Genomic DNA, 111653 nt, shown 5'->3' on the forward strand with positions numbered 1-111653 from the left:
TCAGAAGCTTGAAAAAGTCTGACAGCCAGTCTAACCAAGGGGTATCGTGTTGCCCAGGTAACTGGGTGGAGGAGGTCAGATAGGCAGTCGCTCCTTGTAAAACACTGGTACTCAGCTGAAACCGGTTGGACTGGTAGCCGACCCCAACATAGTTGGGAAAAGGCTAGGCCAATGATTCGCGCTAAAAGGCAGTCACCGGCGTTGACATTGCTGTGACGTCAACCCTTAGCAAACTTGTAAACATTAGAAATCAAAATGTATAGAACTTGACAGTGACAGTGACAGTATTTACTGAGGGCTGACGTAACACACTTTGATTGGATTTATTTTGCAATTTTATTTTCTAAAATAAAATAATCTCGTGTTAAATTTTAAAATGGAGATTTTTTCCAGAATACATACACAATATTTTATCAGTTAAATACAATATCTTAATGATTCCGTTTTACTGTCGTCTTGCCCATTCGCCCTCGAGCTATGACGCTAACAGACAGAACGACAAATTAAAAACACCCCCATTTTTCTCGGTTAAAAATAGCAACAATTGAATTGACCCAACGTTCTATTAAAATACAACTGCCGATAAATCTTAAAACATTTCAGTAGAAATGCGAGCGAATGAACAAAGAATGTGAAGGAAAACAATTGCAATAGAGTTGAAAATAACTGCCTTTGTAGCAATTGTGAAGACTGGGATGAGGTATGCGATCGAGGTTCGAATGTAGATCATAGGAGTCATTGGAAGTGGTTACCAGGTCATCAATATTTTAGGATGATAGGGTATTTGATTAAATCTCTAATAATGATATGTCTGTTGAGTCTGGCAAAGAGATTTCTTAAAAATCTATACTAATACTAGCTGACCCAGCAAACGTTGTTTTACCGATATATTTTTTCTAGTTGTATGTATTTTTAATGCCACATTGTAAAAAAATAAAAACAAAAAAATTCGTCTAAAAAATAAAATATATGTTTTTACTGTGAGCAACCCTTAATACTAAGGGGTATGAAAAATAGATGTTGTTCTATTCTCATACCTACCCAATATGTATACAAAATTTCATAAAAATCGGTCGAGCCGTTTCGGAGGAGTACGGTAACTAACATCGTGACACGGGAATTTTATATATTAGAAGAAGAAGATATAGAGCTGAAGAGTTTGTTTGTTTGTTTGTTTGAACGCGCTAATCTCAGGAACTACTGGTCCAAATTGAAAAAGTATTTTTGTGTTGAATAGACCATTCATAGAGGAAGGCTATAAACCATCACGTTGCGACTTATAGGAGCGAAGATAAAATGAAAAATGTGAAAAAAGCAGGGCAGGTATAAATTATAACTTATATCTTCTACCCACGGGAACGAAGTCGCGGGCAACAGCTAGTAAAGAATAAGTAGGTATTTTTTATTTTATTATTTGTTTCGAAATTATTTCCGAGATATTTAGCCGAATGGTCACCACGCTAAACGACGTGTTGCAAGCATTTGAGTGATCCACGAATATTGTTCTGGGTCTGTGTGTTTTTGTGTATGTGACTTGAATGTTTGTGAAACCCCCGGGACACAATTATTTTACTCCTAAGTCGTACTTTTACATATAAAAAAACACAAATTTGCAAAGAATATTGGTTACTCATGAAAATTACCTTAGCAACCGTAACATAAACTCAATCCTTATTTTCGTTATAGCGGCAATACACATCATCCGAGCAAAAAATAACTGTCTAGCTAGATCACAGTTCGTAAAATACTGTCTGATGATAGATGAAAAAAATTATCCACTCTGGCTTTTAACTTCAGTGTAGGCACTTCCGTCTAATTTTCAATTCTCTGTGGTCTTAAGAGAAAAATGTCTGTAATTAAAACCGGTTGCTTTTATTCTATCTACAATGCGTTCAATAAATCGACGTTCATTTTTGAAATATCACTGCTTTGTAAAGAAATATAAGGCTGAAATTCAATCAGTCAGACTCAAAATACCGGGCAACTGCAAATTTTGTACAAAAAGGCTAAAGAAATTCAGATAAAAATCTTGAAAAAATAAAACTCAAAATTATTTTGTCTCACATTTATGACCGTAACGATCGTTGCTTAACCCCGTTTTCAAAAACCCGAAATACATCATATGTGTTAATTTCTATTATCTGAACGGACTGCGACGGACGAACAGACAGTCAACAGGGTCTCAGCAATAGAGTTTCGTTTTGACTATTTGGGTAATAAACTGGCCTAGCAATACCCCACTGCTGGGCACAGGCCTCTTCCAATATGGGACAGATTTAAAATTTTGAAAGACTGAAGGGACTCCAAAATCTGGAATCTGCCTAAATGTACAAACAACTTTGGAATTTAGTAACAATTATTTACATACCTTAGAATCAAACCTGCACCCAGCATCCATACCCCAAAAAAAACACCACAACAAATAAATCATTTGTTACCTGATAATAAATGATTTATTATTATTATTTTTACATTCATTTTCTCCCTTCTGAAGGGGTTCAATTAGTCTAATTACACGGACCAAAGTCAAATGCAAAAAGACGTCTAGTGTTTAGTTTAACTCGTAGTGTAGCCTGCGGAGACTGACGATGTCGTCAGGAACTTGCGCGTCAATCGACATGTGTTCAGTATGACCGCTTTCTGCAGCGTGTTCAATGTGTGCTCCGGCACGTCGAGCACATCAAGGCATCTCCGCAAGCTTTTGGGGATAATACCGGTTGTTGAGATAACTATTGGGATAACGTGGATGGTTTCCGCGTGCCATTGACGCTTTAATTCTATTGCTAAATCTTGATACTTACTTAATTTATCCGAAATTGTAGACTGTAGGTTGTGGGTATTTGGTACTGCAATATCTATGAGATACACAGTTTTGTTGATTTTATTATGGAATGTTATATCAGGTCTATTGAAATGAATGGTTTTATCAGTGATAATGGTCCTGTCCCAGTAAATTTTAAAGTTATTATTTTCAAGTATCGCTTCTGGTTTATATTTATAATATGGATCTTTTTTCAGAATGAATTTATGTTTATGGGCGAGATGTTGGTGTATTATGGCCGCAACTTGGTCATGACGGTGTTTGTAGTCACTTTGGGCTAGAGATCTACATGCTGATGTTATGTGCTGTATCGTTTCAGGACTAGCGTGACAGTGCCTGCATAGATCACTGGGACAATTAGGGTTACGAATAATATATCTCTGATAGTTCCGGGTATCGATGACTTGGTCCTGAATCGCCATCATGAAAGCTTCCGTCTCTGGGAAGAGTTCGCCACGCCGCAACCATGCGTTCGACATTACTTTATCGACATGTGGTTGCTGCAGGTCGTGACGATGTCTCCCGTGTAGGGACTTCTGCTGCCATGCGGCGATTTTTTCGTTTACACCAGTGACCCGTTCCTTACGTTGCGGGTTTCTGTCTGCAAGGTTTAGCGGTGTAAAGTGTTTATCTGCTATTGTAACTACTTCATGTAATGTGGAATGTTCTGAATGCTCGAAAAAATATTGCCTAAGTGTAGATATTTGTTTGCTGTGTAGATTAGCTATATCAATAACACCTCGTCCGCCCTCATCTCTTGGGAGGGTCATTCTTTGCACGCAAGATCTTGGGTGGTGCTTCCGATGAGTGGTAAGGGAGGTGTTAATGATACGCTGGAGACTAAGGAGATCGTTTTGTGTCCAAGTTATTAAACCAAAAGAGTAAGTTAGAGCAGGAATAGCATAGCTGTTAATTGCTTGGCATAAATTGCGCGAATTAAGTTGCGACCGGAGCAATCCGTTGAGCCGATGTCTGAATTTATTTTTAAGTTCCTGCTTAGTTACTTTTTGGTGTATCTGTCGAGCTTGTTGAAATCCTAGATATTTATATAAAGAATTGGGTTCTAACGGTTCAATAATATCACCTGATTCTAATATGTAACTATTAGGGATTATTTGGCCACTCTTCACAGATAATGTTTTGCATTTATCAATGCCAAACTCCATGCACACGTCGTTGGAGAATTTTTGTGTGATATCAGCTAGTAGGTGTAAAGACTGTGCAGTGTTACTGAATAATTTTATATCGTCCATGTACATAAGATTGGTGAGGTTAATGTTTTTCACAGGTGTAGTAATATTGTAACCAGACGTTAAGCCATTAAGCATGTGTGATAGTGGGTTCAGTGCAAGACAGAACCACAGAGGACTGAGTGCATCGCCTTGAAAGATTCCGCGTCTTATTGGAATTTCGGATGTTTCAGTGTGCACATAACCTGTAGTTTTTAATTTAGTGGACCAGTGCTGCATAGACCTCTCAAGAAACTGTATTAGTTGGGGATGGACTTTGTACTGTTGGAGAATATAAATTAGCCAGCTGTGGGGAACAGAGTCGAATGCTTTACGATAGTCTATATACATAGTATTTATGTCTCTTTTTAGAGCAATAGCCTGTTTCATCACAACTGAGTCGATTATAAGCTGCTCCTTGCATCCCTGACTGCTTTTACGACATCCCTTTTGTTCTTCTGATAGAATATTATTTTCTGAGGAGTGTTTATGTATGAGCTCAGCAATGCAAGCTGTAAGTATTTTGTACACTGTTTGCAGGCATGTGATAGGTCGGTATTTCGCTGGATTTTGGCGATCTGTGTCCTTGGGTATCATATATGTAAGTCCTTGCGTAATGAATCTTGGGACTATATCTGGTGTGTGAATGAAATTATTAAGATGTTTGTACAAAGACGGATGGATAGAGGTAAGTTTCTTGTACCAGTAGTTATGGATATGATCACTTCCTGGCGCTTTCCAATTCTGTGTTTTCTTTAATACATACATAAATATATCTAAAGGAATGTGCTCAAACTGCATTTCTGTAATCTTATCTCTAAAGTTAGAATCTGCCTGTAACCAATCAGCTTCTGAGTTGTGTTGTGCCGGAACGGCCCAAATATTAGACCAGAACTCACACAGATCATCAGCTGAAGGACTAGAAGCTATAGTTTCGGTTTGCCTATAGTTTTGCGTATTGACTGTCAAGTTTCTATAAAACTGCTTCTGATTATTTGAAAATAGAGTGTTTTGGGTCTTTCGAAGTGTACAATCAAGATACCTTTTTAGCCTGCTCGCAGCAGCATTAAGTTTTTGTTTTAGCGTGTCTAAGAAGTGTTCATCATTTGTGTTAGGCTCTTCGTGTTGTGAATGTATACGGTACTTGTTTTTTATTGCTTCTACTACTCTAATAATTCTATTGCTTCTATTACCTCTAATGTATTCAGTCATTCTTCCAATATCTTTCCTAAAATCGAGTATTTTCTTCCTTAAACGTCTCTGCCAGGCAGGCTCTCTTCTTTGATTAGGGTTAGGAGAGTCATCTCCTTCCCGTATTCTAGTGCCATTACATGAAGCTGCAGTGTACGCAGCACAATAAACAATATTATGGAAAGTCTCGAAACTTTGCTCTTCTTTAAAGTGTTGTGGGAGTATTTCTGTATCTATAAATTGAACAATTTTGGCTAGTTTTCTAGAGGTTTTTTGCTTCGGTATATAAGGTCGCATAGTTGGACTCGTATCTTTAAACTTATCTAAAGAGATTTTAAACTTTTCTCTTATTTCATCTGATTCTAATTGGTTAAATTCTATATTTTCATGTGATGGTGCAGGTATCTGGGACTCTAAAATTTGTGTAGTTATGGGTGATACAGTTTCTCGCATGTTTCCTGTGCCGGTTGGGCAAATAGTTGGCAAGGTATTTGCAGCATTTACTGGTACCATATTAAGACTATTGGCTACTTGTTCGCGAATTTCACTTAGTCTTTGTTCGCTTATCATTTTATTATTCAGAACTACTCGTAATTGGTCCGAAATACGCTGTTCGCTGACTTCTGAAAGTTCAGGGTGTTCTGCAATTACTGCTTGGTGGAGTGGTTGTCTGTATGCGGATCTGCTTTCTCCTAGTTTAGTTACTTCGTAGTAGTTTCTAACAATTGACTCATTATATTCTGTGGTCCACTTTCTTCTCTGCCCTTGTTGGCCTGTGATACGTTGTGGTGTCTGTGCTATCGAGATCGACTGTGTCTGTTGTAGAACTATCGCAACTTCATCTTTGATGCGGTCTAAGACATCTTGAGCCAGTAATTTGTTTCTAACAATCGCCCTGCATTGATCTCCTAATCTCTGTCTTGATGCTTCCATTTGTGGGTATTTCCCTGAAAATTCCTGATAAAGATAATCTAAATATAATTTACTTGTATTTAATTTTGTAGCGATGAGGTACGTGCGCCAGATAAACTTGTTCATTTCTTCAGTCCATCTTTTACGCGCGCGGTTTGTACCTGAGGCGGGTGCGGATATAGTGGCGTTAGCCTCCTGCACAACATCCCCAAGTAATGGTGATACGGTACTCGACCGTGATGAAACCTGATAGAATTGTGGAGATGAGCTCGGAGACTCAAATAAGCTAAACGGTGAGGGTGTTATCGAATTTCTGTCCATATCGCTTTGCATTTCGGTTTCCATGTTCGTTGCCATAGTCGTTTGACGGGTAGAGATCGCCTCCCGGGGATTCTTCGCACCCCTGGGTCGAGCTACAGGCTGGCTTCCGTCATCGCCAGTGCTGCTGCTAGACCCGCCGGGAACTTGGGGCCGTTTTGTTGAACTTCTTGTCTGCACCATAATTATTATTTCTTGAGGGGTTTTCTTCTGTTTCTTGAAGGTTTGGGACCGTTTGTTGGAAAGAGTAATGCCAAGGTGTTATTGGCTGATTGTATCTCCTGCTTACCTGGGGCAGCAGGGTGTGATCAAGATGTTAGAGATCATTTAATAGTTCACGTCTTTCCTCAAGCCCCCCCACCACGTCAAGGTGGCCCCATGGGGGGGTTATTATTATTATTATTATAAATCACACCGTAAAACTACATTCAAACTGAACCTGCACCTTCCAGCTTACAAATCCATACACACAACCGCTATGCCACAACGCCTAAACGTTGTCACCGATACTCTCTCCACTAACGTAGTTATGGACCCACGTGGATGGCAATATCGGTCCATTAAAGGTATTCTACCTCGGATAACCTTATTATCCATGCATTCTACCAACTTGCACGGAAATTCGCTTTTCTAAATACATCAGTAAAACTTTGAGGAATATAGCAATTTGATGTTTTTCTATCCTTAGTAATATTATAATGCGAAAGTATGTCTGTCTGTCTGTTTCGCTATCATGCCAAAACTACTCAACCAATTGTTATGAATTTTGGTAAACAGATTGTCTAGAGCCTGAGGAAGGACATGGGCTAGTTTTTAACTGGAAAGAAGGTTTGTAAGGGCGGGTAATGTGGGTTAGAGTTTGTATGAAACTTTTTTTTAGAATGGAGTACGACTTTGAAATTTGACTTAAATATTGTTTATTCAAATTAATGAAGAAGCAACTCTGTCTGTCCGTCTGTCTGACTCTCTCTGTAAAGTAAAATGCACGCGAACGGAGTTGCGGGCAACAGCTAGTGATATAATTATACCAGCCTATTAATTATCACTTGAAATAAAAACTACTGAGCCAAATTTGATATTTACGAGATAACATTTTATAAATCGAGGGACATTCGAAAAATTTTAAGGTTCCGCTAGAAGTTTTAGGCTTTATCTGTCTGTCATTGCTAGTTGCGGAAAACCATCCAAATTTAATTTAATATGAACTTATCAATGTAATCATTTTATTTGTCTAACATATAAAGAGGCAAATGTTAATTTTTTTAGCAAATGGAATGTAGGTATGAACCTGACATAAAAATAAAACTTTGGATTAAAAAACAGCTAATTACAACACTTTAATCACAGCTATTTAAAACTAGCTGTTGCCCGCGACTTCGTCCCCGTGGGTAGAAGATATAAGTTATGATTTATACCTGCCCTGTTTTTTTTTTCACATTTTCCATTTTATCTTCGCTCCTATTAGTCGCAGCGTAATGGTTTATAGCCTAAAGCCTTCCTCGATAAATGGTCTATTCAACACAAAAATATTTTATCAATTTGGACCAGTAGTTCCTGAGATTAGCGCGTTCAAACAAACAAACAAACAAACAAACTCTTCAGCTTTATATATTAGTATAGATATAGATTAAATGAAAAAAGTAATATACACAATCGGTTCATCTAGACCAAAGTTCTGACGTAACTTCTAATTCCTTTTTGAAGTCTCTTGAAAACACAACCCTCTTTTTGGCAATAGCTTTTAACCTACATTCTTCAAAAAAATCTCATAAAAACCTCTACTACTTCGGGATAAACTTGCTCATAACGAAAATCAATAATCCATCGAAAATTCGCGTCCCCATTCCGAAGCCATGATGATTGATCGAGGAACTATAAATGATGGAGTGCTTCCAAATAATGTGAAAAGAACATTAAAAGTCTGTTCGGAATGATTTAGTTTCTGAATTAATACGAAAGCAGGCAAGTGCGAATCGGACCCCGCAAATAGATCTTATGACCGTGCCAATCGCTACTGAAATTTTTATTTTTTTTCTTAAGCCGGGGGAATCCTCATGGACACCCACTCCCTCGGGGGAGGAAATGGTTAGTGTAAGACTTTTACTGACTAAACCTGAACCGCCGTGCTACGTCATCCGCGTTTTTGTGTCGGTGTATGGCAATGCGTTGCAATCCTTCATACACCATCGCTACTGAACCTTGATTTTTTAAAGTATTATAGTATTTCATTATCGATGACATTGACAGTCGCAATATTCAGAGTCAAATGACAGATAGACTGAGAGTAGCATTACTCGATTTTCCCATGTTTTTATACACTCACTTTCTTGTTTGGTTGTCGTTCCGGTTATATTTTTGAGGCACTTCCCAATAAGCTAGCAGGCTGAAATATTCAGGGTAGCTTCAAACCCGATGACAATGCAATTTACAACTATAAAAAAGAGTGGACCGATTTTGATAAAATCTTCATTTAGTGACATTAAAAAACGTAGGTGTTTACATTTTTAAAATCTATTAATTTCAATATACAAGCATGAAATATCAAAAATCTAAAATATTAAAACATCCCTCAATTTTGACTTTCCCAAAAAACAATCTCAACTCTCCCCACAGTTTATACAAATCTTAACTGTCATCATTTAACTGAAGTTTTAATATTTTAAAGTTGAAAGGTTTCTCCGCCCGGAACAACCAACATAGACGGGAACAGGAAATCGTTCAACCGATGATAAGTGACCTTGGGTTTTTGTTACGAAGTGAGGCCTCTTTTTACCGACTACACAAATAAAGGTATATCATCATTTAGTTTTTGTGACTTCAAAAACTAGGCATGTTGAGTTGGACAAACGACTCTGCTGGTTTTGTAAAAATAGGCTAAAGAAAAAAATATTATTGAAAGAAATGATCATTTATCAAATTCTTATCCTTGCTTTTTCATTAGAGGTATTTAATAATTTTCTAGATAAAAAAAAGGTATTATCTTAGTAACAAAAAAACTGAAAACTCACGTTTTTAAATTTTACTCTAATGATTTTCTATCAAAATCGGTCCAGCCGTTTTTATAATTGTAAATTGCATTGTCATCGGATTTAAAGCTACCCTGAAAATTTCAGCCTGCTAGCTTATCGGGAAGTGCCTAAAAATTGAGTTGCAAAAATCCGACCGGAACGACAAACAAACAAGAAAATGAGTTAATAAAAACGTGGAATAAAAAACATTCGCCTCCTTCTATCACAGTCGGTTAAAAATACAGGCGAAACCACAGGACCGTACTAGTGTTACATACAAATCAATTCCAATAATATAATTAATGAATCTTCGAATACTTACGCGTTAAAACTAATTAAAAAGTCTATTCAGGCCGGCACAATGGTTTAGCTATCACGATCTACAATAGTCTATCTAAAAATATCTAGACTGAAACTCAGGCTTTTGTTCAAAGGCTTTATTTCTGTCCTATAGGCGGTAGGAATATATCTAGCTGCAGTATTGATTTAGGTGAATATGTGAAATTTATATTTACCTTACTGAATATTCCACAATTTTCACACAACGCCATCTAGTCTCAAACTAAGCAAAGCTTGTATTATGAGTACAAGACAAGTACAACTCTTGTGACGCGTTGTTTGTGGTTAAACTCCTCCAAAACGGCTTGACCGATTCTGATAAAATTTTGTGTGCATATTCGGTACCTACTTTTAAGTAACGGCCATGATTTTTCATCGTTTCCTACCATGCCATTTTTCACCATGACAAAACAACATTTGCTGGGTCAGCAGTACTATGTAGAAATAACCCTAAACGCTTACGCTTGTCTAAATTACCCTTCCCTGACTACGGCCACCCATCCATAATATAACCTCAAAAACGGCAGCTTGACTTCAAAAACCTCATAGACTTTACAACTGACGTACATAAAACAGTACCGGCCGGGTATAACCGGTCAATATTAATCAGAGGGTAACAAGATCACTTAGATCCGGGTTCCGGCGGCCGGATGTGCCGGATATCCGGTTGTCCGGCACCGGAGGCCGGTGATTGGACGAAGCACTCCGTTTCAGTCATGTTAATCGTTTTGACGGAGGCTTTTTGAAGTCGCTTTAACACGCAACGGTGAAAATTACAAAAAAGATCATTTTTCTTTACTATTTGCGAGCAGAAGAACAGATTTCGATGGCGTGCTAAGGGGAGGCCGATGTCCAGCAGTGGACGAATATGGGGTGATGATGATGATGATGATGACTATTTTCGAGCTCGTGGCTAACTTACAAAATATGCACATGATTGATCACAGGTTAAGCTAAGCTTAATACGGTCGGTCCGTGGATTGGTGACCATCTATGTCATAACAAGTTCCTCCGTGTTTCGGTAGGCACGTTAAATTGTGGGTCCCGACTGATATTTACACATCTTTGACAGTCGTTACAGGTAGTCAGAAGCTAGAAAGTCTGACAACCAGTCTAAGGGGTATCGTGTTGCCCAGGTAACTGGGTTGAGGAGGTCAGATAGGCAGTCGCTCCTTGTAAAGCACTGGTACTTAGCTGAATCCTGTGAGACTGGAAGCCGACTCTCTTTCTTATAAGTTTGAAGATCCTTCAAACGGTTTGACTAAAACTGTTTTACCGTCTCAAGCAAGCTTAAGAGTTTACAACAAGATTGTTATATTTAACCGCGGGCGGTATTAATAGCTTATTATTAATTAATATAATAAACCGATATTAATTATCTGATGTTTAAAAAACAAAAGACTCATTAAAATTGGAAGCTTCGGATAGGGATGTGTTGCGTATATTGTTTCAGATTCGGATATTTGAGATCTATTTAATCAGTTTCTGTTGTTACGTTTAATATTCAGATTTCGGGATGCTCTGAATGTTTCGGATATTTTTCGGTATCCGTAAATTGTGTTATAATTGTCAAAAATTATTGATAGAAGCTCAGGCGATGTGTATAACAAACTGCGAGGTAAAAATATAGTGTATCGTATTTAGACTTTGATATCCGAAACATATCTGAAAGTATGCTTGTTATTTATTCCAAACTCATAAATAACAATTTATTTACTTAACAATTATGAAAAAGCAACCTATTAAAATTCGAGCATTAAAAAGTTTCGGATATTTTTCGGATACAATAACCGCATATATTACATCACTAATACCCCACAATAACCCTTTCCCCGTCCAATATAGCAGACTATAAGCCACCCAAATGTTTATACTTGACCCCGTATTATTAAAAAAGTTGTTCATATACGGGATGTTTTCTTTTTGATAGCCACTCGGCGCTTTTATAAAGCAAATCGGAGAGCTTTTGTTGAAAACCAGTGATGTATTTTAACCGATTCCGAAAGGAGGTTGTTATTTCGTCTGTATTGTAACATCTAGAGGATGTTTTAGGGTAGACTCGTACTAAACTTCACTGTCTGCACATCTGTTTTTCGATCCATCTGTCAGCAGGTTGTAATTCATAAACTGTGATCACAAAAATTTCATTGAAATCGATCCAGCCGTTTAAGCGCGAAGCGTTATCAAACACACACATCTGAAAATTGAAATCACCAGCTCTCCGTAAGCTAGCGTGGTGATCAATGCTCAAACCCACAATTTGACAAGAGACCTTGATACATTTAAAAGCTGTTATTATTCTCAAATATTTTATCCTACACCCAAATTCCCTTATAACCAGATCACATAAATACAGCCGGAAAGAAAAATCACTTTATCGCGAAAATAACCTCGTTTGGAGTTTAAAAGCTGAAGCGCATATGAGTAAGTGGGTTGGCGGGAACATCGCATTTAATATCGACATATTATAAGTACATATATGTTGGAGATCTCTTATTCGATTCTCAAGGCAATCAGATATATGTATTGTAGATTACAGGAATCAGAAATCAGGGTGTAATCTAATCTGTGAGAAACTGAACATTTGATTGCACGGATAGCAGAGCGGTGTGGTCCATGTAGGACAAGCATTTGTGTGATCCATGAATGCTTTGATAGTAACTGTCGTGAGAATGATTCATTATTAAATGATGTAACGGTTTACTCACGCGTATTTATCGGGGTAGCCCGACTAGTTTCGGACCCAACCGGAGTCCTTAATCATGAGCAGACGCGGCGGGATCGCGAGTCGAACGACTCGCGATCCCGCCGAAACTAGTCGGGCTACCCCGATAAATACGCGCGAGTAAACCGTTACATCATTTAATAATCCATGAATGCTTGTCCTGAGTCTGGGTGTCTTTGTGCATGTGACTTGAATGTTTGTGAAAATCCCCGCGATATTAGGACTTAACTCATAAGTGCAGAAGTAGTTTAAAAAAAGGATTGCAGAATAGTGACGGTCACCAGACAAAAGTATTTCTCGCGAAGAGTAGCGGGTACGATCTCCGCGTAGGGCAAGTATTCCTATAATCTACGAATGCTTGTTTTGAGGTTAGGTGTCTTCGTGAACCAAGGATTTAATTCCTTAGGTCGGTAGTCATTCTTTTTAAAAATTGATGATGCCAATTTAAATACATCTTAAGGAACAGAATACTATCACCTCACCAGATTTCTCAAATCGTTTAGAAGCATTCAAATCAACATAAAAATTATAATTAAAAAACCGTTACCAGTTACGATAATGGCAGAAAAATAGGATCAAAAAATCCCGAGGAAAATTCTACCCTTTTAGATTTCACAGAATGTTCTCAAAGCAAATTGTGAGAACAAACGATGTTGACTTCATTTCCTTTCAAAGGAGTTGATGGATAGCATGTGTGATGTTAGTATGAACGGGACATTTTTAAAATAATATGTAGTTTTTTTATTCTTGAAGACATGAACCACTGTGAAGGAAAGCATCTTGAAGAGACATCATCATTGGCCTAGCCTTTTCCCAACTATGTTGGGGTCGGCTTCCAGTCTAACCGGATTCAGCTAAGTACCAGTGTTTCACTGGTAGTACTTTAGTTTCGACTCGCTCGCCCGCCGCGTCAGCTCATGATTAAGGACTCCGGGTGTATCCGAAACTAGTCGGGCAATCCCGATAAATAGGCGTGATTACGTTGCATAATTTAATAATTAATCATTCTCACGATAGTTACTATCAAAAGACAGTTTAAATTTTCACTGATACAACAGAAAATGAAATCAAAGTTGAACAATGATTATTATGGTCATAAATTTGACGTGTGACATTTTAACACGTTTTTTACACTCACAGATCTTGTTTGTTTGTTTGTCGTTCCGGTTGGATTTTTGTAACTCAATTTTGAGGCACTTCCCGATAAGCTAGCAGGGTGACATTTTTAAGATAGCTTCAAATCCCATGACAATGCAATCTACAACTATAAAACGATAGGACCGATTTTGAAAAAAAAATAATTGAGTGACATTTAAAACATGGGCTTTTACATTATTTTTTAAATCTATAACCAAAACCGTTATTTATCCTACTTATACGCAAAATTAAGTGTCGCTAGTCAGACTCGACCTTCATCGTTGTTTTCCGTATCATCCAATAGGCATAACCCTTTTCTCCGTAACTCATTTTAAATACTCAGGCTACAACGCCATCTGTCGGCCATATTAAGCTTCTATGATAATTTTTCAGCGCTCGCTGGCTGAATGTTAATGCGGTGTGCGAATACGGCACGTGCCGACGTGTATGTGTGTAATTACATGTGTATACAGGGTGTTGTTGAAATATAAAGGCGGTTACAGTTTTGAATATTTTCTAACTTTCAGTGGTACTTTAATGACTGATGTGGAATTCTGAAGTGTTATGATAGTTTTTTTTAAGTCGAAAAGTTCTTTGCCCATTTTTTTCAGCTTATTCTGTCCCACTGCTGGGCATTTTCCCAATGTGTCCAGTTTATTGCTTTAACCATCCAATATTTGAGGTATGAATTCAGCTGTAGGCTACGTTACAAAAATGAAATACTTCAGCCGTGATATTTCAAATGTGTATTTTAAATACATTTTTAGTTAAATCACGTGGCTAAAAAGTAATTCTTTGTTTAACCTTAATCCCATGAGGAATAATTTACACTATGCTGAATTTTGCCCATCACAAGAAGTATGTCGAATAATTTGTGTAAAATAAAAACCATAAAAAAATAAATTCATAAAATCATCTTTTTTTAATATCAGCAAAAACAGAACACCCTGTTTACAACACAATATGCTGGCTCTCCGATATTTTAATAAGATTAACTTTGGCATACAAACGGACAGTCTTTTTAATCGTATAATTTATATATACACGCATATTAACAAACCGCATATCAATATTAATAAATTATACAAATATATAAAAACAAATGTTTGTGTGTCATATCAAAAAATAATTTTAAAGCTCTTATTTTCAAAGATATAATTTAATTTGACTGGAACGTATAGTTTCTGAGTCAAAATTGTTTTCATTTCATTTTCAAATTTTTGTTTTTACAAACATACATTTCACATGCACCAAGAAACCCAGACTCTGAACATTCGTGGATCACACTAATGCTTGTCCTACGCGGGGATCGGACCCGCGACACGTCGCGCAAAGTGAGTTTGGTGTGGTGACCACAAACCCCTCGGCTATCCGTGCCATCATCATCATCTGTGAATATTTAAAAATATGCTTGTCCTAAGCGGGGATCGAACCCGCGATACGTCGCGCATAGTGGGTTTGGTGTGGTGACCACAACCCCTCGGCTATCCGTGCCATCATCATCATCTGTGAATATTTAAAATTGTCTAGCTTTTACTGTTTATGAGGTACAGCCAGACAGACGGTCCCGACACGGACAATTTGGGAAACTCGTCCATTTTAAAGTGGTTTGAAAACAAAAGCTAGCAAAACCAGGTGCAACCGCGTGAATCAACTAGTCTTAAACAAACCAAAGACCCTTAGAACTAAAGAAAACTACATTTATTTTATTACTGCAACTTATACAACCCCCTTCTATACGTTTACGACTTGTAGACTCGACGACTCATTTATAACACAGCGGTCACACAAAACACAACTCTATTCCCTTAGTAATAAGAGCTATTATTAGTTTAAACGTGTAACCAAAGCTGTGTGGTATATTGTACATGTAGACGACTGTTTAAGTTCTTTGACTTTTTAATCAATGAGGGAAAGAGATAGCATGATGAAGATAAATACCTGCGAGAGTTTACGAAATACGTTTCGTATAGACAATACTGTTTGATGCAAAAGTGTCTGGAAGTGTGTCTAGAAATTATAGAATTGTTGACTAGGTATCAAAAGTAAGAAAGCCGTTGGCAAGAACAATATTTGGCTAAGTGACGTTTAATTATTAGTTTAATTTTTTTTTTGTGGTCCTATATTTGAAGCGTAAAAATCTGGTGCTCCGGCGTTTGTCCGTCAGTCTATATCTCATGAACCTTTATAGCTAGGTAATCGACATTTTCCCGCATGTTCATTTTATTTTTGTTGCTTATAAAAGCAAATATCGAAGTTAAGCAACGGTTGCTAAGACCATTTTAATGAAAGCCATTATAGGCCATATTTTAATATGAAAAATTTAAAATATCTAGTTGTTCCAGTAATAGTGTGGCGTCAACAAAAAACTATTCAATTCTATTACAAACCAAAAAAAAACCTGTTTTAATAGCTACGTGAAACCAAAATACAGATCTAAATAAAATACTCTTCTATTTCAAAATCGGTTAAACCTCCTTATTCGTAATACTTGGAAAAAAATATATTCTAAGAAAACGAAACTCTCAATTTATCGTGGGAACCCTCGCAAAGTACGAAACGTCTGAAAAAACAGGTTAACAACGAGTCTGACTCGTGGAACTAAGTGTTCCGTACAAAAATGCTAAAAGAAAAAAGGAAATTACTGAAAATTTCAGTCTTCTAGTTACAGGGGGTCGAAAATGTTCTGAATTGCTTCGAGAAAAGGATGGTACGGCTGTGACGCTTTTTTGCTCGACTGGTGACTAGATTAGCAAAATAAAGTAACTGGTCATAGATCAAATTTTATTCATGTAGGTACTATCCGTTGCTTAAAATCAAAGTTTAATTTTCCCACGTGTCTTATACACTCACTTTCTTGTCTGTTTGTTTGTCGTTCCGGTTGGATTTTTACAACCCAATTTTGAGGCACTTCCCGATAAGCTAGCAGGCTGAAATTTTCAGGGTAGCTTCATACCCGATGACAATGCAATTTACAACTATAAAAACGACTGGACCGATTTTGGTACAATTTTAATAGAGACATTTGACAATGTTGGAGTTTAGTTTTTTTAACTTTTTTTATACCTGCAGGATAACTACATCATATGCCAAAATTTCAACTGACAATCTACAACGGTTCATGAGATACACCCTGGTAACACCCAAACAGTAGTGCCTTAGTAATACCTTCCCGTTTTTATTCTCAACGTACGGTACCCTAAAAATAACAAAGCCTGGTTATTTACAAGCAAAAGAAAACGGTGCCCTTTTCTCAAAGAAACAGCTACCGTCATATATCTTCAAGGTGAGGTGGCTACGGTATTAGCAGATGTTCAGCTAAAGTTTCCACCATCTGTTAGGTTACATTACTCGCAAACTTCGAGTTTCTATTAGTGGTAGTCTTGTGGTTGTATGTATGGATGTGTATGCTTCAGGTGCAGGTTTGATTCCAATGCAGAAAATATAAAAATGTGTCATTTTCAATGTTTGGTGAAGAATTGTATAATAACTGATTTGTTTAATTCGTTGTGTTGGTTTATAAAGCATTTTATGTGTATCTAAAGTGTAAAAACTGGAACCTTTTTGCTAATTCTCCACCGTCTGCCCGTTTGTTACAAGGATGTATAACATCCTTGTTAGTATCTCGTTAGTATGAGGGCTACATAATTCAGACTTTATGTATTTTTTTGCCTTTATAGCCAAAATTCGAGTATGAGAACAGGTCACAAAATGTTCCTTTTGTCTTTACAGTAAGGCCATTGTATCTTCATCTTTACACCAATTTCAGCGCCAGGGTTAAACAAGTCGCTATTTATAATAAAATTGCACAACTTTTTTAATTATAATAATAGCGCCATCTAGTCTCAAACTAAGCAAAGCTTGTATTATGAGTACTAGACAACTGATAAACATACTTATATATATCTAAATAAATATATAATTTATATAACTTACACCCAGACACAGAACAAATGATCGTGCTCATCAGACGAACATTTGTCCTGGATGGGAATCGAAACCACGACCTCTAGTATCGCAGTCAGTGCCACTAACCACTAGACCAACAGGCTTTATTTATCAAACTTAACTTAAGTATTTAGTTACTAAAGAACTAACTAATTACTAATCCAGTTAGTTATATTTGAAGTTAGCCGACACCTTAAGAAATTATCGCGAAGTAAGATCAATTAGTTTTCTTTGATTAAGTTTCGTTAACATAGACATTATTTGATGTATTGAACGTGGTTCGTTTGAGAGGTTTTGCCTGTTCGCTTCCTATCTATATCTATACTAATCTATACTCTATACTAATGTATAAAACTGAAGAGTTTGTTTGTTTGTTTGAACGCGCTAATCCAAGGAATCCCAGCTACTGGTCCAAATTGAAAAAATATTTTTGTGTTGAATAGACCATTCATCGAGGAAGGCTTTATGCTATAATCCATCACGCTGCGACTAATAGGACCGAAGATACAATGGAAAATGTGAAAAAAAATAGGGCAGGTATAAATCATAACTTATATCTTCTACCCACGGGGACGAAGTCGCGGGCAACAGCTAGTTAACCATATGACGTTATATTTTGTGCTAATATTTTCTTATTTTTGCGGTAGATGTATAAGCGACTGCCAAATTATTTGATATGGGTATACGGGGTACTTGGTCCATGTATTCTGCCTTTTCCGAATGCTGCCCAATTGTACGTAGATTAATTTTGGGTTCCGGTTGAGGAGGTCTGATAGGCAGTCGATCCTTGTAAAACACTGGTACTCAGCTGAATCCGGTTAGACTGGAAGTCGACTCCAACATAGTTGGAAAAAGGCTGGGATGATGATGAGGCTAGTCGAGCCATCCCGACTTCTGCCAGGAGAGTTGTAGCTTGTAGTCAATCTTACATAGTTACGGGATAAAAACCATTTGGTATATAATACAAAATTACATTGAAAAGTCAAACCTCAAACCGGACTCAAACTAGCGACCTGGCTATACGTGCCAGTCGCTTTACATAATTGGCTACCGGTGTCTAAGACCAAGTATTTCAATTTCTTCATTATGATCAATTTGTATGGGCGTATTGGAAAGCTGTTTTTTTAAGGCATAATAATAGGAAATCTATTGGCTTGGTCCTTTATTCGAGCAAAGAATTTATTCCTTGTACCACGGAGGTTTTCACAAACATTCAAGTCACATGCACAAAGACACCCAGACTCAGGACAAGCTTTCGTGGATCACACAAACGCTTGTCCTACACGCGTCTATTGAACAAACGACACATGGCACAATAGTTTAAATTGGTACAAACCAGTAACATTTAAAATCTTTTCCCAATTAATTTTCTTCATTCAATTTCCAACAAAAAAGTTATTTAATCTTTTAACCGAATACTTGGCCATTTAAAATATTCTTGAATGTGCCTTTAAGAGTCCAATTTGCTTAAAACAGTTTTTAATTAAATTTTAAGCTGGAATTTACATTATAAATTGTCGTTCGCAAATAATCTTAACGGTAAAAGGGTTGGAGTAAATAAAACTAATTTATTTTGTTGACTGTGCTTTCGTATTCTTAACCTACTTGAAAAGAGGGGTTTTGACAATAAGGTATTTGACTTAAAAAATCTAAGTTGTCTGTTTGCAAGTTCCCCAAAAATGTTGAATAAGTATTTTTAATTTTATCACATCATACTCGTAAGAGGAAGATTAAAATCACTTAGGCCCGATTTTTCAATCGTCAGATAACTTTTATCAAAGGAATAAATATGGCCGTTTGACATATTTTCTATACAAAAGCTGTCAAAACGTCAAATATATTCATCGAATAAAAGTTATCTGGCGATTTAAAAATCGGCCCTAAATGTATGTAGTGTGTATGGAATGTGTGTACGAAATGTATGGTAGTGGGGGCTAGTAACATCACATGTAAAAAGCGTACTGGTAAGTGACGTCACAAGGGCGCGACATGTTTTCTTCTTTCATACATTTCTATCTGACATCATCTCACAAGAAACACTCTTTGCTACCACATCGTCTGCAGACGACGTTTGCAGAATAAATTATTACATTCTATTTCTTTGTAATATTTTTATAATAACTATCGTGAGACTGTTTCATTATTAAATGATGTAACGGTTTACTCACGCGTATTTATCGGGGTAGCCCGACTAGTTTCGGACCCAACCGGAGTCCTTATCGAGGAGTTCGACTCGCGATCCCGCCGCGTCTGCTCATGATTAAGGACTCCAGTTGGGTCGCGTGAGTAAACCGTTACATCATTTAATACATTCTATTTCATTTTAACTGCAATGATATTACTAAGGCTGTCTTCAGCCTCATTATTATTCTTCATGAGTTTGATGAAAGGTGTCAAAGTTTGAAAACTCTTCGGAGTTTCTAATGACGTGTCATTTGAATGATTAGTCGGTAACGTAAAGTCGGAAATGGTGTTGCCAAGTTTAAATTTATGTGTACATGTTTGTTTGAGTCATAGAATGTTTTTTTATTTGGGGTGACGTTTTACTCACGCAGTATTTTAAGAGAAGATAGGGTTTAGATAATTTTTTGATAACGTTTTATAAGCAGCGAACCTTAGAGCTGTGAGACTGTGGTTCAGACATCTTTGACAGTCGTTACAGGTAGTCAGAAGCTTGAAAGTCTAACAACCTGTCTAACTTTATTATTCTTTATTATTTAGTGGTTTCTTAGGTTAACATGAATGTTAGACATTGAAATAAATAATTTTATCGCGGTTTAATTGACCATGATACCTGCAAAGGTGTCGAAACGTCGGGAACTAAAATCTAAAATTAAACCACGATAAAATCCGTAACAGTAGTTTCATTTCAATTCTTTATTATTATTATTCAATTTGTTCTGCAAAAAAAAAACTACGGGGTTCGTGTTGCCCAGGTAACTGGGTTGAGGAGGTCAGATAGGCAGTCGCTCCTTGTTAAACACTGGTACTTTGCTGAAACCGGTTGGACTGGAAGCCGACCCCAACATAGTTGGGAAAAGGCTAGGATGATGATGATATGGAACTGTGAGGCCGTCAAGACAGTTGTTCGTTTATGGCTATCAAATAATAATAATACTGCGAAGACTGTTTATAAACCAAATTTTGTGAAATCGGTTTAACTCGGTCTCGAGACTAACGAAGGGCAATTTAATTTAATTAATTTTGAAGACGAAAGTGCTTGTTTAAAATACTGCTTCAGCCCGTGGTTTGATGAACAAATTTCTCCAACTAATTAGTGTGATTCTGATGATGATTTGCACTTAACATTTAGCAGTGTTTTTTGGAACTGATGGTAAAAATTAACTAAAGTACAATAAAGCAAAAAATCATCATCATCTTAGCCATTTCCCAACTATGTTGGGGCCAGTCTGCAGTCTAGCCGGATGCAGCTAATACCTGTGTTTTCTTGTCTGACTTCCTCAACCCAGTTTCCTGGGCAACACAATACACCTGGTTGTCAGATTTTCTATATGAACAACAGCCACGACCCACAATTTAAATTATTCAAAAAAATTAATTGCACTCACTGGATTAAATTATCAAGATTTCTTTCGAATATTGATTCTCTTTTTAATCTTACACTAAAACCGATTTTCTTTTGTTACAGACTAGACCAACTCAAAAAAATGGCAGTTTACCGAGAGTTGCCGCAATCGTACCAAGAGATGGCGCTGTTACACCCATCATGAAAGCCCCTGACATTTTGATAAAACATTACAAGTTATTTCAATGTGAAGTGTTGTTCCGTGGTGTATATAATTATTTTATATGATCGGTTCGAGTGAAATGCGAGACGGGTCCAAACCTAGGCCTAGTGGCTCAACAACTGCCCAGGGTTTTGATGATGAAGGTTAGTTGGTACTTCTGATATAAATTAACTATTTTTACAATAAATTAAACTAAACTTATATTTACATTTTTAAAACTACATCAATATAAAATAAAAAATATACATTATTTACAAAGCGTCAAAAAAGACATCTTCATCCCTGCCAAAGTCGGGAAACGTGCCCAGAAGGCTGGCTGCATTGCCACGTTGTATGGCAATGCTAATTCTTTGGGCAAAATATAGACCAGCCTTCTGATCATGGGTAGAGTCGACCAAACGCTTTGCGACTCCTTTATAAAGGACTCGTGCGCCTGGTCCCCATGTAACGAACGTTTAGACCCCAAACGGCTCAAAAATTACCTACTATGACAATATAGTATATACTTAAAAGGCAGTTTCATTTCATTTCTCTTTCTCATTTGCCTGGCCTGTTGGTCTAGTGGCTAGTGACCCTGACTGCTATACCGGAGGTAGTGGGTTCGATTCCCACCCAGGACAAATGTTTGAGTGATGAGCATGATCGTTTGTTCTGTGTCTGGGTGTAATTTATCGATAACATGTATGTATTTAGAAATATATAAGTATGTTTATCAGTTGTCTTGTACTCATAATACAAGCTTTGCTTTGTTTGAGACTAGATGGCGTTGTTTGAAAGTTTTGGGATAGTATCATTATTATTTATCTGTATTTTTATTTTCGACCTTATTGACCTTCTATCTTCACATACTGACTACACCTTCTCATCAGGCTGTTCAGCACCAGAAGAGACGAATGACGAGGAGTTGGCGTCACTGAAGAACATCCTCCGGTTTCCTGAGGAGGTGGCTCTGAGGCTCACAGACACGGAGTACCAGCTCTTCTACCAGGTATGTTGGAAACCATTGAAGAACAGTTTTCTCTCGCGTATTTAGGATCGCTTGACTAGTAAAAGATACAATTGGAGTTTTAATCTTGAGCTTGCATTGAAAGAAGTGGATATTATGATGATTGGGGACAATGTGTATGTATATTTTTGTGACGTTCAAAAGATGCTATTTGGTTGGGTAGCCAATGGTACTAACATTATAAACGAGAATGTTGTTACTGTTTCCAACAAAAATCACTGGACGAATTTTGACGGAATTTGATTCAGAGATAGTTTATAAACTGGATTCACACGAAGGATTTATTACGAATATATATCCTCGTGGAATCATATTAGATTACAAACAGGCGAAACCGATAGCAAAAGCTAGTCTTGAATATTGTTGAGGAATAGTAAATAGTAAAATATTCTTAGTATAAACTATATGTGTGAATGATTTTACAAAGATAAATAGTCACATGTACCACAATGGGCGGTTGACGAATGTTCATGGCATGTCCAAAATATTTCATTACACATTAGGATTCATGTATCCATTTACCCGGCTTGTTAGCCCGGTATTTATTTATTTATACTTACTAGCTTAAGCCCGCGACTAAAGCGTCCGGTTGGGCATTATAAATAGAGCACCTTAAAATGAAAACATAAACAGTTGTGTCTATCATCATGATCCTAGCCTTTTCCCAATTATGTTGGGGTCGGCTTCCAGTCTAACCGGATGGTATGTACCAATGTTTTACAAGGAGCGACTGCCTATCTGACCTCCTCAAGCAAGTTACCTGTGCAACACGATACCTCTTGGTTAGACTGGTTGTTAGACTTTCAAGCTTCTATTATGCACAGATTCGGTAGAAAAACAGACTCAGTTTAAAATTGGTATTAATTTTTCAAATCCCTTATTCAAATCATCCGAAAATCTGTAAAAATAATTGTATATTTACAAGGATTGCCCACACATAGCGTCATGTGGAAAGATAAGTTAAATTCACCAAATATAGCGCCCCACGTAAACATAAGTTGTATTGGCCTTTTGGTCTAGTGGTTAGTGACCCTGACTGCTACACCGTGGTCGTGGGTTCGATTCCCACCCAGGATAAATGTTTGTGTGATGAGCACGATCATTTTTTCTGTGATGGGTGTAATATTTATTTATATTATGTATGTATTTAGTAATATATAAGTATGTTTATCAGTTGTCTAGTACTCATAATACAAGCTCTGCTTAGTTTGAGACTAGATGGCGTTGTATGAAAGTTGTGGAATATTATTTTATTATTGTCTATATATTAAAAACTTTATTGAAATATTCTTGGATGTCTAAACGAATACTGGAATAGAAATACAATACTTCAGATGGATAAAGCTATTGCCCGCTCATGCGTGGAGCCCAGATATCTCTTTATGCCCTATTTCCAATAAAAACTGAATTGTTGAGAAATAAATATTTCGAGAAATGTATATGATACTCATTCGTTTTTCTAACGGTTGAATTTAAATGAGCTGGTTTAATGCTTGTTGTTTCTTGAACCGTTCAATTCGGGATTTAGTTAAGATGTCCTCATTAAATGAAGTTAAGGTTTATTTATGCGTATTTATCTCAATTTCTCGACTAGTTTTGGTGCAGTCCTTAATATCTCTTAATAAATTCGCGTGACTGAACCGTTGTATCATTTAACAATGAATCATTCCCAGGAAAGTTAACATATAAATGAATACCTCTTGTAGTGAAGGTAATCACTATATCCTGAGTTATTTTAAACGTATCCAAAGACAAAAGACCAAGACCAAAGCCACTACACAACAATAAATTCTAAGCCGGGATCGAACCTAAACTACATCATTTTTAGTTGATTGAGCCATGGTGTATGTGAACTTTGTACTTCAATAAAACACAACTTTCAACTAAAAAAAACGAGCCTCTTTCTATGATTTTTCCCCGTGAAGTACGATCAACAATAGGGATGATGACTGGGTATAAAAAGAAAAAATCTCATTAGTCCCTCAGTTAGATAATTGAAAAGTATGAGACAGGTATTTTTTCCTTTTTCAGAAAAAACTAGAATTGACAAATATTAACTTTAAAGTTTAGTATTAAAATGGCTTGTGACGTAACGACAGAGTAAAATTTATACTCAATCGTGACGTCACGCGTAAGTTTCATTCACTGTAATTTGGTCAATTTATGTTTGCGGGACAAATTAAAAAATACGTATCCATTATTATACAAAAAACTACAAGACGGACACTGCAAAAAAAATTGTCATCATCCCTATTGATCGATTTGTCAATTTTAACGCTCAGAGAAATGTAACTTAATAAGTTGGGCAAATTACAATCGAATCTCCCCAATTCATCCATATTCAAAACTCCGCAGGTCTGGAATTCGTCTGAAATGTTAATCTTCAAGTTTTGACATCGAAAGGCACTCAACAGTTAATGTTTTTAGAAAAGTATTCACGAATACTTATTTTCGTTTCGTAAAGTAGAAAAGCGGTTTCGAATCGTGGTTTGTTGTTTTAGAATGGAATGTGAGATTTTTGGTCGAAAATTAGGATCGGAGAAAGTATAATTGTGAAATCAGGAATGATGAACGACACTGCATGTTGATTAGTATGTCCATTTTAGAATAGAATTCTCTCTCTTTCTCTTCTTTCTCGTAAAGTTTGTAAGTATGTGAGGTTATGGCAGAAAATCTCAGGAACAACTGAACCGATTTTGGAAATTCTTTTACCATAGATAGCCACGACATTAGCTAATATTAAAAGCTAGTAGCTATTACTATATTAAGTAGAAAAACATCGCTCAATTAAGTGAACAAATACAAAAAAGACAGCTTTATTTATCATTGCCAAAAAACAACATGGCTGCTTCAAAAAGCCTACCGATCTGTCACGGATCGCTCGATCGGTTTGAAAACACTCCGAGTCGCGGTAAAAGCAATTAATTATTCAAATAATTAAATATTAAGCTTCGTTATGATATTTTATTAACGAGAAAATATTTCAATATTTATAAGTACGTGAAATTTTAAATTGGGCTGAAGATATTTTGGTTATGTTTCCAAAATGAAAATCATTTTGTCCGAATTCAAAGAAGAAGGGATATTGAATTTCTTAAATATTATGAACGCGAAAATTTGTATTTATGGATGTTTGTTCCTCTTTCACGCAAAAACCACTGAACGGATTTAGACGAAACTTGGTACACAGGTGGTTTATAACTACGATTAACACATAGGATAGTTTTTATCCCGACTCTCGTGAACATAGACGTTTATTTAGCTAGTATTAAAAACTAGCTGTTGCCCGCGACATCTTCCGCGTGGTTAGAAGATATATTAAGATTATATAAGTTATGATCCATATCTGCCCTGTTTTTTCCACATTTTCCATTGTATCTTCGCTCCTATTAGTCGCAGCGTGATGGTATATAGCCTAAAACCTTCCTCGATGAATGTTCTATTCAAAACAGAAAGATTTTTTTCAATTGAAATTACAATTTGAACCAGTAGTAGTACTTCCTGAGATTAGCTGAATCAAACAAACAAACTCTTCAGCTTTTTATATTAGTGTGAATTAAACATACATATGTCAACCCATTCTTAGAATCAAATAAATAATTACCATAAAGCCATTGTATTTCAATTGTCTACATATTTGGAACTACAAACAATGAACTACTTTGATAATTAACATGCGTGAGGAAAATCAATACTTCTAGAAACAGACTGTTGAAATTGAAACTATCGTACTTGTACTAAGACTTAAGATATTTTTGGTATGAAAAAAAAATATCTTAAGTCTCTCGAGGAGCTCGTGGCTAAGTTATAACCGCATAAGTGAAACGATCACAGGTTAAGCATGCTTGACGCGGTTGGTCTGTAGATGGGTGACCATCTTTGTCATAACGAGTTCCTCCGTGTTTCGGAAGGCACGTTAAATTGTGGGTCCCGGCTGTTATTCCTACATCTTTGACAGTCGTTACAGTTAGTCAGAAGCTTGAAAAGTTTGTCAACCAGTCTAACTAAGGGGTGTCGTGTTGCCCAGGTAACTGGGTTGAGGAGGTCAGATAGGCAGTCGCTCCTTGTAAAACACTAGTACTTAGCTGAAACCGGTTAGACTGGTAGCCGACCTCAACATAGTTGGGAAAAGGCTAGGCCAATGATGATATTTTTGGTGTGAAAGAGGGACGACTGAGCTCCCAAACGGATTGAGTGTTTCTAATTTAGTTTGTTTTTAGTATAAAGGTGAATTATGTGCAAATGTCTTTAGACATGTTCGACAAAAATCAGTCGAGCCATTTAAAAGTTGTAGGGGTGGAAAGTTTTTACCGTCGGGGGTTATACAAATATTCTAGTCACATGTACAAAGACGCCCAGGCTCAGGACAAGCATTCGTGGATCACACAAACGCTTACCCTATGCGGGGATCGAACCCTCGACAGCTCGCGCAAATTGGATTTTGGTGTGATGACCACAACCACTTGGCTACGAGGGTGAAGGTCATCTATCCAAAGACCGACCGTGACAAGCATAGCTTAAATCATGAAGTCATAGCTTAAGTGTGACCTCCTTGGTCGAACCGTTTGCGATTTTAATGTTTTGTTATATTATATGTGGAAATTTTCTTGTATTCATTATGTAAATAAACATATGTTTATATACCATTCTGTGGTTATTACCCAAAACAATATTATTTCGTCCCCGTATCAATGGGGAACATAATATTATGATTATGGAACAGAACCAACATTCCAGAATTTCAGAATATTAAATTAATTCCGCAATTCAATTTGAATTTTGGATTTAATTAATTAATATAGAAGCTGTTTTATACAGGTTAATTTTGAGTAAAGAAGCCATTTATTTGAGTTTTTCTATATGAGAGGCCAGCAGTGGGACAGTTATATAGGCTGGTGTTATTAACCGCTTCGGTAATGGCGCCCAACATGGGGTTCACAAACGTGGTGATCAATGCTCGTTCTCTGTATGAGAGGCCTGCAGTGGGACAGTTACAGGCTGGTGTCATTGACAGCCTCGGTAATGGCGCCCAACATGGGGCTCAAAAGCGTGGTGATAAATGCTCGTTCACTTTATTAAACCAGCAGAGTTTACATATTTTAATATTGTACAGTTTATCCTACATATAAATAAATCTCGACACAAATTCCCAGTGGTAAAACACAACATTTTAAAAATACACCACGTATTTTTCTACACTGTGACATTTAGTAACGCTGACCGTTTTAAAACTGATATTTTTACGCTGTCAGGTCAGACAAACGATGTCATTGTGTATATATCGGTTGTAAATGATATTGTCCGAACGTCCGTTGTGTGACGTCACTGGTCGCTATTAAAATATGCTCGGATAGGCGATCGCTAAAAAGTTACTCGTGGCTATAAAATAACTGCACAAATTGATCGATCACTGAGTAAGCCACGCTTAATACGTTCGGTCCGTGGATGGGTGACCATTAATGTCATAACGAGTTCCTCCGTGTTTCGGAAGGCACGTTAAATTGTGGCTCCAGCTGTTATTCCTACAGCTTTGAGAGTCGTTACGGGTAGTTAGAAGCTAAAAAGTCTGACAACCAATCTGACTATGGGGTATCGTGTTGCCCAGGGAGGCATCTTGTAAAAACTAGTACTTAGCTTTATACGTTTAAGGTAAACTTGTAGAAAGTTGCATTAAAAGATTCACTTAAATATAATATAACTATACAAATTTTGTCAAACGCATAACCCTCCTTTAATCTACACCACGCACCTAAAACAAAAGAATAACGTTGACATATCTAAGTAAAGACAACTCACCAAAAAATCTAGACCTAATATTGGTATAAGAAAAATGCTTCCAAGATATTTGAGATAAATCCAACCTAGAATTGTACCTAGAATGAACCCTGGCGCTGGTTCAACGACCCTTGCTATCCTAAATTATTACCCGGGGCGTTTTCAACGGGACCCTTATATAAGTTTCATGTAGCCGTGTGGTATATATATTATCTAACCAAACAAGTTATAGAACAAAGCGATAACAAAATCAAAATCTTTTTTTTTTGAGGATCTGTGTATGTAAAATTTAATCTATACTTCTATACTAATACTAGCTGTTGTCCGCGACTTCGTCCCCGTGGGTAGAAGATATATGTTATAATTTATACCTGCCCTGTTTTTTTCACATTTTCCTATTAGTCGCAGCGTGATGGTTTATAGCCTAAAAAGAAGAATGGTCTATTCAACAGAAAAATATTTTTTCAATTTGGACCAGTAGTTCCTGAGAATTTTTTTTTCAATAGATCCTTAATCGAGGAAGGTTTTAGGCTATAAACCATCACGCTGCGCCTAATAGTAGCGAAGATACAATGGAAAATGTGGAAAAAACAGGTTAGATATAAATCATAACTTATATCTTCTAACTACGCGGATGAAGTCGCGGGCAACAGCTAGTATGATATAATATTCCACAACTTTGAAATCAAAGCTTGTATCATGATTACTAGACAACTGATAAACATACTTTTATATTTTTAAGATTAATAAATGATGATGTAGATAAATTACACCCAGACACAGAACAAATGATCGTGATCATCACAAAATCATTTTCCTTGGGTAGGAATCAAACCCTCAACCTTTAGTATAACAAGGCCACTAACCACAAGACTGAAACACTGGTACTTACTTAGCTGAATCCAGTTAGACTGGAAGCCGACCCCAACATAGTTGGGGAAAGGCTAAGAAGACACGGACAATAGGAATGATGACTGGGTATAAAAAGAAAAAATCTCATCAGTCCCTCAGTTAGATAAATGAAAAGTATGAGACACGTATTTTTTCCTTTTTCAGAAAAACTAGAATTGACAAAGATTAACTGTTTTCAAGTTTAGGAGAGGGGGCTTGTGACGTAACCATAGAGTAAAATTTATACTCAATCGTGACGTAACGTGTAAGTTTCATTCACTATAATTTGGTCAATTTATGTTTGCGGGATAAATTAAAAAATACGTATCCATTATTATACAAAAAACTACAAGACGGACACTGCAAAAAAAAATCATCATCTCTATTGTCTTGTTCTTCAAGAAGTTTTATCTCCTCACTCAAAAGATCTATTTTTAATATGACAAGTTTTCCCCTCACCACGTTTACCATATAACCATTTATAAATATACTAACGACTCCATATTTCTCCCTTATAGGGAAACGCAATAGATTCATAAAGTCTTATAAACGGATAACTCTCCCCCCGTACGAAGGAGGTCGTATTATTCGATTTACGGGCACTTCAATCGGTTTGCCTTTATATCAAATCAAATATTCCCCTTACCTACCGTTATATTAATAAACTAGCTGTTGCCCGCGACTTCGTCCGCGTGGTTAGAAGATATAAGTTAGGATTTTTTGAATGGAAGCAGTCGATGATGAATAATTTTCCCTGTTTTGCCACATTTCCCATTGTATCTTAGCTCCTATTAGTCGCAGCGTGATGGTATATAGCCTAAAACCTTCCTCGATGAATGGTCTATTGGTTCCGAGATTAGCGCGTTCAAACAAACAAACTCTTCAGCTTTATATATTAGTATAGATATAGATGTATAGAGGTTTTATACGTCACTAGCTAGTAAACGCGACTTTGCCTGCGGGCATAATTGAATGGTCTGTTGGTCTAGTGGTTACTGATCTTGACTGCTACACCGGAGGACGTGGGTTCGCTTCCCACTTAAGAAAAATGTTTGTGTGACGAACATGATAATTTGTTTTGTGTTTTGGTGTAATTTTGCTATATTTTTTTAAGTACTTATTAGTTGTCTAGTACTCATAATGCAAGTTTTGCTTAGTTTGAAACTAGATGGCGTTGTGTGAAAGCTGTTTCATATATTGACTGTTTCTGTACTTTGACATGAATTTCAAAAACAAGTGCCAATGATAAATTAAGGCTTTTTATTCTATAGTTCATGTACAACCTGGTGTCACAGCTTAAACCGCGTAAAGACCTCGAATTGATTCTAAATATTGTCCAAATCTGAGCTGTAAACGCATTCAGAAACACAGTACTTACCATTCTCATCTTCCACAGGTGCCTCCAATCGACTACCTGCGTCAGGTGACCCTCGATCTTGGCGGAGAAGGTGTCCTGGGAGCAGTCAGCGAGCGGCATATGATCAGAAGAACAGCCCCGACACAGACCACCACTCCTTCTAGAAGCAGCGTTAAAGCATTAATCAGAAGATTCAATTCGGTTAGTTAACTCATTTCATTCTCGGGTTAACTTCATGGGAAGACACCCGGTCCTTTTTAAAGGCGTGCACGGGGACACAGGTCTAACATACAGAGGACTTGTTGAGAACTTTAAAATAAAATATGATGGAGTATCTACCAGACATTATCCAAACCTTTGGGAAAACAAATGATGACAAAGAAACAGATAAAAAACTTAAAGTTTAATTTGTCGCGTGGGATAACATTTTGAATGTTAATATATCATGAGATGTCAAAAATATGTAGTAATTTAATCCAGAAAGTATTCATTTTTAACAATTATCATAATACCAGCTGTCCCGGCGAACTACGCACCGCCTAACAGTCGACGATCACAGTAGAGACAAAATATTAAGGGTGGACAACCCTTATCACTTAGGGATATGAAAAATAGACAGTAGCCGATTCTCAGACCTACTGAATACGCATATAAAATTTGGTATAAATCGGTGAAGCCGTTTCGGAGGAGCACGGTAACTAACATCGTGACACGGGAATTTTATATATTAGAAGAGATTAGACTTTTCAATTGTCCGTCTCATTGATCCCCCTGTCCAAATCAGTCTGGCGGGCTATTGAGATTTGTATTATATGACTAAGTGCCGATTTACAATCATCAGTTAATTTTTATCTGAGGAATAAATATGGCCGTTTGACATATATTTTCTATACAAAATCTGTCAAAACATCAAACATACTCGTCAGATAAAAATTATCGGGCGATTGAAAAATCGGATCTTAGTCAACCACCCTATTGCAGGCAAATCCGAGTTTTAAATAAACAAAAAAAGCCGAGAGTTCATTTAAAACGGTCTCCGTTTAAATAAATGCTAAGCAGGTTAAGTATTTTTACACCTAAAACCGAAAACACGATCTCAAAGACACTTGTAAGTACTCGACAATCATAAAGAAAACCCTCAAAATGGTTGCGTGATTACGTAAACAGCAATAGCCATTGCAGAATAGGGATGATGACAATTTTTTTTCAGTGTCTGTCTTGTATTTTTTTGTATAATAATGTATACGTATTTTTTAATTTGTCCCGCAAACTTAAATTGACCAAATTATAGTGAATGAAACTTACGCGTGACGTCACGATTGAGTATAAATTTTATTCTATCGTTACGTCACAAGCCGCCTCTCCTAAACTTTAAAGCGGTTAATCTTTGTCAATTCTAGTTTTTTTTTGAAAAACAAAAAAAATACGTGTCTCTAACTTTTCAATTATCTAACTGAGGGACTAATGAGATTTTTTCTTTTTATACCCAGTCATTATCCCTATTTAAATTATATTGCAAATTTGGTTGCCATTAGAATTTGTTATCGTCAAAATGTTAATTCGTTGCTCTTATAGCTATTATACCGTATGGCTCGCAAAGAAAAAATAAACAGAGAGAGATGGAAAAAAATAGAGACAGGACTGTTTGGAAGTGGAACAAATATGGCGGATAAAAAATACTAAGCGTTTACGAAATTTTCCCTATTATACATATCTCTGAGAATTATCATATACATACAGAAATTTGATAACCGTATTGAAATTAGTCACGCCCTAGCTCTACATTCATTCAAACATACCTTTATCTTTACCTAAGAGTTCAAGCTAAAAATCATCTCAATCAGTCCAGCAATTCTCGAGATACATCCATACTAACAAAAAAAAAATACTAAAATTTTACAATTGCTAAAAATTGCAATAAAATTGCTTTTACGTCAAACCTAATACGACAGCTCCTTCCTAATTAAAATAAAAGAAACCGCAGTGCTTTTATAAAAACGTACTAATTACTATGCCAATTATCGTGTCCGAAGGAACGTGATCCATTTGACAATTACAGACTCGAATTAGTAGTACTAGGGATGGGAAAGTGTGATAGAATTTTATCGATAGATTTTTTTTGGAACTTAGTCTTTGTATCGCGGGCTGTTTCACAAACATTCAAGTCACATGCATTTATTTATTTAAATTCTTTACTACTGTCTTTCTTTACCGCTTTTCAAATATATTACAAACTAGCTGTTGCCAGCGGCCTCGACCCCCCCACCCCCCACCTGAACGTAATATCGGGATGAAACCTATCCTATGTGTTAATCCTGGTTATAAACTATCTGTGTACCAAGTTTCGTCTAAACCCGTTAAATGGTTTTAGCGTGAAAGACGAACAAACATCCATACATACAAAGCTTTGCATTTCTAACATTAGTAATGAAAACAAAAAAAATATACATCAAAATTCACCCAGACACAACCACATTTAATTCAATTTCAATAGCCAAGCAATAAAAAAACTGAATCAATATCGTTCATAATAAAATTACCTTAATATTGGAGAGTATTAAAACAATACTCGGTTGAAACAATACCGTTTGACAAGAGGACAAAATTATTAATTCCATCAATGCCTAAGTACTTCGCGAGTTTTTGAAAGTTCGCCTCGATTGTAAGTTTCTTTTGTCGTTTTGTGAATTGCGAGTTTAACTTTCTATATTGTTTCAATAGCATTATTTCTAGAGGTGGATTCTGTTGGTAAGTTTACAATTTGATCGATTCGTTTCATTGATGTTGTGTGTTGTTCAGGACAGAGTGTTGGGGAGATCTTTGCCCAACTGTGGGATACAAATTATGTAGTAATAGGTGTATTTATAAAATGTTTTCTTTAGTATGGTTGATGTTCTACGCAGTCAGGAATGATAGCCTAGTGGTGTGATCGTTGGACTATCAAGTCAAAGATTATAGGTTTGAATTTATGTATAGTCATTTCAATAGCAACAGCTACAGATACAATAAAGGTTTAATTTTAAAGCCTATGTTCATCAGTGGACGAATATGGGCGGATAAAGATGATGATAGCATTAAAATAAGGTTAAAAGTTTAAAAATATAGCCTTCCTGATTAAAATGGCATAAAAACGACTCCCGCTATAAGGAAATTAATTATTGTGTTCCATGTACTGGGGATTAAAAACCTCATTTAAAAATAATTAATAAATTAAGAAATCTAAAACCCTACATTTTTAAATATGCCATTTTTAAGGTTGTAAATTGCTTTGTCATCGGGTTTGAAGCAACCCTGATAATTCCAGCCTTTCATCGGGAAGTGCCACAAAATTGAGTTACAGACGTCCAACGGTAGCGACAAACAAACAAGAAAAGTGAGTGTATAAAAACGTGGGCTAAATATCGACATCGATACTCCTTGACCTATACTTTCCCATCACTTTTAACGCCGCTATAACTTAGCTTACGACTCAGCTTTCAATATAATTAACACACATCTTCCTAGGGTTTCATTCTGACTGTATTCAGGGTAGGCAATGGGCAGTCTATGTTCTACTGGCAACTAACAAATTAAAGAAAGGTCACTTTTAACAAAAACTACTGTAGAAATATGGATTTATCAAATTCCTGGCTTTAATTGACTGTCCTGTTGCTCTAATGGTAAGTGGCCCTAACTGCTATACTGGAGGTCGTGAATTCTATTCCCATGCAGGATAATTGCTTATGTCATGAGCACGATCATCTATTCTGTGTCTGGGTTTAGAGAAGCGTTTGTGTGATCCACGAATGCTTGTCCTGAGTCTGGGTGTCTTTGTGCATGTGACTGGAATGTTTGTGAAACGCCCCGCGATTTAAGTCTAAATTCCTTAATACAGGAATCGTTTTGTTTTTGAATTTCAACCCTCAACGTACGCTGTCCCAAAACCACACCACAACTTTGACATACATGGTACAAGCCTCTCTGCCCGTCCCAAAAATATGTAAATATCATAATGTTTACCGCGTATATTGTCTATCAGCTTTGCTAAAGTAGGACGGATCTTGATTCGGTCGGTAGGGTGACCATGGTTTTGTAAAAAGTGAGATATTTTTCCTATATCATATTTTCACAATAATATTATAAATGAAAAAGTATGTGAGTATGTTTTTATCTGTGCTTGTCGTAAATCTTGACAGATTTGAATGGAATTTGCTATGGAGATAGCTGACACCTTGGATTAATACAAATACTATTTTTCTACTACATCGCTAAAGGAGAGTTATGTTTTTTATACGCTATAACCGACATTCAGGCGTGCGAAACCGCGAGCAGAAGCTAGTCATAATATTTCACTGAAATAAAAACATAATTTTCAGTATTTGTTCAGTATTTTTTTTCTAACAAGCCATGGTTACCCTACAAAGGGGTAGGCTTATTTCGGTCGCTGTGTTTCAATAGGTTATCATCCCTTTCGTAACATAATTTAAATAAAACTCCCAAATTTAGACGATACCCGTACTTCATCAAAACATGTTTGTTTTCGGAAACAGCCTACCAGATCTTAGACCTGGCGTGGGTGCGAAAGGGAGTTATGTCAATCGTAGTGCCATCTCTCTTCTATAATAAAAACAGTCTTGTTATATTTAGTAAGTAGGACATTGAAATATGACGAAAAAAACCATGAATGTCAAATGTTGACTGCACGGATAGCCGAGTGGTTGAGGTCACCACGCCGAACTCAATATGCGCGACATGTTCGTTTCAATTGCCACGTAGGACAAGCGTTTGTGTGATCCACGAATGCTTGTTCTGAGTCTAGGTGTCTTTGTGCGTATGACTTAGTTAAATGTTTTTAAAAGCTCTCGCTGATCTACAAATGTTTCTGTTGAATCTAGGTATTTTGTGCATGTGACTTTAATGTTTTTGAAACCTCTCGCGATTTCAGAATTAAATTCCTCAGTGCAGGAGTCGATTTTGTTTTAATTATGACAGAATTACTCCCGATTTGAAGGTTTCAAGCTCCTCTTGTCACCAGGTCTCAGCGTGGGTCACAGAGCTGGTGCTGTCTCACCCATCTCTTGAGGATCGGAAGGCGGCCCTTGCGTGCGTCCTGAGAGTGGCCCTAACCTGTTGGAATATTGGAAACTTCAACGGCGCCATGGAGATCGTCGCAGGGTTAAAGTAAGTGGAATTTCGGTACTAAAGTTGATATTATCAATTAGGGTTTTTGACACAAAGACCTGTTTAGTCCATGAGACAGAGTCTTATAATCACTGACCAATGGCAGTGTGCTTATGGTTATAGAAATTTGCTTCATATAAAATAGTTTTAACATGTTTGTTTGTGGTAGCTCTGTTTTTTTGTTTTTGGCTTTTAGGCACGTTTCTGACCTTTTTTAGGGATGAAGATGCCTCTTTTGACGTACTGTAAATTACGTATATTCGTATTCATACTAAGTTTAATATAGTTATAAAAAAATAAATATTAAAAAATGTATAGTTTCTGTTATTATTTAAACGTATTTAGTACTCTCTTCGCAATTTTTTCTTGTTGAAATACTCGAGAAGACCAAGAAGACCAAGTAGGCCGAAAAGATCAAAAAGACCGAAGCCCCGGTACGGTCAGCAGGGGTTTCTTTCGGCCTTCAGCTGTTTAAAGACTGTAGGCCGGCGGAAACTACTTGCTGACCTTACTTATACACTACGAGAAGACCAGAAGACCAAAGAAGACTGCAAAGAGAAGATTACAGAAGATATTGTTTTGTATGAGAGGTTATTTTAACAGACGCATATACAGGGTGTCCCAAAACTCAACGATAATCTGAGACCGGATAAAAGGCCAAGTGATAGAAGATCAGGGAAAAATATTAAAAATAAACCATATCACTCAGTTCACCGATAAGAGACATTTAAAAAGTTGAAATTCGACATCCCTCGTCGCGAAACTATAAATAAATGCAATGAAAAGAAATATTTTTTTACAAAAAATAGAAATATATTTTTTTCCCCTGATCTGTTATCACTTGGCCTTTCATCCGGTCTCAGATTATCGTTGAGTTTTGGGACACCCTGTATATGTGTATGTATATAGTTTTGTATCTGATTACATTAAACTCCAAATGCAATATAGGTATTGCAAATTGGCGTTTAAACTTTCAGCTGCAAACAATATTTTATAAAGTGATTTCTTTTTATTGTCATAGTATGTGTTACACTCTCTCCATAATCTATTTTGCTACTAAACAGAGTTTAAGCATAATATTTTATCGGGAAATGGACTTATAAATTTAAATACATTTTAAAAATACAAGTCATTTCATGGAAACTGTAGTTTATTTTTTTAATAGTTCTTTGAAGGCGGCCAAGCCTATGCTCAAGCTAACTGCGTATATATCCTACTAATATTTGCATAGATAAAACCGCAGAATAGGTTTGGACCAAAGATACACAGATAGTTTATAAACTTTATAAACATCTAATATACACGGTGATTTTTTTAGTCGTCTTACAAAAGCAGCCCAGTTCATGTATCCGACTTAAAATACCCCTAGGCGCGATTATTATTTTTTTATCATCAACTAAGATAATAAGTACGAAGAAAAATTAAACAAGAGAAATCTGAAATATTGTCTTAAAATGATAAAAACGCCGCCGCCCGCGCCCCCCACCATTGTTATAAGGCTCGGACCACGCTCGCAACAGAGCGGTACCGGTAACGGTATCTAAAAAAACACGAATTGCATCATAATATTGAATAAAAGTTGCATTTATTTTTTTTTGAAATCTCATAAATACCTATTTTTTTATCATGAACGTGTTCTAGTCATTGGATACATGAACTGGGCTGCTTTTGTAAGACGACTAAAAAATCACGGTGTATTAAATTCTCGTGTCACGGTGTACAAATTTGAACGAAACGGCTCGACCGATTCTCATGAAATTTTGTGTGCATGTTGGGTAGGTCTGAGAATCGGACGACATCAATTTTTTCCCAAATTTCAGTACACTCACTTTCTTGTTTGTCGTTGCGGTTGGATTTTTGTAACTCAATTTTGAGGCACTTCCCGATAAGCTAGCAGGCTGAAATTTTCAGGGTAGCTTCAAACCCGATGTCAATGCAATTTACAACTATAAAAACGGCGGGACCGATTTTGATAAAATTTTAACGGAGTGACATTTAAAAACATGTTTAATTATATTTTTTAGTCTATTATCACCCTCCTAAGACATACTTTTTATGCACTATATAACATTTTAACTTTACTTCATTGTAACGTTTTCTCTCTGGATGTCAGTTTTTATAGAAAATCATTATCATTTTTGCTATTTGTAATTGTTTTGCTAATTTACGCTGTTTTGCAGACATTCATTATTATGTAAAATGCTACTGTAATATTTTATTTTGAAATGAGTAACTTATGGAGTTTCTTGCCGGTTCTTCTCCATAAGAATGACACTTTGGAACCGTGCAACTAGAGTCAGTAATGTAACGTTTTAAAAGTGCCTGAGAAACGGCCTTATTTGAACAAAATAACGTTAGCTAGGTCAGCTAGTATACAAATACAATACTTACTAACTTTTGCCTTTATGATCGTGATATAGCTTAGAAAGGGCCAAATCTCGAGTATATGAATAAACTGTCAGAGTTACATATCATATGACTGACCGCCCCTTAGTCCTTTGAGATACGCCGACACCGTTACTCAAAGTTTAGGTCGACTTGTGAAATATTCACAACTACTGTTGAATTTGAGGCGTGGGTTCAGGGTGAGAGGTTTGTAATAATAGGATAGTTAAATTGTTTAAGTTTAGGTGTGTGTGTATGTTTGTATGTGTATGTGTGTACTCAATTTGAGGATGTATTTTAAAAAGGGAGATAATAATATCTTGGTGTGTATTTTATATAAATACTAGCTGATCCAGCAAATGCTGCTTTGACGATTATTTTTTTGCTCGTTGTATGTATTTTTAATGCCACATTAAAAAAAAAAAACAAACAATTTCGTCCAAAAAATAAAATATTTTTTCAGTGTGGTGTCCCCTTATCACTTAGGGGTATGAAAAATAGATGTTGGAGGAGACCTACTGGTCTGAGAATCAGCTAACATCAGCTACTGAATAGGCATATAAAATTTGGTAAAAATCAGTCGAACCGTTTCGGAGGAGTACGGTAACTAACATCGTGACATGGGAATTTTATATATTAGAGGAAGATATAATAGTTAAGAAACGAATTTTTTAAAGTTATCAAGCGGTATTGACGAACTAGACTGAGATGGTGTTCGTTTTGACGAACACCATCTCAGTCTGCCCGTGACCATGATACCTGCAATGGTGTCGAAACGCCGGGAACTAAAATCAAACATTAAACCGCGATAAAATCCGTAAAAGTAGTTTCATTTCAATGTCTAACATTCGCGTAAACCTAAGAAATCATTATCAAGCGGTATTTTAGTTTAATTTTCATATTTAACAAAAAAACTTTTTTATTGCGAAGCCTCTTTGTTAATAAAGCCTTTTTTTGGACAAGAGTTTTTCCATAAACCTCTGTATATTAAAAACAACAATAGTCTTTGCGTGCTAAAATCATGCCAATTGAGTTTTTAATTAAAAACTTTTAAACATACATAATACATACTAACAGGTCAAAATCAGAACTTCCGGCTTTTAAGTCGGTTAAAGCACTAACCCTTCTCCTGAATATAGCAAATACTTTTATAAAAACCGCATTCAAATTGCTTCAGCCAAACGCTAGATAATCGCGGACAAACATACATACATAAACACAGGTCAAACTGAGAACCTATTTTTTTATTATTTTGTTGATATATAAATCGCACACACTTACTTTATAACAAGATACTTAACATACTAGCAATTTTGGTACTTTAGTGCCAAGAAAAATTAGAATAACACCAGGTGTGTTTTAGTGACAAAATAACAGTTTCCTAAAAGTTATCTGACTTAGGTTAGACACACACTAGACCAGCATACAGCAAGCCCATAAGACCATCAATCTTTGAGTTTGATAAAACCGTTGTAGCAAAAATACCTTGATATAAAGGAAAAGATTCCTCAAAATAAATTTTTGACAGGCCTGTTGGTCTAGTGGTTAATGACCCTGACTGCTATACCGGAGGTCGTGTTTTCGATTCCCATCCAGGACAAATGTTTGTATGATGAGCATGATCATTTGTTCTGTGTCTAGGTGTAATTTATATATATTATGTATGTATTTAAAAATATATAATTATGTTTATCGATTGTCTAGTACTCATGACACAAGCTTTGCTTAGTTTGAGACTAGATGGCGTTGTGCGCAAGTTATGGAATATTATTAATTGTTACAAAAATTAATGGATTTTTGACATTTTAAGCGAGCTGCTTTAACAATTTAATACATTTGATCAATTCAAAACCTATTTATTGAATCTGTATCCAAGTTACATGCCTCCTCGCCAACGCTGACGAATCCCTCAAACGTATTGAACTGACAAGTCAAAGTCACGTCACTTGTCGAAGAGGAATGTCATTTCTTTACATTTGCATTTTTGATTTGTTTTCTTTTGTAATGTAATGTAATATTATCTGGGCCTCTGTGTGTGACCAGCCTAACTTCCAAGATACTTTGTTACTTAAGAAGTGAAATATGTGTGTAATAAAAAATGGCGTTAAAGGTGTTGCCAGCTTTTAAAATAGGTTTATTTATAGTAGGTAAGGGTCGAGGTTTTATAAGCATTCTTCCTGTTTTCGTATATGAATGTTTTATGTAAATCGAAAGTATTATTTTTGACGATAAGAATATTATTTTGAGTTATTTCGCATTTATTCTGCTTGATACAGGTATCTAATCAAAATCGTTACAGCAATTTTGAAGATAACAGAGAAAAAAGATATAAACAACACAGATAATGAATTATTTAATAAAAAAAACTTTGACAGTACAATATGATTCAATAACAAAAAGTCATAATGGCAAACATTAAAAAATGATGCAAATATTTATTTAATAACGGTTTACTGACGCGTCGGCTCATGTTGAATCAATCCGGTTAGGTCCAAAACTAGTCGGGCAATCCTGATACATACGCGGAAGTAAATCGTTATAACAATAAATTATTCTTATAATCATCATAATTAATCGGGCTCAAGAGATTTATTAGAACCAAATATTGCAATTCATTAAAGTCAACTCAAAGTCACCACGCAATGGGAGTCAGTGGATGGACGGCGTCGCCGTGGGAGGCCTAGGAAGCGGTGGCGAGACGACCTTAACGCTTACCGCGCGGGCTGGTTACATGAGGTCCAGAATATAGAATCGGGGAAGAATTTGGGGGAGGCCTTTGCCCAACAAGTGGCAAAAATACAATATTTCAATTTCAACAAAACTTTGAGAACAACTGTCTGACATAACACTGGCAGTATCTTGTCCTGTTCCAACCCGTTTCAACCCCTGTCCATCAGCCGGTCTTATGTGCCCGTATCCGTAGCACAGAGTAATTTCATTACAAGGGTTAAAAGTTCCCTTTTTTATTGCGTTATAATGTTCTTACAAAATACTTAGGGCGGCCATTTTTTTTCCGATATTGATTATTGTAACAATCGTTCATGCTAACCTCTTTGCCTGCGTAGATAGACATAAACTAGATGGCGCTGTGTAAAAGTTGTGAACATTTTATCATATTATTATATTGTATATTTTAAAAATTGATGTTGGAATTTATTGTAAAAACAGAACCCTGTTACTAAGACTCATCTGTCTGTTTGTTTGATACCAAGCTAAATCTCATGAACAGTGACAACTATATAGTTACGATTGAAACAAATAATTAGACGTATTTCTGTTACTAAAAAGACACAGAGGTTTTGATTTTATTTTGATAATTGTATTTTTTTGGAGTGCCAGATTTATTTTAACGGGAACTCAAGAAATTACAGATAGTCCCCAAAATTTAGCCTGCCTTCCGAAACACGGTAGAACTCGATATAACATAGATGGTCACCCATCCGCGGACCAACGGCCCACATTAAGTCGAAAAACATAAATTTTAATTATGTTCAAAACAAGCTAACATATTAACAAATGAGTCTTATTTGTTTAATCATTGTTGCTATGTTAATTATGAGTGATGTTAATTCTAAAACCCGTTAATTTCGAGTATTCCGTTTAAGATAATATTTTCTAATCACAAAAACACAACTTTGTAATAAAAATTTATTCAGGGAGCTGACTCCTTGAATATACAGCAGTGTGTGTCTGTTTATAATTCACTATTAAACGGCTAGATTTATTTCGATAAAATTCCTTATGGAGGTAGCTAAAAACTTGGATTAAAACGTAGGCTATTTTAATCCTAGTAATATAAGTTTGACGACCTCCGTGGTCGAGTGGCGTACGCACCGGTTTCAAGGTGTCGCTAGCTCTGATGTCCCGAGTTCTATCCCCGGTCGGGTCAATGTAAAAATTCACATTTCTACATCGTCTCGGGTCTGGGTGTTTGTTGTACCTTCGTTGTATCTGAATTCCATAACACAAGTGCTTTAGCAACTTACTTTGGGTTCAGAACAATGTATGTGATGTTGTCCGCATTTATAGTTATATTTAAGTAGGATAACGTATTTGCATAACCAATATTTGAACGAGTAGAGCTGCGAGTAACAGCTAGTCTTCACAACAGTTGCCTTGTGACGTTGTTACATCATATTAACGATTTATTCTTTCCCTCTCCTAATTTTTTCGTGCCCTACAGGGTCCATATTGTAACTTCAACTTGTTTTTTACCATCCTTGTACTTATGTTGGGGTCGGCTTCCAGTCTAACCGGATTCAGCTAAGTACCAGTGTTTTACAAGGAGCGACTGCCTATCTGACCTCCTTAACCCAGTTACCTGGGTAACACGATACCCCTTGTTTAGACTGGCTTTCAGACATTAAAGCTTCTGACTACCTGTAACGACTGTCAAAGATACATATAATTACGTATAACAGCCGGGACCCACAATTTAACGTGCCTTCTGTGTTTCGGAAGGCACGTTATTTGTACTTAAATATGGAATGCAATAAATAATCGAGTATTGAGTGTTGAGTTTTCGTTTGTCAGAAAGCTTCAATAAAACACTCCAAGCTTGGGATGTATTATTACATCCCAATGATGCGAGGGAACACGTCTCAAATTGGGGATCAATTTTATTTCCCGACAATATTTTTACTTGACTTTAAACATGATGGACGCCTTTTTAAGGGTCCGTAACCCAAAGGGTCAAAATGGAAACCCGTTATTAAGATTCCATTTATATGTCTATACTTCTGTATGTCTGACTGTCACCAGGCTGTATCTCGTAAACCCTGGTAGCTGTACAGTTCAAATATTCATTTTTTTTCGCAGCGTTAACAACAAGTCCTTATAATAAACGCAAAGCTACGATGTTACAGTCATATTTTTATTTGGACGACAAATTAAATTATGGACCTCAAATTTATTTGTCATTTCTTTTCCCTTCACCAAATTGTAAGAAAGAGCTCAGTTATTTTCTGTATTTACATTAAACCGCCTTGTCGTACACAAGCTTTGCGTAGTTTGAGGCTAGATGGCGTTGTTTGTAAATATAAGAATATGCTCATATAATGACAATAGCTGTTACCCGCAACTTCGTTCGCGTGATTAGAAGATATAGGAAATTAAACTACTTTTACGGATTTTATCGCGGTTTAATTTTTGATTTTAGTTCCAGACGTTTCGACACCTTTGCAGGTATCATGGTCACCATCAATCGAAAATTAAACCGCGATAAAATCTGTAAAAGTAGTTTCATTTCAATGTCTAACATTCGCGTAAACCTAAGAAACCACTATAGAAGATATAAGTTAGAAATTTTTGAACGGAAGCCCTCAAAGATGAATAATTTTCCCCGTTTTTTCCACATTTTCTGTTGTATCTTCGCTCCTATTAGTTGCAGCGTGATGTTATATAGCGTGAAACCTTCCTCGATGAATGGTCTGTTGAACACAAAAATATTTTTTCAATTAGAACCAGCAGTTCCTGAGATAAGCGCGTTCAAACAAACAATCAAACAAACAAACTCTTCAGCTTTATATAATAATAAATAAATGCGGACAACATCACATACATTGTTCTGAACCCAAAGTAAGTTGCTAAAGCACTTGTGTTATGGAATTCAGATACAACGAAGGTACCACAAACACCCAGACCCGAGACAATGTAGAAATGTGAATTTTTACATTGACCCGACCGGGGATCGAACCCGGGACCTCAGAGCTAGCGACACCTTGAAACCGGTGCGTGCGCCACTCGACCACGGAGGTCGACAATATATATATTAGTATATATAGGTGTTTACTCAGATTTTCACTTTACATTTGCCCGGTAAACATTCGGTCGGTTTTTAAGGAAAAAACAGCGGTAATAAAATCGCTTTGGGTCACCGCATGTTACCTTAATACGCCCCTGGGGCGAACCAAATGACCCGAAAATAATGTGGGCGTAAATTGTACGAAAATCACCCTGTATCTAATTTCAATGATTTTTCCCCTTAATTTTGACCTCCTAAGTATACGAAAGGTGAGATCGGATGTCCGTTTAATTGTGTTTTTTTATATAGTCATGATGTAATGGGCTGTGAACGACCAATGTGTATTTGGGGACAGTTACAGACTGGTTTTAAACAGCTTTGATACTGGCGCCCACCGTGGGACTCACAAGCGTGGTGATCAATGCTCGTTCTCTGTTTGAGAGGCCTTCAGTGGGACAATTACAGGCTGGTGTTATTAATAGCTTCAGTATTGGCGCCCACCGTGGGACCGGAAGACAGTTTAGTAATATCAACTCGGACAGTTACAAGATATCAGTTAAGTGATAACTAAGAGAGTTAATAGTTACACGTTTAACCTGTCACTGCGGTAATAGTTAAATTGTCGGCTGTCAGGCTTTGAAGTTGGTATTTTGACACGCTTTGCGGCTTTTAGAGGGGTTGACGCAATTAGGAAGTTGTCTCATTAATTATGAAAGGCTTGGATCGACTTTAATCGGCTTTGAATGCTCGAATTATTCCTTATTGGTATTCGGATTCTTTTGGTAATTTGAAAAGTTTTTATTTTTTCTTTTAAAACAGTGGAATTTTTCGAGTTTTATTTTTTGCGCTTTGTAGCAATTATTTTGATTAAGCCATTCCAATTTATTTCAATAAAAAAGGCCTACTAAGTTAACTGTACAACAAAAACTAAAATCGCTCAATCGGTTCGGGATCTATGACACCACAGACAGACAGACACAAAAAACTAAAATAACAACCCTCTTGCTGCCTCTACGGTTAACAAATTACCTATCAAACTAGATTTAAACAAAATTAAAAATAAGACCTGTTTTAAAACCTCTTTCTTGAAACTCTCAAAATGTCACCCATAAGCATCTCATTCAGCCAGTAAATTTATTATAAAGAGAATTACTTCCGCTCCGTCCTATATTGCAGCGATAAATAAACTAGGAAGGTCAGGACAAACAACTTTGCTATGAGGTTGCTTTTAAAAAGGTTTTTATATTAAAACTAATAGATACCCGCAGACCCGCCTGCTTTACATGGAAAATAACGACCTCCGTGGTCGAGTGGCGTACGCACCGGTTTCAAGGCGTCGCTAGCTCTGAGGTCCCGGGTTGGATCCCCGGTTGGGTCAATGTAAAAATTCACATTTCTACATTGTCTCGGGTATGGGTGTTTGTGGTACCTTCGTTGTATCTGAATTCCATAACACAAGTGCTTTAGCAACTTACTTTGGGTTCAGAACAATGTATGTGATGTTGTCCGCATTTATATTTATTTATTAATGATCCCACGAGAATACAAAATCGGGGTAAAAACTATCCTGAGTGTTAATCCTGGTTATAAACTATCTGTGTATTGAGTTTCGTCTAAATTCGTTCAGTGGTTTTTGCGTGAAAGAGGAACAAACATCAATACAAATAAACTTTCGCGTTTGTAATATTAGTAGGATAGTTAAATCTAAGAATTTTCTTTTGTTTGTCCTTTCTTGATTAACGATGAAGGAACAGCAAGGTGCTAGTGGTGTTTAATGCTCTTTTTGTATAAAGGAAGAGGCCTGTGCCCAACAGTGGGCAGAGCATTTATGCATTTTTGTTTTTATATATAAATACTAGCAAACCTGGTTTTGTATAATAAATTATTTCTAGTTGTATGTATTTTAATGCCACATTATAAAAAAAAAGCAAAAAAATATTAAGGGTGAACAACCGATTCTCAGACCTACTGAATACGCATATAAAGTTTGGTAAAAATCGGTTAAGCCGTTTCGGAGGAGTACGGTAACTGACATCGTGACACGGGAATTTTATATATTAGATATTTTACATCTCTCAATTCATGGAATAACTTCTTGGGAAGAAACCCAGTCCTTTGTTAATAATAATTAAGCTATTAAACTGTCATACTAGCTGTACCGGCAGCTTTGTCTGCATCGTATTTAACAAAAAAATTAACTAGTTTTTACTGAAAAGGGGCCTTTTTCAGTTAAAGATTTTTCTGAAATATCCTAGGTTACTCCTTATCACATTAGCTCCCATCTAGAGTCAGTCATGGCTTAACCAATTTCGGCAGGGAGCTTTTAGAGATTGGCCGGAACAAACATACAGACAAAAACAATTCGATATTTTTTGGAAACCGATATTGAATCGGATAAGCCATTGCTGAGGTCATCGCGCACAAACGTACTCACAAACAGACGGCAAAAATATATTTTATCTTTTTGTAATTTTTCTGATTTTTTTGGATGTGTTCTGGAAACAGAATTCTTGAAAAAATATTCATTGTACAGATTTAACTTTTTTTAAATGTATAGCTACTTAATTGTATTACATAATATTCGGTCTAGATGTAATAGTTAGCTAAAACCCTTGGTTAGGCTAAAATATTAGCCGCAAACTAACTTCAGACAAACTAAGTTAGGCTGAATTGTTATTCTAATGTAGTCTAGTTTCTTGTGACTGTTTTTTTGAGTTATTGACTAGCTAAGTTTAGCGGCTTTGTTCGTAAATTAACATTTTATTTCATTTTATGAAATACTTTAACTTACCTAAAGTGTAGTCCATTGTATTTGAGGATCTCCTGTCTAAGCTACAACTCCACAAATTGATCGATCACAGGTTAAGCTACGCTTGATACGGTAGGTCCGTGGATGGGTGACCATCTATGTCAAAACAAATTCTTCCGTGTTTCGGAAGGCACGTTAACGTTTGGGTCACGACTGTTAAGTACACATTCTTGACAGTCGTTACGGGTAGTCAGAAGCTTGAAAGTCCGACAACCAGTCTAACTAAGTCGTATCGTGTTGCCCAGGTAACTGGGTTCAGGAGATTAGATAGGCAGTCGCTCCTTGTAAAACACTGGTACTTAGCTGCATCCGATTAGACTGGAATCCATCCCCAACATAGTTGTGTTCACATCGTGGAATGCAATAAACGTATTGAGTATTGTGTAAAACCAAAAACTAACCCATATGTTTTGTCCACAGGTCCAACAAATTAAAGTCCTTTTGGTTCAGTATATCGGACGAGCCTCTCCCAGCGCTGGACTTCCTGTCAGCTGCGTTACTATCAGCCGAGTATGAAAGGGCACTGGGCAGGGCACTGGCCATGCCTGAATGTCGACTTATACCATTTTTTGGAGCCTTTCTTAGGGAATTAAGGTTAGTATCTAAAATATACCTAAAAAAATCAAGCACTAGTTGGACTAGCGACAATAAGGGTTCCCGAAAAATAAGCCAAATAGTTTATCTTCAGCTTATTTGCGGGGAACTCTCTGTGAAAGAACCCGGTAACAAAAATATATCATTGTGTATATTTCAACTGTATAGCTTCACGCGGTTTGCGAGACTCATGACGATGGAGGCACGGACTGACAGACAGATGGACAGACAGCGGCTTCTCAATTGACCAATGCCCGTTCTCTGTATGAGAGGCCTGCAGTGGGACAGTAACAGGCTGGTGTTATTAACAGCTTCGGTAATGGTGCCCAACGTGGGGCTCACAAGCGTGGTGATCAATGCTCGTTCTCTATATGATTTGTTATTATTTATATGATAGATTAATAATAGTGGTAAGCAAATAGCTCTCGGTTATATGTAAACCGATCGTTAGCCTGTTACAGAGACCATCTAAAAATTACATTCTTGTACTGATATGGAGTTGTTAATACGAAATTCTGTGTTGTTGCTTTTTTTCCTCGACCATGTTGTGTGATGTCGGTTTTTTTCGTCATCTACTCTGTCCCACTACTGGGTACTAGGCTCCTCCAAATATTTTCCACAATACTCCTGTGCTTCAGACAATCAGCCCACGCGTTAAGCGCTTAGATCATCCCGCCACCGCTTTCTAGGCAGACTGCACGTGTAAAAATTGAATAATATTTTTTAATAACAAAAACATACGACCTGCACAAAAACTGCTAAATCTGTTCAACCAAACAGGATCTTGTTAATTTAAATTAATACAATAACTATGCACATGAAAAATCATGTTCAATTATAAAAATATAAAGAAAAACTAATTTATTAAAATTGCATTTTTCAGTCTCTAATTACTACTTTATACACACAAACATATGTACATATCAAAACACTAAACAACATTTTCAAATTCACTTTCGTATTCACAGCTCTATGGCAATATCAATCACCCCAACATTTTCGCTTCAGTAAGCAAGACTACATGTTTTTAATTACGCGAGTACCCAAAACGTTAGCTGTACAACGTTATATGTGGCAAAAAATAAAGTACGAGTCGACCTCGTGACTCAGGGTTCCGTACAAATAAGTTTAAAAACAGCAACGATTTAAAAATTGTTCATTGGCACATCGCTTAAATTAGTTGGACAGGGTATTATTTTACAAAACAATCTGACAAGTCCGTCGGACGCATTTCCAAAAAAAAAATTGGTTTCGTATTTTTTTTATTTCATAAACAAAAATTGAACGGTATTTAAATTATCGAGTGACGTCACTTACCAGTACGCTTTTTACTCGCAAGTGATGTTTTTAGCCCCCACTACCAAACTTAAGTGTTTTTTATCTTAATAACTTTTTAATCTTGTAATAGAATTAAAATAACGTGTTAATGTGATTAGATGACGTTGTGTGAATCATTTTTTTCATCGGCCTAGCCTTTTTTCCCAACTATGTTGGGGTCGGCTACCAGTCCAACCGGTTTCAGCTAAGTACCAGTGTTTTACAAGGAGCGACTGCCTATCTGACCTCCTTAACCCAGTTACCTGGGCAACACGATACCCCTTGGTTAAACTGGCTGTCAGACTTTTTCAAGCTTCTGACTACCTGTAACGACTGTCAAAGATGTAGGAATAACAGCGGGGACCCACAATTTAACGTGCCTTCCGAAACACGGAGGAACTCGTTATGACAAAGATGGTCACCCATCTACAGACCAACCGCGTCAAGCATAGCTTAACCTGTGATCGTATCACTTATGCGGTTATAGCTTAGCCACGAATGTTGTGGAAATATTAAATTAAAAATTCTTCTTTCTCAGGGAGATACTGGCGGCATCCCCTTCTCTTACTGGGAGTCACTCTGTTGGAGGCACGCCGACGCATAGAAGAGACTTTAAGAAGGAGTCTATGAAAGATGACAGGTAAGGACAAGTGACAGCATGGATCCCCCCGTAGGACAAGCATTTGTGTGATCCACGAATGCTTGTCCTGAGTCTGGGTGTCTTTGTGCTTGTGACTTGAATGTTTGTGATACTCTCGATATGAGGATTCAATTGTTCTGTGCTAGAATCGTTTTTTGAAAATTGTTCGATCGTCTGTCATTATTTTGTATCCTATGAGGGGTTGCATTTTTACAAGGGATGCTTAGCGTTTGACGTATATTTTTACTTCTGTCCCGTAAACCATAAATTGATGTACTATAACGTGAATGTAATATAACATTCCACAACTGTCACACAACGCAATCTATATTTAGAGATAGAAATATTTATATATTTCTAAATACGTACGCAACATAGATAAATCTCATAGACACCAAGACACAGAACAAATGATCGTGCTTATCACAGAAACATTTGTCCTGGGTGGGAATCGAATCAACGAGCTCCAGTTTAGCAGTCAGGGTCACTAACCACTAGACCAACAGGCCAGTTCAATGGTCGACAGTTGGTAGCAACGGCTACGTGCTTTCGTTACATTATTTTCGTGTAAATTATTAACTCTTTCACGTTTACATTTTCTAGAAAATATCTTTTCAAATGCTTAAGAAACTGAAATAACTCACTAAATGAAATACGTGTTTCAACACGTCATGTTTTAAACTGACAAGCAAAAGTTTCACAAATAGAAGAATTTTCAGCTAAGAAAATTCATAGCAACATCCTCCTACTATTATAAAGGCGAAAGTTTGTAAGTATGGATGTTTGTTACTCTTTCACGTGAAAACTACTGAATGGATTTGAATGAATCTTTACCACAATATAGCTTATACATCAGAATAACACATAGGCTAAAATTTTTGAGGTTTCTAATGTGAGGTCGTAAAAAAACAATTTTTTTGCGCTTATATTGCAAACGCTGACTGAATCCTACAAGATAGATAGAAGGCAGGTATAAATTATTACTTATATCTTCTTACCACGCGGACGAAGTCGCGGGCAACAGCTAGTAATATATATTATTGTGGATAATGCAAAGTTGGTTGAGATAGAAGCAAAGAAGCCCAATATTTAATACTCACTCAGCTAATATTTTCTCTCCTTCTTCAGAGGGTCATTGAAGAAGGACTCCAGAAGAGAAAGCGGAAAGAGGATGGACCAGAGCACAACCACCAGTCCACTTCGCGACAGCTGCAAACGCGACTCCAGACTTACAGACTCAAATAAACAAGTGGTAAGAAATTTAGCGCCATGATTCAAATCAAGCTAAATACTAAGTTCCTACAAAGCAAATTCAATGTGAGTGTGGTTGTCAAGAATGTGTAGTCATTGCTAAAATTGAGAGACACTAATAGAGTATTTAACGCAGTGTATGAAGGATTGCAACGCATTGCCATACACCGACACAAAAACGCGGATGACGTAGCACAGCGGTTCAGGTTTAGTCAGTAAGAGTCTGACACTACACATCATCAAACAGATTTCTAAAAGATATAGAATATTTTTTTTTCTTGTATCCCGTAACAAGCAATGAAGGAATACAGTCTTTAAAAAACTCGTATGACGTCACTTACCAGTACGCTTTTTACTAGCAAGTGACATTACAGGGTAGCATATTGGGACCTACTTTATTCCTAGTTTACATAAACGACCTGTGCAATTTGTCTCTGCAAAATGGTGTCATTATATCGTATGCTGATGATACAGCTCTTGTGTTCTCAGGTAAGTCTAAGGATGAGGTCTATCAAAATGCCCAAAATGGTTTTAATGTAGTGTCTAACTGGCTTAACAATAATATTCTAACATTAAATTCAAATAAAACAAATTACATGTTATTTTCAATGAGAAATAGTAATAAGTCGACTACTAACCTAAATATTTATGCACATAAGTGTAATACGAGCGCGTCCGCGGCGACTGCATGCGCTTGCCCTACATTAGTAAAAACTGACAATACTAAATATCTAGGTGTCACTATTGACAGTCACCTTAATTTCCGTAAACATATTGATTCATTATGCACCAGAGTACGTAAATTAATCTATATCTTTAAACACTTACGCAACATTGCAGACTTTAATCTAATTCGCCAGGTGTATATGGCTTTGTGCCAATCCATTCTTACCTACTGCATAGACTCATGGGGTGGTGCTTCTAAATCTATTATCTTGCCCCTAGAACGTGCTCAAAGAGCAATCCTAAAGGTCGCCACTTTTCGTCCTTTCAGGTTTCCTACTCACCAGTTATACAGGGAATGCAAAGTACTTACAGTACGCCAGTTATTTATTCTACATATAGTACGACTCCAGCATACTGAAATTGGTTTCAGCCCGGTACCTTCCGGCAAGAGAAGAAAGGATTTAGTTTGCACTAACCCACAAACGCAACATGCTTTTACTAACAGATTTTATTTATTTCAAGGACCCTATTTATATAACAAATTTAACAGGCTACTAAAGTTATATAGTGTAAGCTTAAATAGGTGTAATAGAATGGTAATAGAATACTTACAGTCCCTCAATTACTCAGATACGGAAAAATTGCTAGAAATATTACAATAAACTGTTTAGCTTAGAAATTATAATAATAAGTACAGGTAATGTAATTAAATAATTCAGGACAGCTTGTCCTGCTTAGTCTTTTATAATACAATTAAGTGATAGAATTACATTAAAATATCCATCAATCATTTTTTTGCACTGATAACCCGAAACACAGGTTTAAAACAAACCTAGTTCGGGTGTCCCTATATTATCTTTAGACCATCCTTCTCGTATATTATTATGCTTTGGTGTAGATTAACTCAACTCCTATGATTAAGACTATTAAGATATTTTTACTGGTTTTACATCCGAGTCATTTGTATTCGTACATGTATTTAAGTAATGTGAACTATGTTTTTAATAAATATATTTTTAATTTTAATTTTTAATTACTATCCCCACTACCATACATTTCATTATCTTATCAGCTTTTTTAATCTTCCTAATTTTTTAATGGCGAAATAATTTTTAATATTACCCCTTCCAGTATATAGCCTCATTTGACGAGGAAGGGGAGCAGGCCCCCGGCTGGAGACGCGTGGGCCCCGAGGGTCTCATCAACTTGGAGAAGGTGTACCGGACACAGGCCGTCATGGATCACATCGCCAGCTTCCACCAGCACCATCACGCGCTCGCCAGGAATAATGCCCCAATCTTCGGAGATTATTTGAGGTGATATTTTTTTGGGCTATCTTTAAAATTACATATTAAAACAGTTGCTGGAATTTAGACCTGCAACTATATGCATAATAATTCAATCTTTGAAACCCTTTTTCACATAAATACTTAGACCTTTGTTTAGTCCTAGCTACCGCACTAGGTTAAGTAACCTGTAATGGTAGATTAGTGTTATAATTAAATAAATAAATAAATAACTTGGTGAAAGTTGGAAGGAATTTCTCGTCGTTTTTGGGGTCTTTAAAGTATTGTTACCTATCTAAACATTATGCTACTGTTGTGTAGTCATTACTATTCAATCCTGTATGTTAGAGAAGGGGCTTTTGGAAAACATTTCGACCGCTACAGACTGGTTTTTAGTCTAAAAGTAGCTTAATATCAAAAAGGTTTCTCTCTCATTCTCACTATTCTACGAATCTTACGTTAATGATGACAAAGTCTTCTTTGGTAGAAGGTCATAGTAAATGCTCAAACCTAGTTGGTGCAATCAATCTCCACTCCAGCTCACTGTGAGGCATCTGAATATTAGGAATCCAGTTCTCCTCACGATGCTTTCCTTCACCATTTGTCAGAAGAGTCTTACAATAATCAAGAATGTACATTTAACTTTAAAAAAGTCACATTGTAACTTTGCCTGCATTGGGATTGACCCTGCTTCTCGAACACAACGAAAACCTCAGGGCGAACAAGGCCATTTCAAAATCAAAACCCATTTATTCAGTAAGGCTACCAAGTACCACTCACAAAATATTTTACATAGACAGCTCCCCGTATCGCATACCCTTCGGCACTTCCGAAGTACTATGGCAGAACAGTCTTAAATTTTTCCGCGCCCAAAACTGTTCCCCCTCAACCTAACCAATATTTTCTCCATCAGAGCAGCAATGCTCGCGTGCGAAGAGCCGGTGTTCACGCAGCCAACCTCCAAGACGAATGGAGACTTTGAGAACGAAGCCCTGTACGAGTTGGAGGGCACCGGCTACTGTCCCGTGCAGCCGCTGCCTCACGACCACGGAGTCACCATGTTTCCACTAGCACCGCAGAACGGGGAGAGGATGGACAGGCATATTCTACAGGTGAGGGGTTTTTGGTTAGTTCAATTTTATTTCTTTAAGAAATAGCTTTTCAGAATTATCAGCTCTGTTATGACTCTCGTGATATTTTGACAGCTACAATTTTGTGTTCAAAAAATAAATTATTATCTTAGAAAAACAGAACAGACTTTGTATTCGCAATAAAAAATATGAATGAATATGAATATGAGTGTTACGATGTTGCTTTTGAAACTTCATTTTGTCTTTGACTCATGAATGTACCCGTCTTTGTTCAATAACGATTTCAATGAAGCGATACGGCTGATGCTTCAATCATAAAAAGGTATTATGATATAAGTATTTAACAATAGCCGAAATATTAATAATACGCGCAAATATTTTTTACCTACACTTTAACTCTGGCCCGTTCTTAATCTGATCTTAATTTCGTTTTCCCCTTTTTACAACCATTTGTGTGATCCACAAATGCTTGTCCCGAGTCTGAGTGTCTTTGTGCATGTGATTTGTATGCTTAAAAAAAATATTAAAATTTAAATCTGTTTATTTCCACGAAAAAAAATAAAAAAAATTCTAAATAAGACATAAGTTTTTTTTTTTTTTTTTTTTCTCTTTATTTTATTTAGGGACTTTTATACAAAGGTACATGCCAGTCCCATCGGACCTTATAAAACATTATACCGTAAAGCGTAGTAACACAAACTTAATTAAACTATGAGCAGCCCTGGAGTTAGGAAACGATAGAATTTGATGAAATAACCCAACATCATACATATTTGTCCCGAGTTCTGCGAACAACTTATCTCTTGCAGACCGAAATCTGACACATTCCATCAATAGATGCATAACGTCTTCTTTTAATTATTTTTTTTTACTAAGAATCCAAACTTATTGAGTGGCATGTGTCCAGATCTCAGTCTGTGAGCCGTTGTTACATATTTTCTGCTAAGCCTAGTGCCAGCAAACCACGGTACATGAGGAGGCTCCGAAACCATAGATCTATACCATATTCCCTTTTCCTTTGATCTTTCATCAAAGAATTCTTTCCAAATTTGGTGACATAATTTCTTATATTTTGGTAATAATTCGATATAATTAGTGTGCATATCTTTTTCTATACCTTCAAGTATACCCAACTTTGCTAAACGGTCAGCCTCCTCATTTCCCTTTATACCTATGTGTGAAGGAACCCACTGCAATCTCAGATTCATGCCTCTTTTTGACAAATTGACAATTTTAGCTAGAATTTCATAAGCTATCGGTGCACCTCTGAACCCAGAGGCGCATCGAGCTATATGTTGAAGTGCACTTTTGCTATCTACGCAAATTAATATCTTAAGACATAAGTTGCAAAAATCTATTACCTACATCTAGATTTTAGGCCCTTATGGAGTCAGTCTTATGAAAATATGTTTTAGTGTATTTTTCACACAATTATTTTCGTGAAACAAGGACTAAGCTCCTTACTGCGGGACTCGCTGCAAAGAAAAATGTCACTACATATTACTGTGACCACCAGATTATGCACCACGGTACCGCCTGCGTGGTGATGGAGGCGGAGTGGGGCGGCGCGCTGGCGCAGCTGCGGCTGGAGCGGGCGTGCGCGCTGCTCGCCTGGTGCAGGACTGCGCATCAGCCGCACTCACAGCATGGTGAGTTGTGGGAGAGTAGAGGGTATGTGTATAGATGAGGAATGGTGGTTCGATCCCAGTGGCGGCGAAAAATTTTAAAATACTATTGATGATTTTGTTATAAGAATATGAAATATTTTTTTATTGACAAAAATATTAGTACAAAGACATCAAATAAAAAGTACTAAGCCAATCTTGATGAACTTAAGGCCCTAAATGACAGTTTCTCGTGAAATGAAAAAAAGTCTACAAAGGTTTGAGGTGAGGTGTCAGTATTTTTTGGTTGGAGGTGATAAACATAAAAAATACCAATGAATTTAGAACCTCCTCACTTTTGAATTCGGACGAAAATTTTAAATTTGCACATAAAAAGATAAAATAAAATGGATTCCATAATTAATGTTGAAAATAAGGATCATCAAAATTTTCACAACCTTTTTAATAGCCGATTTTCAGCGAATATAAGTAGGTAAAATATGTAAATATTCATTATTTATGCCCATTTTCAGGCTCAGGATAGAATAATAACTTCAAACCACGCCGAAGGCATAATATGGGGATATGTCATGCTTGCATCTTCTACAAACTCTTTCTTAGTACCAGAGACCTATTAACCAAACCTTGTCTTTTTCAGGAGAGACCCCATCAGAAAGCGTGGCGCAGCCTGAAGTGAGTCTCTCGTACAACCCTGAGGAAGTCATCCCTCTGAAGTACACCGCGAACCTCGCGCATGAGAACGAAGCAGGCATCGTCGGGGAGGAGGGGTTAGTAGCAATTTAAAACTAGCTGTTGCCCGCGACTGCGTTCACGTGTTTAAGAATATATATGTTAGGAATGTTTACAGTTGGATTCATAGTTTTAAAGGGCAACTTGTTGACGTATTTGTATCATATCTCATTACTGCTATTTTCCTTGGAATCATAGCGTGGTGGTGTATATCCTACATGAATATCTGTTTCGACGATAAAATGAAAATACAATCGGTGAACGAAAATAATAATATCGTAAGGAATATCCATCATCCAATCCAATCCAAATCATCCATGCGACAGAATTATTAATAACAATACTAGTCTAAGCAGGCCCTAGTGGAAACAGACCTTCTCCAATATAGATCACGTTTGAGCCCCTATGGCCTCTCACAGTTAACATACATTTGCAGATTCCAATATTTGGAATCCAATTTTCCTCACGACGTTTTCCGTCACCATTTGTCAGAAATGTATTGAAAGAATTAGAAAAAGCACAAACACGGTGATTTTTTAGTCGTCTTACAAAAGCAGCCCAGTTCATGTATCCAACGTAAAATACCCCTAGGCGCGATTATTATTTTTTTATCATCAACAAAGATAAATAAGTACGAAGAAAAATTAAATAAGAGAAATCTGAAATATACTCTTCAAAATGATAAAAACGCCGCCTCATCATTGTTACAAGGTGTGTTTCTAGAAAACTACGAATTGCATCATAATATTTAATAAAAAATACATTTTAAATTTATTCAAATCTCATAAATACCTATTTTTTTATCATGAACGTGTTCTAGTCATTGGATACATGAACTGGGCTGCTTTTGTAAGACGAATAAAAAAGCACGGTGTATACATTTCTAAAAATAATATTAGTGGCTTGCCTGCATTTAGTTCACACTACGCACCTCGTGAACACAACTCCATACAAAGAACCGACGGGCAGCCACAAATCACACTTCATATAGGATAAAAACATTGATAATATAAAATACTACTTAATATCTTTCTTCCAGCTTCATCGATCTCCAATGCGTTAAAGACATGCGTCTTGGCGGGAAGCTGTTAGAACCGCGGGACATCGCCGAGCTGACAGCGTGCGCGCGCCGCCACGGACTCGAGACCTGTTCACACGGACCTCATATCATATCTCTTGTTTACGGACGGACCTTGAGCGATAATCGGACAGTCCATTTTGTTCTACCGGCTTATTCTTATAGGTGAGGAATTTATTTTAATGATCACGGACAAAATAGTCATATCTTGGGAGTTGTATCTTTTATTACGATATTTTACTCTGATTACAGAGTAAAGTAATTGAATTACAGCAGAGTAATTGTATTAACAATGGATTGCCATACAAAAGATGCTCTTAAAATTTGAACAACAACGTAAAATAAAGCCTTAAATAGGATAGGATTAATAGTATCTTAAGCTATAGTTTTTCCAAAATGATTGAGAAGAATTTGGCTTAGAATCTCCGTTACTTTTAAGGATAATTCATTAAGGTCGGTCTTAATGACTGCACGGATAGCTGAGGCCTGAGAGGTTGAGGTCACTACGCCGTGCGCGTGGTGTCCTAGGCTCAAACCCCGCGTAGAACAAGCATTTGTGTGATACACGAATGCTTGTACTGAGTTTGGGTGTCTTTGCGCATGTGACTTGAATGCTTGTGAAACATACGCGACACAAGAATTGAATTCCTTTCTGTGGGAGTCATGTTTTTTAAACAAAGGCTATTGATCTAAAAATATCAAAGATAGTGGATTGACTTCAACCAATATACTTTTTTTACGTCAACCAATTAGTAATTACTTGTATTCTTCATCCTAATTCTCTCTCGCCAGGGTATGGGCAGTAGGCCTACACTCGGTCATCAGGGCGTTGATGAGCCAAGCGAAGTTGGCTGACCGGAGTCTCGCCTGGCTGAAGAATAAGTACACAGCATTATATTATGAAGACGGATGCTGCTGCGAGCCGCTCGTCTCCGATGCAATTAGAGTAAGTATTATGAGAAACTAACTCTCACACAACGCCATCTAGTCTCAAACTAGGTAAAGCTTGTGTTATGAGTACTAGACCACTGATAAATATACTTTTATATTTCTAAATGCAATCATATTATTGATAAATTATATACAGACCCAGAGCAAATGATCGTGCTCAACAGATGGGCAATTGTCCTGGTCGGGAATCAAACCCAAGATCTCCGGTATAGCAGAAAGGGCCACTAACCACTAGACCAACAGCCCAGTCAACCGCAGTCATAATATCCATACTAGTCCAGACTAATATTAAAAATGCGAAAGTATCTCTGTTTGTGTGCCTCGCTTTCACGCCAAAATTACTGAGCCGATTTTAATGAAATTACTATTATTTTGGTACACAAATAGCCTAAAGCCTGAGAAAGGACGTAAGCTAACTTTTAACTGCAAAAAAGGGTTATAAGGTATCAATGAGGGGTCAAATATTGACAAATCTATAAGTCTGTTGGTCAGTTATTTCCCCAATTTCGCCTAGGAACCCCACTCTTTTAATATGAGCTCACTTGATTTGTCTATTTCTTCCAGGTCTTTGGCGGCAGAGAGTCAACATGCGGCAGTTCCTCTCATTCCACTCCTGTCAAGGGCACTTACACGGACTCTCATTCCGATTCTCTCAGGAGTTCCGGTATTAAATTTAAGGTGAGAAGATTTTAAAGGTCTTTTTCGTTTTAGATTTTTCTATAACGCAAAGTCCGGCAAATATATTTGTAACTATTGACATGCAACAGTTATTTTATGAAATAACGATTATTATCATTAAGAAAATAATTTTGGCCTACACGTAAAGTCAGAGGCGGACGGCACATATTTTTCGAAATGTTTTTCATCGAAACTTTTTGGTTCACCATGTGGTAAACGTATCTTTGAATTTATAAGACTATACTTGCTCATAATAAAATAAAATTTAATAGCCCGAGTTCTATGCAAAGCTATCGTGCTATACAATTCCTATACATTTTATTACTAAACTGCATATTAAAATTAAATCTAGCAGTTTATAAAACAAACTAGCTGTTGCCCGCGACTTCGTCCCCGTGGGTAGAAGATATAACTTATGATTTAGGTATACCTGCCCGGTTCTTTTTCACATTTTCCATTATATCTTAGCTCCTATTAGTCGCAGCGTGATGGTTCATAGCCTAAAGCCTTCCTCGATGAATGGTCTATTCAACACAAAAAGAATTTTTCAATTTGGACCAGTAGTTCCTGAGATTAGCACGTTCAAACAAACAAACTCTACAGCTTTATATATTAGTATAGATTAAACATAAATTATTGTTGCACCTCTCTATAAAGTTTGTTAAAAATTTTAGAAAGAAAAAACCTTATTTTTGCCAACCACTGCTTAAGAGATCAGCATTTTTTTTTTTGTAAAATTTGATGTAGGTACTTGGATAAATAAATAAATAAATGCAGATGCCTTGTCTCCAGAAAAACAAGTCCACATCGGAGTTGAAAACAAGCTCGCCAAAGAGTTTCGTATCGACACACACGTCGGGGACGAGGAGTGAGGACGAAGTCATACAGGGTTCACCACGACACAGGTATCATCATCCCAGCCTTTACCCAACTATGTTGTTGTCGGCTTCCAGTCTAACTGGATTCAGCTAAGTACCAGTGTTTTACACGGAGCGACTGCCTATCTGACCTCCTCAACCCAGTTACCTGGGCAAAACGATACCTCTTAGTTAGACTGGTTGTCAGACTTTCTAGCTTCTACTACCTGTAACGACTGTCAGACTTAACCTGTGATCGATCTACTTTTGCAGTTAGCTTAGCCACGACACAGGTATAAACTTTTGAAATGTATGAGTTGCGTTACGTCATAGTCCATTTTTAAGCCCCGACGCAAGAAGATGGTGGTGTAATAGCTCTCTAATAAAACGAAAAGTCCCATTAATCATATCACTTTTCTAAAATACACAGCCTTATTTCTGATAAACCCTGACTGTTATACTAGAGGTCGTGGGTTCGATTCCCACCCAGTACAAATGTTTGTGTGATGAGCAATTGAGCATGATCATTTGTTCTGTGTTAGGGTGTTACTTATCTTTATTATGCATGTATTTAGAAATATATAAGTATGGTTACCAGTTGTCTAGTACTCATAATACAAGCTGTGCTTAGTTTGGGACTAGAGGGCGTGGTGTGAAAGTTGTGGGATATTATTATATATTCTGATGATGAACCTCCTTTCAGCTCCTACTCCTCGTCCATCAGTCACCACCACTCCTACGGGCCTCGACACAGCAGCCTAACTGCGGCCGCCACCAGCATTATGGCGGGGTCACCCAACAGGAGTAGGTGAGGAAATGACCTTTGACCTTTGACATTGAAATTTAGTTGAAGCTTGGATTATAAGACAAGGTGATTTATAATGTTTTTAACAATAAAATGAAAACCTTTAAATGAAAATTAATGAGCCTAACTTGATAAAATTTATGTTGGACCTAATGACAGTAGAAGTCTGTTGAAAGTGAATTGAATAAAAATAAGGGGAATAACTGATATTTTCTTGGTATTATTGGATATTTAATATTTCTGAGTTTAATAATGTTTTTGAGTTATACTAAGAACAAATGTAATGTTTACTTCTAAAATACGAAATATCAAATCATATAAAAATCCTAAATATTTGAATTCCCTAGTTTTATTACAAAAAATATTTTTTTTGTATCAATGACCTTTGACCCTCGATTTGACCTTGACTTTTTGCCGTGACCTTGACTTTTGATTCTTTGACCTTCATTCATAACACTGTTTACTGCCCTGTGACCTGGAAACTTGTTGCGTGACCTTAATTTTTACAAACCTGTTGATTGTTGACAGTGTCCGTTTTAGTAAACAACAAAATATTGTGCGTTTAAAAATGGACTTTATGAGTTGTAAGGTAAAGTAGAAAGTATATTAAGTCGCAGTTAATGTATATAATACTGTATTTTATTAACTTTTTCATTATATTTAATAGACGTTGTTCCATTCCGTTCTGTTTTTTTTTTCTGAACTGTCTTTTATAATTAATTATTATTGTTCCTTATTTTTTAAACTTATAAATTTTACGTAACTTATAAAAAAATACAGCTCCTATTTGATATAATTTTCCTGCAAATACGTTTACTTATATACCTTTTTAGGTTTTATTCTGATTAAGATATCCCTTATCATTTTATGCCGAAATTTTGTAAATCTCATTGCATTAAACTTGCTTACTTTAACACTTGAAATGACTCATTAAACAAATGTTGTCCCATAGCTTGCGAAGACTGGAAACCAGTGAAAGATTTTGGGAGAACCTGAAACATTTGAGAACGGGTTCCGTCGGCTACGACACGCAATTAGACTTCATGGATTTCGTCACGCTTTTCAGGAGTTTCAGGTAAAAACATTATTCAGTCTATTTATAAAGAATTTTGTTTAAAAAACAAGCATTTTGTTAATAGCGTGGAATTACTCATTTAAATATTTTTGATAAATGCTTTCTTCATAGTATACAATATAAGATTATAATTAGTCTTAAAAAAGTATTTAATCTTGGTTTATACACTACTGAAATATAACAATCATAATAATATATAAAATTGCACCACTTTTCTAACTACTGGTGATCTTAATCATTGCTTTACATTGGATTTTACTCGCGTTTAATTTTTAAAAAGAATTTTAAAACATAAACAAACACACACAAATATTGTTTACACATTTTAAGTATCTAACTTAAAGAGTAGGTACATATGCTCCCTAACCTCAAAATAAATCATACTAATTTGACCTTATTCTCCTTTAACCTAAACAGTATTTAAACAAATGGACTATATGTATCTCTCTATCCTCAAAAACAATCATTCTACGTATAATTTGACCTTGCATCTTCTTTATAACCTCAACTCTTCTCCCCAGCCTTGTGATGCGATCAGAGCTAAGAGATATATTCGAGCAGCTGGCAGTACCACGGAACAGGTCGCCTCTACTCGGAGCCGAGAAGAGCCGAAGCTCACCAGAGCTGTTTCGGAGCAGAGCAATTTTTAGGACAGGTAAGTTGATTTAATAACGAGGAAGTTTTTTACCCAGTGGAACAGTGGCGTAGCTAGGGTCACCGTCGCTCCGGGGCGGGATTCAATTTGTCACGAAGTAAAGTTACACCTGTTTCGTTAACGCGCGGAACATCGAAATTCTACATGGTAATTTGCCGCCTTTTCTCTATTTTGCCGCCTTTTCTCTATTTTGCCGCCCTCCTCATACTGGCGCCCAGGGCGGACCGCCCCTGCGCCCCCATCCTAGCTACGCCACTGCAGTAGAAATCTTCATGGACTTCTTTCGCCCTGGAGAAGCCGAATGGATGTGCCGCACTCTTAACGGATAAAACTACTGGAATGCCTTCCCGTTCCCTTTAAGGTCAAATGGAATTTTTTCGCAATTGCCACGAAAACAATGAGAAACTAAGCTAAGCTACAGCTGCTCAAGTTGATTGAACATAGCTACGTTTGATACGGTCATTCCGTTGATGGGTGATCACTGACCATCTATATCATAGCGAGTTCCTCCGTGTTTCGGAAGGCATGTTCAATGCTATAAATTTTTGACAGTCGTTTCGGGTAGTCAGAAGCTAGAAACTGTGACAACCAGTCTTACTAAGGAGTATCGTGTTGCCCAGGTAACTGGGTCGAGGAGGTCAGATAGGCAGTCGCTCCTTGTAAACTGGTATTTAGCTGAATCCGGTTAGACTGAAAGCCGACCCCAACATAGTTGGGAAAAAGATGATGATGTTAGCTATTTAGCAAAATTGTGGACAATGTCCACAATTTCTGCCCATATAGATATTTGAACTTATCGCACAACTGTTTTTAACCCCTTTAACATAAACCAAGTCATAAGCAATGTCCTCCCTCACAGAAAAAATACTTAACTAACTTGTCTTAACTTTAAAACATATAAAAGACATAATACTAATTTCAGTCTATATTTCAGGTCTCCTAACAAGAAATGGATCACTAGATTTAGAACCGCCAAGTGATAAAGTTGGAAGAAAGAAAGCATTTGACCTTCTAGCTGCTGCTGCATTACCAGGTGAAGACATTTTAGATCAAGCTAGCTATGTAGATGCAACACTGCACGGATAGCCAAGTGGTTTATGTCACGAAACAAAATCCACTGTGCGCGATGTGTCGCGGGTTCGATCCCCGCGTAGGACAAGCATTTGTGTGATCCACGAATGCTTGTTCTGAGTCTGGGTTTTTGTGCATGTGATTTGTATATTTGTAAAAAACCTCGCGACACAAGAATTAAATACCTTACTATGGGAGTCGTTTAAAAAACACCACTTAATGTCCACTTAAGGATTATATTAATACTATTTTTCCCTTTCATTTTTCTTTAGGAGCATGTCCAGATGTGAGTGGTCGTGTGCTATCTCTGCCGACTCTCGGAAAGTTTTGCGAAACGAGACAGAATGAATTGAAGACAGAACAACAGCTGAGAGATATTATACAGGTAAGGACTGGCTCACTGTACGGATAGCCGAGTGTTTCAGGACTAAGGTCACTAAGCTAAAACAACCGCGCGCGACGTGAACGAATTTCAACAACCAGTATTACTGGGCAAGACACTATCCCATATCATCATCGGCCTAGCCTTTTCCCAACTATGTTGGGGTGGGCTTCCAGGCTAGCTGGCTAACTAAGCACCAGTGTTTTACAAGGAGCGACTGTCTATCTGACCTCCTCAACCCAGTTACCTGGTCAACACGATACCCCTTTGTTGGACTGGTTGTCAGACTTTCAAGCTTCTGACTACCTATAATGACTGTCAAAGATGTATGAATAACATACTATCTCATAGTAAGATTATTAACTGATAGTTTTTCCCCACAGAGGCATGAACCGGATCCCACTCTCCGCGCGGACAACTGTCTTTCCTTCGAAGGCTTTGTCCGCTTCTTGACTGATAAAGACAACTACGCGTTCGTTCCTGAGCAAATGAGAGCGAATAATTTTATTAGGTGAGTGTGTGTAAATATCAATCTTAAGGTTCGGCCTGATGCAGCGGCTCAACTCTCGATTGCAGCGATAAATCTGGTGTTATGCGGAGGAATGAGAATCATGAGGTGAGGAAGGTGTTAAGTATGGATGTGGATGGATATAGCGGAAGAGGACGATCCCGATTGATCGAGAGAAGAGTGTTTCTTGTGAGATGACGTCAGATAGAAAGGTATGGAAGAAGAAGACATGTTGCGCCGACACCAAATAAAAAAAAATGGATAAGGGCAGGGGGTGATGATGATTAGCAACATTTGAGTGAATGATACATATTTGAAATTAAATGATGCAACGGTTTTCTTACGCCTATTCATCGAGATTGCCGCGACTCCGCCGCGTCAGCTGACGATTAAGGACTCCGTGTGAGTCCGAAACTAGTCGAACAACCCCGATAAATTCGCAATTATTAATTTAACATAAGTTATCCTCTTTAACAGCAAATCCTCAAGTTCTGAAGACGAGGAAGCCCAAAAGGCGATCTCAAAGGACATGATGGGTCCTCTCAGCCAGTACTACATAGCGAGCAGTCACAATACCTACCTCACTGGACACCAGCTGAAGGGCGAGTCTTCAGTAGAACTGTACAGTCAGGTAAGTGGTATAGATGTGGGGTGGTGATGGTATGGGGTGGGGGTTGAACTGAGAGGTGAGATTAGGATGTGGGTCATCGTAGGGCTTACCGTATGGTAGCCCGTATCTTAACCCTTTTTTTGTTGCGGGAAGCGTCATGGTCACCCGCTTTCTTGGGGGAGGGAACGGGTAGTGTCAGACTCTTACTAACTAAACCTGAACCGCCGTGCTACGTCATCCGTGTTTTTGTGTCGGTGTATGGCAATGCGTTGCAATCCTTCATACACCGACCGTGGGCTTCTGCCGGCCCGTAGAGAGGGGCGGTGGCGCTTTCTCGTGTTGTGTGGAGGCCGAGCTGTAAAAAGCATCGTCCTCTACGCCTTATATTGGGACCACATCCATAGCACCGAACGTGGTCCCCGCGCTGTATCTTAACCTTGCCACTCGATCAGCTAATAATAAAAAAGACGGGCGCGTCGTCTTGCGCATCAGTTTTTATAAGGAGTGAGGGATGGGCCTCTACAGTTACTTCTCAAGTACCGCAGAGCATGCGAGAGCGATCTCGTGACTCTGGCTTAAGCAGTAAAAAGGGCCCAGGGTGTATTCAGTCGGTGCAAGTCTAATAGGTCTCAATAATAAAGCCATGGTGTCTTAAAAATAAAAACTTAAAATAGAAATGAAACAAAACAGGTTACATCCAAGATATTTATTCCATTATATTCTAGGAATTATAAATTGTTATCTTTAATTACAAAAGAGTGATAACACTGGATCTCTATTCAATCTTGGTTCGAGAATACAATTTCAGGACCGTATCGAAATGAAAACCAGAACTGCTGAGTTAAAAATTACAAAATTTTTCTTTTGTATATTATACTAACGGCAACATTATCTAACTTGCAAAGATTACACCAAACTGATAGAATAGAAAAGACATCACTAGCACTTCAACATCGTGCTAATGTCATTTTTGACAGCGTTTTCAAAGCTGTCACTGTCGTATCACCTTTTTAAATGAATTAATTAATACCGTAATCAGTGTTACTCTTAAATGTTACCTTATTTAATAAACACCTGTTTTTTAGGTTTACGCGAATGTTAGACATTGAAATGAAACTACTTTTATGGATTTATAGTCTGCCCGTGACCATGATACCTGCAAAGGTTTCGAAACGTCGGAAACTAAAATTAAACCGCGATAAAATCCGTAAAAGTAGTTTCATTTCAAACACCTGTTTCACAATCCCTGATTATGCGCTATCCGGCAGTAAGATTGAATTTTTTTACATTCTTTGTATGAAATAATCTGTCAAGTAATTTAACGGGAACTTATGTGGTGAAACAGGGCCTAAATGAAACATATTTATGATAGGAAAAAATCTTAAATTTAATTTTTATTAATCATATAAACTCGACATAGGTAAAAGTTTAGATTTTTTTCTTTGCCTTTTAATGCGTATTTCTTCGATACCAAAATCTGGCTCTGTAGTCATCACTGCAAGTCAGGAACGCTGGTGCTGTACCGGAATGTACTATAAACCTGAAAATGAAAACAAAATATTAATAAATAATAAATAAATAAATGCGGACAACATCACATACATTGGTCTGAACCCAAAGTAAGTTGCTAAAGCACTTGAGTTATGGAATTCAACTACAACGAAGGTACCACAAACACCCAGACCCGAGACAATATAGAAATGTGAATTTTTACATTGACCCGACCGGGGATCGAACCCGGGACCTCAGAGCTAACGACACCTTGAAACCGGTGCGTACGCCACTCGACCACGGAGGTCGTCGAATATTCAAAATAAATATACCAGAGAACACAAGGCTTAGTCTATTGTAGTCTATAGGCTTAGGCTCACGACATGCCGCAGGTCCGATCTCCGCTTGGGACAAGAATTTGTATGATCCACGACTGCTTCTTAAATATTTAGGAAGATTCGATCACAGATCCATATTGGATTATAAAATATATAGTAATGGTGGCTAGTTACATCACTTGCTAGTAAAGAGCGTACTAGTAAGTGACGTCACCCGCGATTTTATTTCACTGTATCAACTTTAGTTTAAGACATAAAAGAAAAAAAATACGTTCTCAATATTTATTGTGAAATCTATGCGAGTATTGAAAACTTGAACGAATCGCAGCAGCAAGCGTCGTCAATCATAACTATAGTAAGACCAACGAGACGAAAACGTAAACAAGCGGACCGCTACTGAGTTACATTGCGATATCGAGGGATTATTATCCCTGTCCTTATCACTCGTACGCAGTTATGGCGTCAGTTGGTCGATGACAGCTGTCGTTATGTGTTTCGTGGTACAAGAAAGCAGTCAGTACGGCAGTTGTCAACATTTGGTCCGCCATGTTGTGAACAAGTTCATTCCTTAAGTTTTGTCCAAAATTGAACTTTATAATAGTTTATTCAAATAAAAATGTTATTTACCCCTGAAAATCTGTTTACATTCTTTATCTCGTCTGGTTGGCCTTACTATAAACCCTTATTTACAAACAATGTTTTATCCCAAGTAACGGGACTCCCACATTAATTACAACTACACCATACCTGACCGCCCCATTATGCCCTAGTGACATAAGCTGGCACCGGCTAGCACTACGCGAGTGCCAAGTGCACAGGGACGTCGTAGCTTCATCGGGGAACATCACGTAGTCCTCCGTATGGTTGAACACAGCCTGCGCGTGATGATCTTGCTTTCCTGGTGTAAATAATTTAGTATAAGTATATTACAACTTTCATAGAACGCCATCTAGTCCCAAACTAAGACAACTTTTTTTATGAGGACTAGATAATTGTAAATATACTTATTTATTTCTAAATACACACATATTATCATATTAAATTACACCTAAACACGGAAAAAAAATATCATGCCTCATCTCACAAACATTTATCCTGGGTGGGAATCGAACCCACAACGTCTGGTATAGCAGTCATAGCCACTAACCACTAGACCAAGACCAGTCTATATTGAAACACAGAATTAAACCCCTATATTGCCTGCGACTTCGCCAGCCTATACAACGAATGTCACTACAAAATACAGATAAATTGACAATCTTTGTAGCAGACTCGGTTTGAAAGTTATTAAAATTGCAAAACATCGTTAAAATTGCAATACATTACTGACAATGTTAAATAACTATTGATATAAAAACTGCGTCTCAATAATGTACTACAACTTAATCGATATTACTAGCTTTATCTAAATGAACCTAAAGTATATGGCAGCTATCGCAATGGCAAAATTGTAACAAAATTGGCATAGCCGTATGAGCGACAAAAAGTTACCAACATACTTTCGCCTTTAAGCGTCGTTAGCATAAGTTATATAGGTTATTATTGTCCCCTTTACAATAAATGTTATAGGGATGATGACTCGGTATAAAAATTAAAAATGTATTCAGTCCCTCAGTTAGATTATTAAAAAATATTGGACAAGTATTTTTACCTTACTTGACAAAGACCAAGTGCTTTAAAGTTTAGTGGTATGATAGCTTGTGACGTAACGATTTGATAAAATTTATACACAATCGTTACGTCATTTAAATAATTTATGTTTGCGGGAAAAAAAATAAGATTTATTTAAATAATTATACTGATAAAATTGTCATCATCCCTATTAAAGAATTTAAAGTTTTGAAAAAAATCGCTTCAGGCATAACTTAGTTAATTTTAGAAAAGAAAGTAAGATCTTCTAAACCAAAACATTATTTGGTGGACCCTAAGCGATCAATATTATTGTGCAATACAAGATGGCGTATTATTAAAACGAAACGCAATAATTGAGAGGCACGGATAGCCAAGTGGTATAGGTCACCACGCCAAACCCACTGTGTACGATAAGTTACGGGTTCAAGCCTCGCGTAGGACAAGTATTTGCATGATCCACGAATACTTGTCCCGAGTCCGGGTGTCGTTGTGTATGCGAAAAGGTTTAAATTTCTTAGTGCGAGATTCTTTTTTTTCAAAAAATAAATCGTAACTTCGCACAATAAATATTATACAATAAGTTAATTAAAATATCGTTGCAATTACTATATGATCAATCATAATTAAACTAGCCTCTTTAAAAACTACTGGCGACAAGCCCCGTCCCATATAAGAAAATTCAATTATTTTAAACAATAATTGAACTTTCTTATATTATTAATAATTCATTATTTTCTGTACAAAATGCATGATGAACTGACCTGTTGCATTTGCTAAGAGTCAACCATGGGTGTGCAAAGAAAACAAAAAATTATGTGAATTAAAAAATGAATGGATTTAAATGCCTAGCTTGTTTTGTGATGATATACATGCGTACATAGATGGATGACAAAACTAAGTATAGATAGATATAGATAGCTATATAGATAATTATAAATATATATTGAAATAAAATATATTCTTTAAAAATAATACACAAAAACCCAAGACACACATCCTGTTTCTAATTATAACATACTCAAAAATCAATGATTTATTGCGTTGCATAATGTAAATCATCATGGGCCTAGCCTCTTCCCAACTATGTTGTGGTCGGCTACCAGTCCAACCGGTTTCAGCTAAGTACCAGTGTTTTACAAGGAGCGACTGCCTATCTGACCTCCTCAACCCAGTTACCTGGGCGACACGATACCCCTTGGTTGGTTGTTGCATAATGTTCATGATGATCTTAAAAATATAATAATACAGAACCATTTTGGACCCTGTCGGGCACAGCAATATCATAGGAGAGAAGAAACGGTATCTAAAATCTCATTTTTTTTGTTATTTCGTAAGTAAATGCAGATATTGTAATATATGTAATGTGTTATATACACAGTGATTTTCTAGTCGTCTTACAAAAGCAGCCCAGTTCATGTATCCAATGACTAGAACACGTTCATGATAAAAAAATAGGTATTTATGAGATTTGAAAAAAAAAATGCATTTTTTATTCAATATTATGTTGCAATTCGTAGCTTTACAGAAATACAGCTCTGTTGCGAGCGCGGTCCGAGCCTTGTAACAATGGTGAGGGGCGCGGGCGGCGGCGTTTTTATCATTTTTAAGAGTATATTTCAGATTTCTCTTGTTTAATTTTCTTCGTACTTATTATCTTGGTTGATGATAAAAAAATAATAATCGCGCCTAGGGGTATTTTACGTCGGATACACGAACTGGGCTGCTTTTGTAAGACGACTAAAAAATCACCGTGTATGTAATGTGTTATATATAACATGCAAAAAATATATATTTATGTTAGCATTTTACTTATTTATTTTTTATTGTTATTTTGTGTATGTATTTAAATACATTATATTGGTATATAATACTATTATTTTTTTTCACGAAATTTTAAATCACTACATATATCCCCTTCATGTTTTCGAGATAAAATAAAAAATACATATTAAATATTTTTTTGGAAATCTATCAGAACTAATAACCAGTTTTTTTTACTTTTATACGGTACTGTGTTTCAAGGGTTTTAATACAAAAATAATCATTTACATAAATATACATAATCGCGTAAGAGCATAAAATTCTTGCGATGATTCAGCTAGCATCCTAAAAAACTAATTTAATTTATTACAAAATGCAGAGCAATTGTTAATAATTTAATTTAAATATATATTTATTAGTTAAACTTACCCGTTGTGCCCGCTCCGGTGTATTGTATTAAGCACCTACTGCTGGCTAACTCCCAAAGTTTAATCGATGAATCACGACCAGATGTCAGTAGATACTGCAAAAAAATACATTTTTATAGTAACTATCGTGAGACTGATTCATTATTAAATGATGTTACGGTTAACTCACGCGTATTTATCGGGATCGCCAGACTAGTTTCGGACCCAACCGAAGTCCTTAATCATTCCGATAAATACGCGTGAGTAAACCGTTGCATCATTTAATAAAAATTACATTTTTTATTTTTTTATTTTAAATATCTTAAAAAAAAACGGTCCTGCCGTAAGGAATGCTATTCTATTGTCACAAACATACAATTCACAAGGACAAAGACACCCAGACTCAGGACAAGCATTCGTGGATCACACAAACGCTTGTCCTACGTGGGGATCGAACCTGCGACACGTCGTTTACAGTGGGTTTGGCGTGGTGACCCCAACCACTCGGCTATCCGTGCAGTCACGTTGTATGAGTAATGCAAGGGATTCTGATACTTGAACGCACCTTGCTATTCCGAGTGAAGGCTACTGAGCAGACTTCGAACCCGTCGTGTGCGTTCACGAAGGTGTTGAAACATCTGTTGGACACTGTGTCCCACAGTTTGACGGCGCCGTCAGCGCTGCCGCTCGCAAAGTACTTGCCGTTGGGGGAGAATCTGGAGGGTTCAGTTAATTTAATAAATGCACATATTTGCGTATTTTAATTAAATAATATTTGAGGAACAAATTCAAAGTCGTAGTCTATTCTAAAAGGATTTGTATGAATTTTTGTCAAAGCTCGTTAAACACAATCTGACTGTCTGCGTGCCACAATTTTATTTCAATCGGTTTAATAATTTTGGAGCGAAAGCGAAACTTCCGCATTTATAATATGAGATGTAATTGATTTGAATATCCATACTAATATTATAAAAGCAAAAGGATCTCTGTCTGTCACGCTTCAACGCCAAAACTCCGAAACTCCTGAACTTTAGATCAAGGCCACATTTTATCCCGGCATTAAACTGAAGTCCACGCGGACGGAGTCGCGGGCAACAGCTAGTTTATAGTAAACATTACTAACTTAATAGAGTTAACTTGTTTCGTATGATGATGCGACGGTATCGGGCACACGAAGCACTGGCTCGTGGTCACGTCATACAGTCGTATGACGGGCTGAGTGCTGGACGCTATAATATGGTCGCCGAGAGGATGAAACGCAACGCAAAGGACTTGTTCTGCATCCTGTAGGGTAGATAATGTGATTAATACAGGATTATTTATTAAGACCAGCCAATATTATAAAGTTCAACAGCTTTTTTACAACGCCATCTAGAATTAAAATAGGTAAACTTGTATTGTCACTAAATACATACATAATAAAGATAAATAACACCCAGATATAGAATAAATAATCGTGCTCATCTCAAAAAAAATTGTCCTGGCTAGGGAATCGAATCCTCGATGTCGACCTCTGGATTAGCAGTCAGGGCCACTAACCAATAGGCCAGTCAATTTTTAACACTATGAACTTAAGGGAGAATAAAAAATATAAATTACCGTTATAGATTTATAAGCTTTCTTGGCGGACGCCTTGGTGATGTCAAACAGTTTGATACAGCAATCGCGAGAAGCTGACACCAAGATCTGCTCTCGAGGGTGGAAGTCTAGAGCTGTTATTTCATCGGTGTGATCGTATCTAGACAAAAATATTAGGTAGATTTCTAGTAAAACAAAAGTCGGGCAATCATGCTGAAATATGGTCAAAAGGTGGTCGGTATCGTGTTGCCCAGGTAACTGGGTTGAGGAGGTCAGATAGGCAGTCGCTCCTTGTAAAACACTGGTACTTAGCTGCATCCGGTTAGACTGGAAGCCGACCACAACATAGTTGGGAGAAGGATAGGATAATGATGATGAAAAATAGTACTTAAATAAATAAATGCGGACAACATCACATACATTGTTCCGAACCCAAAGTAAGTTGCTAAAGCACTTGTGTTATGGAATTCAGATACAACGAAGGTACCACAAACACCCAGACCCGAGACAATGTAGAAATGTGAATTTTTACATTGACCCGACCGGAGATCGATCCCGGAACCTCAGAGCTAGCGACACCTTGAAACCGGTGCGTACGCCACTCGACCACGGAGGTCGGCAAAACTCTCATATACTTGACCATTTACTAATGTTCGGAATAGTTTTGTTTTATTGTTTAGTAATAACACTCACAAAGTCCTGATAACAGGGTGTCCTTGCTGCTCCCTGCCAGGGTCCACCTCCTCCGGAGCCGACTTCGCTAACATCCGCTCCACATCCAAAATCTGTAACAAAGTTAAGTTAGTTTTTATTTTGAAAAAGGTACTCCTAGCTGCTGGATTAAGGAATTTAATCCTTGTGTCGCGGGATGTTTCACAAACATACAAGTCACATGCACAAAGACACCCAGACTCAGGACAAGCATTCGTGGATCACAGAAATGCAGAAAACTAGTAACTCCCATTATGAGAATTAAAAAATCTATTTTATCACTAAACTTAACTTAAAGAATACTTCAAGAATACCATATATATCGGAAATTGACCAGCCGTTTGAGCTGTGTAAGACCCATATAAGGAGCACCTGTGTGTGCTCGTGATTTGAACGCTTGTCGTTTTAAAATTTCCATTCAAATTTTATCAAAATCGGTCAAGCCGTTTTTATACCTGCAAATTACATTGTCATCGGGTTTGAAGCTATCCTAAAAATCTCAGCCTGCTAGCTTAACGGGAAGTGCCTCAAAAAATCCAACCGGAACGACAAACAAACGAGAAAAGTGAGTGTATAAAAACGTGGGAACATACCTTAATAGACGCATCGACTGATCCAGTGGCGACGAGTTGTCCGCAGGCACTGAAGGCGCCCGCGCGACACGCCATCTTGTGCGACGTCACGTACGCGGTCTCGTAGGTCGCCGGCTCAGGGGCTAGAGATGATGCATCCATCTCGTATTCCAAATCTGGATGGGGTAGGAAACAATAAAAACGTGTTATAAATTATATTTATTAGGTTCACAATAAATTGTAAAAAGGAATACGACATATATGTGTCATTTGTAATCGTAAAAATGGTAATATCAGCCTATATATGTCCTAACGGCCACCCAAAGGATAACAAACACGTTTTTAAGCATTGTTTTGAACATAGGCGATAATGGCATTGGTGGGCACTGCTAGCCTTAAGATAGGGGGATAGAAAAATAGGCTTTCGTTAACTACCTACTGCATAACAGTTTATCTAGTTAACTGGGCTAGCTGTAGTTTTTAATGAGTCTTCTTGTGAAAATTAAATAAAAATTAAGAAATTATTAAATAAAAAAGAAATAGTCTTGAAATACAGTTACTATCTTATCAAAGCAGGAAAAGAAGCTGCAAGGTGTAAATAGACATCTTTTAAAAAAAACTACAATAATGTTAAGCCTCAGTCATTGCTTACCAAAGCCGGTGGTTCCGAGTAGATGTTCTGCCCCACTGGACGCTGCTAGACGGTCTTTACGGTCCGGCTCGTGCTGCAGACCCACCATCATTAGGTTAATTAACCTGAAAGAGATGTACCAGTTAATATGTGTACCTATTTAAATGGTCTCCTTGTTAGCGACTGTGTTATTGTGAGAATAATGATATAGTAGTCAAATATTGTTACTTGGGAACTTTTATGTTATGTATTGTTTAAACTGGCAGCATATTCGACACTTTCTCTTAGTTCTGTTCCATATTGTCTTTCTAAAATATGTTGCTAATATTTCTTTCAAACTGACCTGTCGCTCGGCGGGCAGGGCGGGTCGGCATGAACAGCAGCAGCCAAAGTCGCAGCAATAGGTTGGAAACCATCGTAATAAAGCTGGCTGGAGTTAAAAAAAAACAATAAACATGTCAAATATTTCTGTAGTGTCAAATGGATAAATGGCGACATATCTCGTAATTAATACATTGAAATCTTTAAGAAAGGAATTTAATAGTACTTAAGTCACTAACTTATTGTTAAACTTCGCACAAAAAAATCAAAACATGGGAATAAAATAGTTTTGTGTCGAAAAACATTGTCAACAAATGATATGAAATTCTTACCTAATAATCATGCGGTAAAGCAACTCCCGGTTCTTCACGACATTCCTAGTATCAACATCACCAGTATTTTCTTTCATTTCGACAATTTATTTTACAGAAAACGCGTAAAATACAATAAGTACCACCGGCAAAACAACAAACAATTAGGTTATGTTTGACAACAAACTGACAGCACTCTTTAGTCTGTGACCGAAACGTGCGGCTTACTTACTCGATTATTTTTAGTAAGAGAAATTTCTTGACACAAAATCGACTAATACGATACAAGACTGGCTTGAAAATGCCACGATGTTCACAGAAAAGTAAGAATCAATATGTTGGCGCATGCGCGGTAGCTGTCTGTCTCGGACCAGTGAACTTGCCTATTACGGAATGAGGGAGAGCAGTCGAATGTAATAATGAATGCGTTATGGAGTTTCATTTCAATTAACGTTTATATTTCGTACATATGGGTACAATATGTTAAATACTTTTCAAATTCGAAATATATTTAAGGGAGTTTTCCCTCTTAATTATATTTTTAGAATTTTGGGTAAAAAGTATACGAAATGTTAAATAGAAAACCTACTTTATAAAATCCAAAAAAATAAATTTTTAGAAGAATTCTAAAACTTAAAATAGACGGCGTTTCTACCTATTTACGTTGATTATTGATTATTACATTCGTCTGACGTGAATACAATGAACTAATTCAAGCGACTGGGGTCATTGAACGAGAGATTCAATTTGTTCAATGTATTCATCGTCCTAGTCTTTTCCCAACTATGCTGAGGTCGCCTTCCAGTCTAACCGGACACAGCTACGTACCAGTGTTTTACAAGGAGCGACTGCATATCTGACCTCCTCAACCCAGTTACCTGGGCAACACGATACCCCTTAGTTAGACTGGTTGTCAGACTTTAAAGCTTGACGAAAGCTTTACGTACAGGTAGTCATACCTGTACGGACTGTCAAAGATGTACGAACAACAGCCGGACTCACAAATTAGCATTCCTTTTGAAACACACTGTAACTCGATAATTATGACAAAGGTGGTCATCCATCTACTAAGTGTAGCCTAATCAGTTATAGTTCAACTTGTGCAGTTATAGCTTAGCCACGAGCTTCTTTATCAATCCTTCCAATGGAGCAAAGTTCATTGTATTCTTTGTATTTATCCAAATTCTTCATCATCACAGCTCAAAAATCAAAATCAAAAGTCATTTATTCAAATTAGGCTACTAAGTAGCACTTATTGAAGGTCAGATTACATTTGACCTTCAATAAGTTTTTCACCGCCTCCTAAGTGATATATTGCTGTGAGAGAAGAAACGGCGCAACAAACTCCCCAGCAGACCTTCTTGTCCAAACCGTTAAATATGATTCTCCCACAGGTTCTCCTCACTGGATGCAGGTGTGTGGAGCTGGACTGCTGGGACGGAGACGATGGGAGTCCTGTCATCTATCACGGTCACACCTTTACAACGAAGATACCTTTCAGAAGAGTCGTGGAGACTATTGCCAGGTAGACTACAGATCATAATTTAAGAACCATTTTTGGGTCTGGAAATGAGCAACGTTCTTAAACAATGCCACTCTTTAAAACACTTTGAAACTAGCTGAGGGCTACTTTGACAATCGTTATTGTTGCAACGTTGTAAAATAAAGCCAGACTTTGAGATTTTGTGACACTTTTAAAACCATTGTTATTGTTAATAGGAAATTCGCGAATGTATGAAATTGACAGACCTGTCACGTGACTTGTTGAAACCAAATGTCTTTTCTATACATTTGGGCATATTCTAACGCGTTACTGACTAAACCTAAACTATCAGTACCTACATAGCAATATGTTACATTTCTTCATGTCATGTGAATACCTAGTTCAAATTGTTCTGTCTCTTATATTCCAGGAGTGCCTTCGTCACGTCGCCATATCCTCTCATCTTGAGCATTGAGAACCACTGCAGCTTGCCGCAGCAGCAGGTCATGGCCAGCACTTTTGAGGTCAGTTCCTGTTCTTTACGAAAGGGAGCTGAAGACCTGCAGACAAGCTACATGTCTCCTCCCTAACGCTGACGAATCATTCAAATGTATTGAACTGACAAGTTGAAGTCACGTCACCTGTCGAAGATCATTCAGACACATTTGAACTTTTTCATTGCAATACGAGGTGACAGCGTCGAAACCTCAAAAGCGGCATCTTTTGAGGTTTCTTTCGCAATTAAACCTACATTATCTTGGAAAGATAATGTAGGTTTAATTGCTATCCGTGTAGTCAGTGCAGTCTGCACTGACTACACGGATAGCCGAGTGGTTAAATTCACCAAGCCAAATTCAAGGAGCGCGACGTGTCGTGGGTTCGATCCCCGCGTAGGACAGGAATTTTGGTGATTCACGAAAGCTTGTTCTGAGTCTGGGTGTCTTTGTGAATGTGACTTGAATGTTTATGAAATCCCCCACGACACAAGGATTAAATTCCTTACTGCGGGAGTCGTTTTTTGAAAAGAACAGAATAGATTTTTTTTTGAGATTTCCAAGTTAGGATTATCTTTAACATGATTACTGGTCCTCTATTGATTTGTATTCATCCAGGCAGTTTTCGGAGACAAACTTGTGACGTCATTCCTGTTTGAAGTCGACTACACGGACGAGCCGCGGCTGCCGAGCCCTGAGCAGCTCAAATATAAGGTACTTACTATAAAACTCTTTATAAATTATATTATTAAATATTTATTTGACTTTGAGGTATCTGGGAGAATTTCTTTGAAAACATAGAGTAATTTTAATAGTTTTCACCGAAATATGGTTTTTTTAAGCAACCTTTTCCATATTAGTATAAAAACACTTGTTTTACTAAAATTCATAACGATATAATAACAGAGATGATGACAATTTTTTGCAAAACGTATCTTTGAATGTATATAACTTGTTCATAAAAAATAGACTTCAAGAGCTTTTCTTCCACGCAGAGCTACCGTGCTATACAATAGGGATGATGACAATTTTTTTTTGCAGTGTCCGTCTTGTTGTTTTTGTATAATAATGGATACGTATTTTTTAATTTGTCCGCAAACATCAATTGACCAAATTACAGTGAATGAAACTTACGCGTGACGTCACGATTGAGTATAAATTTTACTCTATCGTTACGTCACAAGCCCCCTCTCCTAAACTTTAAAGCAGTTAACCTTTGTCAATTCTAGTTTTTCTGAAAAAAGGAAAAAATACGTGTCTCATACTTTTCAATTATCTAACTGAGGGACTAATGAGACTTGTTCTTTTTATACCCAGTCATCATTCCTCTTATAATAACAACCCATAGATATCTGAGCAAAGACCTCTTCTCATATGCGTATCCATCACACGATTTTAGAATCCAATATTTCGACCCCAGTTTTCTATTGTTATTCGTTTCCTGAATAATTTTACAGCCCTATTCATACTTTTCAGGTCCTAATAAAGAATAAGAAGCTGCTGCCTATAGAATCCAGTCCTACGATAGGTCTGACGGCTGCCAGTTCAGCGCAGGGCTATGGCGGCGTGTTGTCAACAGCATTCAGGTATCTTTCTAATAACAACTTTTCTGGATACGCAGTTAATATTTTTATAGTAACTATCGTGAGAGTTATTCATTATTAAATGATGTAACGGTTTACTGATTGAGGAGCTCGTGGCTAAGCTATAACTGCATAAGTGAATCGATCACAGGTTGAGCTACGCTTGACGCGGTTAGTCCGTAGATGGACGACCATCTTTGTCTAACGAATTCGTCTGGTTTCGGAAGTCACGTTAAATTGTGGATCCCGGCTGTTATTCACACATCTTTGACAGCCGTTACAGGTAGTCAGAAGATTGAAAGTCTAGTCCAATTAAGGAGTATCGTGCTCTCCAGGTAACTGGGTTGAGGAGGTCAGATCTGCAGTCGCTCCTTGTATAACACTGGTACTTAGCTGCATCCTGTTAGACTGGAAGCCGACCCTAACATAAGAAAAGGCTGGGCCGATGATGTAACGGTTTACTAAGACTCCAATCATGCGCTGAAGCGTGAATGTTGCATCATTTAATAATGATACTCTCCTCACGATAGTAATCAAAAAAAGACAGAAGATGCTAGTATACGTTCTTCTATTGTACTCTCCCAGGGCCAACGGCATCCGCCACACATCCACGTCCCTCCCGGAGCAGAGCAACAGGACCAGCTCCATCATGTCCAACCAGTCGGCTGGCAGCTCCCTCACGGAGTACTTCTCAGATGAGGACTATGATGAGGATGATGAGGAACTAGATGGTAATGACATAAGGAAACTGAAGGATGGTAGTGTGACTGGCCTGTTGGTTTAGTCGTTAGAGGCCCATAATGATGGAGTACTTTACCGGAAGGCGTGGGTTCGATTCTCATTAATGGCAAATGTTTGTCTTCTGTCTGCGTGTATTTTTTTATGTATGTGTTTGGTTGTCTGGGCTAAATGGCTTTGTGTTGAAGTTGTGGAACATTATAATTGACGTTTTTCACGGGTTCGTGCGATTTAAGGATTTTGGTGTTTCACAAACATTCAAGTCACATGCAAAAGACACCCAGACTCAGTACAACCGTTCGTGGATCACACACACACTAATCCGACGCGGGCATCGAACCCGCAATACCTCACATTCACTACATTTGGCGTGGCGACCTCAACCATTCGGCTATTCGTGTAGTATAAATTACGTACCTATACTACGGAAGTAAAAATTAAAATAAAATATTTGAATAGTTTCTCTAATGATACCCATCTTTCACAGAAAAAGAACTACACAAAATCCTAAACTCGATGGAAGACAAATGCGGTCGGACCTCTCTCTCCCTCTACCAGAGCTTCAGAAGGAGTGAGGGAGACGCAGAGACTGCGTCCGGGAGCGTCAAGCACGCGACCAATAGGAAGAGAAGCAATCAGATCGCGAGAGAACTTAGTGATATGGTCACTTATGTACAGGTAAGACTTTTGTGACTTTCACGACTATTTTGACGTTTTTGACTTTTTTTACTTTTACGACTATTTTGACTTTATTGACTGGGGCTGATTATTAGTGGATTTTGATTTGAAATATTGTTGAATTGAATTTTCTTTTGTTTTTAGCTGTTGTTTTATGTTTTGACTTTTACAACTTGTTTGACTTTTATCACTAGGAAAGTTTATATATTTGGTGAAGTTCATATTCAAATTAACTGAGTTATCTGTATTTAGTAAATAATAATAATTATTATTTTTCACACATCCCCTTTTACCCACAGGCGATAAAATTCCGAGCATTGAACCCACTATCACCACGCAGCTCGATCAAGCAGCCAAGCAGTGTGCCAAAGGAGAATGCTCCAGGGAGCAGCTTCGAGTCGTCTGAGAGCAGTGACTCCGCTAGCACGGTAAGAGAATCAAACATTTCTCGCAGGTTTGAGTCCCATCTGACATGTAATAGGAATGACTGGGTATACACAGTCAAGACCTTTGGCAGGACAAAAAAATATTAGAATTGTATTTTTGCTTTTACCTGAACAAGGCAAGCCGACAAAAATTGGCAGACGCCAATCGACCGATGACCTAAAAAAGGTTGCTGGCTCGGATTAGATGCGGAGGGCGGAGGACCGGAGGGTGTTGTGGTGCAACACCCGGGGGGTGAGGGTGGCCATGTCCAGCAGCAGTGGATCTCGACAGGCTGATTCATTGAAACTGCTTTAAATTTTGACGTAAAGTATTTAAACAATCGTGACGTCACGCTTCCATTGATTGTAATTTGTTCAATTTATGAGTGCGGGACAAAAGAAAAATATTTATCAATTAGTTGAAGAATTACCGCTCTCTGAATCAAACCCTTGACCCGTCGGTCAAAGGGGAAGGGGGTCGCCCAACAAGAACATCCTTAGATGTTGGTCGAGGCTCTTGGCAATTAAGACAACCTAAGACCCAACCTGTTGGTCTTGTGGTTAGTGGCCCTGACTGCTATACCGAGGGTTGTGGATTCGATTTCCCCCCCCCCCCTGATAAGTGTTTGTGTGATGATCACGATCATTTGTTCTGAGTCTGGGTGTAAGTTATCTATAATACTTTTGTATTTAGAATTGTTATGTTTATCAGTTGTCTAGTACTCATAATGCAAGCTTTGCTTAGTTTGAGGCTAGATGGCTTTGTGTTAGAGTTGTGGAAAAAAAAACAAATATTCCATTTGTTTTTAATCTTCAGCAGCTAGCTCAACAGCCCCGCGCTCGTTGCCTGAACGCGCCCGCAGTGCACCACCCCTGCTACCGCTGCTCCTCCGTCAACGAAGCCATCGGGAAGAAGATCTGCAGGAAACACCCCATGGCTCTGATCGGACACACAGAGACACAACTTGTAAGGACTTATCCCGCCGGGTGAGAATACATTACACTCCCTACTAATATTATAAATGCGAAATGCTGTCTATCTGTCTGTCTGTCTGTCTATCTGTCTGTCAGTCTATCTGTCTGTCTGTCTATCTGTCTGTCTGTCTGTCTGTCTATCTGTCTGTCTATCTATCTGTCTGTCTGTCTATCTGTCTGTCTGTCTATCTGTCTGTCAGTCTATCTGTCTGTCTGTCTATCTGTCTGTCTGTCTGTCTATCTGTCTGTCTGTCTGTCTATCTATCTGTCTGTCTGTCTATTTGTCTGTCTGTCTGTTACGCTTTCACGCCTATACCACTGAACCTGAGAGTTGACCTTGAGAAAGAACATAGGATAGTTTTTATCCCGGATTTTTGCAGTTTTCTTGGAAACGCGATATAACCGACCTTGACCCGGGTGTAAAGCTAGTATAATATAAATCGTATGGGAACAGTCATTTGGACGCTACAAATTTGTTTAAGAGTGAATTTATTTGTAATTATACAAAAAAGGTTTAGGAGAGGGGATGTCCTTGTTAGGTTAAAATAATTTGTGTGTGTTCGCGTTTTTCTAATGCGAAAATATTTAGATAGAATTTGCAACTATGTTATTAAGTTTAAAGAGGGCTGAGAGATGAACAATTGTTTGTGAATTGAATTTGAAACAAAGTACTGTATTTTCTCCTTACCTATCTCACCACTAAAACAAAGAAAATCTAATGTGAGAATAATTGAAATCGCTTCATTTATGTTTCTAAAATACTGCTTTTCATATCTACAAACTGGGTGTTTTTGCGCATATAACTTAAATGGTTGCCAAACCCAACGCGAACAAGGACTAAACACCTTATACCTTGCGCCGTGCTTTTAAATAACAAAAAACAATGCAAAAAATCTTCTAATTTTCTATTTATCCCAAAAAAAAACAACATTCTTATATAAACCTACTTTCCAGCCTAAGAATTGACTCATCAAACTTCGATCCTGTGACCTTCTGGTCTTGCGGCGTGCAGCTAGTGGCACTGAACTATCAGACGGAAGACGCGGCGATGGCGGTCAACGCGGCCATGTATGAGAGCAACGGTTCTGCCGGCTATGTGAGGAAACCTAGCGTGATGTGGGACCCAGGCCATATCGCATATCGAAGGTAAAAAAATTATAGATTTAAAAAATCTAAAGACCCACGTTTTTCAATGTCCATTTAAAGTTTATCAAAATCGGTCCAGCTATTTTTCAAGTTGTAAATTGCATTGTCATCGGGTTTGAAGCGACCAGCCCGATAACCAGCCTGCTAGCTTATCGGGAAGTGCTTTATAATTGAGTTGCGAAAATCCAACGGGAACGACAAACTAACAAACAAGAAAGCGAGTGTATAAAAACGTAGGAAAAGGATTGAAATTTTGCTAAAAACTGTTTTTTTTAAGAACTACAGTTAGGGTTGTAGGTAGACTCAGGCCGAGTCACGCAGAGCATGCGCGAGTGATCCGGTGTCTCTAGCTTAAGCAGTAGAAGGTACCCTCGGTACCATACCCTCGGTAGCATACCGAGGGTACGCTTAGTCGGTGGAGATCCGACATAACTCCAAGCCGTGCCCTCTGGGTTGGAGGCTTTATAACCACTTATCACGTCTACACCCAGAATACATTTTTTCCAAAATTCCCTAACGTATTTTCTCTTTCTCTAGGTTTAACCCTATGGATAAGGAGTTCGACGGCATCCACGCCGCTCACCTGACCCTAGCAGTCATATCAGGACAGTATGTGGCAGAAAACGTATACTCTTTCTATAACGCTTTCGTTGAAGTGGAGATATTAGGAGTCCCGGCTGACTGCAAGAAGATCAGAACGAAAGTTGCGAGGAAAAACGCTTTGAACCCGATTTGGAATGAGACTTTTAATTTTAAGGTAAGATTGAAAAGTTTAACTGAAGAACTAAGCTAAGAAACAACTAAAAAAATGGATCGATTACAGGTTAAGCTAATGTAATACAGTTGATTCGTTTATGGGTGACCATCTATTTCATAACGAGTTTCTCCGTTTTTTGGAAGGCATGTTAAATTATGGATCCCAGCTATGGCAGCTATCAGTAACACAACTTTGGGAGTCGTTGCAGGTAGTTAGAAGCTAGAAAGTCTGACAAAGAGTCTAACTAAGGGGTATAGTGTTGCCCAGGTAACTGGGTTGATATGATAGATAGGCAGTCGCTCCTTGTAAAACACTTATACCTAGGTGCAACCGCTTGGGAATAAATGGGAAAAATCTAGTGATGTACAGATGTAACTTATAGAAAAAAAAAGATAAAAGATCTTCACAAATCCACACACAGACTTATAAAAACATTTCATAATTGATTCTTAATTTGGTAACCTCATTTTTCTAGGCTTAAAATGTACTTACCTAAATACAATAGAATCATATACATACTTACTAAACTATACAAAATAAGTCTTCAAACCAATTTCCCTTGCTTTCAGATCAACTTTCCGGAGCTGGCATTTCTTCGTTTCGATATATACGATGCTGATACAAACTACATGCTGTCACAACGAGTTATACCACTGCAGTGTCTGAGACCAGGATACAGACATGTTAGATTAAGGTCAGTGGAATTAGCTTGTTTTCTAGTAATAATTTTACAGGTTCAAAAATGCTGGAGGAGCGCTATCCCGGGTAGGACCAACATTTTTTTGTTTCTTTTTATTTACGGGGTTTTTTTCTGAATAGAAGATGTCACCCCGATGATTGATACAGATATTTTTTTTTAATTAGCAGTTACATAATATAATAATATAACTAGTGACCTGCCCGCAATCTCATGGCCATTATCATAAGGCTATAAAGCATTCTCGCCTCGTCCGGTAAAGGCGAGGCGAGAATGCTATTATAGCAGCCCACATTTTCACTATTGGAAAAAGCTTGTCTTCTTCGGACCCCGACCAACATTTGTGTCCATAAAAACTTGTTGTGAGTCTGGGTGCTTGTCTGGTCTTTGTGCTTTGCGAATGTTTGTAAAACCTACTGACAGACACGATGTTTACTTGCCATTTTAAACTAGTGACTACCGTGACTTGCGACTTTGTCCCCGTCAATGGAATTCAACAAATTTACATTATTTCTCTATAACAAGAACAGCATAAGTTGCTCCTTATGAAATCAGCTATCTGCCAATAAAGATCCCCTCAAATTCAATAAAGATATTTCAGAGATTAGCCGTAAAAACACACAGACTGTCATCGTTTAAAAATAACAATTCCTTAGTGTATATACCGTACATTTCAATATTACAAACTGACACTCCACATTTTTTATGTATTTGTAACATCTCTATTCCCATATCTAGATCACCAACAAACCAGCCTCTAAACATGGCCTCTCTGCTCATCTTCTCCCGCTGCTGTGAGGAGCTCGCCGGGGAGAGCTGTCGCGGAGATCTGGAGCCCTCCTCCCCCCACGAGAGGAGGAAGATACACTTCCTGGTGGTATACGCGGTGGCGAGGCATGAGCCTTACTCCATACTGAAAGTGACCCAGGATACCACAGCTAATGAGGTGAGTAGGCTACAGATATAGGCAATTACTAGTGGACTTAACAGATTTTAGTATGGATTATGTAGTCCGTCAGATATTTCAAAAATATTGGATATTTTTTTTCTTTTCTCCTCGTAAACAAAAACAGGGGATAAAGTGAAACAAAATCTCGTGTGACGTCACTTACCGTTGCTTACGTTATATACATAACTTCAACAGTCGTTAAGGGTAATCTAAAAAGTCTGACAGCTAGTCTAACTAAGGGGATTGAGGAGGTCAGATAGGAAGTGGCTCCTTGTAAAACACTGGTACTTAGCTGAATCCGGTTAGACTGGAAGCCGACCCTAACATAGTTGGGAAAAATGCTAGGATTATTAAATGATGCAACGGTCTACTCCTGCGCATTTATTGGGATCGCCTGACTAGTTTCGGACCCAACCGGAGTCCTTAATCATGAGCTGACGCGGCGAACTCGCGTCGTATCATTTAATAATGAATCAGTCTTACGATGGTTACTATAAAAAAGGCCTAGAATGATGATAGGAACTTATACATTTCTCCTCTTCTCAGGCCATAGCCCAATGCCTGACTAAAGCCGGCGTATGCCGCTCAGCCCGCGGCAGCTACGTCCTGGTGGAGGAGGTGTCGTCCCGCGCGCCCACACAGCGCGTGCTGGCGCCGCACGAGCGCGTGCTGCGGGCCGCCAGCGCGCGCCCCGCCGCGAGACTGCTGCTCAAGAGGGTCGGGGACGACCCCAGTAGCAGGGCTTGGCTTACCAGCATCAGGTAAGGAATAGGAATGAAGATGGGGTATATACTAGGGATGTTATGGATATATAATTTCGGATCCGGATACGGATATTTGTAAAATATAATATAGGTTTCGGTTACGGTTATGGATATTCAATTATTTCGGATTATCCGATAGTTTCGGTTACGGATATTATTTTTTTAAGGAACTGTAAAATGAAAGGTGTCAGCTGTTGGGTTTCTGTCAGTTTTGTGTCAGGTTGACATGTCATGTTTACTGTAAAGTAGAAATAATAAATATGACACGTCGTGATAAGTTTCTGGTTTGCCCGGCCGGCAGACCACCGCGCACCGCCTAATGACTCCGCCCTATGCGAAACTATGCGAAGCTTTAATTTCGGATTCGATTATCGTTATGGATATTTTTTTGTTTAAGTTATCCCATAATTTCGGTTACAGATATGGATATCCATAACAACACTGGTATAAACTAAGCTAAACTAAAAACTGCACGGATAGCCGAGTGGTTGAGGCTACGACAAATCGAAGAAGTGTCGACAAGCATTTGTGTGATCCACGAATGCTTGTCCTGAGTCTGGGTGTGTTTGTGCATGTCACTTGAATGTTTGTGAAACCCCCCGCGACACAAGGATTAACTTCCTTAATGAGGGAGGCGTTTTTTTTTTTATGGATATTAAACGGAAAGTGGGGCGGAAAGGCCGAGTGTATTTTTCAAAGATTGAAGCATGTGCAATAGAAAGCATGCGTAAACTAATTGCAAATTAACCAACTCTATCGTAGAATTGAGATGTTGCGAGTCCTGTGCATTCCCCTTTTGTTGCCAGACACGTTGTGTATGCAGTTTCTAACATTGAAGTTTTTTGGAGTCGTGGACCGAAGTGCACGGACTTGCCTTTTGAAAGTGCCTGGAAAGCGACCAAATTGATATTGAAACTTTTTATTATAGGCGTGGATAGAATTGGGTTTGTAAACATCATATTTTTTTTCAACATCACAACTTTTCCCTCTAGGTCTACCTCGACTGACCGCAACCGTGACAAGTCTGTACCTTCAGATGAGGAGTCCAGCACGCAGGATGATGAGCCACGGAAGCCACCTGACAGCTTCCTAGTTTGTGTGCATAATGTGTCTCATGAGATCCCTTACGCTATACTCAAGGTGAGTAAAACCCTTTCTTCCTTTGCTTGTCCAATAAAGTAACATAACCTCAAAGGCAAAAACAACTAGACAGGCTTCATCTCCTAAGTATATGAAGGATTGCAACGCATTGCCATACACCGACACAAAAACGCGGATGACGTTGCATGGCAGTTCAGGTTTAGTCAGTAAGAGTCTGACACTACCAATTTCCTCCCCCGAGGGAGTGGGTGTCCGTGAGGATTCCCCCGCCATAACAAACCATGATGATTCCCCCGCTAAACGAAAGACGCTTCATAATTCAATTGCTTTGCGAAGGTCACAGACCGAGTGTTAAAACTCATTGTATTTGTGACACGGCTTTTGTAAGCACGCATAAAGAGCATGTGGAAATTAATTATTGTTTTATTTTCACGTCCACGAGACCATTACACACGTTACTCTGATAATGTAGATAAGTACCCTCCAAGTATGACAATGGTAGTTGTTACCTTCCATCCCTTTTTCATTTTATCTATTTTTGGAGAATACGTCCGCCTAACAAAAAAAGGGCAGAAGTATTTTTACAAAAAAAAAAATTATGGTCTTTGAATAAAAATATACTTCAATGTGGTAATTATACTAGGTGCAATGGGCTTAGATCAAAATTTTATCGTTTTATTGATGCCATGAATTCACGTTACAAAGAATTTAAAAACTATTCAGCTTTTTTTGTACTTGGTAATCAATCGTTTAATGAAACGGCAAATGATTTGTGCTTAATAGGAATGAATGCGTATAATAATTTATTTTTAAAGGAGGATTTATCTCGTCTTCTTTTTCAGGTCCCTCTTAGCGCTTCAGCATCATACGTCGTCTATCAAGCTTTAACCAAGGCTCGGTGTCATGATGATCCAAAGAGGTAAGCCATTTTTTATGACCGTAACAAACGTTTTTTTTACTATCGTGAGACTGATTTATTATTAAATGATGTAACGGTTTACTCACGCGTATTTATCGGCATGGCCCGACTAGTTTCGGACCCAACCGGAGTCCTTAATCCTGCCGCGTTAGCTCATGATTAAGGACTCCGGTTGGGTCTTAATATACATATTATAAATGTAATATACATATTATTATATCGTTATAAAACATGAAATAAGCGTATTTGCTAGAGTTTCCAACGAAAGTTATTCATTTATTTTCTAGATTCGTTCTCGTTGAAGAGTTGGAGTGGGGTGGTCGGGCTGGTACTGGTCCGCAGCAGAGGGCACTAGCTGATGATGAAGTGGTCTACGCAGCACAGGTGAGCACCGTTCTTGTAGCAAATGTTGCATTCAAAGCATTGTAATCTTAGTAGATGGATTATTCGTAGCAAATTCTTCCGCAAGCAGCAAAACACTAAAATCTTTCGCAGAAATAGCAATGTTGTCATTTGAAGCAAGGTTGGCTTGACTAGGAATTATAGATGGAGCATTTGCTACAAAATTTGACTTTCGTAGCCACGTCGAGTTGGAATTTGTAGCTTACTAATGATCCGTAGAAAATTCGCCTTTCGTAGCACCTTTCAAATCATTGTATCGTTAAGTTTCATAAACGTTAGTCTCAAAACAAGCATTCGTGGATCACACAAATGCTTTTCCGACGCGGAGATCGGATCGCGTACATTGGGTTTGGCGTGGTGACGTCAACCACTCGGCTATCCCTGCTGACAATAGTCATTGGGGTTGGCCTTCAATCTGGGCACCAGTTATTGTACCATGACCATGGCCTCAATTTTGAGGGCACGGCAGTAACCCAAGCCAAGACCAGAATATTTTCATATAAATATTCTAATTGCAGGCTGGCTGGAAGACTTTAGGAAGGTTCGTTCTTCAGGAGAAAGGCAGTTCAGCACCATTACCACGACACAGAGCTGCCATAGCGAGGATACAGAGAGGGCTCAGTATGACGAGAGGAGCTATTGCAGGTAAAACGCAACCCCAAATTCTAAATAGCAGAGATTATAAGAATTAAGAATTTAGACAAAAGATTATATTTTTATCATAAGAGATAAAAAAAATACCGTACTAACATGAAAAGAAAATATAATGATATGACGTCATAGGAACATATGGGTTAACTAAAATAACAGAAAACCGTAGGGCACCTTTTTTTAACATCGATTTTTTTATATCATAGCTAACATTTCTACTAATATTAATGAATACCACACACAATAATGGGATGTTGGGCAATGGTGGGCAAGAGAAAAAGGACAATGGCATAAGTAAATCGGAGGCCTATACCCCTCCCTTCACGGAGGAACTCGTTATGACAAAGATGGTCAACAACCGCGTCAAGCGTAGCTTAACCTGTGAACGATTCACTTATGTGGTTATAGCTTAGCCACGAGCTCCTGCTCCTAAGCTTCACTTCCTATTCCGTAGGTTAAAATAATTTATTTTCGATACAGGTACGACTGGCTTTCCTCTGGGTGGGTTCGGCGCTGGAGAAACCATCTCGGAGGGGAAGACTCCAGTGCAGACTGCGTACAGCGACCCCACGCATTGCAGGTATAAGAACTACTTTGATGACCGCCATCTTTGTTATTAAAGTACTGATGTGACGTTCTCAGATGAAGATATACCAAATGTTTTTAACACCTGTGTTGTCACTCGTTTTGTGTGGAAGACTTGATGCCGTAAATAAATGTATTTTTCAAAGCAAATACAGCCGTCTTGGTCATTTGTACTTCCGGATCCATAATTTTATGATAACCTAGTTCTGTTTAGATATATTCACTGATTTCTTCTATATTCCACAAGTTTTACACAACGCCATCTAGTCTCAAATAAGCGAAGCTGTATTATGAGTACTAGGCATGCGATAAACATACTTCTATATTTCTAAATACATACAAATCATAATAAAAATATCGTGATCATCACACAAACATATGTCCTGGGTGGGAATCGAACCCACAACCTCCGGTATAGCAGTCAGGGCCTCGTACCACTAGACCAAAAGGCCAGTCACCCATAATAGACAGAGGCTTTTTTCTATTTACAGGAGAGTGTCAACGGCGCCTCTCGGTAAGGGCATAGCGCGTGCGAAGGGCCACTCAGATAAGGACATGAGGAGTTACATGCAAAAGAGAACGAGCACAAGAGAGGTAAGACCCTTTTTTCCTTTTTGTTAAGGCGGGGGAATCCTCATGGACACCCATTCCCTCGGAGGAGAAAATGAGTAGTGTCAGACTCTTACTGACGAAACCTGAACCGCGTTGTTGTGTCGGTGTATGGCAATGCGTTGCAATCGTACATCGACTACGGCTTCCGCCGGCCAGTAGTGTGGGTGGGTCATTTCTCGTGTTGTGTGGAGGCCGACGTGTAAGTGGCCCCCACCATGAGAGAGGTGAGACCCTACTAATATTATAAACACGAAAGTTTGTATGCGTGGATGTTTGTTCCTCTTTCACACAACAACCACTGAACGGAGTTAGACGAAACTTGGTACACAGTAAATAGATACTTTATAACCAAGATTAACAAATAGGATGAAATTTTTTTACCGGATTTTTGATCGTGGGATCATTTTCATTTTCGATATGTAGCGGTCAGGCCAGAGGGCAACAGCTCAAATGAATCGCAAGTGAGCTTTTTAAGAGTTTTTTTTATTTTTTTAAATATTACTCTATTATTAAGGTTTTCTAATTGATTAAAAACATAAGGGACTTTGATACCCTATGTATTAATGTAAATCCAAGACTTACCGAGAATGACGGCAGCGTATTTTTAAACTATTCTGAATAATAAACTAACTAACTATCTTTAAATCCAAAGTTTTCGATCTCCCCGTAGTCAAAACAAACTTGATTTTATTATGAATTTAGTGACTCATGATTAAGAACTCCGGTTGGGTCCGAAACTAGTCGGGCAATCCCGATAAATACACGCTTATCGGGATTGCCCGACTAGTTTCGGAATCAGGAGTAATTCATTGCATCGTACGCACCGGTTTCAAGGTGTCGCTAGCTCTGAGGTTCCGGGTTCGATCCCCGGTCGCGTCGATGTAAAAATTCACATTTCTACATCGTCTCGGGTCTGGGTGTACCTTCTTTGTATCTGAATATAAAACACAAGTGCTAGCAACTAACTTTGAACGTTACGTTCAGAACAATGTATGTGATGTTGTCCGCATTTATTTACATTTATTTACCGTCACTATTGTAACTATGATACTATGATGATGTGACTCATGTTCCAGGTGCACTCGGAGGGCGAGGGCGGCGGCTCGGGGGGTGCGGAGGCGCTGGCGGCGCAAGTGGCGCGCTTCAAGAGACTCTCTCTAAGGAAACTGCGCGCGTGGCGCTCCTGAGTGTGGCAGGTAACTAGCTCTTACGGCACTCTGTCTTGGAGGTAGAGGGAGGAAACGTCTTAAATAATACGTCAGAAGTTTGCGACAAGTTTTGTAATAAAAAAATTGGGCACATTGGTGAAACGTTAATCAGACTCTTGTTGCACGTTTCCAAAATATCATTATTGAAAAAAACGGCAGGAAACTCTATAAGTTGTAATGAAACTACTATCCAATCGTGGAATGGAAAAGAAAACAAATAACTATAAACAGCATAAGCCCTCTACCATCGTATAGAGTATAAGAGTGAACAAGTCACTAGAACAACCCCACAATTTAATATTCTCACCAGAACCTCTCCCCACAGGTCTTCCGGCGGCTGGGCACCCGCCTGGCCAACCATAGGGCTTCCCTGTCGTCCGAGCTGGGCTCCCTGTGGGACTTCCTGCGCAGCGACCGCGACCGGCGGCGTTCCGCCCCCGCGGGCTTCTCCTACGAAGCCATCCACACCGACACTCGCTCCCCAGTCAGGCTGGCTCGAGACCTCCTCCAGGTCGTACAAGAGACTGTGTTCGCCAGAAAATTTGAAGAAACTCCAAAACGGTGCCCGCTAGTCAAAGAAGAATCCGATTTGAGCTCTGATGAAGAAGGAACCGAAAGAAGAATAGCTAACTTAATCGATTTCTTCTTCACTATCGTTAAAAGTCAAAGAGGAGACAGAAAGAGCAGTGGAGGCAGCTGTTTCAAAAGTGAAGTCACTCCGGAAGAAACAAAGGTTTTCGTACCGAGTAAGATGAATACTGAATTAGAAGCTAAAATGGAGACTTTAATGGATTTTCTCGCGACCACAGGATGTATGGAGAAGGAGAATGACGTAGGAGACAATAAAATAACCCTAATGGAATTCCTATTCGGTCCGGAAGACCCGAAACCAAGTATAGAGATAGTAGAAACTGAAACAGGTCTAAATGAATCTTGTATTAACGTAAACGACTTAACATATATTGATGAAACGCCTGAAGAAGACGCTGAAACTTTAGTAGAAATGCTTATTAAATACATGGAGAATTACACTACGAAGGATAAATTTCATTCGAAAAGTCTGACGCCGTCGCTATCAGAGAAATCGAAGTCAGATATAACTATAAGTAAATTAGAAACCTTCAGTGATATCAGCAAAACGAAGTCCGATTCTACTTTAACCCACACTCAAGATACCGTCATAGATCGATGCGATGAAAGCTCAGACCGACGTATTTCAGAAACGGTTGTCGATCTAAGCAACGTCAAAAGTGATTTGGAATCCATTTTTGATGAAGCGGTCTCAAGAGTTTATGAAATAATCAAAATAGATGACGATACGATGACAGATCAAGAGGATTTGGATAATTATGAGTCTTATACCAAGCCACCATTGTTGCCGTATATACAGTGTATGCCGTATAGCGTTGAGTTGTCTGATATTCTAGAAGAAGATGAACCATCTTCTAGGGATATTGATAGGAAGCTTTCTGAAGATCGCAACTCTCAGATCAGACAGACAGCTGAAGAATTAGTGAGGTACATAGAAGATAAAGTGACGAAACATTTCGATGATGATTCGGACGACGAATTTGATATCAGTTCAAGTTTAAAACGATCATCGATAAGTCTTATCGATTTAAGAAATATACCTGATTTACCTCCAAGCATGATAATAAAACCAAAAGTAGTGAAGGTAGATAAATCGACGTCAACAACCGAGATATCAGATTCGCTATCTGATCTATCGAGAAGAATCGATTCCGCTTGCATGACTGAAGACACGACACTAACATCCAGTTCGGAAAGAAACGAACGAGCTTTAGACAAATTGGAATCTCTACATAAATTCTTCTCCAGATCTCGATTGGAAATTATAGATGAGAGTGAGGAACAAGTTGAAAAGGTCAGAAGTCCAAAACAGATATTTTTGACGTCATCTGATAGTGACACTCGTGATTATAAAGCTGGCCAAGCGAGCTTAGACGATGTTGAGGACTTGCAAGATGATGAAAGAACTAGCGTAGCCTGTGGAGATGATAAGACAGATTCTAGAACGAATAAAGAAATAGAAGATAGACTTAGTAAGAGCCTTGAAGAAGTTAAAGAAATAAGTGAAGATTGTGAAGGAAACAGCAAGATATTTGACGAAGATGATAACTGTTTGACACCACAAACTAATTTGAAAGTTAACTTCAGTGCTGAGACAAGCAAGAATCCGACTGAATCCGATGAGATTGTAACGGAAATTGACAATTTAGATGACACTGACAGCGCGTCGTTAAATGATAATGACAATTCTGGGATACTTGATTTGAAATAGAAACTAAGAGGAAATAAGAGATTTTTATATTGATCAATGGAATTTTAAAATCAAAGGTTGATGGGAAAAAAAATGCAGTCAATACGTTTCTGCAAATTATGATATAGCAGTATCAAATGATGACATTTCAGACTGTTGTTAAGAACAATATAATGACTTTTCAACGGTAACAAATAAAAATTATCGTGGCTGTATAATTGACACAAAAATAAATGACAGTTCAAGTCATTATAATTCTAATGAAATATTAAAAAATGACAGTGCATGCAATTTGATGCCAATTATTAAACTTGATTGTCAAAATAAACGATGACCAACCAAAGAAATTCACTTGAGATTTTAAAATTGCCTACCAAGGGCGAATATTTGAAGATAAATGCTGAAAATTGACAAATTAATAGTTTAAATCGTGTTAATGAGCACTAATGTCTGTTTTTCTATATTTTTGACATTAATAGTCAACGATTAATAATTAACCATTAAACTATGGAAAAGAACAATTTAGTAAGTTTTTTTTCATAGATTTCTTATTTTTTATACTTAGGCATATTTTTTACATCTAAAAGATTTTAAAACTGTTTTTATCATTCAACTAAAATAAAATCTATGTGTGCCAAGATTTGAATAAAAAAATCTATCATCTGTTTTATGATAAACATTTATAATTATTTTATTTAAAAAAAACAATCTTAATGTATTAATGACAAAAATATAGAAAACTTATAAGTTTACAACCGAAAGTACATTGTTAAAAATTAAAAACAAAAAAAAAAACATTTAAAAACGAATCCGTTTACACACGTTTTATCCGTTTCACGACAAGTGATAACACAATATTTGTCTTGATTGGCCTTTTGAAGATTTTTCAAATATTGTTAATTGTTATTTAACCAATTCCCGAAATCAAAAAACACCGATGATTTTGAGATGTTACTGTCAAAATGATATTCTGCGTCAGTGAAAACGGAGTTTTGACAAAAAAATAGCAATATTATCGCTATTGCATTGTTCTTGCGGTGTATTAAATTGTTTTAACGATGTACGATCGGTTGTAAACGTTAATTGATAGATGTATGTCACTTTCTAGTGATAAGCAACAAAATAGTGAGATTTTATAAAAAAAAAACATAATTTTTATTATACTTAACATATAATAATAATTATTAGGTTTTAATAGTTGTAATTATATTGTCTATTCGTTTATTTTAATTTAGAAATCATTTATCTAATATTTTGTTAACTTGTATTTTTGCCGCCATATTTTCTTACGCCTAAAGAATTGTAGGAATTTAATTATCTATGCTACCTCATTATAATTGTCAATTTCAAATTATTACAAAAATTTAATGCCAAATCTAGACACATAAAAAAATCTAAATCTTCCCATATGATATTGTTTTTTTAATCTATTTATGAAGTTTCAAAAATCTCCCGGCTCCTCAAAAGCTGTCATATTGTCGCATCAACTCTTAGATTATAATTATACATAATCTAAGCATCAACTGATCATAGCCGTGACAGGTTGAAAACAAAACACACCTCAAAGCCCTGGCTCACGGCGCAAACTTAATTTTTGACAAACAATTAAGTAAATAAGTGTTCGAGAAACCGGTTATTTATTAATGATTTGATTTAAAACCAAAATTAAAATAAACGAATAGAAAAAAACACATTGCCAAGAAATATATTTAGAGAAATTGATTGGAGAGTTCAATAAATTAAAAGTAGAAATATTATGACTAATAAATATGATGTTACTTCAAGATAACTCGCGCTTTGGTTATATTATATTCGACAAAAAAAAATATTATTTACGCAAAAATGTTTTTTGGGAAATATTTTTTCTTCATGAATAAAATATTTCAGTAGCTTTGAAAACCAACGACACAGTTATATCACTGCTTTCAAGAATTTTGGCGCGAAAAAAGAGCTGTTTTGACAGTAACATCATAGACGCGATGGTTTTCAAAGTTACATAATTGCCCCTTCGATATCAAATAAATATTGAAAAAAACTAGCTGAAAAATATTTTGTATCAAAAGCCACTAGTGTGAGTTATCAAATAATAAAAAAATATACATATATAATTAAAATCTTGACATTTCAAACTGACATATCTTTATATCTCCTAGCAATTTCTCTATCGACTTTCTATATGCGCTCCAATTTTAATATAAATTATAACTATAGGTATATATAATAAATGCGGGAATTATATAAATATTAAATCTTCCTTTATCTTGCTGCAACATTTCTTCTTGTTCCAGAGTATTTGCCCACCGCATCCGATATTGGTGTAGAAATTAATAAATTAATTGCAAGAACATTTACAGATTTATTCATAAACATCATTTTACTATAGTTTGCTGACAAGTATGTTGGCGACATAGCGTTATTTTCATGTCGATGAGAAATCATTGATCCCGTATCGGCAGCAGTGGGCAAACGCACTGCGCTGCGTCATGAATTCCCTGCAATGTTTGTCCATTGAGAATGAATATATCAAGATTGGAGTGCCAATAGAATTTCTAAAAATGCTCTAAACACTATAAATGTTAAAATAAAATAACTGTGTATATCAAAAGTTGAATTTATATTTAAACAAAATAATATAGAGTTTTATACCACTATTTCTTGTGACATAAATTAGGTTAGCATTAAAAATATAAATTGACAAGTGTTTCAAAATGGCGGCACCTTATATTTGAAGGATTTCAAAAATAAAATATTTTTCTCTTTAATAACTTGTCAAGGCATCATAATATTTGTAAGTAAACATATCTTGATAAAATTAACATGGGACCACTGATAATTATGTCCTTATAAATAAAAATAAAATTACTCAATTTTAATACGTAAAAGAATAAAACTACAGAATTTTGGAAAAATATACTTTAATTTTTATTATTTTTGCAGTCAGATATCTTTAAAAGATTTTTTTTTAAGCGTCGTCGTCAGCGCGATTTTTTTTTAATTATTAATTTTTAATACTAACCTAATTTATGTGCACAAGATTTTTAAATCCTTGATGTATGGAAATATGTTCTAACTTATTTTTAATACGAATAACTATGATATATGTATATAGAGTGAATATATTATAGCTACAGACTATAGTGTTGTATATAGGGACCGAAGATATAATTTGTAAAAAACAAAATGGCTACGTGACAACTAAAAACTGTTTAGTGCGTCAATTACGTGAGTACGATCGCATTACTTTTTCTTATATCAACGGAATTATAAAATAATATGATTAGAAACTACATTAACGATTTAAATTTAACGTTGCAAAATTTTAACTTTCGGAGAATAAAATAAGAACAAGAAAAAATAATAGTCTAAATGATACTTTCATTGATATGTGTGACTGACAGAAAACAGTAATTAGTAATAGACAATAGATATTAGTTTAATGTTATTTTAAACTTAACCGTTGTATACAGTTTCATCAAAATGTTTATTATATAGGTATAGAATATTCAAAAAATCCCGCCTCGCCATTAAAAAGCTGTCACTTTTCTTGCCGCGCAATAGTGTCGTTTCTCATCCGCCGCTAGAGATGTATCTTTAGTCGATTTTTGTAATCAATTGTCTTTCGAGTCCCAATTACAACACTGTAGCTAGACCGCCTGTCAGTAGCTTAGTAGCCCAGATGTTATAAATAAAAATAAGCTTTATCGAGGATATATTTTAAATAGCTCTAAATAGCAAATAAACAGAACTTATGAATTCCTGAGCTTTAGGCAGTGGTAAAATCTGTTTAAATTACAAACTATATAAATATAGGTCAATAGCGGAACTACAGTTCTCATAACTTGCAGTTATTTAAGGGCGACAGCACTAGTCGTAGGGTCTCTTAATTTGAAATTATTTTTTGTAATGGTTGCCGTCAGACTTGCTTGGTATCAAACTTCTGAAGGATTCATTTTGAACTGTCACGGTCTGCCTTTACAATAATTGTTAAAAATCACAGATTGTACCACTGCCAAAAGTTATCAATGTTACTTTATGTTAAAATATTTATCTGTTGCAAAATATCTGTCCAATTTAGTAAAGAAATTATTTTAATAAATTACTGTTTGCTGTTTTATTTGACTGGTTTTCTTTAATAATAGCGACGCCCTACGAACTTCTTACACCCACTCCAAAGCATTTTAACCTGTGGCGGGTTTCACATTAAGTCACATGCACACGGCACCCAGAACATGAATTCGTAGATCACACAAATATTTGTCCATGTTACATCCCACGAATTCCATTATTTTACACGACTACAACAAAAGACCCACGTATATGAGATTGTTGACCTTTTTTTACGTACCTACAAAAATGGTTATTAGTTTAGTTCCCATGCCTACGATTCGGTATCCGAGTTGTGGTCAAACAAGCGAATTCTTGTTCGACTCGGGAGCCAGATGCTGATAAAGAGAGTACCTCGTATCGCCCACCCTTCACCGCTTCCCAAGTGCTCTAGCTGTGAAGGAGAAACGGCGCAACAAACTCCACAACATGGCACGCTGTCACCTTTTTTTGTTATAGTACATGCATTTAATAAATCGATTATTAAGCAACATAAGACAGTGTTCACTGATGGTGGGCTATGACTACATAGCGAGTAGTATTACATAGAATACTATTATTAGTTAGATGATAGGGAAACAACAATTCGAGTAGTCACATTTATTCATTTAAAACAGCAATTGTTGATTACAGTAAGAAAATAAAGTAAGAACGTGTGCCGTGAATCAATTTTGTACACGCTACGGTTTTGTGTTGTCCTAAATCGAGTGATTCCAACAGAGTACTCGATTTGATAAAAGTAAAAAATCGACTAAAATTATCTACGTACTAGCATGGTGTGGGGTGGATTTTCACAAAACTGTCTCTTCTTGAACAGTTGATAAAGAAATGTGTCAGATTCTTCTTCTATGCCTTAGGGGCCTCTTTTTGGAAGCTTGAGCGAAGTGTCATTACTCAAGAAGGTTTTAGGTTAAGACCCGATCTGACTGATCACATCGTATCAATATTAATATCATCTCACACAATTACAATTCAATCCCACCCCATGCTAGGAATATTTAAAAACAAATAGTATTTATAAATACTGTTTAACAGTATTCGGCACATCTCTATTGCAACATTGAAAACATCTACACTGGTCTACTGTGACATACATTTAACACACATACTACTTTAAATAGTTATTTATTATTAAATATTGTACTTGAGAGAGATTGAATTAACTTGAAAACTTGTAGTATTTGAATATAGATAAGGATTCGATCGATAGAAGGTTAAGCGACGCTTGCCGCGGTCGGTTCGTGGAGTGGTTACCCCTTCATACCTCGGAAAGAACATTATTGACAGTCGTTAAGTCATTACAGTTGTGACGCGCAGTCTTACTATGTGATACTGTGTTACCAGTAACTGTGGAGGTCAGGTAGACCGCAATTTCTGATTTTAATCTGATGGAATTAAAAAGATTTTCTCATCTATATTCAAATAAAACACACTACGGATATGACTATTACTATATCAGATGTAAACTGTTTCGTAAACTAAAGTATTAGGCCGAGATAAACAATATTACGAATGCCCAGATTCTGAAAGGCAATTATATGATATATCGCGTTTCCAAGAGAACTCTTCAATAGTCCGGGATAAAAACTATCCTATGTTCTTTCTCAAGGTCAACTCTATCTCTGTACCAAATTTCATTAAAATCAGTTCAGTGGTTTAGACGTGAAAGCGTTCCAGACAGACAGAGTTACTTTCGCATTTATAATATGTAGGCATTACATCTTATGAGCGGCTTAAACTCTGACGCCAGGTTGTACATCAACAACTAGAGAAGATTGCACAGGCTGTTACTATAAATGTCTATACACATATTAAATTGAACAGCAATTCAGAAGCCAGGGTTTGGTAATACGATTCACCTCCGCTCACATGATTACAGCTAGACATTGAGATTTTGGAATTACATCAAAAACAGTTTGAATAAAACTACTTTTACATTTTTAAATATTAATCACAATTATAATAGAAAACATCTTAATACAAGTATTTGATCGTCAGTATACATATATACTGTATACGCTATGTACAGAATACAACTTTTATATACGCAAAGCAGTTACTATATTACGGTTATATATACTTATTAATTTAAAAAATAAACATGATTCCTTTACAACTAGAGTTAATTTAATATAATCTAATACAGTTATGTATATTTATATTAAAGAGACGAGAGTTTAGTTAAACAGTTCATTTTCACTACTTTCTAAGATATTTAACTTCATGTATGTCCTTTTAACATCTACATCTATATCTACACAATTCATGCTTGAGTACAAACCACGGAGGCTTGCATCACACACATTGGAAACTACATTCAAAGGTACTGCCTCGTATCAGTACCTCAAGTTTATAATACATACAGATACATTTAGCACACATTTAAAGTCTTCAGACAGATAAACACACTCTCTCACTCAAGTTGAAGTGAGTCACCCACAATGATTACACAGCTACACCTGCAAGAGTCCAGTGGGAAGGCTGTGGGAGTATCGGGTGTAGAGTGCAGCCCCCTCGCCTAGTTGGGGCGCGCCCCCGGCGGCGCGGCCGCCAGGTCGACGGCCAGCACGGCGGCGGGGGCGGCGCGCCCTCAGCTGCGCCGGTGTCGCGCCGCGCCTGCAGCAAGCGGCTCAGCAGCTGTGCGTGACTGTGATGCGCGGGGTCGGACCCGCCGTCTGTCTGGTGCCTTAGCGATGGAGGGACTGCTAGGTAGGGCAGTGAAGGGAACACCAAGCATGCGTACCGCGCTCGTGCTTGACTTGAGCCACTTCTGGTACTTGAATATCTGTCCAATTTACTCAAGAAATTATTTTAGTAAATTACTGTTTTATTTGACTGGTTTTCTTTAATAATAACGTCGCCCTATGAACTTCGACTCCCACTCCAAAGCATTTTATCCTTGTATAGCGGGTTTCACATTCAAGTCACATGCACACGGCACTCAGAACATGAATTCATGGATCACGTTGCGTCCCACACTTGAATGGAATTTAGCTAATATCACTTTCTTATAGTGAGCAGTGGTTTTATAAGAGACTAAATTGATCTATAACCATCACTATGGCACTGATAAGGATACCAAACGCCGGGAGTACAAGTATGAAACGCAATAAAATTCGAAAAGATGGTCTTATTCGACGCATCATTGACTGTAAGGTGGTACGTAGTTCGCCGGTACGGCTAGTGGTTACAGCTAATAGTTTCATTCCTATACCTACGTTTCGGTACCCAAGTTGTGGTCAAACAAGTGAATTCTTGTGAGCAGGGAGCCAGATGCTCCAAGTTGGGCTACAACGTATCATTTGTAAAGAGAGTACCTCGTATAGCCCACCCTTCACCGCTTCCCAAGTGCTCTAGCTGTGAAGGAGAAACGGCGCAACAAACTCCACAACATAGCACGCTGTCACTTTTTTTGTTATAGTACATGCATTTAATAAATCGATTATTAAGCAACATAAGACAGTGTTCACTGATGGTGGGCTATGACTACATAGCGAGTAGTATTACATAGAATACTATTATTAGTTAGGTGATAGAAAAACAACAATTAAAGTAGTCACATTTATTCATTTAAAACAGCAATTGTTGATTACAGTAAGAAAATAAAGTAAGAATGTGTGCCGTGAATCAATTTTGTACACGCTACGGTTTTGTGTTGTCCTAAATCGAGTGATTCAACAGAGTACTCGATTTGATAAAAGTAAAAAATCTACTAAATTTATCTCTGTACTAGCATGGTGTGGGGTGGATTTTCACAAAACTATCTCTTCTTGAACAGTTGATAAAGAAATGTGTCAGATTCTTCTTTATGCCTTAGGGGCCTCTTTTTGGAAGCTTGAGCGATTTGTCATTACTCAAGAAGGTATTAGGTTAAGACCCGATCTGTCTGATCATATCGTATCAATATTAATATCATCTCACACAATTACAATGCAATCCCACCCCATGCTAGGTGTATTTAAAAACAAATAGTATTTATAAATACTGTTTAACGGTATTCGGCACATCTCTATTGCAACATTGAAAACATCTACACTGGTCTACTGTGACATACATTTAACACACATACTACTTTAAATAGTTATTTATTATTAAATATTGTACTTGAGAGAGATTGAATTAACTTGAAAACTTGTAGTATTTGAATATAGCTAAGGATTCGATCGATAGAAGGTTAAGCGACGTTTGCCGCGGTCGGTTCGTGGAGTGGTTACCCCTTCATACCTCGGAAAGAACATTATTGACAGTCGTTAAGTCATTACAGTTGTGACGCGCAGTCTTACTATGTGATACTGTGTTACCAGTAACTGTGGAGGTCCGATAGACCGCAATTTCTGATTTTAATCTGATGGAATTAAAAAGATTTTCTCATCTATATTCAAATAAAACACACTACGGATATGACTATTACTATATCAGATGTAAACTGTTTCATAAACTAAAGTATTAGGCCGAGATAAACAATATTACGAATGCCCAGATTCTGAAAGGCAAATATATGATATATCGCGTTTCCAAGAGAACTCTTCAAAAGTCCGGGATAAAAACTATCCTATATGTTCTTTCTCAAGATCAACTCTATCTCTGTACCAAATTTCATTAAAATCAGTTCAGTGGTTTAGACGTGAAAGCGTAACAGACAGACAGAGTTACTTTCGCATTATACTATGAGCGGTTTAAACTCTGACACCAGGTTGTACATCAACTACTGGATAAGATTGCACAGGCTGTTACTATAAATGTCTATACACATATTAAATTGAACAGCAATTCAGAAGCCAGGGTTTGGTAATACGATTCACCTCCGCTCACATGATTACAGCTAGACATTGAGATTTTGGAATTACATCAAAAACAGTTTGAATAAAACTACTTTTACATTTTTAAATATTAATCACAATTATAATAGAAAACATCTTAATACAAGTATTTGATCGTCAGTATACATATATACTGTATACGCTATGTACAGAATACAACTTTTATATACGCAAAGCAGTTACTATATTACGGTTATATATACTTATTAATTTAAAAAATAAACATGATTCCTTTACAACTAGAGTTAATTTAATATAATCTAATACAGTTATGTATATTTATATTAAAGAGACGAGAGTTTAGTTAAACAGTTCATTTTCACTACTATCTAAGGTATTTAACTTCATGTATGTCCTTTCAACATCTACATCTATATCTACACAATTCATGCTTGAGTACAAACCACGGAGGCTTGTATCACACGCATTGGAAACTACATTCAAAGGTACTGCCTCGTATCAGTACCTCAAGTTTATAATATATACAGATACATTTAGCACACATTTAAAGTCTTCAGACAGATAAACACACTCTCTCACTCAAGTTGAAGTGAGTCACCCACAATGATTACACAGCTACACCTGCAAGAGTCCAGTGGGAAGGCTGTGGGAGTATCGGGTGTAGAGTGCAGCCCCCTCGCCTAGTTGGGGCGCGCCCCCGGCGGCGCGGCCGCCAGGTCGACGGCCAGCACGGCGGCGGGGGCGGCGCGCCCTCAGCTGCGCCGGTGTCGCGCCGCGCCTGCAGCAAGCGGCTCAGCAGCTGTGCGTGACTGTGATGCGCGGGGTCGGACCCGCCGTCTGTCTGGTGCCTTAGCGATGGAGGGACTGCTAGATAGGGCAGTGAAGTGAACACCAAGCATGCGAACCGCGCTCGTGCTTGACTTGAGCCACCCCTGGTACTTGAATATCTGTCAGTACCTGTCAGTAGCTTAGTAGCCCAGATGTTATAAATAAAAATAAGCTTTATCGAGGATATATTTTAAATAGCTCTAAATAGCAAATAAACAGAACTTATGAATTCCTGAGCTTTAGGCAGTGGTAAAATCTGTTTAAATTACAAACTATATAAATATAGGTCAATAGCGGAACTACGAGTACAGTTGCCTCATAACTTAAAACTCTTGCAGTTATTTAAGAGCGACAGCACTAGTCGTAATACGGGGACTCTGAATAACTTTGCTTTATGAGGTGGCAATGGTTATACCTAAGACTGGGGATTGATATTAATATTTCTAGGGTAATAACAAAATAATCAGTATAATTTTTGTAATGGTTGCCGTCAGACGTGCTTGGTATCAATTCTATGCAGGATTAATTTTAAACCGTCTGTCTTCATTTACGATTGTTAAGAATCACAGATTGTACCACTGCCAAAAGTTATCAATGTTACTTTATGTTGAAATATTTATCTGTTGCAAAATATCTGTCCAATTTAGTAAAGAAATTATTTTAATAAATTACTGTTTGCTGTTTTATTTGACTGGTTTTCTTTAATAATAGCGACGCCCTACGAACTTCGACACCCACTCCAAAGCATTTTATCCTTGTATAGCGGGTTTCATATTCAAGTCACATGCACACGGCACTCAGAACATGAATTCATGGATCACGTTGCATCCCACACTTGAATGGAATTTAGCTAATATCACTTTCTTATAGTTAGCAGTGGTTTTATAAGTGACTAATTGATCCAAAACCATCGCTATGGCACTGATAAGGATACCAAACGCCGGGAGTACAAGTATGAAACGCAATAAAGTTCGAAAAGATGGTCTTATTCGACGCATCATTGACTGTTAGGTGGTACGTAGTTCGCCGGTACAGCTAATAGTTTCATTCCTATAGCTACGTTTCGGTACCCAAGTTGTGGTCATACAAGCGAATTCTTGTTCGACTAGGGAGCCAGATGCTCCAAGTTGGGCGACAACGTATCAATTGTAAAGAGAGTACCTCGTATAGCCCACCCTTCACCGCTTCCCAAGTGCTCTAGCTTTGAAGAAGAAACGGCGCAACAAACTCCACAACATAGCACGCTGTCACTTTTTAGTACATGCATTTAATAAATCGATTATTAAGCAACATAAGACAGTGTTCACTGATGGTGGGCTATGACTACATAGCGAGTAGTATTACATAGAATACTATTATTAGTTAGGTGATAGAAAAACAACAATTAAAGTAGTCACATTTATTCATTTAAAACAGCAATTGTTGATTACAATAAGAAAATAAAGTAAGAATGTGTGCCGTGAATCAATTTTGTACACGCTACGGTTTTGTGTTGTCCTAAATCGAGTGATTCCAACAGAGTACTCGATTTGATAAAAGTAAAAAATCGACTAAAATTATCTACGTACTAGCATGGTGTGGGGTGGATTTTCACAAAACCATCTCTTCTTGAACAGTTGATAAAGAAATGTGTCAGATTCTTCTTCTATGCCTTAGGGGCCTCTTTTTGGAAGCTTGAGCGAAGTGTCATTACTCAAGAAGGTTTTAGGTTAAGACCCGATCTGACTGATCATATCGTAACAATAGCAATATCATCTCACACAATTACAATTCAATCCCACCCATGCTAGGTGTATTTAAAAACAAATCATATTTATAAATACTGTTTAACAGTATTCGGCACATCTCTATTGCAACATTGAAAACATCTACACTGGTCTACTGTGACATACATTTAACACACATACTACTTTAAATAGTTATTTATTATTAAATATTGTACTTGAGAGAGATTGAATTAACTTGAAAACTTGTAGTATTTGAATATAGATAAGGATTCGATTGATAGAAGGTTAAGCGACGTTTGCCGCAGTCGGTTCATGGAGTCCCCTTCATACCTCGGAAAGAACATTATTGACAGTCGTTAAGTCATTACAGTTGTGACGCGCAGTCTTACTATGTGATACTGTGTTACCAGTAACTGTGGAGGTCAGATAGACCGCAATTTCTGATTTTAATCTGATGGAATTAAAAAGATTTTCTCATCTATATTCAAATAAAACACACTACGGATATGACTATTACTATATCAGATGTAAACTGTTTCGTAAACTAAAGTATTAGGCCGAGATAAACAATATTACGAATGCCCAGATTCTGAAAGGCAATTATATGATATATCGCGTTTCCAAGAGAACTCTTCAAAAGTCCGGGATAAAAACTATCCTATGTTCTTTCTCAAGGTCAACTCTATCTCTGTACCAAATTTCATTAAAATCAGTTCAGTGGTTTAGACGTGAAAGCGTAACAGACAGACAGAGTTACTTTCGCATTTATAATATTAGTAGGCATTACATCCTATGAGCAGTTTAAACTCTGACACCAGGTTGTACATCAACAACTAGATAAGGTGGACAGGCTGTTACTATAAATGTCTATACACATATTAAATTGAACAGCAATTCAGAAGCCAGGGTTTGGTAATACGATTCACCTCCGCTCACATGATTACAGCTAGACATTGAGATTTTGGAATTACATCAAAAACAGTTTGAATAAACTACTTTTACATTTTTAAATATTAATCACAATTATAATAGAAAACATCTTAATACAAGTATTTGATCGTCAGTATACATATATACTGTATACGCTATGTACAGAATACAACTTTTATATACGCAAAGCAGTTACTATATTACGGTTATATATAAGTACTTATTAATTTAAAAAATAAACATGATTCCTTTACAACTAGAGTTAATTTAATATAATCTAATACAGTTATGTATATTTATATTAAAGAGACGAGAGTTTAGTTAAACAGTTCATTTTCACTACTTTCTAAGATATTTAACTTCATGTATGTCCTTTTAACATCTACATCTATATCTACACAATTCATGCTTGAGTACAAACCACAGAGGTTTGTATCACACACATTGGAAACTACATTCAAAGGTACTGCCTCGTATCAGTACCTCAAGTTTATAATATATACAGATACATTTAGCACACATTTAAAGTCTTCAGACAGATAAACACACTCTCTCACTCAAGTTGAAGTGAGTCACCCACAATGATTACACAGCTACACCTGCAAGAGTCCAGTGGGAAGGCTGTGGGAGTATCGGGTGTAGAGTGCAGCCCCCTCGCCTAGTTGGGGCGCGCCCCCGGCGGCGCGGCCGCCAGGTCGACGGCCAGCACGGCGGCGGGGGCGGCGCGCCCTCAGCTGCGCCGGTGTCGCGCCGCGCCTGCAGCAAGCGGCTCAGCAGCTGTGCGTGACTGTGATGCGCGGGGTCGGACCCGCCGTCTGTCTGGTGCCTTAGCGATGGAGGGACTGCTAGATAGGGCAGTGAAGGGAACACCAAGCATGCGTACCGCGCTCGTGCTTGACTTGAGCCACTCCTGGTACTTGAATATCTGTCCAATTTACTCAAGAAATTATTTTAGTAAATTACTGTTTGCTGTTTTATTTGACTGGTTTTCTTTAATAATACTGACGCCGATCGAACTTCGACTCCCACTCCAAAGCATTTTATCCTGTAGCGGGTTTCACATTCAAGTCACATGCACACGGCACTCAGAACATGAATTCATGGATCACATTGCATCCCACACTTGAATGGAATTTAGCTAATATCACTTTCTTATAGTGATCAGTGGTTTTATAAGAGACTAAATTGATATATAGCCATCACTATGGCACTGATAAGGATACCAAACGCCGGGAGTACAAGTATGAAACGCAATAAAATTCGAAAAGATGGTCGTATTCGACGCATCATTGACTGTTAGGTGGTACGTAGTTCGCCGGTACGGCTAATAGTTTCATTCCTATACCTACGTTTCGGTACCCAAGTAGTGGTCAAACAAGCGAATTCTTGTAGACTAGGGAGCCAGATGCTCCAAGTTGGGCGACAACGTATCATTTGTAAAGAGAGTACCTCGTATAGCCCACCCTTCACCGCTTCCCAAGTGCTCTAGCTGTGAAGGAGAAACGGCGCAACAAACTCCACAACATAGCACGCTGACACCTTTTTTTTGTTATAGTACATGCATTTAATAAATCGATTATTAAGCAACATAAGACAGTGTTCACTGATGGTGGGCTATGACTACATAGCGAGTAGTATTACATAGAATACTATTATTAGTTAGATGATAGAAAAACAACAATTAAAGTAGTCACATTTATTCATTTAAAACAGCAATTGTTGATTACAGTAAGAAAATAAAGTAAGAATGTGTGCCGTGAATCAATTTTGTACACGCTACGGTGTTGTGTTGTCCTAAATCGAGTGATTCAACAGAGTACTCGATTTGATAAAAGTAAAAAATCGACTAAAATTATCTACGTACTAGCATGGTGTGGGGTGGATTTTCAAAAAACTATCTCTTCTTGAACAGTTGATAAAGAAATGTGTCAGATTCTTCTTCTATGCCTTAGGGGCCTCTTTTTGGAAGCTTGAGCGAAGTGTCATTACTCAAGAAGGTTTTAGGTTAAGACCCGATCTGACTGATCATATCGTATCAATATTAATATCATCTCACACAATTACAATTCAATCCCACCCATGCTAGGAATATTTAAAAACAAATCATATTTATAAATACTGTTTAACAGTATTCGGCACATCTCTATTGCAACATTGAAAACATCTACACTGGTCTACTGTGACATACATTTAACACACATACTACTTTAAATAGTTATTTATTATTAAATATTGTACTTGAGAGAGATTGAATTAACTTGAAAACTTTATTATTTGAATATAGATAAGGATTCGATCGATAGATGGTTAAGCGACGCTTGCCGCGGTCGGTTCGTGGAGTGGTTACCCCTTCATACCTCGGAAAGAACATCATTGACAGTCGTTAAGTCATTACAGTTGTGTCGCGCAGTCTTACTATGTGATACTGTGTTACCAGTAACTGTGGAGTTCAGATAGACCGCAATTTCTGAATTTAATCTGATGGAATTAAAAAGATTTTCTCATCTATATTCAAATAAAACACACTACGGATATGACTATTACTATATCAGATGTAAACTGTTTCATAAACTAAAGTATTAGGCCGAGATAAACAATATTACGAATGCCCAGATTCTGAAAGGCAATTATATGATATATCGCGTTTTCAAGAGAACTCTTCAAAAGTCCGGGATAAAAACTATCCTTTGTTCTTTCTCAAGGTCAACTCTATCTCTGTACCAAATTTCATTAAAATCAGTTCAGTGGTTTAGACGTGAAAGCGTAACAGACAGACAGAGTTACTTTCGCATTTATAATATTAGTAGGGATTACATCCTATTAGCAGTTTAAACTCTGACACCAGGTTGTACATCAACAACTAGATAAGATTGCACAGGCTGTTACTATAAATGTCTATACACATATTAAATTGAACAGCAATTCAGAAGCCAGGGTTTGGTAATACGATTCACCTCCGCTCACATGATTACAGCTAGACATTGAGATTTTGGAATTACATCAAAAAACAGTTTGAATAAAACTACTTTTACATTTTTAAATATTAATCACAATTATAATAGAAAACATCTTAATACAAGTATTTGATCGTCAGTATACATATATACTGTATACGCTATGTACAGAATACAACTTTTATATACGCAAAGCAGTTACTATATTACGGTTATATATACTTATTAATTTAAAAAATAAACATGATTCCTTTACAACTAGAGTTAATTTAATATAATCTAATACAGTTATGTATATTTATATTAAAGAGACGAAGAGTTTAGTTAAACAGTTCATTTTCACTACTATCTAAGGTATTTAACTTCATGTATGTCCTTTTAACATCTACATCTATATCTACACAATTCATGCTTGAGTACAAACCAGGAGGCTTGTATCACACACATTGGAAACTACATTCAAAGGTACTCCCTCGTATCAGTACCTCAAGTTTATAATACATACAGATACATTTAGCACACATTTAAAGTCTTCAGACAGATAAACACACTCTCTCACTCAAGTTGAAGTGAGTCACCCACAATGATTACACAGCTACACCTGCAAGAGTCCAGTGGGAAGGCTGTGGGAGTATCGGGTGTAGAGTGCAGCCCCCTCGCCTAGTTGGGGCGCGCCCCCGGCGGCGCGGCCGCCAGGTCGACGGCCAGCACGGCGGCGGGGGCGGCGCGCCCTTCAGCTGCGCCGGTGTCGCGCCGCGCCTGCAGCAAGCGGCTCAGCAGCTGTGCGTGACTGTGATGCGCGGGGTCGGACCCGCCGTCTGTCTGGTGCCTTAGCGATGGAGGGACTGCTAGATAGGGCAGTGAAGTGAACACCAAGCATGCGAACCGCGCTCGTGCTTGACTTGAGCCACTCCTGGTACTTGAATATCTGTCCAATTTACTCAAGAAATTATTTTAATAAATCACTGTTTTATTTGACTGGTTTTCTTTAATAGCGTCGCCCTACGAACTTCAACGCCCACTCCAAAGCATTTTCTCCTGTAGCGGGTTTCACATTCAAGTCACATGCACACGGCACTCAGAACATGAATTCATGGATCACGTTGCATCCCACACTTGAATGGAATTTAGCTAATATCACTTTCTTATAGTAAGCAGTGGTTTTATAAGAGACTAAATTGATCTATAACCATCACTATGGCACTGATAAGGATACCAAACGCCGGGAGTACAAGTATGAAACGCAATAAAATTCGAAAAGATGGTCTTATTCGACGCATCATTGACTGTTAGGTGGTACGTAGTTCGCCGGTACAGCTAATAGTTTCATTCCTATACCTACGTTTCGGTACCCAAGTTGTGGTCAAACAAGCGAATTCTTGTAGACTAGGGAGCCAGATGCTCCAAGTTGGGCACAACGTATCATTGTAAAGAGAGTACCTCGTATAGCCCACCCTTCACCGCTTCCCAAGTGCTCTAGCTGTGAAGGAGAAACGGCGCAACAAACTCCACAACATAGCACGCTGTCACTTTTTTTGTTATAGTACATGCATTTAATAAATCGATTATTAAGCAACATAAGACAGTGTTCACTGATGGTGGGCTATGACTACATAGCGAGTAGTATTACACAGAATACTATTATTAGTTAGATGATAGGGAAACAACAATTAAAGTAGTCACATTTATTCATTTAAAACAGCAATTGTTGATTACAATAAGAAAATAAAGTAAGAATGTGTGCCGTGAATCAATTTTGTACACGCTACGGTTTGTGTTGTCCTAAATCGAGTGATTCAACAGAGTACTCGATTTGATAAAAGTAAAAAATCGACTAAAATTATCTACGTACTAGCATGGTGTGGGGTGGATTTTCACAAAAACTTCTCTCTTGAACAGTTGATAAAGAAATGTGTCAGATTCTTCTTCTATGCCTTAGGGGCCTCTTTTTGGAAGCTTGAGCGAAGTGTCATTACTCAAGAAGGTTTTAGGTTAAGACCCGATCTGACTGATCATATCGTATCAATATTAATATCATCTCACACAATTACAATTCAATCCCACCCCATGCTAGGTGTATTTAAAAACAAATAGTATTTATAAATACTGTTTAACAGTATTCGGCACATCTCTATTGCAACATTGAAAACATCTACACTGGTCTACTGTGACATACATTTAACACACATACTACTTTAAATAGTTATTTATTATTAAATATTGTACTTGAGAGAGATTGAATTAACTTGAAAACTTTATTATTTGAATATAGATAAGGATTCGATCGATAGATGGTTAAGCGACGCTTGCCGCGGTCGGTTCGTGGAGTGGTTACCCTTCATACCTCGGAAAGAACATCATTGACAGTCGTTAAGTCATTACAGTTGTGACGCGCAGTCTTACTATGTGATACTGTGTTACCAGTAACTGTGGAGGTCAGATAGACCGCAATTTCTGATTTTAATCTGATGGAATTAAAAAGATTTTCTCATCTATATTCAAATAAAACACACTACGGATATGACTATTACTATATCAGATGTAAACTGTTTCATAAACTAAAGTATTAGGCCGAGATAAACAATATTACGAATGCCCAGATTCTGAAAGGCAATTATATGATATATCGCGTTTCCAAGAGAACTCTTCAAAAGTCCGGGATAAAAACTATCCTTTGTTCTTTCTCAAGGTCAACTCTATCTCTGTACCAAATTTCATTAAAATCAGTTCAGTGGTTTAGACGTGAAAGCGTAACAGACAGACAGAGTTACTTTCGCATTTATAATATTAGTAGGATTACATCTATGAGCGTTTAAACTCTGACACCAGGTTGTACATCAACAACTAGATAAGATTGCACAGGCTGTTACTATAAATGTCTATACACATATTAAATTGAACAGCAATTCAGAAGCCAGGGTTTGGTAATACGATTCACCTCCGCTCACATGATTACAGCTAGACATTGAGATTTTGGAATTACATCAAAAACAGTTTGAATAAAACTACTTTTACATTTTTAAATATTAATCACAATTATAATAGAAAACATCTTAATACAAGTATTTGATCGTCAGTATACATATATACTGTATACGCTATGTACAGAATACAACTTTTATATACGCAAAGCAGTTACTATATTACGGTTATATATACTTATTAATTTAAAAAATAAACATGATTCCTTTACAACTAGAGTTAATTTAATATAATCTAATACAGTTATGTATATTTATATTAAAGAGACGAGAGTTTAGTTAAACAGTTCATTTTCACTACTATCTAAGATATTTAACTTCATGTATGTCCTTTCAACATCTACATCTATATCTACACAATTCATGCTTGAGTACAAACCACGGAGGCTTGTATCACACACATTGGAAACTACATTCAAAGGTACTGCCTCGTATCAGTACCTCAAGTTTATAATATATACAGATACATTTAGCACACATTTAAAGTCTTCAGACAGATAAACACACTCTCTCACTCAAGTTGAAGTGAGTCACCCACAATGATTACACAGCTACACCTGCAAGAGTCCAGTGGGAAGGCTGTGGGAGTATCGGGTGTAGAGTGCAGCCCCCTCGCCTAGTTGGGGCGCGCCCCCGGCGGCGCGGCCGCCAGGTCGACGGCCAGCACGGCGGCGGGGCGGCGCGCCCTCAGCTGCGCCGGTGTCGCGCCGCGCCTGCAGCAAGCGGCTCAGCAGCTGTGCGTGACTGTGATGCGCGGGGTCGGACCCGCCGTCTG

General features: G+C 37.4%; 2 protein-coding genes across 2 annotated transcripts; one reads left to right on the forward strand and one right to left on the reverse strand.

Annotated features, from left to right (window-relative positions):
* The first annotated feature begins 21261 nt into the window (after nucleotides 1-21261).
* Nucleotides 21262-90708, forward strand: LOC113505537 (1-phosphatidylinositol 4,5-bisphosphate phosphodiesterase epsilon-1-like). Its single transcript, XM_026888304.1, has 43 exons — nucleotides 21262-21520; nucleotides 22247-22365; nucleotides 30446-30607; nucleotides 35421-35566; nucleotides 46924-47097; nucleotides 48953-49054; nucleotides 50183-50306; nucleotides 52103-52287; nucleotides 53171-53369; nucleotides 54865-54997; nucleotides 55611-55740; nucleotides 56742-56945; nucleotides 57573-57726; nucleotides 58296-58409; nucleotides 59202-59314; nucleotides 59970-60074; nucleotides 61024-61146; nucleotides 61668-61801; nucleotides 62736-62834; nucleotides 63145-63257; nucleotides 63638-63765; nucleotides 64240-64393; nucleotides 75520-75650; nucleotides 76039-76132; nucleotides 76721-76816; nucleotides 77579-77688; nucleotides 78271-78416; nucleotides 78911-79101; nucleotides 79401-79529; nucleotides 80344-80513; nucleotides 81456-81647; nucleotides 82185-82404; nucleotides 82974-83098; nucleotides 83840-84047; nucleotides 84597-84811; nucleotides 85807-85954; nucleotides 86758-86834; nucleotides 87122-87218; nucleotides 87755-87881; nucleotides 88368-88467; nucleotides 88964-89066; nucleotides 90161-90280; nucleotides 90618-90708. The coding sequence occupies exons 1-42, from the start codon at nucleotides 21439-21441 to the stop codon at nucleotides 90269-90271; spliced, it is 5787 nt and encodes a 1928-aa protein (XP_026744105.1). The 5' UTR covers nucleotides 21262-21438; the 3' UTR covers nucleotides 90272-90280; nucleotides 90618-90708.
* LOC113505538 (cleavage stimulation factor subunit 1) lies at nucleotides 65744-74322 on the reverse strand. Its single transcript, XM_026888305.1, has 11 exons — nucleotides 74147-74322; nucleotides 73837-73923; nucleotides 73515-73618; nucleotides 72884-73038; nucleotides 72273-72364; nucleotides 71601-71739; nucleotides 71125-71285; nucleotides 70567-70717; nucleotides 70024-70117; nucleotides 66949-67099; nucleotides 65744-65912 (listed from the first exon to the last, which is right to left on the reverse strand). The coding sequence occupies exons 1-11, from the start codon at nucleotides 74221-74223 to the stop codon at nucleotides 65822-65824; spliced, it is 1302 nt and encodes a 433-aa protein (XP_026744106.1). The 5' UTR covers nucleotides 74224-74322; the 3' UTR covers nucleotides 65744-65821.
* Nucleotides 90709-111653: the final 20945 nt, after the last annotated feature.

The sequence above is a fragment of the Trichoplusia ni genome, chromosome 26 (assembly GCF_003590095.1).
Source record: "Trichoplusia ni isolate ovarian cell line Hi5 chromosome 26, tn1, whole genome shotgun sequence".
In the NCBI taxonomy this organism is placed as follows: Eukaryota; Metazoa; Arthropoda; class Insecta; order Lepidoptera; family Noctuidae; genus Trichoplusia; species Trichoplusia ni.

Coding starts and splice junctions, on each gene's coding strand:
- LOC113505537 (XM_026888304.1), top strand. CDS start 21,439: ATGATCGGTTCGAGTGAAATGCGAGACGGGTCCAAACCTAGGCCTAGT. Junction 47,098..48,952: donor GCCTTTCTTAGGGAATTAAG/GTTAGTATCTAA, acceptor CTTCTTTCTCAG/GGAGATACTGGCGGCATCCC. Junction 52,288..53,170: donor ATCTTCGGAGATTATTTGAG/GTGATATTTTTT, acceptor TTTCTCCATCAG/AGCAGCAATGCTCGCGTGCG.
- LOC113505538 (XM_026888305.1), bottom strand. CDS start 74,223: ATGAAAGAAAATACTGGTGATGTTGATACTAGGAATGTCGTGAAGAAC. Junction 70,118..70,566: donor CCTTCACTCGGAATAGCAAG/GTGCGTTCAAGT, acceptor ATTTTTTTGCAG/TATCTACTGACATCTGGTCG. Junction 65,913..66,948: donor GGGCATAATGGGGCGGTCAG/GTATGGTGTAGT, acceptor TTTCATTTTCAG/GTTTATAGTACATTCCGGTA.